Source organism: Hippoglossus stenolepis, chromosome 6 (genome assembly GCF_022539355.2).
Source record: "Hippoglossus stenolepis isolate QCI-W04-F060 chromosome 6, HSTE1.2, whole genome shotgun sequence".
Taxonomy (NCBI): Eukaryota; Metazoa; Chordata; class Actinopteri; order Pleuronectiformes; family Pleuronectidae; genus Hippoglossus; species Hippoglossus stenolepis.
The window spans coordinates 4,329,413-4,454,601 of record NC_061488.1 but is presented as its reverse complement, the minus strand read 5'-3'; the positions used below and the strand labels follow the sequence as shown (position 1 = coordinate 4,454,601).

The following is a 125,189-nucleotide window of genomic DNA, read 5'->3' as shown; positions in this document are numbered from 1 at the left end:
CACGGGCCAGCTCACGACTTCCACTCCTGACAAAACTGTCATCCAGTGAGAAATGTCTCAGAGCGGCTGGAGCGATCAACAGCACCTCACCGCCCTTCCTCCTCGAATGTGGGGAATGTTGCAGAAAACAGCAGGGAAAACAAAGTGTGCGCACGTATGTAGTTTGTGTTTGAGTGCAACAGAGACACAAAGAGTAGGGACCCGGCAAAACAGGAAGCACAGGCTGGCTTTTACATCGGAGAGGAATTTCCTGCCCGGTAAGATGTGTATCGCTCCGTTTGTACAGTTGGGCAAAGACGGAGAGGGGACGAAGTAGGCAGGAAGGAAAGTTTGTTCTGTTATGGGCAAAAAGAAAGGCAGGTTTCAGACGTGAGGGGAAGATCAAGAGAAGCCATTCTTCTCTCAGTTATGAGCTGACCCTCCGTTTTTCAGACACCACATTTCCCATCATTAACCCCAGTTGCTTTGTTCAACAAGAGTTTTTATCAGCAGCTAAATTGAACACAAATCCGACAGGAACTGGCAAACTGCCCTCAAGGAACAAACAGCAGCTGAGTTCGGCTGATTGTTGTGACTGGTGACTCGTGTGTGTACAAACTATCGAGTTGCCTGTTGTGTCCTTTATTTGCTGTCTGTTCCCGAGTGGTAAAGTTGTGTTTATCCTGCTACTTAAAAGGCCAACAGTTGCCTAATGGCAGCCATCAGTGTGTCTCCCCACCCCGCCCCCCCCCGGAGCCCACCAGTGTCGGCCCACTGTTTGTGCTACAAAGAGAAATGAGATGGGGAGGGGAGGAGGCCGGTGCCTCTGGGATTAAGGATCTTTTTAAGATGCTTCCAGACGAGCTCTGAAGATCCTCCGCAGTTTCTCCAGAGGAGCGTGAACGCAAATGTCCCAGTGAGAGCTTCTGGAGTTTCAAAGTAGAAAGTCAGCAGAAAGTTCGCAGAAGTTCATGTGAGAACACAAACGGAGATACTCGACAGAGGAGCGGAGCCCAGCCTGTGGTTTATGCTAAGCTACGCTAATGTTGCCCGGCTTTAATTAAATGAAATAAAAATAGAGGGTTTATTCTCTCGTCTAAGTCTCCGCAAGAAAATGAATTAGTATTTCCCCCCCAAAATGTCTCGATTATTTCTATCGAACGCATTTGCAAATGGCCGACATCTGCAGCCAAACCTGTTTGACTGACATGAAGAAAACGAAGAAGCTGCGAGACTCATTCACACCTTCAAATCGTAACACTACTGTGTGAAGATAATGTGGCCCTCAGCAAGTGCTATTAATAATTTGCTCCACTGTATCGGAAAACATGCTCAGTAACCAAAGAGCGAGCCAGTCCATGTACACGTGTGTGTGTGTGTGTGTGTGTGTGTGTGTGTGTGTCTTTGTGTGCTTGCATGAACCACATATATGACCGGTCTTGCAGAAGTGCCAATGTGTCAGGTCTATATTTAAAAAAGGACGGATCTAGAGTCCTGTGAAATGCTCTGTACGTGTTTTGCTGCACCTCAGATCTGTTGCCATAGCGGCTGAATGATGATGTCAAAGCAGAGGCATTGCAAGAAATCCACACCCCCCCCCTGTTTTCAGCGGAAATTACGGTTGCAGCGAGATGGAAAATACTATTCAGTTCGCCAGCAGAACAAGCTCTGGCCTCACACACACCAAATATGCTTAACGCGACACGTTTGCATGGGCGGACACCAGCTGGTAGTTTCACTTCCTACTGGACGACACACACAAGAGAGAGTGAGGGATTTAACAGTTGAGAGTAAAATATTTCTCCCGTCTCCTGGTCTGATCCTGTGAGAGGTCGGACAGATAACAGCGGGTGGTTGGATAACACAAGAGCTGTGCTGCACTATTAGACAGACACCGAGGAAGACAGTGACGAAGAGCTGATACCTCGCTCGCTCCCCCTGGATGACTTCATGCATGAGGTCACTGGTCTATGTGTAGATAAGCTCAGGGTTCCAGAAGATACAGAAACACAAGTGTCGGGGGAAATCGTTTTCAATTCATCTCTATTTAGGACTTTCAGAGTTTGCAAAAAAACAAAATCATAACTTCAGTGGGAAAGTTTGGCCTCCATACAAACCACCGACTCTGGCTGTCATTCATCTACAGTCTCATCCCGACAGCCTAAAAACAGCATGAGGCCCGTCCAGGATTAGGGCTTTGAACCATCAAGTGCCCCCAACAGCTGTGAACTCCCCCCCCCCTGCTGCCTCCACACACTCTGGATCCCTCCCATCAGTCTGGTAAAACCTCGCTCCCTTTGTCGGATATAAATACGAGCAGCACTTGACAGAGAGAGTTCATGTTGCTACTGCGACAGAGCCAAATTTGGCCCCCGTGTTCAATCCCAGAGGCCTCAAGTGAATCAGCTAAACCAACAGTCACTAATTCCAGCCGGTCTGGATAGGTTTATTAAAGGTCTCGTTTTCTGGCGAGCACTTGCTTTTCACGGCCTGACCACGTTCCCTGGTCTCGTGTGACTCAGAGGCAGGAGCACCAAATCCTCCCACATCATCACCGCCGCCCCCCCCAAGAACACATCGTGTGCCCGAATCAGATGTAACGCTGTAATTAGATAGAAATACATGTGGATCACACATTTAGTTCCAAGTGGAGCGTGATGAAGGTATAATTAGTGTGGAGTTGTGCAAATAAGTCGCGGCTTTGTTGTTCCACATTTGGGGCCGTTTATTTGAGGCGGATGATATTCCTGGTGTTGTTGAAGATGCTGAATATCAAAATACAAACACTGAACTCTGTTATTATCATTATTGTTTGTGTTATTATTACCTACGCTGAGGAAGTTATGTTTTCACCCCTGTCCATTTGTGTATTGGTTGGTTTGTTTGCTTCTAAGATTACACTTCACAGATTTCCTTGACACTTGGGTGGAGGGGGTGCGGTGTCAGGGAAGAACCCAGGAAATTTCGCTGCGGACCCAGTAAACTTTTTTCTAACTTTCTTCAACCTTGTGAGAAAGGGCGTTTTTCAACTTTTCCCGAGGGAATCGTTCGTGGAATCTTGATGAGAAGAAATCTCACACATTTAGGGAACTGATGTGTGTGAAATTTGGTGCAGCCGGTTTGAATTTAACTACTTGAATGTGCTCTGCTGCCATTCTAGTTATTTGGTTGGGGTTAGTGCTATCAGTGCCCACAAAGGACAGACAGCGCTTCACAACAGTTTGAATTCCTGACTTATCAGTGAATAAAACCTCAAGGGAGAGAGATGCACACGATTATCAAACCATGGACAGCAGAGGCCTTTAAACAGCTATTGGTTGGACATGTGGAGATTCATTGAATCTCCACATGAACTTTCCATCACCTATAAAGCTGCCCTCTCTGACACCACTCATTATCAGAGGGAGGGTGAAGATAACTGTGAGATAAAAGCAAAAGAAGGGTTATGGATCCAATGTTTTCCTTTGGTTAATAATCTCAGTGTTGCAGATAAGAAAGCCTTGGAAATCAAAACTGCAAATGTTTTTCACCTCGTTTGGTAAACACACACACAGTCTGAGATAATGGATGAGAAGAGCCCTCTTCAAAGTTTTTTTTTTTTTTTTTATCCTTTCAGGGAATCACAGGCTCCTCCTCTCCCCAAACTTTGTCACGGCTGTGGGAACTCCCTGCTCCGTGTATCATGATGAGGGGAGCAGAGGAGGCGTGCGCCCTGCGAGACGCACGGAGCCAGAGGCAGAGTGAGGACGCACAGAGGAGCTGACGGAGCGTTAATGAGACACTGGCCAGAGTCACAGGGATGCAGTTTATAGTCACACTCCACCACTGTTCTCAGGCCTGATCTGTGGACTCCAGAGCGCGGACACTGGGACCTTACCCCCCGCACAATTTTTTGTTTTACAAAGCAAACTTTTAGTGGATTTAATTTATTCGCAGAAATGGGATTGGAACGGTTTTGCGCAAAGACGCCGAGGATGGCGGCGCGTCTCTCCCGCTCGCTCCTTTGTATCGTCGGGCTCTCGCTCACTCTCTCTGCCTGCGACGCGTTCAACTTGGACGTGGAGAATCCAGCTGTTTACAGCGGTGCTCCAGGGAGCTACTTCGGATATGCTGTGGACTTTTATTTGGCCGATTCCTCCAGGTGAGTGTCTTTTACGCACAACTAATGTAAAGGTTCCTTGTAAGAAGAGTGTTTCAGCATCGAGCTCCAACAGAAGACATTTGTTTATGAATCCATCTGGGCTCCTCGGACCCGGTTGTACATAAATGTGAAACTTTCCATATCGGAGGGTTTATGCCAAACTGCAGAACATCTACAAATCCCCCCCTGTTAAAGTTACAGAGCAAGTTTCCAATAGGAAAAGGACGAGATGGTCTTTTCACTCGGACAGTAAATCAGGGTTTTGAGTGTTTACTCTGCCTTTTGGACGCATTCTTTACGCACAGCGCACAGGGAGTGTAACCCACTGTAATTGGATATATTGAGGAAATTGCATTTATGTTCTGAAGGACTCCTACATGAAAGCCGGGGTAATGCCAATAGAAAAGAGTGTCTGTTTCATCACAGTAAAGGAAGAACTTAAAGAAGCTTTTGGAATGGCCCCCTCAAATCCTAATCCAATTTTCGAAAACGACATAATTCTGACCTCTTAATCTTCCCCTCGCTCGCCCCTTGACTGTAACCCACAGCAGTCACATCTTACTGGAATGAGAAGTTGCTGCTGATTGTGATGCTTTCTGGCTCAGTGGAGATGGGATCCCTGTAACACTCAGTATGCTGCTACAATCCCAGCATTCTTCCTCAGGAGATTTTGGCACCAGTCAGTTTTTGGACTTTATATCATGCGTGACATGCCTGTGGTCAGGTCTAATACCCCGGCTGTCTGAGGAGAATATAATAGTGTGGGACATGTTGACTGTCCTGGGAGCATGTTGTCTTTGTACGAGCTGGGATACAGGGAAAAAAAAGCAAGGCATGGGTTAACCCAGTCCCTGACAGATTTGCATTTGTGTAGACTCTGGTGGGCTGTGGACCCAACCCTGTAATCGTAATAATCATTAAGAAAAGGTTATGCGGCCGCAGTCAAGGTTTCTCTCAGACACGATCAGACTTCCTGGCTGAGACCCCGTCTGCCGAGCTCTAACGGTGTCTCCGGCCCACCGTTTAACCAGCCAGCATGCTGGGCTTTGAGAAAGGGCTTTGTGCCGAGTGGGCCGCCAGCAGCAGCTCTGGTTTCCCCTGCTTCTCCTCCCTGCTTCCCTGGACGACAGCCTCTCAGACATGGGGAGATTTCCCCCCCTCTTCCCCCTGGCCCCCACTGTCTCTTTAAAAGCCTGCAGCCATTGCTCTTCATGTCTCTTGCCTGAGAAGCTGGGCCTTCAGGAGAGAGCGGTATGATTTAGTATGTGGGGCTCGTATGCGTGGACCCCACTTTTCTCTCCAACATCCCCCTCCTCACTTCCTCCCATGCTGATGTCATTCTGCAGAGCTTTTTAATTCATCGTTCCCCTCGACCACCGCCACCCCCACTACCCCATCATCTCTCTTTGTCCCATTAAGCATGAGGTGGAGTGGACGTCGTCTTGCTAATGACATAATGTGAACTTTTCTACACTTACACAGGAGGAGATGAGACAATGGTTTGTATGTGCAGACTAGGAACAGCGTCTAAATGTAGCGTCCTGCCCTGTAATTTCCCTGTGGATGATATGTATTCAGAAGTCAAGTGTCAAACAAAACAAAGAACGAGAGCCGATTTCAGAAGGTGAATCATGGCTTTATCTGCACACCGCTTGTACGTGACACTTTTCATCCACAGCTTCCTAGAAAACCTATCGGTGGAGTCCTGAGACGAGTTTCTGTTATCTGCGGGTTTTTGCCGTCACATCATCATGACCCACGCTTTGGAGACATGCACGGGGAGGTGGGGGAGTAGCTGGAATCCCAGGGTGAGGTCAGTTTGAGGGAGTTTATGAGCTGCTGTGAGCTTGGCTCCGACCCCATGAGTAAAAACACTGTTGTCTAGATCACAGGTTAGACCGCAGTGTTGTTTTACAGAAATGAGACTGATGGTAGATATAGATGCAGAGACAAGGGAGGAAAATATACTTTCCCCTCATCCATAAATGGCTCTGCCTGCAAACACAAAGGCCCCCTCTCTCCCGCTTTGACATTCATCTCTGACAACTGAGTTTGTATGTGTGGGTCTGTCGTGCCCTTCGGCCCGGCGTAATAAAATTAAGTTTGGACACTGGCAGACGGCCCACCGTGGAAGAACGCCCGAGGACAGTGTCTGTGAACCGCGTGACGGTCCCTGTCAGAAGCACACAGGAAGGGCAAGAGGATATATGGTCCCCTCTCGTGTGTGTGTGTTATTCCACATTGAGAGATGATGAGCTGCTTAAAGTCAACAGTCACTCACACCCTCCCCTGCGTTGAGGGGAGAGCTCCGTCTCCCTTCAAACGCTTCATAATCAAACACTGACTGACTCTGCCATGACTTTCTCCGGTGCCAGGCAGGGATGAGGGAGCGGATCATGCTGAGATAGAAAGGGTCAAAGGTCGGGGGCTGTAAATAATAACAGACCTCGCCTGGTGTGTATGAGAGGATGAGGCAGCTTCTGACAAGTGAAGGCGGTTATGTTGTTATGAAATATGCCTCAAAGCTCCCCCAGTATTTTGTTATAACTTACATTTAAACACCCTTTGACTTTTCTATCTACATCACTGTGAAATGATGGAGGATGGTCTGATGGAGAGATTTACATGTTCCAGTCCACGCACGTCTTGGACCGACATGTCTCTGATGTGCATTAAGTCACGGATGGTTGGGCCATGACGAGCACATGCTGAGGTCAGCCGGTCCATGTAGGTCACCCTCCTGAAGTTTACCCTCTCAAACAGGGTTAGAGTTGAACTAACATTGACATTGGGACTGGGGTCTCCTTTGGCCACTAAAGCAGCCGTGTGTTTTCTCTGTGTCAACACCGAGGTCCCTCTCCATATATGATCAGTCTCGTTTCTCTTATTGTTTTCATTGGTGTCCTTTTCCTGGGACCTTTGTCTAAGATCAGACCCCTGAAGTGTCCGAGCTGCAGGGGCGCAGCTTGTATATTTGGACGAGCTTTGCTTCATCCAGGTTCTATGTGTGCAGACAATAGGGCTCTTTGTCTGATGGCAGCAATTGTTGACTGTTTTTAATTGGAGGAACTTCAATAAAGATTCTTTCGTAATTTATTGGCCTTGTGAAAAGCTGCTTTAATTATCTGTTGTCATACTTTGTGTGCCGCCCTGACGGGTCTGAGAAGCCTGTAGGTTGGGAACATTAGTGTCTGTTGCTGTAAAGGTCAGTGAGGATAAACTTAGAATGGCTATACTGCGTCTGTCTCAAACATGGAGTGCCTGTCTAACTGTTACCGGTTTTAAATAAAGAGCCTGTGTGCCTGAAGAAGACGTCAGTGTGGATGGTGACAGTGTGTTTAAAGGGCTTGTGAACCCTGCTGTCACATCAGTGCAGTGCTGGGTTGGGAATGCCCGCAGGACGTCATGTCTACTTTGGAATGGAGTGGCCCATCGGTCAGGGTCGTCCTGACTCATACTTTGCTAGATTTAATCTATGACTGCCAGAAGGCCTGGTTTGCTTTAACCCCAGGTCAGAAAATGACTCACATCCACGGTAACTTGATAAAGGCTTTTCTTTATACACCAGTAAGCGTATGACGCCATGGTCCAGTGGCGCACTACTGGCTGAGATTCAAATTTGCATCACTTCTCATATTTGAGATGGAAATTGGATGTAACCTCCATGAATGTGTGTTTGTATGCATGCATGTGTGGGTGTGGCTGGGGATTCTGGGTGCACAGACAAAGCGTCTCAACAGCTGCGTCAACCCCCCACCAGCACATTTAATACAACGGCCTCTCTATACGGAGGTGAGAGGTACGGACCCCCTGACGTGGGCATTGTGGAGGGAGGTGTGAACCACCGGCAGTTAAACTCCCTGCAGGAGGATTTTAGGGAGGCTGGGGTGTGAAGGGGTGGGGGAGAAGTTCTGTATGAGAAAACACATAGAAACAAGTCATTCTACAGCAGCAGCAGGAGGATGCTTCATTTTTTTTACACTTGCTCTTTTCTTAGTGACATGTTGGTTTTGACAAAGCTGCTGCTGGGTTTCACACATTAGCTGTAAAACATGCGATGATATAATACACGTATAAAAAGGACTGTTACTTGCTGAAAGGTTGGAAAAACAACGAGTGCAGAATCCGCAGGGTCTCGACTTTCTAATTCATTTACCAAACTCCGAACCCCCGCTGCAGAGTCATGTAAAATCTTCACGTCAAAACTGTGTGACGATAAACAACGGTATTTGGCGAACCAGGCTAGCAGCACTTTTATTTTGCAAGCCACCTGTTGCCCTAACTCTAGATACTGAGGGAATGTAGATTTATATCAGATTCAACGTTTTATCTGTTGATTGATGCTGATTCAAATCTCCTTTTTAAAACCCGCCCCTGGCCTGTGGGAATTCAAATCTATAAATTGTTCTAAGACACGTGACTTGCTCCAGGCCCGAGGATGCAACATATACAGATCCTTCTCTGTGACATACAGTACCATCTGAAAATGTGGCTTCAGCTCAGCACAGTAGACCGTCTGTAGTCAGCACACGCCATCCCAGCAGGCACTGCTACTCTCATCATCTTCTGTCTCCTGGACAGCAGCACAGAGAACACGTGTGTGTGTGTGTGAGCAGACGAGCGTCCATATGGCAGCCGTACGGAATCAAACAGCTCCTGTCTGGCCTTGGCTCTGGGAGGACATGCGACTGTTGGTGTGGCTCCATGTGGTCTAGAATAAGTCATCACATACCACTTGCACTTCTCATTTCTGTCTTTCAGCTGATCTCACTCTAAGTGCCCACGCAGGCTTTGAAAAGTCAATATTGCCGCTGTTGGATGATGTCATCCTGCAGCATCAAGCCGTCCATTAATTTGCTGAACATGTCAAATCACCGTTCAGCTCCACATTTCCACTCTCAGCGATCCAGGTGTCCTATAATTTTGTTGCTTAAGTGATTCCTCAGAGTCAAACTGGGGGGGGGGTGTATTTGGCTTTATTCCGGCGTCCTCTCCTCTGCAGGAATGGGCGCGGTGAAGGTCAAGAGCTGCCCGTGGCTCCTATCAGGTCCCTGCATCCGAGTTCCTTTCACTGATATGGAACCACTTCAGTGTTTAAGCATGTGTTGATAGCTCCGTGTAAACTCCATGGGTCAGCATACATGTTTTTACTTAGGTGTTGCGGAGGATTGACGGCCACTACTCGGGTTTTTCCCCCCCAGCCGTTTCCCTCTGCGCCTGTGCCGTATCGTTCGCTGAGCTGTGTTTATGACTGCAGATGGTGACTGTAGCCAGCACTGGCAGGCTGAACAAATGTGCATGTGATTTCCCCCCCCCTCTCTTTCTAGCGTGAAACATTTATAATAGTGTTCAAGTGACATCAGCTTTTGCAGCTGGGTGGAAGACAATTAAATGTGGAATGGGGGCGTCGAGGGAGTGGTGTGTGTGTGTGGGTATGAACAGGAGGGGGTAACAGAAGAATTTGCCCCCTCCTGTAACCTCATCATAAACTGTATTAGCCTTGGCCACTCAACATAGCGTCACATCAGCAAGTTCCAGTGCTCTGCATCGGCCCTAATTTCTCAAGTCCACATAAAATATGGTTAGAGTCTGGCAATTATGGTGCGCTGAGGGATTTCGTCCTCTTGATTGCCTGAGCTTCAAATAAGAAGGAAAAAAACCCAGTCCTCCACTGTTGTTTACACATTCCTCACTCGCAGCCCAAGTCACTTACTGTATCTTAATTAATGTTTAATTGTGAGCCGGGTGGTGGAGGTCATTAGTGGCTGCTGAACGGCAGCTGGTGGGGTCGACCGTGCGAGACATGGTGAAGCCACTAATGCTTCTCATACTCCCCCTCTGGAAGGATATTGCTCAAGTGTATTGGGTAATGCATTTGCTATTTGTCCGTTGCAACATGACAACCGAGCCCAAGCAGCCAAATACATTTCAGTGAGCAGTGCTGAAGTATTGAGTAAAGTGTCAGACACTATCAGGCCACAGCCACTATGTTTGAATAGGAGGTTTTCAAACTAAAACAATGTCTGTTCGCAGGAGAATCTTGTCTCCATATAAGTTTGAATTCCCGTCCATGCTAACACGCCTGAAAAACGCACGTCACGTGACCCCTCACATACACTGCACATGCTGCTGTACACAGGAATTACTGCTGCATCCTTGTAAAATGCAGAATTTGAACAGTACAACAGCTGTTAGCAAAGACAACAGTGCTTGTAATTGAGTGTCCACATTATGTTCTACACTTGTGGCTGAGGCTAATGCCAGTTGTGGGTCATGTGGTCATGTGATAGGAGCCTGACGAATCAGCGAAGGCTACGTCGTGACCAAAGATATGTAATCGTTTTCAACAATCTGAAATGGGGCATGGCAGCGTTTCCAAACTATAAGTAGCAGAATCGATATGCGTTTTCAAATGTATGCAGTCGTACAGATGCAGAAGAGATTTGTATGATTCTCCCGTAGCCAAAACATTCCCATGAGCAGCGCTGGAGTATTGGTGTGTCTGAGAGAATCAGAAGAGGCTTTCCATTCCTTTCCATATACACACTGAGCTACATCTGTCAGCAAGGCTTTCCTTATCCCCGCCGTGATCCCTATCAAACCTGCGATGGTGCTGATTTCACTCCCACCATCAACAGCCTTTTGTCTAGAGACCCACTTGGTTCTCGACCCGACGAGCACGTCTGTCCTTCAGCTGAACAGCTGAGTATTTCTCACCCCCTTCTAATTACATATATTTGCATACCCAGCCCCGGAGGCCTTACTTTTACAAAGGAATTTGTTATGCAGCACTCAGTCGACTGCAGTTAGAGCTTCATTAAATGCTAATGATACTAAAGCTTCTACCTTTTCAGTCCAGCAGATAAGGAGAAGGGGTGGGTGGGGGGGGAATGCCAGCTAGAACTCGACTGATCCTCACCAGATAGAGACCCATTAAATGCTAATTCCTCCACATTCACAGCACTTTCAGATCGCTATCTACGCACGTTTGTGTGTGACCGTGTCTCCCCACATCTGCATTTGTCTGTGCAAGGTAGTGAAAATCTGTCTCGACCGCGGAGTCGCTGATTAAAGCGCAATCCGCTTGTTTGGTTATTTCCTGTCTTTCTTCTTTTTTTGAAAAGCCGCCATGGCCAACTCTGTCTGGCCTCCGTTCAGATCAGATTAAACAAAAGATGCTGCGGCCTCCAATTTCGTCGGCCTTGTTATTGTGAACATGCTGTTTATTGCGTAAATGTGCTTGCCCTCAGATGATTTTTGAATTTCACCATGGAAACATCAGCTGAATCAAATTTCGCAAATTCATCTTCAAATGTATTATATTGTGAGCTTCTGGGTGATGAGCGTTTTAAGAGTGTGGTCTGTTGATTTGTTGAATATTTATTGTCTGCCTGGATATTTGTGCATGAATGTTCAGGGATAGAAAGAGGAAGATCCGGAGCTGAAGGAAGCCTCTCTGTGATTTAGATTATCGCACAGGTGGAGCGCCGCTGCTCCGCTGGGATATTCCTGCATGCGTCTGCACATGTGGTCAGAAATAAAAAGGGGGGACACTGTCTGTTGCTTTCCAAGTGAGACCGGTTTGTTTCTCTTCCTCCCTTCCAACACAAACCAGGAGTTTCTGTTCCACATTTGGAATTGGCATCAGACTGTATCTCTCCTGAGGTATTGAGGCCACGGTGACGGGGTAATATTAAACTAATACCTTCGTCTCTGGGGCCTTTGTTCTCCCACAGATGTGTGGTTTACAAACCGTGGATGCTGCGATGATGTGAGAGCTTTGTCCGGACCACCAACGCACCCTGGGCCATTGTTGTAACATTTTATTTCCACAAGCCATCTCATGATGTCTTGTCATACGAGGTAATAGATTGGTTCAGTGGGATTAACTATTGTGGATTACGAGGCCTTGGATTTGCACGGTTTAATTGTTGGACTCATGTTGGCTCGTTCATCTTCCTCTGGACACTGCTGGGTAATCACCCTTGGGGGCGGGATGCTAACTAGCCGAAATGTAAACTTTTATGCCCTATTGGAAGATCTGGGACAGGAAAGGGTGTGCTCTTCCTGTCTTGGAGGCCCCTAGACGATCTCTGGTCTCAATGGTTCCATGCCTCCTTTACCCACATCAGTGCCAGCGACTGTATCTGTGATGCTTGTCAGGTCAAGTGGTTCCAGAATGAGGTAATGGCAAAAAAAATCCGCTCCAGTCAAATTATCCACTGGGGGATTTAACCATACCCAACATCAATGTATAATCGCTGTCTGCCTTCCTCTCTTTCATCTGTGAAGTACATCCATGTTTTTAGTCTTGAAACGCACCTGTAACCTCACTGGTTCGCCTGTCTGTTGAAATGGTTGGTTGCCCTTCCTGTAGCTGTAACAGAGCAGCTCCAAGGACATGGATGTTTAGTGTGACAGCTGTAGAAACAAGAGTGTGACTCCACTTAGCCCGTCTGCTTTCTTGTTTTCCTATTGAATCTGCCCCACAGGGGCTGCATGTGTGACTGTGCAAGAGTTTCTCCATGTGTGTCCGACTGCACTCCACTGCACTGAGTGTGTCTGTGAATAAACCGTGCACAACATGTCAGAGGCGCAGTTCATTGTTTGCTGCAGTAATGTTTGGCTCCTGAGTCCCTATGAAGCTCGCTGAGCAGGAAAATGTGCAAACTGCATCATGTTTGAAGCTGTTGAGTGGAAAGCATGTTTTAATTGAGGCCAGGCTAAGAACTAACAAAGCTGAGCAATGGTTTCTTAAAGAGACTCAGGTTTATAAGCGCTGGGTTTGTGTTGTAATGTTTGATTCACAGCACGTTGTCTCTTTGTGTCTCTTCCCTCACAGTGCAAGCGTGGTGATAGGAGCTCCCAAGGCCAACACGAGGCAGGTCAATGTGACAGAAGGAGGATCTGTATTCTACTGTCCATGGATCCTCAACCAAACAGATTGTCACACCATTGACTTTGACACGAAAGGTAAGCCTCTTGTTTGACACGCAGACAAAAAGTGCATCCATGTGGTGTCGGGGAGTTGTGACCTTTGGGGATTTTTAAGGCCACTGGGAAATAAAAACGTTATATTTAACTCTAATTGTGCTTCAGGACAAATACCACACAAATGCTTTCTTTGTGACTTCTGATCCAACTGATAAGACCCGGATACAGTCTCATTACATGGTCCCTTGAGAGGTTGAGAAACTGAAGATGGTGTTTGAACCCTCTTGAAATGGCTGAGCTTTGTTTTCCGCTGCTCTGTTCACTTCTGAAGCCATCGGAGCATTTCCCTTCTGCTCCTTTTGTCAGCAGCAGACCTGGATCAGGCGTCAGTGTTCCACTCCACTGATCTGTTGTTGGCTACATGGCTCCTGGACTCGGGATGATCCTGTCTTCCTGTTTGTGTCTGCTTTTTTGGGGATGAAAAGGATAATGGGCTGTTGAAGGTTTTTTTTTGATGGGTACTCCTTCCTTCCTCCAGGTCGTGTTTGTCTTGCCTCTGCCCAGGAACTATAGTGAGATAAGCGAGCAATAAACAAATATGTCAGACAAAGAGACAACCTGGTGAAGCAGCTGACAAAAAGGATCCAGTTGGGTCGGATGTAGGTAAAGTAGTTTTGGGGAACATGAGGAAGTGCGTGAGGGTCTAATGAGTAGATTCTTGTTTCAGGGTGTTGACAGGGCGTCTGTCAGCCTGGTCTGAACAATGGTGAAGTGAGGAAAGGGGCAATTGGAAGTACAAAGACTGTGTAGGAACTGTCTTTTAGATTGAACATGCCCTGAAAACACATACTCGCACACTCTCGCACGTAAGGGGACGTTTACCGCACCACTTTTGGCGTCTTTCCTGAGAAATCAAAAGTTAGCGCTGCGAGGAGCCAACTTAAATTTACAATCCGTAATGTACAGTGGGGAGAAATATTCCACTGAGTGTTTCACAAGCCTGGTTTAACGGCGTTCCTTCATTGGACGCCGCTGCCTGATACCTTTTTTTTTTTACACTGTTTTCCTTGCAACATAAAATGTGCTGCGCATCCCTCGGCGTTGGCTGGAGGCTACGAGGAGTGATGTCATGTGCGAGCAGCGCGGCCCCACGGGGAAGGTTAGTCCCCCGGGTTGTCAGACAGCGTCCTTCATATTTTCAGGGCTTTGAAGCAGCTGATTAGAGTGCCAGAGCTGGTTCCAACATCTGGATCGTGGCACAGCGGATGAACACTCAATACACGGACATCTGCATGCAAATGTGCCCAGTGCCAAACAGCTGTTAAATGGATGATATTTACTGCTGCAATTCATTTACTGTAGCTGTGACGGTTCTCTTTGCCAGTCCTGATAGTAAAAGCAAGAGCAATAAAAAAATAACATTAAATGATGATGCTGGCGGTTACATATTTTTAAAACTTTTTCCACGCTGGATGCTCGAAGAAACGAGTACTGCTACATTACTTTTATCTTCCACCGGAGTATCGGTATCTAATATATTGCTAAAACAAAGTGGTGTCGTAGGTCTCAGTATCTGTTGGTGTGTTTGAGCTCTGACCCGCAGGCCACAGACCCTCTTAATTAGCCGGTCTAATTGGGTCAAAGTGGCCAGAGGCCCCCTCCCATCCACTTCCTCTTCCATTGAGATAAGAGGCTGTCTATGGATCTGGGAGGAGGAGGAGAGGGTAGCGAGGGCGGTAGGGAGGGTGTGAGAGGGGCACATGCAGGATGGGAGGAAGGGAGGGAGGGTAAGAAGGCCAGAGGGAAGGGGGAACCAGAGCCCTGTTCCTCCGCTCTGTCCCACTCTGGTCTCCTGCTGTCAGTACTCCCACAGGGGCGGCTGATGTGATGAGTGAATTTGGCCATTTGTCTCTTTCCCCACTGACACACACAAAAATACACACACACACACACACACTCACTGTGAGAGGCTCTAACCCCGCTAATGGCTGTCCTCTCACACACAGTTCAAAGGCGGGGGTGAGTGTATGGATGCAGTCCAGACCCCCACGCTCCTCTGCTGTGTCCCACGGGAAACTGGGCCCTGGCACCGAGTCACATCGGCACGCAGCGCCGAGCGGCCTCCCAACGGGACGTCCGTCCGACGACATGTTGTCATGGGCCCGTCTCTGGCTTCCCCTCCTCTCTGTTTCCATCCCAGAGCCTTTCACGTGACTGCAGTCGGCCGCCTTCAGACAACAAACAGAGCTTTTCAGCTGCATTAGAGTGACACAGAGCTAATGCCCGAACTAATGCTGCCATGTGAGAACTTCGCTCAGCGTCTTTGGGCGATTACGTCAATGCACCCCCATGATTTTATATAGTGAGATGACTAATAACTCCGTATGAATCACAAGATGACGTTTCTGCTGCCGGTCTTGGTTGCATCGCTGCAAAGTCTTAAAATCGGCACAGTCACTGTTCAACTTCTACCTTTCACCGGCAGCTTTACATCGGCCTTATCCAAACAAAGACCCCTGAGTTAGGAAAATATTAAAAAGGTGTATGCTTTAAGAGAAAGTATAGCTCGCTGCTAAGGTAGATTAGTTAAGGTAACATGATTATAAGGAGTCGTTTGAAGCGCTGCTCATGTTATTGCCTGTATGGCTAAAGCACTTGTTTTCACACATGGACTTACCGCGTTGGGGGCAGGGCCGGCTGCTGTTGGACCACGATGAATAACTTCAGCAGGAAAGCCCAGACATGGAGATTAAGCAGAAATACAGGCGGGTTATTAAAAAACTATAATCTCTCTGCTTACCGTCTTGGGGCGAGGGGAGGCCGAGCTCCCTGAAAGCAGAAGGAGGGAAAGCGTTGTTTGGACATGGAGACTTGGGCGAGATAGTGTAAGAAAAATGAGTAGAACGACGGAGATAATGTTGAAAGTGAAAATAGGGAATGAGAGAGAGAAGTGTGTGTCTAAACAGAGATTACTGGGAGGTTGCTACGAGGAAGCTGAGGCCAGAGTGTGTATGTTTTCCTTGGACCCCAGCCTCTCCGCTGTTTCCATAAAGACAAGGAGCAGCCCCTTCACCCCCAGCTCCAGGCTGCCTAGTTGGCTGGGAATAAAGACCAGGGGCGGGCGGTCATGGAGAGGGGAGGCCTGACGCACAGCCCGCTTTCTTCACATCCACGCAGGTCACGATCTCTTGCAGCATATATCAGGCCCTGAGAGATGCTGCCCTGCTCTTTTGCAACACACCCGTGGTTTGCCGGAGTCTAGAGGGGGAAACGTGTGTGAGGACTGCACAAAGGTCAGGGAGGAGTGGTTCCTCAGCCCTCACATTTGCACTTCCTTCACAAATGCCAACTGAAATGTCAGCCCTCGGTGCAGCGTGGGACGTAACATCCTTGCCAAATCAATTTGTTTGGATTTCGTTCTCCGTTGCCGCACAGATGTAACATCTGTCTTCCAATAAAGTTGCGTTTAAACCCGACTCCTCGGACCATCTGTCACGTCACCTGCTGCTGTCATACGGTCGAGGAGGGAGATCAGTGTAAGTGGCCAGGTGGTCAAACAGAGTAAGGGGTCAGCGGGGTTAAGCTCGGCCAGTCCAAACTCCCTATCTGCTTCGCCGTGGCAGTGTAGCAAATACCGTTCTGTTCAAATTCTCACTCTGATCTTTGCATGGAAAATCGTCAAACTTCGGTTTTACAGCCTGCTCTCTGCCAACTGTCCAGATGTTTCCAAGGACTCGGGGAGGGAGGGGAAGGCAGCATTAGGATACTGAACGTCCAGCTGAAGGAATGCATGTTTTATCAGAGCTGCTATAAATCACTCATTGTCATTTTCCTTGTGTCTTTTTTCCTGCAGGGGATCGCACTATTTCACTCCAGGACACAGAGCAACAGGTTGATTTCAAGTCCCACCAATGGTTCGGCGCCACCGTGCGTTCCCACGGTGACACAATCCTGGTAAGGGGACCCTCGCGGGGATGATTCTGGGGGTTGGGAAGGGAAGGACTAGGGTTTCGGTTCCACTGCTGCTCCCCACTTGTTATGATAAGGACTCTCATTGAAGTCTGCTCTCTGACACTCGGCTGTGGGAAACCTCCTACCTGAACAGACGTCTCAGGAGGAATGTGTACGCTCCTCTGTAGAAAGTTGTATCTCACGTTACCGTCTACCTACTGTACAGTTTTCATCATTAAGAAATGTTTAGTGCCCCCCCCACGCCCCCCCCCACGCCCCGCCATGACATGAAAGTAGAGCTGCCGGTTGTTTAGCCCGATGGTCCTGGTTGTGACCTGGATCAGTTACCTTGCTCCAGATGTACCACTGACCCCAGCCCGGGTGTCCTCCTGAGTTCATCAGGGTATTGTTGCAAGTGGAAAAACATCACCCACCTAAAAGCTCACCCTATTTATCATGACTTCTCCTCCCTCCCTCCTTTCCTCCCCGTCGTTCTCCACCTCCTCTCTGTGTACCCCAGGCTTGTGCCCCTCTCTACTCTTGGCGGACTGAAAAAGACACCCCCCACTCTGACGCTACAGGAACCTGCTACCTCTCGGTCCATAATTTCACCAAATTCGTGGAGTACGCTCCCTGTCGCACAGGTAACGTGTCACCTCCTCAAATCTGAGCTTAAACATTGATCAGTGATTCCTCTCTGAATTATCAACAGCTGTCCTCTACATGGGAGATCGATAAGAACATTTTTAATAATTCATGGGGCATTGCTCCAATCGTTTTTCTTTCAGAGATCAGTGAAGCTGGGGGACAAGGGTACTGTCAGGGAGGATTCAGCGCCGACTTCACAAAGGTAAAAAAAATCTTCCTGTTTGCGAACCAATCAACCTCGGAGCCCATCGGCTATCGTCTGGCGACAAATAAGCCTCTGGGGGCAACGGACAATATTTTGTGGCTTCTGGTGTTGACAGCAGATATCTGGGCTAAGACTCCATCACTTTTTACAGTCCGACTAGGTTCTTTAATCACATGAGTCGAACATTTCTTCTCACAAAACACACAGTCATACTTTTCGTAGGTGTTTTAGGTCCAAATGACATTAAGGCTAATCTCCATTAACGGCTCTTTTGCTCGCACCTGCAGGCAACAAAACTCAAAACAAAAACCAGAAGGCTTTCGACCCCAAAAAACTTGTCCCTCGCCCACAGATTCTTCATATTTACATGTAGCTTCTGTTTATAGAGGTTAATCACAGATACCAGGACAATCTTGTATTTATTTCATTATAGTAATTTGCTGGATTTCTTTCTCTAATCTTTCAGGATGGCAAAGTGGTGTTGGGCGGGCCGGGCAGCTACTTCTGGCAAGGTAAAGTCAGACACACTAACCGACCTTTTGAAAATCAGGAAATGCAATCCACGAAATGTCGTTTCAAGTCTATTTTCACATTCATACGTTCTGTTTTTCTGTTTTTACTTTAGGTCAGGTGATTTCTGCAGCCAAGGAGGACATTATCAAAGCGTACTACCCAGGTTATTTCATGCAGTCTGTGAAGGGCCAGATCCAGACCAAACAGGTCCAGGTCCAGCATGACGACAGCTACCAGGGTAAGAGATAAATGCATATTGACGTACTCCTCAACTTGTTTGCCGTGCAAGCTGAAGATGACCTCGGTGCTCCTTCTGCTTTTACAGGCTACTCTGTTGCTGTTGGGGAATTCAGTGGCGATCAAGTGGAAGGTAAGTCCATAAAATATGGAGTTACACAGCAATGCAAATATTAAAGTTGGAGTAAACACAAACCAAAGTCATTTGCAGTATTTTACATGATTATTGAGCTGGAAATGTCATCACTACAGGAATTCTGTGCCGTGTATTTTCCCTCCTAAATCTTTGCTTCGTCTCTCTGTGCACCTTTCAGATTTTGTGGCCGGTGTTCCAAAAGGACTCATGCTTTATGGTTTGGTAAGAAAGCTTCATCATCACAGTTTTGGCTTTCATTTTGGTCCTTTTAGAATGGGAGACCTGGGCTTTAGACTTGGGACCGATGCAGGAAAATAAAAGTTTGAAAGCAGCCTTAGTGGGGTGATCACAGTGGGAATTATTTGTGCAGCAAATTCCATACCAGAGACTGTGCTTATATTAGAACCAATAAAAAAGATGTTCACCACATGTGGCTGCTGTCCCGCAGGTGTGTATTCTGAATGGTACGGATCTGAAGGCCATGATTAACTACACTGGCGAGCAGGTGAGTCTGAGAACTCCTCTATCTTCACCCCTTTAAGAAATCTCCTCCATGCTTCACTCCCTTTGTATTTTCTTTGCTCAACTCCTCCTGAGAGCTCTTAATTTGTTGAGTCGGTTTAAGCAAAATGAATTTCCTTTGCCTCGTTCTCTGTGCTTGACTTTGGTCTCTTTCGTGGTTCGCTGTGAAGCTCGGGTTTTTTTGGGGGGGGGAACGTGCAGATGTAATTTTGTACAAATGAGTCTGGGAATAGAGAAGTGCTGAGCTTGTTCGAACAATCATGATTTACTCAGCTGGATAAATAAAAATCAGGAGTGAATCTGTTGCAGTACACGCTGCTTCTACAAAGTTTTTTACAGTGACTTTCATGACAGAGCTGGAACAAGCACAGAACCAAACTGGGGCTAACCTGTAAAACCCATCAGGCCTTTATGTTTCCTTCCAGCTTTGCTTTATTCTAGTAATGCAGAAAGCACGTCTGAAGATCACAGCACCGTGACTATTCTTTATGATGTTAATAACTTTTCATTTGCTAAAGTCAAGGAAACACCTTTATTTTCAGATGGGGTCATATTTCGGCTACGCAGTGGCAACGACTGACATCAACAGCGATGGGTGAGTCGTCCCTGGGCCTGTTTTTCTCACCCTCTCTGTATCTCTCTGAAACAATGAGTCGACTGAATCCAGATTGGATGCCACCAACAACTCATTACAGCTGGAACCATGTGTCCGATCCTAAATGAGTTTGTGTGACCTTCCTCTCTGGTTTTTCAGGATGGCCGACCTGCTGGTGGGAGCTCCCATGTTCATGGTGCGGGGCTCTGACGGCCGCCTGGAGGAGATGGGCCGGGTCTATGTTTACCTGCAGCGTGGGCCCCTGAGCCTGGAGCTACAGCTGCCGCACCTCACCGGCACCGAGGCGTTTGGGAGATTCGGCAGCACCATTGCACCACTGGGAGACCTGAACCAGGATGGTTTCAATGGTGAGGATGACGAGGGACTGATTGAATTTATGAAATAAATTGAATTAGAATCATGATCCATTTGCTCTTTTATATAACTTCTTGCATGTGAATCCATTTTTACTGAAAGGAAATGGTCAGGCCATTATTATTTTTCCACAGGAGAAAGATCTTAACAAAGATCTTTACATCAGAGACATGTGGTAGATCCATGAAATCTCAATTTAAAAATCGAATACGTTTCCTGAACTTTTGCGCTTTTGCAGACGTGGCCATTAGCTGTCCGTTCGGAGGGGACGACCGGCGGGGACTGGTCTACATCTTTAACGGATACTCAGAAGGACTCAGGGAAAAGCCATCTCAGGTGATCACCGGCCAGTGGGCTGCTGGAATGATTCCCGCCAGCTTTGGGTTCGCTCTCAGAGGTGCTAAGGACCTGGACATGAATGGATACCCTGGTGAGGGACTCTAGAAGTTTTTTATGACGATCATAGACTTTTTTTTTTTACCTTTTTCTGTTTGTAAATTTTCTAATTCTTTTCTTTTGTCTCCTCAGATCTCATCGTTGGAGCTTTTGGTGTCGATAAAGCAGTTCTCTATAGGTATGTAGATTGAAATATATATTTGAACTATGCTTTACTGCCCCTCTACACTGAAAATGAACATTGTGCTTCCAAACGAGGATCTTAACTTAGCATAAAGACTAGAAACGGGAAAACAGCTAACATGGTTTTAACAGCACCTTTAAAGCTCATTTTCTAATTTATACATGGTATCTATTATTATTACTCTGTTTAAAAACAGATGTGATGGGGTTCAGGATGAGAGCGTGGCATCAATCTGCTCATCTCACCCTCAGGAAGCGAATTGACATGTTTCCCAAAATGTAGGAAATGCAGGAAATATGGAAATTAACACTTTGACCACCGAGTCTTCAATCCACATCCTTTCCGTTACCCACAGATCTCGCCCCATAGTGAACACCAGTGCCTCTCTGACCGTTTACCCCACCATGATCAACCCTGAGGAGAAGAACTGCATTGTCACCAGCGGAAACACCAGCGTCCCTGTTTCCTGGTGAGTGGTCGCTACCCACCACTCTGTATTTGTTTTATCCAACTGCAAAAAGATCGGCTTCCCCCCATACACAAACACTGCTATCCTGGCAGGAAGCCCCGATAAGGAATATCCTTTCCATCGGCAGTCACGTTATTCATTTGCTCTTATCTGACCTATTTCCAAAATGTCCTCATATCACAATGTTTCTGTTGAGGCACAGAGAAATAACCTGCTGAATAGCAGCATTGTCGGCCCCATGTCTTTTGGCGTCTCCCAAATGTGCACAGTGTTTGATTCCAGAAGAGGGGAGAGGAAACAGATGACTGTTGCTCGCTGCTCAACATGGTTGACACTGTGCTCATGTGTCTGCTCCCCCCCCCCCTTCTCCAGATCCTGATCCATAAAGGAAACTCTTGTATACACATGTGTCTTGATTATGCTACGTTGCCTGGTGATGAGGAGTTTTTTGGGTGGGGGTGCAGGGAGAGCAGCGGGGATAATGGGAGGGAGTGTGGGAGGGGAGGGGCTGCAAGGTTTTTCGGAGTTGCTTTGAATGAGATATTGTTTGGTGGTGGAACACAGCTGGGAAACATCAGGACACGTAGACTGTGTGAGCGTGCGCACACAGCTGTGCAGAGACAGGCTGACACAGGAGTACACAAAGTTTGTACTCAACTACTCAAATGGAGTCCTTGTATTCTTTGTGTCTTTCTGTCTCGTTTTTCACTTCTCTTCCCTTTCCTGGGTTTTTTTCCCGACACACTCCTGCTTTTGTTTTCCCAACTCTCCCAGTTTCTGCTACTTTACTAGTAAAAGGGACTATGAGATTGGGGGGGGTTGCAGGCTTTTGGACAGTGTTGTGCGGCTGATGTCATGGGAGCGAGCTACAGGCTTATATAGACAGCCATTGACTGGTCAGCACTGTAACCCGAGTCGTTGCCCAATTTCACCCTTCTTAACTCTGCTATTCCTTTGTGTGCGGCGTGGTCGCCGGGTGGAAAACGGAGACGCGACGATTTATCTGCCTGGCTCGGCGAAAGCACGCAGATGCCAGCATGTCTCCGAGCATTTGGCATTTTTTTCATATTAATCATTGTATTCCCATTACGCCCCGTGTCTTGTAACGTGAGCCATGTAAGGAGCTGACACGAGAAAAGTAGAGCAGGAGAGAAAGTGGAGAGAACAGGCGAGGGCAAGTGAGGTGTCTTCTGTGCGCGCTTTGTTTATACTGAATCTCTGCCATCAAACGAATATGCTTCCCTCATCATGTCCTTGTCCCCTCCGTCCAAAACAGTGTCAACCTGAGTTTCTGCATATCGGCAGATGGGAAGCACCTTCCAGACGTTCTAGGTGAGCCAAGAAGTTTCCTGCATTTGCTCTTTATTACAAGTGAAGAAACCTGTCAAATAATAGCAACACCGGTAAAAACACTGGTGATGTTTTAAATCCACAACGACCTGTAGGTTAATATCTACTGTGATCCACCTTAAACGATCCAGCCTCTCAGTTTCTTTCTCTATCAACAATCCCCCGTTATCATCTCTGACTCCTTCCTCTGTAACAAACTGTTCCCTGTGTGATTATGTTAAAGTTACACTGTGAGTGCTTTCGGGTATTTATGGAGGTCAGAGTATTTATGGGGGTCTTTTCTTTTCTTTTTTTTAAAGCTGTCATTAGGGTACTCCAGTACATTCATCACGCCATGAATGCTCATTTGTGTGTGTTATGTGTTCCAGATTTCCAGGTGGAGGTGCAGCTCGACAGTCATAAGCACAAGCAGAAAGGTGCCGTGAAGAGGGCTCTGTTCTTGGATTCCCAGCTGCCCACGCTCCAGAGAAGTGTGAGGGTTCGCCACGGCGAGCGTGTCTGCAACCACACAAAGATCTACCTAAGGGTATGCCCCCTCTCTGGCTAATAAAAAAGCCTCAATGAATGTGATTATACATTCTGTGAAATAAATCAATGGCTGTGGTTGTTTTCCTGGTAGTTTTGTTTTTCTTAAAACCCCTGATGTGTGTTTCTTTGGCTGCAGGATGATAAGGACTTCAGGGATAAGCTCTCCTCCATCTATGTGGCCGTGAACTTCAGCTTGGATCCCAGCGCAGCGGCCGACTCCCGCGGCCTGCGTCCCATCCTCAACTATCAGACCACCAACGTAATCGAGCAGAAGGTACATTCCCTCCCTCTTCTATCCAGCACGTTTTTAACTGAACCCAGGAGTGATGCACAAAACTTGGATCACCATATATAGTGGAGCAGTGTTCCTCTGATAATGAACATGTGGTTCTTTGATTGCTCAGACTCACGCTCTCTGAGCTGATGATAAGAATATCCGTCACGTTGAGTAATCCCTTCTCACATCACCTGCCAGCGACTCACCAACTCGCTCCTGTCCCTGATGAAAGAGTCAGCCTGTTCTTTTTAATCTGCATTCTGAACCACTCCACTGGGACCAGGTCCAGACTGTCTGGAAATCGGTTTCCAAAATGAAAATGTGAGGCATGTGTATGGTGGAGTGTTTCCCTGTACCAGCCCTCATTCCGCCTGGCTGCGTAACGGTACGTAGGTGAGTCATTCCAGAGCTGGGGTGGTGGATTTCAGGGTGGGGCACAGCCGGGCTATTTGCCCATCTGGTTGAAATCTTTTGGAAGTCCGCCGGGGCTCCTCAGGCAGCGAGTGGAGCTGGCTCAACATGTGGGCATCCTTTCAGCTGTGGCACAGCGTGCACCATATGTGAGCTCAGCAACAGCCACCGGCTCAGAGCATTTGGGAAACGCAACAGCAAAGTTTTTACCCCCGCCCGTTCTCTCTATCTCAAAACTTCTCTGAATCCTGGTCTCTTTCTATCTCATTCCTGCTGGATCAGAACTGAACCCGACCATCGATGCCCTTCCTAGATATTTACAGCTGTCGGGCCTCCAACAGATGTGGTTTGTTGCCGAACCGAGACCTTGAGATGAGCCTGAGCTAAAACATCAGCCTTAAATTGCCCAAAAAGAGTGCAAGCAGGATCTGGTATGTGTGTGTAAAACCGGAGTGGGAGAAATGTCCGGCTGCCAACATATTTCATTAATCTTCCTGTAGAATGTGTGAATGTATCAGAGCATAAACAGACCATTATATCACTGGCCTTGATCAGACACATGATGCCCTATTGATTTCCACATATGCTGTGAGAAAATCTGTGGCCGGCCATGTAACATTTCAGTGACTCTGCCAAGGTCTTACTCTCTTCAAGCTGCAGTGAGAATGAGATATGGTTTATGTGCTCGACACAGCCTCGTTCTCTCTTGATGCATTCCACATGTTTCTATGGAGAGTTATGGCATCACGACGGACTATTAATTGCCTTGATTCTCAGAGGAGATGCGTTTGTTGCAAAAGCAGAAACGGTCTCAGTCGTTGTCACATCTTTGGGAAATTTGAAATGGCTGAAACGGCCTCAAAGCCCCCATTGTTCTTAATATAACAACATCCGACCAAATAAGTGGGACTTTGATTAATGGGCACACGCTTATTGGCAAGTTAACATGTTGATTCCTGATGCCTGATGCTTGCCCTCATTTTGTCACATGTCGATATCAGTGGTGATGTTGTTTATCAACTGCGATGGGCGTGCGCATGTTGTTTTCTTGCCCTGTGCACACGCGCATGGACCCGGGTGCACATGTGGCCATGTTCGCGTGGTGGTTACCGTGGTGTCCATAATTAGAGCCCCTGGATGGTGTAATGACAAGGGGGGCGTTCGGCTCTCTTTAATCTCCTCCTCCATTTCTATTTATTATCCTCATCGTCATGAGCATCATCGCACTGTGACAGTCGCAGCGGGATGCAATTTAGCGATCCGCAGGGCCGTCCCCCGCCGCCGCCGCTCTGCCACACGTTCAGCGGTCGATCCACTTATCCGCCAGTGTTTCTTTTTCTTCCTTGTCTTTCCCTCCACTGTAATCTCTGAGCCTCCGCATCTGATATTCAGGTCAACAGAGAGATCCTGTGTCTCAGAAAGTTCCTCTAGGATGCAGGCTTCCCCTTTTCCATATGATCATACGCTGTGGTTCGCTGGGGGGCGTAGCGTGTGGTGGAAGCGTGGTCTGCCACACGTCGCTGTGATGTGGGGCGCTGAGGAGAGCTGGCAGCTTTAGGCTCAGCTCAGTGCGTCCTCCAGCGAGGACTCAGGCTCGGACGCCGTTCATCATCTCCTTCTCTTACGTCTCGAGTGCGAGCGAGTGTGTGTGTCTGTGCCGTGGACAGCTGGCTCAGGGTTCAGCGTGTCTGTGTCTGGCATGACCTCACCGATTCTGTCATTGTCCCCCTGAGCCATGACATTGTTTTGTTTGACGTGCAGGGATGATGTGTTGTAAATAAGAGGGAGTGCGGTGCAGGTGTGTGTTGTGGGTGGTTATCAGGAGGCCGGGGGTCGGAATGCATTAGTCATCGTACCACATGTCGCATCTTGCTACACACATCCTGTTGTCACCATTAAACACACATCTGATTTATCTTGTGTGCGTAATCTTTTTCACATGGAGGCTGTTCAGAGTCAGAACCCACAGTCGGGTCATCAGGGTCTGCAGCCCCTCTTAACTTTTATCTCCCCCAATTCATTCTCCTAGGCTCAGATTCTGTTGGACTGCGGAGAGGACAATATCTGTGTTCCTGACTTGAAGCTGTCAGTTCAAGGGTGAGTCTGTTCACTTCCTCATGTATTCCTAAAAATCCCAGCCCACGTGATCACGGTGAACTCTTCACCTCTTTCTATACAGATGGGACCGTGGAAATTGCAAAAGCATAAATACATCTGTTTTTGTTGTTCTGTTGCTTTGTTAAGTTTAGCAATGCAGAGGGGGCTGTTAATAGCCACAGTGCTGCAGCAGCGTCACTCTGAAAACAGGACGCAGCTCTGCTCCACAGGTGCCCGCGACAAACAGCTAGAGAGGAAAACACAGAGAGAGAAGAGAAGGGATCGGTTTGTAAACTCTCTGAGAGCCGAGTCCCAACCTCGCCTCGCTTCTGAAGCCGTCAGGGGCGCTCGGCCCGCCACACTTTGATTCAAGCAATCTGTTAGCATTTTCCTCAAACATAACAGCCTCCCTGATACTCCCTTTCTCTGCTCTGTCATTTCGATCTCACATTCCTATATTTATCTACCATCTGCCCCCATTTCTCTCAATGTATGTCTGATCCATCACGCGTAGAATAACCTGCTGCGAGCGTTGCGTCTTTCCCAGAGATTGGGATTAGTGCAGGTAAAATAAAAACTGGATGTTTCCGTCTGCTCTGTTGCAAATTATTGAAGCCTAATAGCTTTTAGGGGAGCTGATGGGATGGGCATGATTTAATGGAATTTCAGTAAAAAACGTATCCATCATTCCTGCACTGTTGATTCTTCTATTCCGCTGCCAAAGCACATAACCTTGCAGACCGAGCGTCCCTGTGGGAACCTTTAAGGTTTTGTGGTGTTTTCTAGTTTTCGGCCTCTGTTTGGTTTAAAGAGTGCACTGCCAGTGAGAATCAGACGAAGGTTGACTGTCGGGCCGGCAGAGGATCAGCTTCAGAAATCCTCCCTCGCTCCACTCTCCTGCTTTGCTTCATGAGCTGTAATTAAAAGCGTCTGTGTGGCGCTGCACATGGCGTTTCTCATTGTTCTGAGCAGAGAGAGGTGCAGGCAGCGAGAGCAGGAAAGAAAAGGGAGGTGTTGCACAGTCCTGTATGACTTCATTACCACATTGGAAAAAGTTTGAATTTAATTGGGGGAGCTTTGTGAAATAGATCCATTAGATAATTAGCACGGCTCTAAACAAAATTGTTTTAAAAGCCTGAACATTATTAGTTTCATTAACAGTTTATTGCCAACTGCGACTGCCAGCAAACACAAACAAAGAATATCATTGTTTCCTCATTATTCCCTTGTTTGTCCGAGCAGTCCTGACACTGTTTAACCTGATAATTGGCCACATTAGTGATCAGCTCTCTGTCTGGCTCCTCAGGGACAGGAAGGAAGTCTACCTGGGTGACGACAACTCGCTGACCTTGACCTTTAACGCCAAGAACGAGGGCGAGGGAGGCGCATACGAAGCCGAGCTGTACGTGGTGCTGCCTCCTGAAGCTGACTACAGCGGAATTGCTCGCAATAATGAGGTGAGTAGAACTGCAAACAGAGTGAAAAGCTACAACTTCCAGGTCGTATCTTGGGAATTTCTTTTTCCCTGATGTTTTTTCCACTGCTGTGGTTTGACCCACGTGTTCTCTTGGTTCCCCAGAGCCTGACGCAGCTCACCTGCAGCTACGAGACTGAGAACCAGACTCGATACCTCAGCTGCGATTTGGGAAACCCGATGAAGTCTGCTACCAGTGTAAGAACGAACACCACTTCCTTATTGTTATCGTAGTATGTGACGCTGAATTTAAAGTGTATTTTGAACTGATTTGTGGTTCGACGCCCCATCATGGTTTCCTGCCTTGTTGGAAAAAGTCGGTGTCATCCTCTCGCTCGGTATGAACAACACAGGAAAAGTCAGTGTGTGTCAGGAAGTGTTGTGACACGAACTACAGACGCCATCTGTGCCCTCAGCTCCCCGCAGCGTTTCCCTTTTTAATGATGGAGTCACGAGCTGGCATGTGTTTAATAGGTCTGTAAAGGAAGACTGTCAAAGACGTGTTAACTGACACATTTATCCCATTAAAAAGAAACTGGTTGTTGTCACATAATCTGCTCAGAATTTAGTATTATTCATCTTAATTGACCTGAAAGGTAAAAGCAGAGAGATTTAATTAATTAATTAAATGGAGACAACTAAATTATAATGCAGGATTTTGGAACACACCTATAGAGTATCCCATCTATGTCATAAAAATCTTTTACAACCTACATAACCCACTCGAGGAAAGTGAAAAAACGGAAAAGTACTCATGGAAAATATTACTAAGACCTTTTTTCTGATGATGACTAATAATGAAGGATTATTAATAATGAATGTCTGATCTTTGTCTTTGCAGCTGTGGGCGGGTCTGCGCTTCACGGTGCCACGGCTGAAGGACACGCACAAAAATGTGCAGTTCGAGCTGCAGATCCGCAGGTACAGCTTCACGCGAACAACCGAGACACTAAGAGTTAATGGGAAAACGTGTGGATTCCGATCCAGCTGTCCTGACCTCTCATGGCTCTCGAATGTTGTGAGCTAATCAGAATCTCTTCCTCTTTGTTTTCACAGTAAAAATGAGAATAATTCCCACAGTGAGGTTGTACCCTACAAGCTGGAGGTGGTCGTCCAAGCTGAGGTCATTCTGCAGGGGTGAGCTGAGGTTTCGGATTTCCTCATTTGAACCGAGGGAACTTTATCGAGTCTCTCGGGCCACTCGATACATGTTGTCACACCTCCGCTTCTCTTTCTTCAGCGTGTCTCGACCAGATAAGGTCTTCTTCCCGCCGGCCAACTGGAAGGTGACCAAAAACTACGGGGCGGAGCAGGACGTGGGGCCCGCGATGGAACATGTCTATGAGGTAATCAGCCAACGCTGTGCCGAGTCATTGGGTCTGAGCAGATTGTGTTGGGAAGCAGATCATATATACTGTTCATAAAGTGAGGCAATTTCTCGAGACAGCAGCGAAAGGAAAACTAGTCCAGTGTGATTTATTCTCAGGCTGTGTCAAATCCACTTTCACCCTGGTGACGATAAACAGTGCTCTGCTTTAGAACAGCCTATTGGTAGAGTAAACGGATATGTCAGATTTTAAAGTTTCAGCATGGGGGGGTGGGTGGAAACTGCAGCTCACATGCCTAACTTTATTTGACCTATTTCCAATTTTCCAGTTGGTGAACAACGGGCCCAGTCGGATCAGCCACACCCTTCTGGAGCTGCGCTGCCCCCTCAGTGTCCAGGGCCACAATCTCCTCTACCCTCTGGAGTTCTCCACTAAAGGAAACATCAACTGCACCGCCGACAAGAACATGAACCACCTACACCTCAAAGTGAGTAAAGCAGTTTTCAGACATTGAACTGCGCAGGATGTGTCGCACAACTGGGTCTGGACTTTCTCCAGAGGGAGTTTCTCTTTAAAAGCTCTCTTGACATCTGTCTTGAAACTCTGGAGAAACTCTGGAAAGAGCCCGGCTGCTCTCTGGAGTTTAACACATTTCTAAAAGCAGCTTAATATGCAGATGTGCACAGACGCTCACCTCTCAGGGTCGAAATGAGGCAAAATCAGTCAGCGAAGGCCTCCCACTGATTCCCAGTCGGACGTATGATTAACGGTTCGCTCGCTGCTGGGTCCACACCCACCTCCTCCTCCCGGCTTCACGGCCCCACCCAGGACACTTACCCTACCACCGCTTTGAAGCTGCAGATCTTCCCTTTTTTCTCTGCACAGCTTGATGAGCACACTTACTGATCTTTGACAACCCGTGATGCACCCCCCTTTTATACCAAGTGGTATCTTTAGGATTTTGTGGGCAGAACATCCAGTTGTTTGTGTTTACTTTTGAAGCCTGACAGATGTTGAGCGGGGGCCGTGAGTGGTCATCTGTCTTAGCTAATGTTTTTATTTTCCCCTGGTGAATCGCTAAGTACGGCGTATTTCCACGGGAATCCATGCGTAGCCGGGCTCACATGCTTCTGATTAATGACAAAAAAGCCTCAGGGTCACGCTAGCATTAGGCCTTATATTGACAGAAAGGGTGGTGTGCTCCTCTGCCTGGTGTGTGTTGTCCTAATGGCTAACGTGTTTTTGCACTCTCTCTTCCTGTAGCTCCAGCGCACGTCCACAGAAACTCCGATCCTGGCTCTGAAGGCCCCGGAGCACCGCGTGGAGAGGAGGGACGTCCACAGGAATCAGCTCGCTCATTTGACCAACCTGGTGAGATGCTCACAAAAGAATTCTCCCAGTCTATGAATAAAGCATGAATAAATGGTGTCGGGCCAAAAGGTGAAGTCTAATGCAATAGGTGACTGATTGGAGACTTGAAAGTGAGGGAATAAGGAGCTTGAGTTTACAGTTTAGGGTGAATGCTGTTATGCTGTTAAAACCTTTTTGTGCCACTTACACAGCAGATCGAGACTCGGAGTTAAACACAGAAGCAGAAGGTTGAAGCGATTTTAATGCAGTACCTTAAATCTGCAAATCTGGACCTGACATTAACCCCCGCACTTCCATGAGGCCCCTGGGATTGGCTAATTAGGTTATGATGTCATTAAAAGGGAGGGGTCAAAGGTGACACAGGCTTGTCCCTTTGTGGTGATTAACATTAAAGAGCCTTGAGTAGTGGTGGCGGAGGGGAGGAGAGGCTGAGGAGACGTCAGACATGCGAGGCCTTTTTTGTCCGTGACGCTCTGCTAGCTTCGCAGACTGCTCTCTAATTTTTTGGCCCTGGGTGTTGTGGGGGGCCCCCGGAGCCCTCGCACACTGGGGCCATTGATCAACCCACCTGCACGTCGCCGCTGCCTCTGCCTCCGCCTGTGGATACCTGCCTCCGCCAATGAAGTCTTTGTCCGCGCGCCCGTCGCTCCTAACCGCGCTCGTTTGTCAAGCATGTCCAACGGCACGTTAGCATGAAGGAGCCCATTCTCCTGCATCCACTGTGTCTGCACTTTTTCTGTTTTTTACGATCAGCGGGACAAGACATCCCCCCCCCCGGTCAAAGTGTCTCCTGATTAAAGTGTGTTTGTGTTTTGCAATGCTTGGGTGACGCTGTCGGCCCATAGGTCATAGTATGAGAACTCAAAATGACCTGCTCAGGCTTTGAAGAGCTTAGCTGTGCAGGGAGAACAAAGAAGTGGCTATGATGGACACTAAAAATGGACAAAATTATCACTAGGATACTTTTCAATTGCTGTTATTTTGCTGTCCTTGAGTTATTTTGAAATACTTATGTTTTGGCCATTGCTGTTTTAGAGCAAGTGATATACTTTTTAGTGCTACGTGATAAAAGCTTTGTAAACTGTAAGTACTGCAGAGTTTCCGGACTGTGAAAAATATCGTCTCGCAGGTGTTTGTCCTGCAGCGCGACACGTCTTTTTTATCTCCTTCATTCGTCCGGACCATGTGATGGACCACCTGTTGTAAAACCTGCAGAGAATCTGCACCAAAGTCTGTTCATTAGCAAATGATTAACACATGTAACTGAAGCCGTGACAATTTTTTAGAAAGTGTGAATCCCACAAGTATTTATGAAGGGAAAACAAACATGTATAACTGCATTATTACAAAATACAAAGGATTAACAGCAGTCAAACATATTTTTACACACCCTGTCAGAGATGAGATGCTTGTTAATTGCTTATGAAGATTTATAATGCATTAGTTAATGTGTATTAATCCTTTATAATTCCATTCGCTGCAACTATAACCTCTATATAAAGGATGTCCTATCAGACAGTGGTACCATATATTTTAGATAGCAAATATATTTCCTGTTACTTATAATTTGTGGGTTTTTTGGGTCCAAATTAAGTAAAGTAAATATACAAAGTTATAACTTTACTTTGCTTTGCTGGCTTGTTTTACAGAATGATAGTTGATCAGTTTCTTTACGTGTGAACCTACACAGACTGTGTGCGTGCAGCAGCTGTGTCGTCAGGCCAGACTGGGATTTTATGTAGTTGTGGGAACAGCTTCCACCCCCGCCCACCCCCCAGCTCCAGATCTTGACCACGTAATTCCACCAGGGAGGATATGTGGGTCTTTAGTCTGAAGCATCTTTGGCACTGGACCATGTTCATGTCATTTCCACAGAAACCTCTGTGGCCCCACTGCCCTGGGGCATGGAGGAGGTCTACCAGGAAGAAGTGGACTGATATGCTCCCTGACTGTCTGAATACCCTCATTAAGTCCGTCTAAGACTCAGCCTGGAGGAGCTGGGAGGGCACTCTCCCCTCTCCTCCCCTCTCCTCTCCTCTCCTCTCCTCCTGTGTTTGCCCAACTCGGTGTAATAAGTAAACTAATGCACTCCCGCAGGAAACCCGCTGAAACCTCTCAGTCTGGGGGTGGTCTGGCTACAGCCCCGGCTCTGCAACACAATGTGTGCACGTTTTAAAAACCTTTTAAACCCAACCAAGCGGCATTACGAGCACCTAATTAAGATTGTGTATTCTGCAGTCTTGAGAAAAATGGGCCGGTTTTAGTGGTTGGACAATAATGTGGAGAGTGGTGCATGTTGCATTTTTACAGTCTCATGACATTCCTTCAATCTAATTCGAAGCAGGCGTGGAAAAGGGATCATAACATTGGACTCTTTGTTATATTTATTCGACCTGCAGCATTAACAGGGCTGTTATTTGTCCCTCAAGTCTGTGCTCAGACAGTTTTCACTTGTATTTCACCTACATTTAATTCCTTTTTTGGATATTATCTTTGCAGAAGAATGCCTCAAAACATATTCATCATTTCATGAACACTGTCCTAATGTCTTTGTTTCCACAGTCGTGCTCTAATGTGGAGTGCTGGTCGCTCCAGTGCAAAGTGGGTCTCCTGGAGAAAGGGACCACTGCGATCGTCAATGTGCGATCCCGCGTCTGGGCCGAGACCTTCATGGAGGTTTGTGGGAGAAGACTCTTTTGTTACACACTCACAAGACATGTCCCTTTCATTAACACACAGTCACGGCAGAGGGAACCACCGCAGACTATAGATCAGTGAATTTTGTAATGTCGTGGTTCAGTTGGAAGTAAAAACATTGAGAGTTAAAACCTCAAATGTGCTGCTAGAAGAGACAAATGGCTGCAACATTCCGTCTCACACACTGGTTTGTGTTGACGAGGCATCTGCATCGCGCCTGAATCAGTTCGCAACGCTGCCAGTTCGCCTGCTCTCCCATATTTGCCTTAACAAATGGGATGACAGTTGCTAACTGAGCATGATGATCGCTCCAGACTGGCGGTGCAGACTGTAGTTTCTATCAGTTGACATCACCGCCTTCCTGCCATGTCTCAGCTACACACACATTATTTACCACCATGCATCCGCTAACACAAGGCATATGTGTGAAAGTATTGAAAATTCATTATCTGGTCGTCGCGGCTGCTCATGGGATCGGAATGCTGAGAGGATTTTTCTCTGCTGGATGCATCCGGTCTCTGGCGCCATCTAGTGCACATGCATGCGTTTTGAATATGATGGAGTAACACTTGACATTCCGTCCTTCAGAGGCCCTACAAGCAGTATGTGCTGGAGTGCCTGGCCAGGTACAGCGTGGAGAAGATGCCTTACGCCATCCTCCCCAAACATGCACCCAGCGGACACAAAAAGGTACGAAACATGTCTATTCATTCTATGGAGGTGTTGTCTTACTATAATTTTTTGGGTTAAAGTGAGTTAACGACAACCTGCGCCCTCCTCCTCAGGTGGTGACCCCCATCGTGTGGAACAAGCCAGACATCGAGAACTCAGTTCCTCTGTGGATCATCATCTTGGCCATTCTGGCTGGTTTGCTGCTTCTGGCGTTACTCATCTACGTTCTTTACAAGGTCAGTGCTGCCGAGAAACACAGGATGCTCTTTCAGTTTGTCTTTCCTCTAGAGCGTTATATAGAGCGTTTTGTGAAAGGTCTAGAAAGTTTAACAAGCCCAAAGTTCTTCTGCATCACTGTGATTCTATCTGACAACACTGTGGTTAGTAGGAGTAGTGGCCGACATTTCCTACGGTCATTGGGATTGGTTGATCAATCAGAGCAGACTGGGCTTTATTGGGAGAGGGGGGGCCTTAAAGAAACAGGAGCTAAATCTAAGTGTTTCAGACAGAGGCTGATAAGAGGAGCTGCAGCAATGGACAGTCTGAAGAAAGTGATGTGTTGTCTGAACATTAGAGCGTGTAAACCTTTACAAGTAATAACCCAGATTAAAATTATGAACCTGTATATGAACTTAATTTGCATAATTCTAGATATTGTCATCCTGTATACTCAGAGATGAATGTACAGTAATTGCATCAACCTGAGAGGGTCTGTTCATGTTTAAATTTTCTGCCTTTCTGAAAACATCGTCCTCTCTTTTGTTTTGCAGTTTGGCTTCTTTAAGCGATCTCTACCTTACGGCACCGCCATGGAGAAAGCACAGCTGAAACCGCAGGCTGCCTCCGAGGCCTAGAAGACTCCCCAGACTCAGCAGAACCACAGAACCTGGCCGTATGATTGCAACAGACGGACACAATGGAACGTGGATCAGGAAGCAGACCACTGGAACTCCACTGTGCTGCGCTAGAGAAAAGACAAAAAGAAATCCAAAGATCTTCAAACCAAATGAATGTTTTTTTTAATTTATGTTTGATGGCAGGTTGGGATTGTTACCAAATAGGACTTGTCCTCAGTTCCTCGAGGCGAACATGAGAACGTCAGCCTGCAGATGCAGCGAGATAGTTTCCTTTTGTGGACTCTTGCGACCGAGAGTTCAGTGATTCATGTTAAACTGCTTTATTTTGGTGCTAAGGATGTGACGTGTTCACTGCCTCTGACAGGATATGTCCTCGTGTAGCTTGTGGCAGCCGGGAGCTGTGAATTGCTCCGCCCGCTGAGGCCTGAAAGGGTTCTTCTGATACGTCCAGAACATATACACATATTTCCTTTATTGGCAGAAGACCACGAAATAGGTTTCAGGCAAATGCAATACTTCAAACCCAAATGTCAAATCTGTCCGATAGCTTTGTTGAAAGATTATTTTTAGATAATATAAATCCTGACCTGTCTGAGACGTTCCCCTGGTTCCGTTGCTGGGTCCGGCTCCAGCAGCTCGCAGCCCGGAACAGGGAAAGCGGGTATTGAAAATGGATGAAATGATCTCTCTCTGCCTCAGGCTGGTGGACAGCGCTGGGTTGAGTTGGTTTTTTTTTTTGCACTCAAAGGAAATCTACTGATATATTTCCAGAAAAACACACCAGAGACTCACTGATTGACCTTCCTTTGAGTTCTGACTCCTACTGATCACTTTGTATGAAGCCTGTTTGTCGTCGCTCAGAGTTACCAGTGCTGCCATCGTCCTCGTTGTTGTGTAGTCCACTGGGATGGGACTGGAACCACCACGGACCTGTGGCACCTCGCGTTAGGCTTGAAGCAGTGTGGTGCTTCTGGCAAAAACTATTTGCCAAAGAATACATTTTTCTTTGCTGTCTTCACTCCTGCTCGGTTTGGGTTAAGCTCATACAGCGCGGGGGGGAGTCAGGTGTAAACGATGACTTGATCCAAAGACGTGACAATCAGCAGCGTTGTAGCCTCGACAGATCACAGCAGGATCGTCGCTCTTTGCGTGTGTGTGCGTGTGTGTGTGCGACTGTGCGACTGTGAGTTACTGTATTTGTGATTTGTCTCTTTGAGTAAAAGCTGCCCCCTGTTTAGGAAGAGAAGCGGCTCGAGTCTCCCCACAAACCAAACGACTACAGGGACTGAACATTTCAATGCTTTGTATTGGTTTCTTGTATTTGTCCTGTATATAGATGTTACGTGCCTTAAATGTAAATACTAAATGTCTGTGGGTGAGAGTTAGCGTTGCGTGTGTGTTCACGTGTGACTTCACGCACACATGCATTTGTGTGAATGGTGTATTTATGAATGTTTGTTTCCTGTATGAGTCGGTTAAACCTTTCCCACTGCCTGGTCCTGTTTATCCCTGCCGCCGTTGTAGCTTGAGTTCATTCAGGTTAAGCATATTGAACAATGATAATTACACTACACATCCAGGAGAATAACTTTTGATCCACACACCTGAAGCTTCAGTTAAAAGATTTATTTGCGAAACATCTCGGACAAATGAATGAAAATTGAACGTTTTGGCAAATAAATCCTTTAATGGGAGCTTCAGGGGTTCAGATTTTCTCTTTTTCAAACGTTTCATGACTTGTTTAACGGCGCAACATGAATTTAATCATTTATAACCTCACAATAAATCACAATAAGGCTGCCGTCCAGATGTTAGCATCCTCTTCTGGATGTGTTGTACCTCTCACGAAGGGATAACAGCTCGGCACTGGGAATTCTCTGTTGTCTGGAAGTGCAATATTTATATTCACTCTGTTTTTTTTATTTTTAATATTACAGTGCTTTCTTTTGTTTTATGTATTTGTTGTGGACTGACTTGTGAAAAACCAGAACGTTGTGTGTTCAAACATGTGATAAGCACATCGAGTGTTCTGGATTTTCACTTTCACTTGCTTTTCTCACTACGATTTTCTTTTCTTTTGGGACTTGAGATGTATTCACCACTCGCTGGACCACTTTCCAGATTTTCTTTTTTTTAAAACCACCTCCAGGACATATCTGAGTTGAACTTGGACATGTTGACACACTTTGGTAATTTATGTGCTCTGCTGTTGCACCTGTCCAAACACCCCCATTATTCCAACCATGTGTTTTACATTTGTTTGCCTCATTACACTTTCAATATGCCCCCTCTTATTGGATAGCGATTTACTATTTTTTCAACTGGGCCATGAAATCCCCCATTTGATAATTGATTTAAATCCTTTAACACCGTCTACGTGAAATTTTCTTTTCTGAACAGGTCGACTCATTATTTATAATGACAGGGGATCGTTTCACCACGTCCTCCACGGTGACATCAGGAGAAGGCACTGTGTGTTTTTTTGTTGTTTTTTTTCTGTTTTTCAATTTTCTCTCTCCGGGACTTTCAAAAAAGAAGTTGTACATATTTAAAGATGAGGAGACTAATGAATTCAATTGATAACTGATTTGTTGTGAATTTTTCTCACCCCATATTGGGGGGAACACTTCTGTCGGGTGGGGAGGACGGGGACGATATGGGGGGTGTATTTGAAGATCAATTTTTACCTGTTACAGTTTGTACTTTAAATAAAAAAAACATTTCTCTTTTTAAGACATTCTTGTGCTTTCATTGAATACACACGTGGCTGAGAAAATAATTTATTTAGAAAACAACATTGTATGAAATTATGTGCAAAAAATCCTGATACAACACTTTAATGTGAAAATACAAGAGCTGACCTGACGTGATTAGTCGTGAAGAAGATGTGCAGCATTATGAGTCTGTTGTGGAGCCACCGGTGTGGTTGTGGACCAAAGACGAACATATTGTCAAACTGTAATTGTTGTAACATTGTGTGTGTGTGTGTGTGTGTGTGTGTGTGTGTGTGTGTGTGTGTGTGGGGGGGGGAGAGAGATTGATTTCCACAGTGGCACATACACTAGACATATTTACAGGCTGTGAGATGTATTGAATAAAAGTGTCGTGAAAGTCCAGTGGGTGGTTCAGGATTAGAGGTCATTACTGTGCCGTCTGCACGTGTTCGCTCTCTGTGCACAAAGCTTCTCCGTGAACCCCCCCCCCCCAACCTCCAGAGGTCCGGCTCATCGAAAGAGAAGCGTGGAAACATTTGTTCGTAGATAGAATCCCTTCTTCGGGTTCAGATGCGTGCTACAGTGTCTGCAGTCTGTGTGCGTTCGCAGGCTCGTGACCTATTCTAACGTTCTCGATAGCTGTGTTAGCGTGCGCTGGTTGTCGATCACCTTCAGGTTCTGGATGTGGTGTCGGATGTTGCTGGGACTGCGCAGAGGGAGGGCGTGGTCCGAGTCTGGATCAGAGGAAATAAATACATATAAATAGACTGTGTATAAAGATGGATGATATTAAAGCTCCCACAAGTCATCTCAATCGCCCCCTGGTGGCTGACGGCAGTATAAGTCATAAACCACACCTCCTCCGTGATTGCAGATGGGACATGGACCCAAAGTCCAAGTACAGGTTAAATAAGTAAACGGGTGGAAGTGAAAACACAATTTATTTTCATAAACAGTCAATGTTTTGTTGAAGTATGAAAAAAGGGAACGGGCTTACACGTGGATATGCGAGTAGCAGGTCCTTCCAGAAACATCCGATCTGCGAGGCCCCTCTGCGGAGACGAAGGCACTGAGGACGAGAAACTGAAATTAACCTGATATCCCCGACATGCTTCACTCATTTTTTGACTTTGGGTCTGCTAGTTGTCCGACAAGCTCTCACCATACGGCTGGCTTCTGCATCCGCGTACTACTTTCACCGTCTTGGCGATCATTCGCTGTGGCGGCGGGAGGAAAAGGAACCATGTCACATTAATCTCACACTGAGGAGAAGACGAGTGAGAATCATCGAGCTGATAAGAAACATTCCTCTGTCTTACCATCTTCTCAAAATTGACCAGTTTGTCTACGTAGTTGGAGTTTCCCTCATGGATGAAAGTCATGTCTGCGCAAAGACAGAAGCAGAAAACGACACAGTTATCTGATAGAAAACCTATTTTACATGATATCCACATGTACCAGCTGTACCAGGTACGGTTTCCCAGTTACCTTTGAGCAGCAGAGGCATGAAGGGGATGTACGGAGGCCCGAGTTTGGCCACAGTCAGTCTGTAGGCCCTGTGGTTACGTGAAGGATCCTAATTAACACACGTTAGAATATAAGATTAACTGGAGATATCGCAAACTGTGACTGTTAAGAGGCAGGAAACTGTAGGTGATAGAACATAATGCAACTTACCATCAACCTCTCGTAAGCACAGTAAATTCTTTTCATTTTACTGGATATTCTCTGTGTCAGACAAGAAAAAAATGATAAATGAGTAAAAGATCCAAAGACTGATTGATATTATTGACACAACTTTCATCATCCTCCAAAGACTTTATATAAAGATGGACGACACGATGGCTCAACTGAAAGTGAAGCCAAACCATCGGGATCACCCTCCCCCTGGTGGTTGGCTGCAATATAGGTCATGAAACCCAGCCTCCTCCATGGTAGTGGATGGGACATGGATCAAACTAAAGTCAAATTTTATTACAAGTGCAAGATGGCCGCCCCCGTATTTCGCCTGAATGTTTTAGCTTCACTTTTGTACATCCATCTTTATTTAGAGTCTATGTCGTCATCATGCCTGCAGCTTTCGGGGGCCTCTCACCTCCCAGGTCTTGTAGAGCCTCTGCACGGCACTGTTGCTCAAACCAAACATCACAGCAAAGAATGAATTGAGATTCTTCTGCTCCTTCAGGCTGCGAGAAAGACGACACGTGATTAGAAGTGATTCTTTTGAGGTTTTAAAGATGGCTACATGCAAACACCACCACAGTCTACATTCATCATACCAGCGGCTCTAAATGGCTGATGTCTGAAGACGTTTACCTGTGTTTCCTTGTGTTTGTGTTCAGTTGTTTCTTTCTGAGTTCTGTGTTTCCTGTTTTATTTTTGAAGTTTTGCTCCTTGTGTGTTTCTAACTTGACTTCCTGTCTTTGTCCTGTTTCCCGCCCATGTGATTGTCTGCACCGGTTCCTCATGTGTCTCACCTGTGTTCACTCATCCTCCCCTGTGTTTATAAGTCTCTGTGCTTAATAATACTCGCCATCTGAGTTTATTGTCTTAGATTGCTAACACTGGCTAATTTACACTGTACAGTTGAGGCTGATGGGAATGTCATTAGTTTTTCTTCATAGACTAAAAAATCATAAAGTTACCACAATTAATCCTGTGGGGACAATTCATGAATCAAAGTGTCAACCTCATGGTGGCGCTAGATTGAAGGTCAGGTAAAGGCTTCAACTACAAGATGTAATTGCATGTTGAGATATTTCAGTTCAGTCTACAATCGTGGACCTGATTTCTCCTCAGAACAATGGCGGAGGTTTTCTTACACTGCAGCAATCTTGATGAACTTCTTCAGCAGAACGGCTCGTTTCACTAGTTCCTCACAGAGGCAGAGCTCGGTCACCACCCAGTACTGCATCTCGTTGAAGCGACGCACGAACCTCTCCAGGTTCGCTGTGGTGGCACCGGGGAACTTATGGCGGCCGAATATGTAGTAAACAAGCTCCACCTGGAGAGAAAGAAAACAGTGACTCACAAACCACTGAAATAAAATGCAGACTCTGCGAAGGAGACATGTTGGAATCAAAGCGAGGCCAGTTTTTACAGGCGGCTTAACAGACGTGACTGAACTCAGAAAACATGTGAAACATTCAGGAAGTGTTCCATCAAAGTTCCAGATGATCTGACGGCAAAGCTGGTGCCGTCAGATAAAAAGTCGTGTGACTCAGGTACCGTTTCATCAAAGGGAAGAACCCTGCTGAGGCACTTTAATGTGTAGATAATTTCCACTTTGTTCTGCAGTGATTAGTTTTTATGCTGTGGTCAGGAAAAAGGGTAATATTTGCAGAGCTACCTCATGCATGGCAGTGAACAGCTCCCAGTCGTAGTTTGTGAGCTCATTGGCGATGTCTTTGGAGCCCATCTGTTCCAGGACGTCGGCTGTTCCTCGCTCCGGACCCTGCTGCTCCCTCAGGGGCATCTGAGAGACGGAGAGAGACAATGAGCAGAGAGAAGATGCTGCTGTCGTTCTGCTTTGAACTGAAGGCAGCGACTCCTCACCAGTTGTTCCACTTGGCTGCTTGTACAGATGAACAGTCTCTCATTGAGTCCCAGGGCGGTGTAGACTGCAGTGGCCTCCAGCTTTAACTGAGCTCTTTCTGTGTGCATTGATTATATCAAAAAATTATATTCGGCATCAGAACCAACAAAGTACAGGAGCAAATTGCAGGCTAGACATTGTATTTATCTTTTATACTGAAAACAACAATGATGTGTCATGAATAACTGAGTCCCACCTCCTGAGGAGTTCATCTTGACCAGGACGTGATCTCCGCCTGGTTTGACAACCGCCGACATCACATCCTGCACTGACGTGTTCACCGGGAGCATCAGAGTGACAGCTTTGTTGTCGGGGCTGCAGATCTCGTACAACACTGCACAGGCAGACGACAGCAGCAGAAAGGTACAAGGTTATTCTGATGTGATGCTTGATGACTCACTCGTGAACGACGCCCGCAGATACTGAGCATGTGATATCGATCAAAGTGCTTTGACTGATTTGATTTGCCTGTTTCTGTGTGGCCGTGCTCACCTTTATCCTGTGCTCTGATTGGCTGTAACCTCCCCACGGGATCCTCACAGTTGGAAAACCAGTCAAAGGGCTGGTTCTGTCGACAGCATCACAGTGAGTCAGTGAGTGAGAGACACGAAACTGAAGCAACTTCATTTTATCACTAAAACCTATTATCAGATATTAATAATGTTCATTTTCATGCAAACACAAACACTATGTGAAGATGCTCACCCTGCTCAGTGACTGATATCCATTCTCCAACCTGCAGAGGATACAAAACACTGTTATATAATATGCTGCAGTATTTATGACTTGACAACTGAGAATTCTGTAGAAATAGAAACACATTTATAATTAATAATAACTATATAATGTTAGAATTTACACTTTTGTTCTCCTCCTTTCCCTAAATTGTTCTTTCAGCAGGCTGGACAGACGGAAATCACCGGCCACCTCCTTCTTCAACCTCTGCATCAGCACAAACATGCAAATAAAAAAAAAACAGGAACATGATTATGGATAAATTAAATCGATGTATTTTCTTAAAAAAGCAATGGAAATATTCCAATATCCACAAATTACACAGTCACCTCCAGAAAGTCCAGAGCGAATGGGTCGTCTTTCAGGAGAAGGCCATACAGCACCACCCACTGGCCGACCAGCTTCACTACCTTCTGCTTGGTGTTGAGAACATACGCAGCTTTCTCCTGGTCTGAACCCTCAGAGAGCTCAGCCCGGTAGGTGCAGTGACGTCAAGGAGCGTATCGTAACAGAGAGTCTGAGATATGACCTCAGTTTATCAATCCATGAGATGAAATCTACGTATTTATTCATCGTATTCACAAATCTCAATTTGCCTCACAGGGCTTCAACGTGAGGAGAAACTCCAGAAACCTTTCCAGAGGTGAAAAAGACTCAGAGTATAACACAGAGATATAACAATGTTTGAAGCGTTTATGCAAAAACAAATAGTTTACTGGCTATTGGATGTTTTGTTTGTTTGCGCTGTGGATGTTATCATCAGAATCACCAGCAGCAGAGTCGGTTCACACCATAACATCATTACTGTTATCTAGACCATGTCAGGATATTGGTGCTGCAGCGAAGGACACAGCTGGCTGGAGGGCATGACAACTTTGTGGGTGAGCAGGAAGTCACTCACGCAGGGATCTGAAGCAACAACAACAACAACAACAGAGTTTAACTTTCAGTCTGGTTATCCTGAATCACTAATTTACACAAGTCATAATAGAAAAAGATCCTCGCAGGCTCCCACCTATGGCGTCATTCCCATTAGAATCCAACTTGACTGTTTCCAGTAGATGTTCCAGGACTTTCTCAGGTGTCCCTGACATGACTGTGTATCTGCACAGAGCAAAATAGAAGAACATAATATCACTGTGGTTCATAGTTAGTGTCTTAAATCAGGGTCCGATAATGATTGGTTAATGTTAAATAATGAAGCTAACTAGTTAACGAGGGCTGCGGCTCAACCACACTTCTCATCACCTGCCGACATTTATCCAGTTTGTCTCAGATTTCTCCACCAAGCCTTTCCCTTCATCCTTTCACCCCTTCTCATCCCTCCCTCTGCTCATCCCTACCCTCATCCCTTCATCCTCCTTCCCTCATTCCTACTCATCCTCCTTTCCTCAATCCCACATCCATTCATCCTCCTTCCTTCATCCCTACCCACATCCCATCATCCTTCTTTTATCCTCCTTTCCTCAACCCCACATCCATTCATCCTCCTTCCTTCATCCCTACCCACATTCCTTCATCCTCCTTCCTTCACCAATACATCCTCCCAGACCAGCCGAGACACATCTTCACCTCAACACCTTCCATCAACGTCCATTCATTTTTCCTCAACATCCAATATATTGATTTCCATTCAAACCTTTAAATCACATATTGCTGTGTCATGGACCTTGTGAGACTGTGAGACTGTATGTACTTAGACACACGGGAGCTTTGGGCTAAACGTTCACACAAACCTCTTTAACATGTTCACATTTTCTAATGATTATATAACTGATGGCTTTCACAGTCTTAGTTAAATAAACAAATGAACAAAATATCACATATCCTGTATTATTAGTTCTGTGTCTAGACGCTGAATGATTAGAAAAGCATCAAAAGGCCTTTGACGTCACCGCTGCATAGTTTGTCCAGCAGACGTGTTGTTGTTGCTGCACTCTGAGTGTTGGCAGCCGAGTGGACTGAGGAGTTCTGCCCCGTCACACACACACCGTGCAATTACTGTTCTCACTCGTCACACCTTGTTCTTTCAGAGCAAACTATGTGTTCGTCATCACTCCCTCAGAACCACACGCGAGGCCTCCCTGTCTAATGACATCAGACCAAAATGTGATGTTGGCTCGGATAGTAAATCTTCCGGTTGTTTGGTGGAGGGGAGAGAACGGGAGGAGATGGCTGAAGTGTGTGTGTGTGGGTGGGTGTGCAAGTGCAGAGAGAGAAACAAGGGAGAGCAGGATAAGTGTGACTCGAGGGAGAGGTCGGCATCAAGTTAATTCACTTCTGTGTTTGCTAAAACACTTCAGGAGTGATAACGAGTCATTCAGCCAGGCAGGGTTGAAGTCCATTTCTTTTCTGGCTGTCAGATAACAGTCCATTAAAAATGATTCAGCCACAATGGACAAAAAGAGAAATCCCTCAAAAACCAATGGCAGTGCTTGTGTTGTTGGTGTGATACAGAATCTGCTCACACCCATGTTAAGTGTCTTAATGATTGTAAACCTGCTTGTGAAGTGGCCGTGTTGCCTCAGAGGCGTGTTTGTGTGTGTGTGTGTGTGTGTGTGTGTGTGTGTGTGTGTGTGTGTGTGTGTGTGTGTGTGTGTGTGTGTGTGTGTGTGTGTGTGTGTGTGTGTGTGTGTGTGTGTGTGTGTGTCAGAGTTTCTCACTTGCTGTTGTTTCCGGTTGCTCCCTGCTCGGTGGAGGCGGCGCTCTTCTCCAGCACCAGCACGGATTTCCCATGCTCCTCCAGTCGCACTGTGTTAGCCTCCACATCCTGAAGGGCAACAAACACAGATCACGACCCCCTGTCAAATACAGAATCGATTTGCAAATCGCCAGGAGTGATAAAACCAGGCTCACCTTGAGGATGCGTATGAAGTCCTGTTTATCTACACGGAGGAAATGGCAGTTGTCTTCTCTCAGGATGATGGTGGCAGCGCGAGGGGCGTCGTTCAGCAACGCCAGCTGCCCGAAGTCCTCACCCTCATGAAGTGTAGTTACCAGTCCCTGTGAACACACAGTACTGTCAGCGTCACATTAAGCAGTTCACGAGGGACGATTCTCAGCCTCATTGTGCGGATTTGATTGGGTTGTTACCTTCCCGTGTGTGATCACGTTCACGGAGCCTTTCCAGATGATGTACCACGACGTGCCTTTGTCCCCCTGACTGAACACTGCAGCACCATAAACACAGTCAGCGGCAACAGTGGTAATAATAAGGTCATGGAGGTCACGTTTACAATGCTAATTTATTATGTTTCTATAACTTCATATTCAGGATTACTGTTGCTGCAACTCTGGAAATCTGAGAAGTCAGAGAAGTTCACTCACAGACTGTTCCGGCCTTGGCATGTGATTCAAAAACCAGCACCGCTGCCAGCTCCTTACGCACCTACAGGCACAACACAGCAAGAAAGGAGACTCAGCTGAATTCATTACTCTTGTTTCCATTACACTCCAGTTGTTCTTTGTGCATTATTTGTCTGATTCTCTGATATAAAGCTGCTGCTATTATCGCTAATGAAAGAAAACGTGAGAAACGTTACTGGGCAGCTATTATGTTTTAGAGCATGTTTCTACATTTAGCTTTGAATGTCAAAGGTTGAATCTGTATTTGGAGAAGGGAACAAACTTAAAAAACTTCTTCTGAACAAAGTTTTAAAATAGAAAAAAGTAATGTGAGGAAGTCTACTGATAAACCATGAGGTGACAGATTGTGCAGCAGTGAGAGAGACTCACTGAGGCGGAGAGATGAGCGGCAGCCTTGACGTGGAGCAGCTCCTCGTAGATCACCTCCAGATCCTCAGCACTCCGGTGACTGGGGCTAAACACACAGGGGGGGGGGTCAAGAACATGAAAATATGACATACTGTATACGATAGGTTTTCATGATTCTTATGTAGATGTTCAGCGCACTGACCATTTGCGTAGAATCATCGTGAGCAGGGCGTCCGGGCCGAGCTGAGACAGCAGCGACAGACCCTCCTGCAGCTCGTCCTCCGATTCCCTCTCGTTTGTTGTTTGGTTCAGGCCAAACTCGGAGTCTTGGAATCGGTAGAACTGAGTGTCCTTGTCATGGAAGTTCAACTCGTGTTTCACTTGATTGAGGCAAAACACACGAGAAGGAAAAACACAGAGTTAAATGTAGAACCTGACCTATTTATCGGTTGGCCGTCAACAATCGATTCATTATTTTCCTTTGGCTGTTGGAAATGTTGTCATTACGTGGTTTGTCCAAAGCAGATTGCGGTTAGTTATTAATCTTGTTATTATTTGTGCATGTACAAATAACAAGACATGTTTACAAAGCAGAAAAGAAGTTTACATTTGACCTTAAATATGTTTATTTTCTTAATGCTAGTTCAATATATTTGTATTGTCTTTTTATTTATAGTTATTAATAGTAAAGTTTATAGTTAAAATTTAAATATAATCCCTCAACTACAGACATTTTTCACAAGGGTTTAATAATGATATCTTAGAAATCATTGTTAAATTGACTTTGAATATGTATGTCAGCCAAAATATCAGTAACGGAAATGTTTTACTCCCTAATCCTAATATCAGCTGACTAACATTGACCTTAGCATCAACTTCACAAAACTTCAGAATGACAAGATAAATGGAAATAAGTTGCAAATCTATTCTGAGTGATGCTCTTCACTTAATGATGAGACATGTCCGTCCTGATTGCAGTCGTCTCCTCCAGGAAGACACTGACTCGTCCTGAGAGCCAAAGTGTTGAGTGAACACTCGACTGAGACGGAACAGAGCCGGATTTCAAACTGCTCGAGCACTTCGCTGTCTGAGACACTATAATCAGAATATATTGATAATAATTGTGGAATTGTTTCCATTACAGTTCCTTCCAGGGCATGAACTTAACTAACACTTGACAAATGTTATGTTGATATATTCTTAAATTCGGCTAAAGGACAGTGAGTAGAACTGTCTGGTGTGATAAGCACGTAAGACAAAAGGGATTTGTGCTCTTTCTTTCTGATATTTTTGGGCCTTAAAGCAAGTGTTGGTAATCCTGGAGAAGCTTAAAAAAAATGAAACTGCTACATCCGACCCCCTCACATCAGTCCTCTCGTCAAAGCTACGCACCCAAAACACATGAACATGCACTCTGACAACTGCTAGAAGTATTTTTTTCGTGTGGTGTATATCTTTCTGGTTGAAGACTGCGGTCATGTGCAGTGAGAGGACAGGCAGGGTGCGTGCAGACAGGCAGGTCGGTTAGTGACAGACAGGTATGCCACTCAGATAGCTAACGGATGTGGGCCACTTCAAGCAACGATCAGGAACTTCTGGTCTTCTTGTCGCACGCACAAAATGAATGTGAGCCGTAAGCTGCCCACTTGTAAAACAGCAAATGTGGTTAACATGCTGTGATCTTGTTAAGGTGTAATCTGGATGGCGGTAAATGGTGAACATGGCCCAAATAGCATATAACAAATTCAGGTCACCTTTGATTGACGCTAGGCGCTATTGCTATGGCTAACTTGAGGCCCATATCCAGCAAACAGAAGCGGACCGGGGATGTGGGATGTAGCTTTTCTTTTCTCTAGACAACTTAATTCATTGATGCTATAGGGACGTGAAGAGGTTTTCAACAGATAAGGTCAGAGATTAAGCTCGTGAGAAGGTGGAGATATGCAGTTAAGGGCCATAGGGTCAGAATTGAACCAACGGCTGCTGCAGGGGGGAATCAAACCTCCGTACATGAGGCACCGGCTCAACCAAGTGAACTGTTGTACTCTCAATCAAGAGACGATTCTGCCAAAACGTCAGTTCTTACCATGAACGAGAATTCCTTCCTCCACCAGGACCTGCCACATCCCAACGGCCTGACTTCTCCACTGGAGGCACTCATTTTGTTTCATCAGCCAATCGACGAGTTCTTTACCAGAGCAACATTGTCTGGGAGAGAAATTTATCAATTTGAATCAATTTGCATGTAATTTACAGACTCGTGACACTTTAATACGAGAGAAATCACAGCTCAGGTACCTGTAGGTTTTGAGGTGATACTTTCTATCTCGGATCAGACCGGCGTTCCTCTCCATCATGACGCTGAACAGTGACCTGCCTGCTTTCACGACGCGATCTGAAAGAAACTGGATGAACATGAAACAAATGTTACTGAGCAGTTCAACAATCTTCTATTTTTTATCACTTTCCTGTTTTAGTTATGAATGTTTCATGCTGAGTTCCCTCTGAAGTGATGATGAGAAAAGTGTGAGAGGCCTGTTTACATACAGATGGATATGCAACACAGACTGTCCTGTTCACTGAGACAGCCGCCGCATGGAAATCATGTACGTCAACAGCGTGAGTGGAGATTTCTGTGGGAGTGTAACGTGGCACACGTGTGTGTGTGTGTGTGTGGTGGTGTGTGTGTGGGGGTGTGTGTGTTGCAGGGAGGTGTAAAAATGTCGACGCTAAACTCTCCCAAACCTCGTGGAAGTTCTCAGCCTCTGCAAACTCCCTCTCTGCCACAAACTTTCACTTTCTGACCACCCTCAACGGATTTCCTTTGAACGCCCCCCCTTGGTTTCCCACTCACATTCACACACACTCTCTCTCTCTCTCACACACACACAGTCAGGTCTGCTCAGGTCAGGTGTAAAAACAAAAGAGTGCAGCAAGGGGTGCAAAACCTGTCAGCCACTGATGCAGAAGCCGGGCTTACGTAACAAGAATGTGCTTTGTTCCTATTTCGGGCCCATTTCATGCTTTTGTGCTTTCTGCTTCGGTTTCAAAAAAACAAAATCGGACCCAAAGTACCATCCGACATCATTTAGCGTCTTAATGATTGACAAAAAAATGTAACATTAATATTTCCTCCTCCCTGTCCCCCTTCCTTCTCCTGCACCCGGTCTTGTGATTCCACGAGTGACTCAGACTGTTGCCTGTTTGTTCTTCGGATTTCCCTCCAGGGCACTGCTGTTTGTCCAGGGTGGTGGTCTTGAAGTTGACACAGAACACAACGCACACCGTTTTTTCCTCCGTTCTGTCTTGATGAGCGGAGTTGTGACAACGTAATGGAGCTGGACGCAGAAACTAAACCTGCGCCGTCGGCCTCCTCTGGTCTCCTGCAGCTCAATCAGGTTATAAAACCCCTTTGACTGACCGTTGACTGACGCAGGGACCCCACACCTTCGTAACACCACAACACTGGAGGCCCTGACACACGCTCGTTAGATCCAAGTTCACGCAGGTCTGCTAATTATACTATACAACTGTGACAGATGACTGTGGGTAGCACTGTGCGCCACACACTCCAACCTATCAGCCCCACATCAGCCCGTTCCCAGACCTGACATCACCGAAGTAAATGTGCCCCTAAGTGACTGCTGTGCCGCTGTGCTGGAGTTATGTTGTCTAGGGGTCACAAGTATTCCCAGGGGCCTGGTTTCCCTCCCGAGACTCCCATAGCCCCGTTCTCAGGCACGTCAACTCCAAAACTTGTTTTCTTGATGAGGCAATTTTCCATGACCTAACCCGGTTCTTAGAAAAGCAATATCAAAAGCCATATTTCACTGAAGGGCTCGGCCTTCACAGGGAAAGCTGACAACGACGTAAACATGCAAAAAACCGGAGCATGTTTCTACAGAGCTTTTAGTGCCATAGAGGAGCATCAGTTAGCGCTGTCGGCTGACAGCAAGGTTCGAATCCCTGTTAACCTTTTTGGCATGTTCTCCATGTGTGTGTAGGTTTAATCCAGGCACTCCGGCTGTTTAAGATCATGCAGATTAGCATAATCGTAAACTCTACATTGATGGTAGGTGTCAACATGGGTGTGGCCGCCCCTCGCCCTATCTCAGCTAGGATTGGCTCCACCTCCCCCTGGACCCTCACAAGCATTTACCTGTACAGATAATGGATGGATGGATATTTCATTAAAAGGCTTAATTGCAGAGCTAATGGCAGAACGCTGGTAGAGTGGGTCAGGTCAATCTGAGACTCTAAAGGAATAACCGATATAGATAACAGATGGATTTCAGAGCTAACGGTGGTGAAATCTGTAGTTTATTGTCTGCGTGTAGGTTAGCTAATCATGTACAGGGACTATAACCCTCTGGTGATTGTTCCTTTTGAGTCAAATTACAGCTCAAACAGTCAACGACATTAAACACTCAGCGTCTAGGTGTGGAGCAATGTGTGTAATGTTTTACTGTTGATGTAACTTTACAGTGAAGTGCCTATATTATATAAGACTAGTCTTAAGACTACTGTTTAAAAGTTTATCATCAACTCGATATTGGTTTAGACTTACATTGTCCCTTTTATATTCTCTTTACACAGCCTGTACAGTTTGTTCAAACACATGTCAGCTCAGCAGATGCTGGATATCACACAGCTGTGACATAATCCTTCTGTTGGAGAGATTATCTATATGACAATAATTCTCCACATTAATGTGCAGAGTTTTCTATAGATTAACTCAGGTCCCTCGCTGATAAACCTCTTGAAGTGAGTGGTTCAGTTTCATGCGTTTGTCTTGTTGAGTGGAAAGATTATCGAGCGTGTGTCTCCGCTGTGGGCGACACATTTTCTCTGTGGTGACCTTGTGGGTTCATCTACAGTAACATGCAGCTGCAGATGAAAACAGTGTCAGTTGACGAGGACCTTAATGCAACTCAGATACCCGAGACTAACAACCAATCACGCCGATAGATATTTGAGAATTTCCAGTTACTGTAACTCAACCATGCTTGTCTAACCTGCATGTTGAGGCGTAGCCGGGGAAAACCCATGCTGACATGAGGAGAACATACAAACTCCACACAGAAAGACCAAGCAGGGGTTCGAACCAGGAACCTTCTTGCTATGAGGCAAGTGCTTCACTGTGTGCAGGTCTAAAGAAGAAAACTAGACTTTTGCTTTAGCTGTCCCCCTTTCTCCTTTTCCTCCTCTCAATCCGACCGGCTGAGGCAGACATCCATCCTCCTCAGTCTAGAGATTTTTTTTTTTACACTGTCGCCATGTGTGCTTGCTGATTGTGGGAACTGTCTGATTCCTCCATCTTCCTTTAAAGTGCCTTGAGAAGTATGTTGTGATTTGTCACTATACAAATAAAACAGCTTATTAAAAACAATCAGTCCTGCCCGGTGCTATGATCACGTGCGATGCTCATTATAGTGACTTCTAAGATCTGGAGCCGACTCTTGCTGAGCAACCAAACAAAGCAACACCTGCCTCCTGCAGACTCTATTACTTCATCCAATCTATTTCCTCCCTCCGGCACAAAAAGAAATTCTCAGGCATTGATTCTGTGGAGGCTGAAAGATGTTCTCTCTGCTTCCTCTGTCTGAGGGGGAGGGCACCAAATCCAAACAGGATTTACTTTCCATGTCAAACCCTATTATGAGTGCTTTAAAGGTTCTCTCCTTTGGGTGGTGAGGTTCTGAGATACAGAAGTGTGAGGGGCCAGGGCCAGGACCGGGGCCAGGACCGGGGCCAGGGCCAGGGCCAGGGCCAGGGTTAGGGCCAGTGGAGGTAGGGTTCAGGAGGGCAGGGGATGGTCAATTGACAGTGAACGCCTAAGAGCCCTTTAGACTCCTTGTGACTGCGTGTCCCGGGAGGAATGTGTTTTTTAAGACTCGCTTGAGTAGCATTGCAGGATATTATAGCAACGAAAGAACAAGATCAGCAGTTTGAGAGGATGCAAGCGCTGCAACCCTAAATGATAGCAAAGGTCAGTGCAGCTCTGAGCCACCGGAGGAAAAACAGAGGTTAATCAAGGACAAAGCCAACCAATGTTAAAAAGACTCACTAAAGGGACTGATAAACAAGTCAAGGAGCCGGCTTCTAAACCTGATTATGACAGTATCATGGGGGTCTTTACACAAGATGCTTAATAATATTTAACCCTGATAGTAACATACTGGCAGCTCTTTTACATAATAATTAGTGGGTATACGCTGGATGATGTTTTGTTTGAGACTTAACGAAACACTGTTCTTCCTCTGACACTGTGTCTCTTCTAGACACCAGCAGGAGTTTAAAAAAACACCAGTGAGAACATTGGATTACAGTTCGCTGTCAGGAGGTGATGCACCAACACACACAGACACACACACACACAGAAACACACGCACACACACGCACACACACCTGTTTCATCGAGTCCTTTGAGTCCAGGGCCTCTGGCAGTGGAGTCTGGGAGAAACAGAAAGAGAGACGTTATCACAGCGGAGTCGTTTCTTCATATCTAAAACGCTCTAAAATAAAGCAGATAACTTGCTCTGCTACGACATTCCACAGGAACAAGCCGGACTGGTCGCTGATGATAATCTCACTGCAGTTTGCACCGAATAAAAACACACATAACACAAGCTGGACTGTGCAGATACGAAGAATAATCATTTTCTTTTCACTGGGATGAGGGTCAACACAAATACATTATCTAAACCTGGGCTGTGTTGCCATTGTGTGTGATGTAGTGTGGGTGGGTGTAAAGTGTGTGTACAGAAGTGGGAGGACAGAGCACATAGACATCAGCACAGGCAACACACACAGAGCCTCTTAACACACGTTCCATTAAGTGAAAAGGTTGCTTTTAACCACAGACTGTGCTTTTCTTATGAAAAAGCCTTTTGAAAATCCTCGACTCGATGCACTGCCACAGATACATCACTTTAATCACATGTTATTTCTGGAGATTCCGTGGCGTGAGATCAGCACTAACTTAAAAACTTGCTGGCAAGTACAAATATTCAACATTCCCATGTCTGCACTTCGGCCCAAGTCGTACTTCCTCTTTTGTTGCGTGGTTTTTATGTTTTTATGATCCCCACTGTGTACTTTTACTCCCAAGTCAATAACTATGAGTGAATATAATGCACAGATGTATGCAGACCTTTTTCAATGCAATTTATTATCTGTATGAAACATCTCTCTCCTGATCTGGTGGCTTATATTGCAAGAGCAGGATATTTACCACCATGAGATATGTGTTTCTTCCTTTATGCTGCATCAATAGCTTGCAAAGAAAACATTCACATATACAAAGTAACTGTGTATCTTTGCTTCACACCAGCAGATACAGTAGCTGACTGTGTTGACCAGGAAGCTGTGATCAATTCTTCATATCCCTGACACACTTCTGTGAGTGCGGCCCCTCTGCAGAAAGACTTTGAAGCGTGTGCATCACATGATCAATGCCTGAATGGAACATCGCCAATACTTTGAAGTTGCTCATAAGAAAACTCAATAACTCCCACTGTACGTCTGTTACCGTGGGCGAGCAGCCTGAAGAAACATCAAACTAAAGCTGAGTTTTCACTGGTTATTTTGAAGGACTTTCCACTTCTCAAGCCTCAGTTATGAAGCACCGCAAAGATTTATCAGTTTCGATCGAACCACGAATGGCGTCCGCGCCCCCTGAGCAGACAAACAATGTGGAAAGACCGGTGTCCTACAGATACACAGTTAGGAACCTCTGTGCATGTGAGCTCCCGCTTTGTGTCCTCGTCTCCTCGCTGGTATGCAAAAGCACGAAGGACAGGAAGCACGATGCCCGGGCATCTACTAATGATGAGCTCAGCTCCGTCCCTGTTAGAAGTATCCGACTGTACGAGGCCAGAGAAGGAATTAGCTAATGCCTCAGAGCCTGTTTAATTGGGCTCATCATTGATATCACACAACAATGAACAGAGAGACTGGATCATACTTTTTCGGGGGGGGGGAATACTGAACTCTCCCAACTCCCAAACCTGAGCTGTAGTTTAAAGTTATCAAATGAATCTCGTTCATGAGGCAGATCTCACAGCTGTTTGTGTCAGTGCACAACAAACAACGTGGAAAAGATAATCACGTGTTTGTATCATGTCAAGTCGGTGCATTTATTAATTTTATTGTGTTGCCAACACGAACTTTACACTTTTGTAAAAACCTTGTTAAACTGGCGAGGACGTCACGGTGGAAGTGCTCTTGTGTAATTTATGACACATAAGATATCCTGAATAAACACAAGCTCAGCAACTCTCAGTCAAAGCTGCTCCTGTGACATTTAAGAATAAACAGCTTGTTACATTAAAGTGATCGTTAAGCTCCAGGTGCAATAATTCTCATGTCTGCTTAGATCTTATTTATCTATTGATTCAATGTCTATTTTCATTCAGTTGCATTTACTACTATTGTTTGTCAGTCCCCTAATTATCTATTTATACTTTTATTTATTATTATTATTATAATTATTTTACTTTGGATACTTTGTATATCTACTTATATAAACCATACCACTCCTTTGGTTCTACTGTGCACTTGTCTTGTGTAAGTTCTGAAAGACAATAAAGTGAATCTGGAAACTTGGATCTTGATCGTTGTGAGTATTTAGTATAACCGACATCAGTCTCTGTATTGGTGTGTTGTATTTGTAACAGCGTGAAGTTCCGGAAACAGTCAGTGGAGATTTACAGTCATGTTGTGACCCACTGATGCTGAGAAGTCAAGTAAATTTAGCAGCTCCGAGCCTCAGCGCTGCTCGGTCTTCCTGTGACCTGCGCTCACAACCTCCCCTCCGAGCATTCCTCTGAAAAACTGGTGCTGGAGGTGAACAATAAACAATACACTATTAATAACTGGACTTTAATAAAAACTTTGTAGCTTCGTTACCTTCCTGCGTCCCCACACCCGAGCGGCTGAGACAATAGAGAAATAAACTTTGCTCCTGAAATATCTGCAGACTTCTGTTTCGGAGGAGCCTGAAGTGTGTCACACACAGTGGAGGTGAGAGGAAGTGAGGTCAGCCGAAACCCGCTTTTAAACACACTGCACCTCCTCTGTGTCATCATCACTTTCTCCTCCTCATCTGCCACTCAGGCGGTTTTAAAGTTTAGATTAGATTACATTCGATCAAACTTTATTGTCAGAATCTCTGAAATGTATCTTGCATTCCAAGATGTCTATGGAACATAAGACATGAAGACAAACATATAATTACACAATCGAATAAAAAAAAATTTCTACAAACATTAAACACAAACAGACAACGTTGGATCGAACCAGTGGATGCAGTTAAATTCCTTTAACTTTCAGTGCCTCGACCACACTAAAGCCTGATCAGAGCTCAAACTCTGATTTGACAGAGGAACAAAAGAGTTCTTCAGTCCGTCCAGCTCGTGGGACTGTGGATCCTCTGTTCGATGGCAGGAGCTGATATTCCTCCAATACAACACGAGAGGGGTCAGATGTAATATTGTCGTCCAGAGACAACGTTCTCTTAGTCAAGCAGCTGACCCACAATCTTTGAGTCAGTTTATCACTTGCAGATGAAATGTCCTCCCATGGTGGTTGTCATTTTTTTTATTTGACCTTATTATGTGATATACATTTTTTTGTGAAGCACTTTTTTAACCTTGTTTAGATAAATGCTTTACAAATAAAGTTATTATTCTTATTTAAACACTCCCTAGACATATTAACAAATAGAGATTTGCACAATACTTTAAATAATAAAAGCCTAGTAATATTAAATTGTAGGTCAATGCACCTGTCTAGACACTAAAGTAAAACCACGCTATAAAATCAGATTAAGAGACACAAACTCATAAATACTATGCAACAATCAATATGCAACAAAAGAAAACAGTAAAACCAAGTGACAACTAAAGCTAAAGTTTTGTATTATTTTAGTCTTTCAGAGAAGTAAATAAAACACTTATATGTGGTCTAAGTCAAGTAATTACACTTTAATTGTCATTATTTTGTGTTAAAGTCATTAGATGAATATGAAAAACAGGCTGTGAAGTTCTGCTCTTTTTACACTTTACTCTCTATGATGATCAAATCAATAATGGTCTTCATCACTACCCTCATCTCTCCTCCTCCTCCTCATCTACACCAACTCTCTCTCTCTCTCTCTCTCTCTCTCTCTCTCTCTCTCTCTCTCTCTCTCTGTGTTAAATGCATCAGGTATTAGACCAAAACACAGAAGCAGCATTTACCCAGCTGATGCCTCGTATGGTCGGCGTCTCCCCGGAGGAGCGGTCCGGGAACACTTGGTAGTTGTGGCTCCGAAAGAGATGCATCTTGTCTCAGATCACAACAAACAACTTTCCCAGTCAGAAGACCCGGCGCCTCCGGACATAATTCACACCGCCACCGCCGCCACCACCACCACCGGCTCCTTAAAGTCAGACGACGAGGCTGCACCGCAACTGTCTCAGCTCAGCGCTCCGCATGTTGTCCACCGGACCCACACAGGGCTCCGCGTAGTTCCTGAAGTGTTGTTGCTCAGTGCGGACGGGCTGTGTGACAATGTGCAGCCACCACCGCCCCCCCCTTGCAGCACAGGCGCACAGTGCTGGTAAGTGTGCGGCTGTGCGCTCTGGGTGCGCACTGGACGCGCTCTGGTGCGCGCTCTGGTGCGCTCCTTGGCTCCACACTGACCGACGCCCCCCTCTGGCATTCACCACCGTGATGCCAATGGGCAGGTGCAGTTTTTACATTGTACAGCACATCAGCACTGGGCGATTTGGATTTCAACACCTGTGGTGGCAAACTGTAAATCTTCTCTTTTAAAACACTGCTCTTTGATGTTAGCCCACGTCGCCATAGCTGGGTTTAATATGGCAAACTTAATAAAACCAAACCAACACATACAGGAGGCTGGCATGATAATAAACTACCTGTTTTTCTTTTAACCTCACACTAAACCATCTCTTGCGAGTGTGTGTCAAGGGTATTTAAGGCGCCATAATGTTACATGCAGGTACTGTATGGTCACAACACACGAGCGGCAGAACACTGCACACACACACTTATCAGGTCGTCCAGCTGTCTGGCTCAACCGGGTCTGTAGAGGTGGAGATAAACTGCTTCAAGGGCACGAGGCAGTTTAGGTTGGAGAACAGCACCTGATCATCAGTTGTTTTTCTCCACTTTCAGTTTGAGCACACACCTCTACACGTGTTAGACTGTGACACATACCAATGACCCGCAGTATGGATCCATTAAACCCAAAACCCGATGGTGTATTTAGTTGGTAACAGGTCTATCACTGCTGTTGCTATGTTGCTATAACCTCGTCTTTAATATTATTCACTAACTTGATTCCTTTTTGTAGGAAAGAAGCAGATGACTTACTCCCCCCTTCTTTGATGTAGAGTTTCTCGGTGAAGAACAGATGGATTTGATCAATTTCTCCATAGAGAACATGGCTTGAACTGCATCTGTGTGAAAACAAACAGGGGAACAATTAGTTTCTCTAAGAGCCTGCAAAGAAACACCAGTTTGTCACTAATTGGTCAAAGCAAAGCAAATAGATGTGAATCTGCAGATGGTGAAACGTCGACGAGGGGGCGCCTGAATTTAAATAGATTTCCCATGAACCTTAAAACTGGATCGTGGTCAACTGTGTCTCGCAGGCTGGACATGTTATGGAAGACTTGTTTAAATACCAGCTATTGTTCCTGTGCAGGGCTGCCCTTCCTGTACGGACTTCAGTGTCGGAGTCAGTTTGCTTTCAGCTTTTCACAAGACATTTATTTTGCTTTCCAAGCTTTGGTTGGCTTCTTCCTCCAGCTGAAACAATGCAGGAGGGCGATGGAACGATAGAACCGCCGGGAGCTCCTCTATGTTCCCGCTGTTATAGACATGACTGATTCTATCTTGGTGAGTTCTCAGTGTGTGGAGGGAACTCAAGTTCAATTTCACTTTGAATCACAAGTCTCATTAATCTCAATTGCATAACAGAACCGAGCGTACATGGCCCTCGTTGTACTTTGAAGCTACTGTGAAGCAGAAGAAGGGTAAAAAAAACAGTGACTTCTTACCAAGTTTATTCCGGCGTGGAGTCATGAGGACGTTCCAATCCCAGCTGTCCCAAAAGCCAATGTTAAAAGTAAGCAAGCAATCAAAGCAAACAGGGGAAAAAATAAATCACTATTTTAAGTGCTGCAGATTAGCTTCCTGTGCTCTGGCTCAAGTTGTGTGACTCTCTGTTTCCTCCAAATGCCTCACAGGAACTGTACGATTTCAAATTAAGAATGTGCACGATGAAAGAATCCAGTTTAGCTTCTCGAAACCTCCTCGGGGGGAATGTGAAGACGATAGTTTTGCTGATAAGAAAGAGCACTCAGCTAACAGTCCTTTGATAGTATCTGACACAGCGAGCAGATTCAGATCATGAGAAGGGGGCTTGTTTCAAGGTGTTTAAGGAAGTCGTGTTTCAAATGTAAAAAGTCTTCAGCCACAACTAAGTAACAGATGAATCTACAGTGGGTGGAGACAATCCCGTGATTGATTTCTTAATGGAACCAGGAAATGTAAGAGCGTTAATTGCTTTTATGGCCCTGGGATTTAAATCAAAGCTTATTAATGCTGGTGCCTTGTTGGATGACCTTGTTACCAGCCAGTGTGTGTGTGTGTGTGTGTGTGTGTGTGTGTGTGTGTGTGTGTGTGTGTGTGTGTGTGTGTGTGTGTCATAAGCCACCTTTGGGGACAATCTCCAGTCTTTAATACCAGTTAATTGGGGTTTGCTCATCCAACTGGGGACAAAAGCGTTGTCCAAGTGGGAAAAGGTTGATTTTGGGGTCAGTGTTAATGTCAGGGCAAGGACCTTAAGGAAATTAATGTAACCTGTGTTAAATCGCTCATGTCTTGGGATGGACGGTCACTTTATGTCTCTGGTCCACACTCATTTAAGTCGAGCATCATTGTATCCCAGTCTCAGTGATATTATCAGTAATGTAGCAATGACTTCTGAGCTTGAACAGGTGGGAGCGTCCACCTGTGAACGAGCACTATGGCTGGAAAGTTTCCACAAAGCTCCATCACACAGGGGAAATGACTTTTGTCCTTCCCTCACTTTGCTTTGGATGTGAGGCCCTCACTTCCCATCATGCTTGTCTGCTATTCTGAAAATAAATGCTGCCCTCTGCTGAGAACTTCAATGCACTGCAACCCTCATCCAGGGAAGAGGATATTCATGTGAGCCTCATTCACATTTTCTCATAAATCCTGATAATGTTATCAGAGCAAAGCATCCCATATTAACTGGTCCACTTTTTATATAGAGGCCTTTAAACAAAGGAGATTTGTTCTATTATGTGAGTAAAATAATAATGTGGTTTGTGTCTAAATGTGTGTCCCCGTCTCGCTCCCTCTGTCTAAATGTGTTTATTTATGTGTGTGCCTCTTTTTAGATCCTCGGGGAATGGGAGTGGGATTTCCTGCGACACATCTACGCCCATGGAACGGGTACTTTGCCAACTGCCTTTGTTGTGCCTGCCTGCTGGGTACACACGCAAACACACACACACACACACACACACACACACACACACACACACACACACACACACACACACACACACACACACACACACACACACACACACACACACACACACACACACACACTGACAGACACACACACACACCTTTTCCTTCCTCTCTTCTGGCCTGTTAGCAGTGACATGGAGAGACATGTTTTATCTGTTTGACCCCCCTGGTCAAATGAGGACTCGAGCAGAAAGTGAAGCAGCATCGCTCTCACACATCCTGCAACATCGTTATAAATACCAACACAACAACAAAACAACTTGGACTTGTTTTATTTGCTCAAATCTGATGAAAATAAACTGCTAATAAACTCTCTCATAAAACATATAAGTGTAATTGGTCATACAAGACAACAACTGCACGGCATACCATATAAGAATAAACATGAAGATGTACAAAATGTACAAAGCATCATAATAAACTAGCCTGTTGAATTAGTTTGAGAGTAACTCACCTCTTCAGTCCGATGGCGTCCACACTTTTTGTTTTTCCAGTCTTTGCTCCCTTCATACGTGTGAGGATGATTTCTCTGTCAGCTTCTGTGAGTTGAGGGGGGGGGGGGTTGTTGCTGGTCACAGCTTCCTGTATCTTTCCCATTGGTCACAAGGAGAGCGCTCCAGGGCCCGGGCTGAGCACAGCGGTGAGACACAGTGTGTGTACTTGTGTGTGTGTGTGTGTGTGCGAAAATAGAATCAAAAGCAACAGCACAGTCTTTAGTGCTCTGAGATTTGCTTTTACTTCACAGCAGTAAATAAACACTGTGGTTTTCATCAGTCACATCGGTGACTGCAGCAGAGCCATGAGTGACCACGGACACTGCCTGGAAGCAGAGTTTTCCACACTCTGCATTTTGTGTGGCATTGCCGTTTCATAATGAATCTGTAAAACATTGCTTCCAGTTAATAATAACATTTTTCTTTAATATTTCCTGCAGGGAAACTATATTCTTGCCTGATTTCATCTACCCAGGGTCTTATTCAGATGTGATATACATACATATGTTTCAAATTGTGAATCCTTAATTTTTGTCTGTCTTTTGTTTTCTTTCTTTCTGACTGACTGTGTCATGTGTTTAAGGAAAATGCTTTGATGGCTATTTATGGCCTCATGAGTGATCAATTAACATCCACTCTATAACTTCATGGTCCTTAATTAACTCCTGCAGTGACCCCGAACATACAGTCAGTCATAAAAAAGTATCTCCTGCAGCAAAGGGTCTGACCCACATGGAGTCATGAAGAGACAGGAGACACTGTGGCATCCTGAGTACAGAGGAGCTGTTCTCCAACATGCTACGATCAACACGCCTGCAAAGGACCGTGGAAAATGCACAAATGAACCGAGGAGAACTATAGTTCTGTTTAGAAGGCAAATGATAATTTGATTTATAGGTTCTATGAAATGTTTCTAAATCCCAGAAGCAATTATTCTGGGAAAATATCATATCTATACGTGTATGGTGTTACCCCATCGCACCCCAGTGTGTTTTACACATATCTTTGTCAACTTCTTTATGTCACTGAAAGGTAAAAGGGAAAAGGTTTTAAATGATGTATTCATCCATATCCAAGTCTTGCTCTTTTAACTGTTAAGTACATTGCCTCCTTTTTGTTGTCTTTGTTTTTTGTTTTTTGTTTAAATCCCTTTGCTATTCAGTTTTTTTGATTTAACATTACACCTCATTGATATATTTTATTGTATTATACCACATTGTTATCTCTACCATTGTGGAATGAATTTTGTTCATTGCTGTCTCTTTGCTTTTAATGTTGGACAATAAAGTTTATCAAACATATTATTTGTTGTGTTTAATGCATATTGCATGACGTTTAATACTATATAATAAAAACTAATAGTGCACTTTGTCTGAAGTTAAATGTTGAATAATAAAAACTAACTTGAACACAACCCAGGCACGTGCTCAGAATGGAGCGATGACATCAGAGGTGTGACATTACATTTCCCCTTTTCCTCCACTAGGGGCGATGTTAAATTTAGAAGCGGGTTTCCTGTGAGCAAAGATATCAAAGATGAAACAGATCGATGCCTTTGAGGAAAAAAAGCCATAAAACACCACGTCAGACTAATTTATTTCATCATAACATCCTTTATATTTTTTATTCCATGTGTTTAATAAGAACCAAGCAGAATTAATCACAAATAACGTCAAGGAAACGTGATTGTTGCGATGTATCTTGTCGTCGGGCTGCGGACCGGAAACCAGCCCTGTTGGCGGCGACTCCTCTCGTGTCCTCTTGTCATCTCTGAGGCCCGTGAGATAAACAGCTAGCTTGATGTGTTTGTAGCTTCTTCGTTAGCCGGAGACTCGAATGGTTCCTCTTCCGTTCGATTCCCGTTAAAACCACACGAACCACGGGTCAGGTACATATTTAAAAAAAAAAGCACCGTGTTTTTACCGCCAGCTGATCCAGGACGTTCATCCGGTTGTTTCCCTGCCAGGAAATTGCATAACAATGTGGAGCTAACCCGAAGAATTAGCTTAAAACCTCGTCTGCTTTTTTAACAAACACGTATTTTTTAACTCCAAGCGAAGTTTTATGTGACGATGGGATTCAACAGGATCTACATCAGCATCGGGTACGCGACCTTCGGGGCCCTGGTGGGTCTCTCCGCTTTCCTGGTGTGGAACATCGCCTACAAGCAGCCGTGGACGGCGGCCATGGGAGGCCTGTCAGGTACCTCGCACACAATAACATGGAGAGAAGTGTCTCGTGTCTGTGTTTCTTCTTTGTTTAATGTCCATCATGTCACGAGACTCGTTATAACTTATGATTTATTGTGTCAGTTCTTTGTTAGTGTCAGCAGCTTTTAAAAAAAAAACAACCTGATGGGCTGCAAGGTCACTTTTATTCATATGATCAGGTGTGGGGTTTATCCTCCTCTTCCTCCTCTTCCTCAGCATCTGTCAGCATGATCTAATTCTATTATGATTATTAAAGATAATAATAATGTGTTCTATACTAATACAGCTAATGTGGGGCTGGAGGAAGATGAGTATCTGGTCTAAACTCTGGAGAAACTGAATTACACACCATGTCAACAATGTCTCTGCTGTTTTGACAAAACTTAAACTAGTTTAACTTTTCTGTCCTGTTAGTTATTGGCCCACTCAATAAACCTATAAGCACATTTGCAATAAGACAGCGTTAGTTGACATATCGCCATGGCTACATGTAGACATTTAATCAGTTTGTCTAATAATCTGCAAGTATGTGTTTTATTCATGGATCAATGTTTGTAGAAATTGTTCCAGAAACGTTTTCTACTCGAAGCTTCTCATCTGAGCACATTTAGCTGTTTTCACACACAAAACAATACAGGAAATGGATTTATTGTAATGTAATTTAGTTTCAGCTCCAGTATATAATAATAATAATAATAACTTTATTTGTATAGCACTTATCTAAACGAGGTTAAAAAGTGATTCTCACAAAAGTCCAGTGGCAAAATTAAGATTCGATTGTAATGAAAGATTCTGCTCAGTCCACTTGAACGAGCCAAATCATAACTTAATGAGGTCAAGACTTTAACTTTCTAGCCAAACCCAACAGTTCCCACAGTGGTTGATTTACAATTGGCTCTAAATTAGAATAGGATCTCATTGCCGTGTGTGTTTGTCTCCTGACAGGAGTTCTAGCGGTCTGGGCTCTCGTCACACACATCATGTACCTGCAGGACTACTGGCGCACCTGGCTCAAGGGGCTCAAGTTCTTCATTGCTGTCGGCGTGCTCTTCTCAATCCTGGCCCTGACCGCCCTCATCACCTTCCTCACCCTCGCCATCACACAGAAGCAATGTAAGCCCTCCCTTCCGTTCTTCCTCGTTCATAATAATAAGAGCAGAGTATTCATCACTTGACTTTTTCCCGTCCCACAGCTCCCACTGACCCGAGGAGCCTGTACCTCTCCTCCGTGTGGAGCTTCCTGACTCTCAAGTGGTCCTTCCTCTTGGCCTTGTACTCGTACCGATACCGCCAGGAGTTCGCAGACATCAGCATCCTCAGCGACTTCTAGTCAGGATGGATTTTATAGACTCCGATGGACTTTGAGGGGTTTTAGATTTTCCGGCAGGAGCTGGTCAAAGAGCTTTTTGTAACAAAGAGGAGGAAAAAAACCCAGACGTGGCTAGATTAAAAAAGTCATCTGACCTTTTTTTCCCCACATGGAGTTTCACCTGTTGCTCTCGCTTAACAAGTTCTGTATTTGCATTGTAACCCGTTGTCCTACTTTTAATGACCTACATATTATATTCCTGTCGTCGTCATAAATCAGAACCTCTGAAGAATGGAACTTATTTTTTGCGTGACTTGCTGAAGGCTATTTATGAAGAGATTTTCAGACACATTTTATCTTTTGGATGTTTCAATCTTAGAAAATACTAATATGTAAAAGGAAACCCCCTTCCACAACAGGTTTTTATTTCAATGGGCAGTCGTTAAAATGAAAGTACTCTCCGAACCAAAACTAAAACCACTTACCTGAAACCACGCTGATGATGCTAAGTTGACAGTGTGTGTTTGGAGTGCTTGATTATTTTTACCCATACAGGCATTTTCATAGCTCCGGCCCTGAACCACAGAATATTCACGTGTCCAGACTGTCTCTGTCGTTCACTGTCTGTCTGATATTCATCATCAATGAAGCAGTTTGAAGAATTGATATATTTTTTTAATTCAACCACTGATTTAGACGGTTTCTCTCTCATTCGTAGCTTTTTAAAGATACTAACCCTGTTACAACCCTAAGGAGGAAGCGATTCTTCATTTCCTTACTTCACCCTCAGCTTTTTTATTTCATTAGTTTTGAAACGGTGGAGAAAAGGCATTCCTGTGGAATTTCTGCTTTTTCATCTTTTGTTCCACCAGGGGGAGCCATGCTTTTTCCTGTCTGCAGTCCTGAGACATTCCTCTAGAGAGATAAAATTGATTTGATAAATAATTGCACTTTAGTCTTTGGCCCCATTGTTTTGCACACAAATCCTGTTACAATGGGCAAAAAATACAAATGTTTTACATGCTATCCTTCATGTCTCACCCTTTTTAATGATGAAATACACTATTTATACACTATCTATCATTTATGTTACACCTACTATGATTTGTGTAAGTTATACTAGGCTTTGTGAGTAGTTTACTTCCGGCTGTAACGTTCGTCTACCCTCTACCACAAAACATGTACATTTGTATTTTTGTCGATGGGAGATTGAATGTGAGAAATCCACGTGTATAGAAACCAAACCCATTAAAGATGCATTTATTGTTAATTATATCACGTTGTCTGCTGAGTTTTTTTCAAGCTTTTCATACGCTCCACCTACAAGGTGAAAAAGGTCTTTAGCGCAACTTGATAAGAAATCAAACCAAGTTGTGTTGATACACACGTCTGAGCCAAATGCCTTCAGACTTCCTGCTTCAACAATAAGGTGCAGTGCTGTTTTTACTGTTATTAATTTGACATTAACCAGTGTTTTCAAACTGATATTGTCGTAATAGTGTTGAGACGGATGTGTAGACATTTGACTTTAATTATTTTATTGATAAATGCAGGTGAAGACTGGTTTGTGGGAATCAATCTATAACCTATTGTCCGTTGTGTTTTAGTTCCTATAATCCCTGTGCCCTGACAATTAACCACTTCTAACAGTGTTGGTGAAATAATATGTTTTCAATTTCCAATTTTCCTTATTTCTTATTAATAATTAATTTTGTTCTGAAATATAAAACAAGGTAGACTTGATTTAATAAATAAAAATGTTATTCTCCATGTGAAGTGAAGTGTTAATGAAGACAAAGTGAACTCATGCGTGTGCTTTTATTTACCTGCTGTTGATCAAATATTTTAGCAGCGATCCGACCTGTTGCCTTGTCCTTCATCCGTCAAGGTCAGATTAGGCTCTTAAATGAAAATGACAGAGTATGAAAAAAAAAAGGTTTTCTGAGGTCACTCAGACTAGGAATTAAAAATGCACTTCTTAAAAAATGAGAGTCAGGGATAAATTGTAACTTACATATTTTAATTTTGTTGAAGAAATGTAATGATGATGCTGCCTTGACTTAGTTTGCAGGTGTTTCTAGCTTTGATATGATACTTTAACTGATGAATATGTTTTAATATCAATGTGTGAAGATGTATTGCATGTTATTTATGGTAATTCTTTGAATTTCATAATGGTTTAAATATGAATTTATACTCTATAGCCATGCACGTCGACCGCCCACGTTATGTGATTGACAGGCCGGCGTATAACCTCCCAGACTTCGACAGAGAGTTTGACAAGAAGAGTCGACAGTTTCCTGTTGGCGAGAAAGTAAAGAAACTCTTCAGGTACGGAATCACAAAGTCACCACACAGTCACCGTGAACCACACGAGCCGTGACATACACCCGGTGGGACTCACGTATCTTTACAGGTTTCAGACGCTGGGGTCATTTTCTGCAAATAACATAAACCTTGTGAGAAGTCGGTGACGCAGTATTTCTGGCAAATCTGGCCTATTTGAAATCCACCACAGCAAATAGCACTCTGATTGGTTTATTGCATGTTAAACCTAAAACCCACCAATGGTTAATGAAGAGATAAAGTCCAGCACTTTTCAACCATGCTCCTGCAACACACAATCGCTTTTCCGCTGCCTTTAGACAGCGATGCACCATCAATGCACCTGACGACTCATTTTAAGACCGACCAAGTGCTTTTGTCACTCAAACAACAGGAAAATGACAAATGTGTTGGTCTGAAAGTAAAGATTTGATTCAAGCTTTGCACCCGGTGAGGGATCGGACCCAACGTCTGACATGATAGTTGTGATCAAGCAGTGAAGCGCCCTGCAGCTGTGACTCCACACAAAGTTTATACAACAGTTTCCCAGTAGCAACAAGAAAACCAGAGCTTTTCCAAGAGTTTCTCCCATTTGTTTCTGTCAGATGCTCCAAGTCGAGACTGAGGAGCCTGTTATTCCGACACCTGCCCATCCTGAGCTGGCTGCCCAAGTACAAAGCAAAAGACAGCCTGCTGTGTGATGTTATCAGCGGGGTCAGCGCCGGCACCATCCAGGTTCCCCAAGGTCAGTCAATCCTCCTCTTTCTGCTGACGCGTCTGTGTAATACCTGTCCACCGCTGCTAGTTGCATCAGCGTTACCGTCCAGTGTATAACGCAGTCTTCGTGCCTCCTTGTGATTTATCCGACAGTTATAAAAAGGTTTCTGTTCTCTGCAGGCATGGCGTTCGCCCTCCTTGCAAATCTCCCTCCCGTCAACGGCCTCTATTCTTCTTTCTTCCCCCTCATCCCATATTTCTTCATGGGCACCGCTCACCAGATGGTCCCAGGTAAATCAGAGTGATTTATCTGCTGCGATTTGGTGGGATGACAGTGATAAGTTGCCAGAGCGGCACAATGCAGATCAGCTGCACTCGGCCCGACTCGGCCCTGTTTGCAGCATAAGGGGCGAAGGAAATTCGATGTGACATCACTGCTCTCTGTGTTCAGGCACTTTCGCCGTCCTCAGCATTATGGTGGGAATCGTGTGTCTCCAGCTGGCCCCAGAATCGGACTTCAGTCATTTCAACGCCACTCTTAACGCCACAGTGGTGGACACGGAGATGATGAATGAGGTTCGTCTGGGGATATCTGGAACTCTGGCCTGCCTCACCGCGATCATACAGGTACGTGTTCCCCTCGGAGTCTTTTCAACTGAAATGAAAGAGGAATCAGTTCCATCTAAAATCGACTCTTGTCCACACAGATTGGCTTTGGCTTCATGCAGTTTGGGTTCGTTGCCATCTATCTGTCAGAGTCCTTCGTCAGAGGCTTCATGACGGCTGCAGGGTTACAGATCCTCATCTCCGTGCTCAAGTACATCTTTGGCATCAAAGTGCCGCCGTACAGTGGCCCCCTGGCTGTGGTCTATGTGAGTATGTGTTATATAGTGAATAAAAGACAATCAAAATGGCTTTTCGGTAATATGTAATTGTAATTGTTTGCCACAGACTCTCACAGATATTGCAGCCGGCCTTGCTGATACCAACGTAGCGTCGTTGGTATTTGCTCTGGTCAGCAGCGTGGTTCTGATTGTCGTCAAGGAGCTGAGCGCACGTTACCGCCACAAACTGCCCTTCCCCGTCCCCATGGAGATCGTTATTGTAAGTAAAATATAGTGTGTTCATTTCTTCAAGGACACAAAAGTGCCTCTCTTCAGTTTTGTGTTCAGTTTCATCAACTGGGTCCATCAATATAAAGGTGATGGTTATTTCTCCCTCCTCCTGTTCAGGTGGTGGTGGCCACGGCCATCTCAGGCCCGCTGCACCTTCCTGAGATCTACCACATGGACATCGTGGGAGAAATCCCTTTGGGGTAAAGCACACGTCAGCAAGCTCCTGATCAACGGCTGCTTCTTTGATTTAAATTACTCCTGCGATCCATGACAATCCACCACATGGATTGCTTCTCTTCATTTTCCAGATTCCCGGCTCCGATCCTGCCGACAGTGAGTCAGTGGCAAGACATGCTGGGCACAGCGTTCTCCCTGGCGATAGTTGGGTATGTCATCAACTTGGCGATGGGCAGGACTCTGGCAGCCAAGCATGGTTATGATGTGGATCCCAACCAGGTAGAAAATAACACCATCTCTTTTGATAGTTCATTAAAAACAAAATGAATGAAAGGTTGCACGTTGCTCTACAGGAAATGTTGGCGCTTGGCTGCAGCAATTTCCTTGGGTCGTTCTTTAAGATCCACGTGATCTGCTGCGCTCTGTCTGTGACCCTGGCTGTGGACAACGCCGGGGGGACATCACAGGTGAGCGCGGTCAGATTCTACTGGTCACTTTTAAATCCCTACATGGTCTGGATCCGCTTTGTACTTCAGAGCTTTACTCCAACAACAACAGGATCAGAAAAATGAACTACAAGTCCCACGATCCAGGTTTAAAACAAAGTGGCCTCATGGTTTTAAGGTCGTAGCTTCGACGCTGCGAAACAAACTCCCCCTCAACATCAAACCTGCAGAATCAGATCCTCATTTTAAAAAGCAGTTATGAACTCACCTGTATATAGGAAGACGTTTGTATTGTTTTTTATTTTGTTTTATTCTTGTTCTTTTATCTGTTTTGTTTTTGCATTGCTGAGTTGTGTCTGACTTTTCTATGATTTTCGAACTTTGCACACTAACTCTGGTTTTGAAAAGCTTTATAGAAATGTCATTATTAAATTAACATGTAACAGTAATTCAATTAATAAGTATCATGTCAAATTACTAACTACTGCTCACATGTGTCCTCCCGTAGTTTGCTAGTCTGTGTGTGATGCTGGTTGTCATGGTTACCATGCTTGCATTGGGAGCCTTCCTGAAACCACTTCCCAAAGTAGGTGTGACATTATCACCTTGAAACATTAAACACACAACAGTTTTGAAAAATGTCGTCGTGATTAATAATTTGTGTTTGATTTCTCAGTCAGTGCTCGGAGCCCTGATCGCCGTCAACCTGAAGAACACGCTCCTGCAGCTCTCGGATCCCTATTACTTATGGAAGAAGAGCAAGTTAGACTGTGTAAGTTAAACATATGGGTTGTTTGCATTGTTGCAACACAAAACAATATGTTTTCTCCTCACTCGATTGTTCTCTCTCTCTCCCAGTGCGTGTGGGTTGTGTCGTTCTTGGCCACCTTCTTTCTCAGCTTGCCGTACGGAGTCGCCATCGGGGTGGGCTTCTCCATCCTGGTCGTGATATTCAAGACACAGTTGTAAGTAAACTCCATAAAATAAGTTATGTAATTGAACCAACAATTAATAATACAATGAAGCAGAGTAAATATTAAGGGAAGATTTATTTTATTACTTTGTTCCTTGTAGTCGTAACGGTTCGGCAATGGTCCAGATTATGGACACAGATATCTACATAAATCCTAAGGTGTACACGAAGGTATTAAAACTATTCTTTTGATATTTTACTCAATATATATTTAATGTTGGTGATCTGCATTTAACAGTTTTGTAATAAATCCGCAGGTCATGCCAATAACGGGGGTGAAAATAGTCAACTACTGTTCACCGCTCTATTTTGCAAATGCTGAGATGTTTCGGCAGAGGGTCGTCAAAAAGGTGCCGTGAGTTAACGACCTTTTTCTGCTGCCGTTCACGGTTCAGCAGGTTTGAATTGAATGTGTTGAGCAGGAGTGTTTACACAGGCATGTTTGTGTCTAGACCGGACTGGACCCCGGCAAACTGATTCTGGCCAAGCGGAAGTTCTTAGAGAAGGAGATGAAGGAAAAATTAAAAATGGAGAAGAAGGACAAGAAGGAAAAGAAGGACAAGAAGGACAAGGAGACGAGGAGGAGGAAGCCCAGCTCGCTGGTGAACATGAAGGTTCAGGTGGGACCAAGAGCAGAAACGACACCTTTTCCACATTTCATATTCAAACTGTGAAACGTTTCCACCTGTGACCTTCCTGGTTGTATTTCCTCCACAGACCATATCTCAGCTCGAACTGCAGAACGACTTTGATATGAGCGACGGCAGCGCCAGCTCCCCCGAAACTCCCACCAGCTACGTCAACTTCCACTGCGGTGACATTGAGCTGGGCGAGCAGACGTCCGAGCCGGAGCCGTCCAGTCCCTGTGCCGTCACCCTGGAGTCCCAGCCCATGCCCTTCCACACCCTCGTCCTGGACCTGGCAGGCGTCTGCTTCATTGATCTCATGGGAATCAAAGTGCTGATAAAGGTCATAATCTGTTTTTTGGCAGCACTGACACATTCACTCTGAGAATGAGAGGTTTGATATTATACATGTTTAGGCTCTGTATTTTAGGACAGTTCAGTTGAAGGGACAGAAACTGAGCTGAGATGAAATTAAGAACTGAAACGTTTATATTACGTAGCTGTGTATCTGCTCGTTACATTTACAGGATCTAATTTCATAGCACGATGACAAAGAATTATTGAATTAGTAAAAGTCATTTTACAACTTTTATTCAGGTGTGTAATGTTAATAAAATGGAGAGCTTGAAATTGACTTAAAAATAATTTATGTAGCAAATGTTTATATTGAATTAACATGAACTAACCTTACAGTTCATAATTTCTCATTTCTGACATTGAAATATTCATGTTAAAGAGACAAGAGAACACAGGAAGAGAAGAGAAACATCTACATTACATAGACAAAATAAAATAATGTATATTCCCTTGATCGTGAAAGGCTGTAAAAAGTTTTAATATTATAAAACTTTGTGGGGGCAAACGATTGTTTGATTTTGGAGAATAAGTGTCCTGATTTAACCTTTTATGATTCTGTGGATACAGTTGTAGTTTGTTCCGAATGTTGATGAACAACCTTCTGTCTTTTTATTTCCCTCTCAGATGAACTCAAGCTATTCGATGCTGGGGATCAAACTGTACCTGGCTAATGTTCAAGGTAAAATCTCAACTCAGAGTATTTCTCTTTGCAAACATGTAAATATACCTATCCTTGTATTTGTCTTTATACCAAATGAACATAAGGCAGAGTCAGTTTGGTCGTGTGCAGCTCTTTGTTTGATGTCTGCTGTCTGTCCGCCTGCAGCCCAGGTGCACGAGGAGCTGGAGGCCGGAGGAGCGTTTGAGGACGGAAACATCGCCCGCGGTAATCTCTTCCTCTCCGTCCACGACGCCGTTCTGTTTGCTCAACACACCTCTGGAGAGAGGCGCGTCTCCCTAAAGGTCGGCCCCAGCTGTATAAAGCAACTTTATCATACAAATCCTTTTTCCACAACATCACAAACAAACACCTGCTGTTCAGAGGTTTCAGCTCAGGGCTACGGGGAGAGATTAACACGACTGTAACACCCTGATTTATTCTCCGAGAGGGAAATTCCTCTATTTAGTGCGGCTTCTGTCGCCTTATCTGCTTCGACGAGGGTCAACAGAATATCAGGAGCTGTAAGGTTATACCAAGGTCAGGCCACGTATTAAGTGCTGCCGAGTGCAGCTGACAAAGCAGGTTACACACACGTGTCACAGCTTTGAACTGGAAAATAAAGCAGCTAATAAAACAGATGATGTGATAGTTAGTGCCAAAGTTTAAAATATACGAATATTCTACCAAGTCACGTCTATTTTTTATAACATCACACTGTGTATGTGTCCGTTGTTGGCTGCAGGCACAGAACGCAGGAGAGGAATTCCCCATTGATATTTATGAGGAGCTGGATTTGGAACAGGTATGTACTTGTTTGCCTATTCAGGCCGATACACTGTAAAATGACAGTTACTTCCTTTTTATATTCATCATGAAGCCATTACTCTGTTCTGTAACTAACGGTACTTTCACCTCTTTTAGGAAATGTTCTGAGCTGCGCTGGAGATGAGCAGAAGAAATACGACACAAATACCAACAATAATCTTCAGTGTCAGTCTAATTTATGGAAATGTATTGTCGCCCAAAATATGTCCCATGCATGGATTGTTTTTTTTGCTGACTGTCAATTATCCAAATACATTTTTTTTTTTTTTACAATGTGGTTGTGCAGAGTAATCAGTACTTGACTCGGCTGACAGGGGGTGGTACACACCAGCACAACACACGACCAGTAAGTGCTGAGCAGATAATGAGGGGGAGCTCTGAGTCTCAGCTCAGCCACCCCCTCACAATAACTGGAGGGGAACCTGCTGACTGCGCAGTCATACAGAAGCGGGCCTGTAATTAACTGAGAGCGCGCCTGGCTGCAGCTGAGGGCTGCAGCCAGCTGAGCAGTTTGGCCGAGTCCCTGTGGAGGGGAAGGCGTCGAGAAAAAGGCTAAACACAAATGAAAGGAGGAATCTCACGGGCGTCAGCAGTTTCGTGGCTTTGTTGTCTTCCCAAAACTCTATTAACCAACACAGTCTGCATCACTGTCCACACGGCGGAGTGAAGTCCCCACAACCAGAATAACACTTGTAGTCGTCTGCCGGTCGTAACGGTGGAGCGAGAAAGAGAAATACCTCGGGCCCTACAAAGTTGTGTTTGTGTAGCAGGTGCGTCGAGGCCTGTGGTGTGGAGCCGAGCCGCCTGCTGACAGTGGCGTTGGTGTGTGTGTGATGCATGAATGGATTTATGAAGCTATTAAGAAATCATCCTAAGGTATCCTGGCACACATCTGCTCCTCTGCTCCCCTTCGTCTCCGCAGCAATTTGGCACCACCAGTGATTACAAGGTTTCTGTGGCCATCAGCTTTAATTTGGAGCTCTGGGAAAGTCTCTCATCGCTTTTGTGTGTCTGTTCGTGTGAGTGTGTGTGTGAGAGAGAGGGAGGGAGTATGTTTGTGTTTAATTTCATCACCTGCAGCTCATCCCTCTCTTTCATTTCTCCCTCTTTGTTTGTCAGACCGTCTGTAAACACCTTTTGCTTGAGTCTGATTTAATTAATATGAATCAGGGAAATTGAAATTTAAAACAATTTGTTTAAACATCTTCTTTTTACATCACATGAGCTTCTATGGCACTTTGCCCTTATTTTCTTTAAATGTTTAAAAGTACAAAGAAGAGCTTTACTGTCCTGTTGAAGCTACACAAGTATCTACACACTGAAAACTACCTTAAAGCAGGTTTTGACTGTGAAATGTGTCAAAATCAAGTCCATCAAGTTTTCATAATATCACATACTCATAAATATCACTTCCCTTAATAAGATCCATAAACACCAATAACACTCGCCTGCTCACATCTGGAAAACACCCCCACCACTGTCGGACCCCCTTTGTTACGTCCCTGCCTCTCATTACATGGTGCGCTGCTTTTTATTGTTTTCATTTATCTAAATTCACTTTCAGCTTTTGCCTATTTAGCTTTTTATTTTAATTTGACTCTCTTGATATTGTGTTATGTTATTATCCCTTATCAGCAGAGCTGTAGGTTGAGAACCAGCCGAACCTTTGCGGAGGTCAGCCGGTGATTACATTGAATTATGAAATGCTTCGAGCTAAATCCCCTTTTTCAACTGAGACACAGTTACACTGGGCCATAGCTTCTCAATCCCCGTAATTGCAAGTTCATATAAAAATTAATTTTACACCCTTTGCACATTCATTGACCATGATGGTTTAATTAACAAGGTCCCTTTTAGAAATTTGAGACGGAGAGATTTATGTATTAAATTTGTTTACACGCCCAGTGGTTTCTTACTATTGAGACTAATTGCGTGGTGTTGGAGGGAACCCCCCCATTGAGTCACAATGCCCTGTCATTTAGTGCTTGCCCGCTTTTATGAAGCGCCGCCCGGAGATAATATTCAGCTCTGACCTTTCAGAATAAAGATTTCAATTGTGAACGCCTTAATAAAGAGCCAGGAAGCCAAATTTTATTAAAAGACTCTTCCTCAAATATGCGGAGGGATTGTAAGTGTCAGCCGAGGAAATGAGGATGATATAGAGCGACCGAAACCACTCCTGGAAATTTAAATAATGGCTGTTTGACATTGATCAAGTGACGGCAGTTAGTGCTTTGCATATGCATTTTATAGACCCGTGTTTGGGGCTCTACTCTGCTTCATTAACACACCGCTCTGCAGCTGGAGAATCATAAATCTTGATCGTTCGATGTCAGCAAATTGTCTTCGGACAGGGTTTATTTACAGAGTCCACGAGGGCAAACCTGACCACTGATAACTGTTATTAATTCATGTTGTGTATTGTCTCATTCCAGCAGTTCAACAGCAATTAAATGCGCCAACAATGGAGCGTTCTCTGGTGATTAATTAAGGCATGAAATTATTGAGTCTGCATCTCTGACTAGACGATGGTAAATTATTTACGGTTAAATTAAGCCACAGCTCCACGTCTGAGAGAGAAAACCCTGCTGCCATTTCTGTTTTTCTCTTCAGCTCTTTCCTTTCACGAAACAATTTTTGCATTAAAAGTCCATCACTATTATAAACTTTACTATATTTAAGGGACGATGTGAACTACAAACAGCCAGAGGCAGAAACTGAGAAATCCGAAAAACCTTCAAGGTTGGTGTTTTCTTAATGTCAGGGAGGAGGGAATTAATTTAAACTTCATAAACAGTATCACAAACCGAAGCTGAAAGAAGAAGATAAAGCAGTGGAGAGATAAACAAATTTCACTTTCCCTCTGAACATGGCATCAAGACAAAGGTGGATTTGCAGCGATGGTGTCGGACAGATACGCCCGTCATCAGTGCAGCGTTTTATCTTCCCATCCTCTCATTAAACAGAGCGGCAGGTACTGTTTGCTCTCCTGTCTTCTTATTAGATGGAAGCGGCAGCGTGATGGCTGCAGATAGCGACTCCTCACTGAGCCATTCGATATCAGCGGGGAAATTAGACAAGACAATGCAAAACAGCGCAGTGTGGTGCAACACTGAGGGAACTCATTAGAAGAGTGCAGCGAGGGGGGAAACCACAGGATGCTCTGCAACATGTCATCGGGGGTGTTGTGAGTGTTATTACACAATCATAATTTGATAGCTCGCGCACAATTGCTTTATTAATTTTGAGAGATAAACTCACAGGAACGAGGTCGTAAACGAGGAAAAGCTTTGCTGCAGCGTGAAGAATCAGACTTCAATTGATATGTTCTCAAGATTTCATATTTCCAAGGAAGGATTGTCTTTTGGTGGTTCGTGTTGTGGCCTCACAGGTTGCTGGTTTGAATCTCCTTGTGTCTCTGTGGGTTTTCTCCAGCTTCCTCTTAGTCCAGAGGCATGCAGACTGTGGAGCTCCAGCCCCCCATCCCCACCCCGACCCTCAACAGGATAGATGATGGATGAATTGCCATCTCATGTTTGGGCTTTTCTCTCATGCACCAGTCTTGAATCTATCTTTCAAGGAATTCATCCACATGCATGGAAGCATTTTTTTGCTTGTGAAGTGATGATTGATCCAGTCAAGCACATGAACAGATAAACCCAGATAAAGTGCTGCTTATCATTTCTTTCACTAAATTTCCAGTTCTAATTCTTTAAGACCACAGTTTTACTAAAAGGTGTTTGAACGCTTAAACAGTCTTTTGTCACTGTTGTGAAATGAAAAGCATCAAAGGGGCGATGCACATCCTCATCGTGCCCTGAACACACGTGTTCCTATATATCTGTTATTGAGCACTAAACATCATTTGTGTGTATGGGTACTTAAATAAATACTTAAGTACTTAGAATATGTACTCACACTGACACACGCCATTAAAGTCCCACTTGAAGAAGAGAGACTTAGGGAATGGAGACCAGCTGAGTCTGACTGTCTTCAAATGTCTTTAAGATTGAGCCGGCTGAGACCATTAGTTAAATTAACCTCTGCTTCAGAGTCATTAGCACAAACATTAGCAAACTAACTTTTCTGAGCGCTCTACATGAAAGAGGCCCACGGAGGTTTACACTCATTAACCTCCAAACACACGACGCTAAGAGAGAGAGAGAGAATGAGGGAGAGATGGAGAAAAGACAAATTCCTGGACTTGATTCTCAGTGAGAACGTTCTTCAGACATGTTTGTTTGCTCTGTTGTTGTGATGTCCCCTGAGGATCCCTGCTGGTCCCCGGTGCAGACGAAACACACCTGTTTGAAGCTCACAGGAGAAATCTGCAGGCTTTTATCTCCACAGACAGAAAATCAAACAGCCAGATTTTTAAAACAGATTTTTCTTTAACTCTCACCGTCACCAGGGGAATTTAAACTGTGGTTGTGTGTCTGGTTTATTAATTATTTGTAATTAAGAGCTCAGAGTCGTTGGATGCATGAGGATTGTGAAACAAAATGATAAAACAGGATGAGTCCTCTCTCTCCTTCTGGTTTGAAGTCATTAGGTTTATTTGCATCCTCACCTGAATTTTTACTTTTTCCTTGAAGAGTCCTGCACCAAAAGATTTCAAACTGAAAAATATATTTCTAAGTGAGGGTGCATCGGAGAAACCAAACTTTACTGAAAACAAACCTGAACGTGTTTTCAATAAAAACTTATTTTAACACACGTGTTGCACATTTACGCTCATGCAGGTGCCCAAGACATTACACTCGTGTCTTTAGGGCATTTAGGAGTATGAAGCGTTTTCCTGTTATTGTGACGACGCCACTGATCCTCAACAGCTGTCAATCGACAAGGTGTAAATGTTCGTTATCACATTAACAATCTACAACAGCACTTAATTCTTCCACCAAGGCCAAACAGTCCCTTTAAATTCATAGAAGCTGCACCAAATTTCACACATTCATCGACATCAGTTCCTTTTAATGATATTTTAATGAATTCCATGAATTATTTCCTGGAAAATGAAGAAAATGTTGACAAAGGTCGTACCTCTGACCCACGTCCCATCCTCCTATCCAAGTTTCATGCTAATCTGCCCTGGAGTTTATTGTAATATTGCTTAAACACATAACCTCATAATATCTAATAGCAATAGTACCTGCTGCAGTTTCCTCCAGGAGGAAACTGCAGCAGGTATAAACACGTCTCCTCTCTTTTTTTTGAATAATACATTTTATTGCTCTCTCTCTCTCTTTCAGCTTTTTACAATATATTATCCACACTATGAAGCACTCACATAATCCTCTGCTATTACAGCTCACAGGTTCATCATAGCCATTTAAACTCGCTCTTTAATAGAACCATTAAAGCAAAAGTATAATTCCACTCTTGTTGATTGTCTGCTGTAACGACCTGTGCCGAACAGAGGAGGGCACTGTGGCTTTGTCCCTGAACCCCCCCGCAGAACCGCTCTTGTCTGATCAAGCACTGAAAACTTTGAAGAAGTCTCAGATCCCCCCCCCCCGAAGGATACCATGAAAGACAAAGTTGTGAGAGCTGGAGCTGAGGCGATTAAAATAAAAGGAAAAAAAGAAGTCTGACTTTAAAAGAGCTGGTGTTGTGATCTTGTTTCCTGTGATCCATATATATTGAGCAAACGGAGAGTGATGGCTGAGCGGGGACCGCGGCGCCTCAGTGGCCCTGCAGTTGAATGAAGATGCAAATGGAGGGAGGGGGAAGTTAAAGCCTTCAGTGGCACTAAGCACACCCGAGAGGCCGCGGTGCAGAACGCTCAGCCTCAGCACATGGAGGACGTGGCCCCTCTGTCTGAGTGTCCCCTTGGCACGCATCACATCCCGTCCATCTACATTCTCATCCAGACGAACACTTGACTCCTCATGCCGAGCGCAGCCAATGACAACAGACAGATGTGCCCTCCTCGGAGAATAGGGTTTGATAAGCTGCTGCTCTGCAAACTGTTAAATAACCCAAAGAAACCACCGTAAAAAGAAGAGAAGGAAAAAAGGCCTATTTTACATGAGAATGGAAATGCCTGGAAACCATATCCTCACACGTCTGGCTGTAAATGTCAATTTCATGTCTTTCTCTATTCATCCATGACGTCTGTGATTGCTTCAGCCTTTTGCATGAGAATGGCCTGAGATGAACATTTGCCTATTCTGGCGCTCAGTGAATGAAATGCATCTTAAAGGACCAGGTTGCAGACGATCACGTGGTCAGACCTACGCTTCGTGGAATATGAGATTGTGCACTGTGCTGTGCGGTCCGGAAGTTACACGGTGCGCCCAAACAGGCCGGAGGTGCTTTCTGCAGTTTCCCTCATCCGCTACCAGAGAAGCTTCCTGGTGGGACCTGGGCGATGCTGAGGAGTGTCACAACCATGATGCAGGCCCCATGTGGCGTGTTGTTTCTGTGAGTTATTCATGCAAACGGTACGCTGGCTTTCCTCTCCACTGGTTCCAGGAACACAGGTGAGCCCGCAGCAGGTGAAGCTGTCACAGTCGGCACCTGCAGGATCCTCACAGCCAGCAGGGAAACCGAAAGGACGCGGGAAGTTTTATGGTGAAGAGTTCTGCCGCCCGGGAGGTTCGCTGATGAAGGTGAAACACAATGTTGTCTGAAGACACACGGAGCGAAAAGACTAACTGTTACAACACGAAGTTACTATAAATAGAAATGACGCTCTAGAAAAATAACAAAGTCTGGTAGGAAGAGTTGCTTCCCATCAAATTACAGGAAAACAATAACATAGATTTAAAAAGAAAATGCAGATACAAATACATACCTTTAGCAAAATTATGTTTATTTTTTGTGTTTTTATATATAATTAAATTAAAATGAATATTCAAGACCATTCAGCGATTGAATGACCGTAGAGAAATCTATAATTTCCCATAAAATGTATTTACAAATTAAAGCTTTTATTTAAATTTTAATGATTTCAATATAAGTTATTTACTGTAGTGAAATGGTATTTACATTTAATTTAGAAAGAAATAATATTTGCAAAAAATATTTTATAGTGTAGGTTTCTGTTTTTATCTTAAATGTGTGAAAAAAAAAATATTTTCCTTTTAAAAATGAAACGCGAGCAAATTGGTTGATGCACCAGAGTATTAATAAAAGTCCAAATCAAAAAGAACAAATATCGCAGCCTGATAGAACATCGTCATGTGTCACGTGTCAGATTATTAAAGTCATCGTTAGTGAATAAATCAAAAATCCAATCCACGGCCTTTTGTCCTTTCAGATCGTTGCTCACACGGCTTTGCTTTGCATTATAATTTGTTTAAATGTTGATTTATGAACTAATTGTCTGTAATTGCTGCTTAGTGCCACAGTTAATCCAGGCTGTCTGCCTCCTGGAGCACATGAGGCCACGTTTGTATAATGAAGTAATTAGTTCAATTATGAAGAAGAAAGTGGGGATAGTGTAAGAAACTGGGAACAAGAAGCTAGAAGATACACCGGCGCCACGAGTGTCTCGCTATTGTTCTTATTAAACTGTGTCTCAGCAGAGTTAACGTGAAAAACACCCTCATGTAAGCAAATGCGTCTCTTAATCGACGCCTGTGAACGTCACCGGAGTCAATTTGAATCATCTGAAACAGACAATTTGATTCTGTTTGGTTTCCAGTGACATTTTCTGAACCTACATCGAGTTTTCTCAGCTCGCTAACAATCCTCGCTTATACCTCACACCTTTAAAAAACAGATACATAGCTCCGTGTCGTCTATTTGGCTTCCGTCGGCCGCCAGAAGCTCACATCACAACCAGCAGCGCTCCATTGTCTGCCGGCGTTGTCATTGTTATTAGTCTTTTCGGGCTGCCTGTGGAGGCATCGGCCAGGCCCCCGGGAAGCAGGCGCCAGGCTGGATAATTAGTTGTTCTCCGATGCCAGACGGGCACGTTGCCGTCACTTGGAGGGGAAATGGAAAGTGGCATCGCTATCACAGTAACACCGGAACAACCTTTGGTGTGAGGGCTGGGTTCCAAAGCATCTGTCACACCACTAGTCGTCCACCCACTGGCAGGACTGGAGCGCTCACCGGTCCAGCTCCACACAGCATGGATAATTACTTCATCTGAAACGGCATTATCACTGTCCTAGTTGACCTGGTGTGGTGGAATCAATATGATTGAGTTTCTGTATTGGTTCTTCTGCGGCTCACTGTGGACATCGGAAGTTTAGGCATTTAAAAATAATGCATGTGTTACTTTAGTGTGATTTAAAGCCCTAAACCTCCCAGGAGCTGCATCCTACAAGTTAGAATCTCCAACCTGGGTTTGGAAAGAGAGATGCCAGTGACCCTGGTGGTGATGGTTCTGTAGGAGATGAGGAGGATGAAGAGGAGGATGAAGAGGAGGATGAAGACGCCGGAGAGCAAGGTGCCACTGAGTCCCAGCAGGACGTCGTACAAGACGGGCAGAGCCATGTCCAAAGGTCCCTTCAGGTGCTGAGGGATTTAATCATCTAAAATCCACTATTACAACTATAACTTAATGGATAATGCCGTAATAAAAATGTATTTACTGTTTTATTATCGCATTTAAACTTAATTTAGAAAGAAAACTAAAACAATACAATACATTTCTGGGAAATAACTTTTTTTTTACAGTGTGTGTTACTGGTTTTACGTTAAATTTAAGATCTTCCTTCTGAAAATTAAACGCGAGCTCATTGGTTGATGCACTAGATTATTAAGAAAAGTTATATTAAAAAAGACAATATACAGCAGCCTCATAGAACATCTGTTTGGTGTCAGTCGACAGGCAGAGATTTGTGATACTTGAGTTCTCATATCGGTTCCCCTGCTGATCACTGTGGACGTGGGAAGTTTAGGTTAATTAAAACCTTAATAAATAAAAGGGAATGCATGAGTAATAAATGCAATGCCAACTTTATTTAAATGTCATTTTAAAGCCCTGAACTGTTTGTCTGACTTCACAGGAGCTGCATCCTACATCTGACATCTTAGCATCAGACCTTGAGCTTGGAGCGAGAACTGCCAGTGACCCGGGGGGTGGGGGGGGTGGTGGTGGCTCTGCGGGAGACGTGGGTGGCGATGAGGACGATGGAGACCCCGGCGAGCAGGCTGACTCCGAAGCCAAGCAGGACGCCGTACAGGACGGGCAGAACCACGTCCAACGGGCCCTTCGGGTACGAAGGGACAGGAGCCACCTCCACAACCAGGTCCAGGTCACTCCATGACAGATCCTTCACTAACACACACACACACACACACACACACACACACACAGCACAAAGACGACAGACACACTTACAATCACACAAGGACCGTGGGAGCATTTTCTTTGTCAAGTCTTAACTTGAATTAAACGCCCGGGAGGATTCAGAAAAAAAAATGGACAGGTGATAATTACATTTTTGAATTTCAAGGTGTCCTGGGAAATACTCCTCATACAGCGAGAGTGTTGATGTGGAGGAGTAATGAGTTGGAAGCTTGCCCACGGCCACCAAATCTAATCCGGCATCTCATCTAAACACTTAATAGATTCATGGTTCAGTGAAACATTACATAATTTGTCATTCAGGCGGCCTCCAGAGGGGTAACCCCGAAAAAATCTCCTCTCCACTTCAGTAGCCCAAGATTAAGATTCACTCAGTCTATTCTTCTGCGTGAGACTTTTTCTTTACCTTTTCTCTTTCTTTTGTGACCCGCGTCCCGGTGGCGTTTTGCATCCGACTGGACTGAAGGGACGTGTAACGAGCTCACGTACTTGTGATAGTCGTCGACGTAGCGCTTCAGGTTCGAGGTTTTGTCCTCGTTGATGTTCATCCCCACTTCTGTGAGAGCACAAACACAAGCAGGGCCAAGGTAAAAGAGTATTTCTCTGTCACTTCAAGTGCTCTGAGCGCTTGTGTTCCATCCCCATAAAAAAGGTTGTGAATTTGAATTTAATTGTTGTTTTCTTGCCATGAACATAATTAGTTCTGGCAGGAGAACAACTGCCGTCCTTTAGTTCGGAATAAAACAAAACCAGCCACTCAAGCTCCGACGTATGAGTGGATCTCTTCAGAACTGCAATCAAGTGCAGGGTAATTGCCGCATTCTGCATCCAAACAGCTTTTATTTTCATGCACTCCCCCTCCTCACGTCTTATAACTCATCTCTTCCCATCCTCTCCTTGTCCCCTTCTTTTCCCTCCAAAGCTGCCGATGAAAGGAGCAGATGGTTTGTTCTGTGGCTGGTGTCGGCTCCACTGAGTCCTCTGTCAGATCATTTACACCTCCCTCTATCTGACACCGCTCGGCTGCCGAGTTGCGCGCACACACCGGACTGCAAACACATGCCAACGACTGGCAGTGTGCAAAATATATGCCACTTTTTGAAGTTCCAATTAAAACAAATTTCAAAGTAATGAGGCGATTACACACCGTCGTTAGTGGCACGGAGGCCTTCTTGACCGAAATAAACCGATTCCGAGAAACACATCCACGTGAACCCAAATCGGGCTTTGTTCCAATTTGCATTTCGAGGAGGGACATGCTGAGATGTTTTGCTCCAACAACATTTCACCTCCTTGTGGCCCCCCCACGCAAAACTGTTGTGTTTAAAAATAGATCACTGGGCTCTGCAGGAGCCACGTGTCCCCCCCTCCCCCGCTCCCCCCCTCCGCCTGTTTCTCACCAATGGCGATGTCGGTTCTGCCGATGTGCATCAAGGCGCGGGAGAGCTTGTCGTAGTAGATCCGCTCGCCGTATCTCAGCAGCCAGTCTGTCAGGGCCGTCCGGCACTCAGCCTCGCTATCTGGTAAACACACAACATATGGATCTGACACAGACAGGCCTCTGACAGTCAGACAGACACTCACCAGCAGGCGGAGACGCAGACAGGTCCCAGGGTGGACTTCTCCTCACGTCTGACTTATTACAGCTCCAAGTGAGCGTCTCCTCTCTGTTATCTGTCTTCTTGCCCTTGATATCTGCCCTCTAACTTCCAATGCATGCGATAGACCATCTATGAACCCTGTGGACTAATGTGCCAAAAGTTTCAGGTGAGACATGTTTCGGTACGAACCCTCAGAGGAGGACGTGTCTCTCTTGGCTCGCGGTTTGAGATCCAGCTGGTTGTTCTCTGGTGAGAGGCGCTCGAGATGCTGGAAGATGTTCTCCTCCCGGTGAGAGAGGGCGACCAGCAGGTCCTCGCACTCTCTGTGCGTCAGCAACTCCACCAACCGCTGCAGTTGATGGACACCGACATCTTCTGCCACTAAACACAGAGAAAACACAAAAAAAACCCCAGAAAGAGATGCAGTTGGGCCTGAGTCTGTTTTCACCGGCCACATTAACAACAGTGTAAATCTGATTTAACGAAGCATCCGGCCGACACCGTAAACAACATTTCTGCAGCATGGTTGCACTCTCAATTAGCAGCGGCTGCTCCAGTCAAACTGTCACCGTGAATAGAGACCGAACAAACAACATTTCACCACAGAGAACAGAGCAAATCAGCACATTCAGACTCCAGTTGAGTCTTCGCAACGCGCCGGCTGCTGTGGGAACATCTGCTCTCACCTGTGTCCTCTCCGAGCGTCCCACTCAGAAGTGGACAGATGGAGAGGAGACACAATGTCCACATTTTCGATTTCAGCTGAAGTTGTGTGAATCAAACCAGGCTGCAAACAACTGATGAGGTTTTATAACTGACAAAATGATGTAGAGTGAGTTGAACCAGTAACAAGCCAACTGACAGTGTAACATTCTGTTTTAATTTTTTTGAAACAGCCAATCAGGATGCAAAAGATTTTCTATTTGTTTTTCAAATATCATTGTTGTTGTTATTAAGCTGTCAAGCCAATAAAGTTTGCTGAATTGAACTAGTGCCACAGAGAATCTGTTTATGAATGGATTATTTTTCTAATTTGTGAGAAATTGAAGAATCCATCAACTGATAATGAAAATGTTTGACACACTTATATTCCTGTTCAACATTTTAAAAAGTAAAGTTAGTTAGTTTGTTAGATAGGTTTTTATTTCAAATTTTTTAAAATAGAAATATCTATGTGAGCAAATAAGAAACCTGGCACAACAAACATGTGAAGTTTAACAACAAATGTTGAAAATAAATAAATCAGTTCCAATAAGGAGTTGTTATTAGTTTTTAATAGTTTTTATTTCATATTTCATCAAAACATTTTGTGAAGAGCCTAAATATTCTAGTTTTCACCATAAACAGCTTAATTAAAATCAGTAAACATAAATGTCTATGAAATGTTCAAATCAAATCAAAAGTTCAATGTTTCAAACTGTTATGTTGTTGTCTGTGTTTGTTTTTTTTGTTTTTTTTTAATGAATTTTATATTTTCTCTACGTAGGATCGTGTTCTTTGTGAAAACAATATGACTTTTACATGTAAACATGAATTAATGACATTTCTATTAATAATAAACATTTTCTTATTCAGCTTTCTGTCCTTTTTTCATAATGCTTATAAAATGGGTAATAGTGAACTATTAAAGGTGGATCACATTTGACTCAGGGAACCAACAGGTGACATCATCATCATCATCATCATCATCATCATCATCATCGATCACCTTCGTCTTCTCTGCTTTTTGGATCATCTCTGTCCTTGAGAGTTGATTGATAATGTCCTCGTTAGTGAACCAGACAATCAGTTTAGTTTTTCAGGGACAGACTGTATTTCACCATTAACTCTGTCTGACCACTGCAGATCACATGCTACATCTGCTAGTTTATCTTTATGTAACTTCAGGAAGTGCATATTTCCCCCGGTTTCCATGTAAGTTGATAAGGATGAGATATGGGTGAGTTTAGGAACTTCTTTGATTTCACAGTCTTGATTCGAAAAAAATCTGACACGTTTAGACGACTGATATTTATGAACGTGTGGTGCGGATCCAAATATCAATCTGGATCTGATTGAAATGGGGTTAGATGACATTCTGTGGTGTTTGCACATCCACCGCAGGTTGTTAACCCGACCACACAGAACATTCGGGGGCATGTTCCTCGTATCCCAGCACATTGTTTCCTCCGCCTGCCTGTTTTCCTGTTGTCTCAGAGACTCACGTTGCTCGTAGCGATGCACTTCAAAGCCTGACATCGCTGAGTTACTAAAATACATTTAGAAGCCATTGGGGGGGAAAATCCATTCCGTGCCATTGAGACAAGGAGGGGTGTGCGTTTATATTTATACGTGCTCACATACATAACCATGGGCCAACTGCATGTTCCTTTGCTCTTTAGTGTTGTTATTATTTCATGTTTCTAAAAGGCCTCCGGAGGGAATTGGTTGTCAGTAACAACACAGACCTCGGCCAGTGAAGGGCTCACACACACCTAAATGCAATATGCTCTGTTTATTTGTAATTCCACTGAGCTAAAAGCTTTACCCACACGGTCTGGATGAAACAACCTGCACTTCGACACGCTGAGCTTTACAAAAACCACAAAACCAATAATCCCTCATATGGAATCTCCATTGCTTGTATTGTAAAGAGTGTGATGCATTTACAAAGTGAAACTGAAGAAGACTATTATGTTAGTCCTTCGCATCGACGTGCACGACCGCAGAGAGAAGAAGTGCTGGGAGGAGTTGAGGTGCATCTCTCCAGCCGCTGAGAAAACCTGTTTAATGATATTGTTGTGTGTGCTACAGTGGGGGCACGTTCTAAATTGTTAATAAGCTTCATTTGCCAAACAGTAAAGGTTGTTTGTGTGGGCTGAGTCTCAAACTCTCCTTGTTGGCTATACTGGAAAAAAACCAGAATCACGCTCTGGGGCTGAGAACCACAGAAAGACTTTGGAGTGGGTGGTATAATGGCTCAGTAATGATTTGAAATGTTGCACTTGCAGAAAATATTGAACACATGAGCAGGAGGTCAGGAAATTTATTCACATTACAGAGTTGCTCAGTACATTATCTTATTGATGAGAATACACACACGGCACATTTTATTCTATGCATCACAGGAAAAGTACACAGCACCGTAAAGAGCAGGATTTCATAGGAGAGAAAAACTAGTTTCCGTCATTGAAAATACAACCAAAGGAAAAACTGCAGACACAAACTGAGTTATTTCCTCGGCTTGTGACTCGGCTGCCGTCTGGTGTTGTGACTATTTGCTGGTGAAGTCATATCCCCATGTCTCTTACACTTCACACCACTGAAATCTGGTTAACTGCAGATACAGACTCCGGTGGAATGAAGGATAGAACACATGGAATATTCCTGCCGATGGCGTCTGGGGGGGGGGAGAGACACAACATATTATCATGACAAATAACAACAATTAAAACACAACCTTATCTCCTCTGATACCCTACAATGGGTTTTTACTGGGGAAAGTAACATTGAGGAAAAGCCCTAAGCTTTCACTTTCAGTGTTAATCTGCAGGATGGAGGCGCCGTGGCACCTGGCGCCGAGCGGGCCGATTGGGACTGTATGATTTATGAGGACGCCTCGGAGGGTGAGGGGGTGGCAGATGAGTGCGGCAGCAGTTGGATGCCGGCCTCTCCCTTCTTCCTGGAGTTGGAGCCCGAGTCTGAGCGAGACCAGGCCTGCCCTGCTCCGCTCGTGGCTCCAGGGTTTCAGGCTGCTGTTGAAATCCTGGGCTCTGGCACGTTATCACAGGCCTGAGCTGAGTGACTGTCTGCTCGTGAGTGATGCAACCCCGCCACAGCCCCCCTCCCCCCCTCCCTCCACCCCCGAGCCTCCAGTCCCACTCCTGAGGAAACACAACACCAACTGAACACTTTGCTCGACCCCCTGAAGCACCTGAAGCTTTGTGATAGTCACACTTTCCCCTGTTTTATGCATTTAGACCCATTCAGACTTTTTCCCCTCAGTCCTTCTCCCGTACTTAGAAAATCTCGGTTGTTTCTGCAGAATCTTAAAACAAAAACACCTGAATCCCTCCGGGTGATCTTATCATTTTAACACATTGACTACAACTGCTTCTGCCGTTGGTTGTGATAAAGCTGTAGCTCTTGACAACTCTGCTGTCTGGATCAGACTTGTTTCTGTGCACAGGCGTTTCCTTACCTTGTTCGCAAAAGCATCACTCACCTGATTTGCTCCTTTAGTTCCCCTGTGATTCCTTTTGTTTTTTCGGTGCAAATCAAACAGCGGAAAAACGTTGAAAGCCGCCTGCAGGAGCGACTGAAGGTGCGACTGGCTGGGAGCTATCTGTGTCCTCTCTGGCTTTTTTCTCTACCTGATTCAGGTATTGGGGTTTTAGAGGACTGCGCCGACCAATAAGACGCTCTCACCTGAGGAGGTCCGCCCATTTTCTTCCCGGTCATAAAAAGCCGCCACACCCTGATATGTGGCGTGGTTCTACTCCCAAGAATCGAGAAAGGGGCAGATAAACAAAGTGAAGGTGTATTCCCAAAGCCTCGGTGTCCAAACAACAATATATTAAAAATCATACTATTAACACAACATATCATCCACGTCAAAGGCTTTGAAAGAAGAGCCTTGAACTTACAAATGGAATAAAGGAGTTTCATGTAATATTCATCAAATAAGGGCCTCGCGTTCGTTATCTGATGAGTCGCTGCTGTAATTTGCTCATTTTGGTCCTGATCTCCAGAGTAAACTATACATTCTTCATTAGGCCTGAGCATCTCTGAAGTACTTCACCAGCCCCCCCCTCCCCGAACCCATTTTCAGAAAGATAGTTCAGGGATAACTCACAACTGAGGCGAGAAAAGAATCGCCTTTGTAGTCAGTTAAAGACGTAGCTCTACATTTCACCTCCTGAACATGATCCAGCCCTAAAATCAGTGTACATAGTATTTACATGTGTGTAGTTTGCATGAAGACACGTCTCGAGCCGTGTCCCCCCTTCTCGGCCCTTAAATGAAAAACAAGGCGACACCCGACATCCCTCAGTGTGAAAGGACTAACTTTTTGAAAAGCATTCCTTCCCCATCACAATGGCAGGGTGTTTTGAGGGTGGTTGGGGGTGAGTGGGTGGGTGGGTGCAGGAGGAACAGCGCCGGCACATTCCTGAGGTGCAGCGCCTCACCTCAGCTGACAAGATATTTCTCTGGAGAGCACATTCATTTGAGGCCAATCTTCTTTATATGTGATTTTATTGACAAGGACACCAATATCTCTGAGTTATGAGCTGTAGTTCTCCGGAGACAGACTGTGCTCTTACCTCTGTGTTCTGTGTGGGCCTGATAGCCGTGGACAGTGTGGCTCGTTCGGGTTGAGGGTGGGGTGGGGGTGGGGGGGTAATCTTTTGGACCACTGGAAGGTGACAGCTGAAAAACGAGCCTCTGAAAACTCTGCACTCCGGCTTCCCAACCACACTGAGAGAGACTTTGCAGGAGAGTTTTCCTTTCGGCTCCACTGGCTGCAGCGTGAACTGTTTGAACTCCCGGGCGTTGCTTTGTTTTGAAAACGTCTCACGCAAACACACACATAATATACAACCTATTTGGCTCCACGGCACTGACAGCCTGTATCACTGTGCATCAACTGCATGAACTGAGGTCCCCTTGAAGTCTCTGACAAAGGTGTGAGCATGCTGTTGTTCGGGGAGCTGGCTCAGATGAGATCAAAATGCTCGGTGTTAAACAGGAAGTCTCCACAAACGGCATCGACGCTGCAGCATTTCTTTATTGACGTATTAAATAATATGCAGAAACATAAACATGAAGCGCTGAGTGAAAATAAACAGGCTCCAAAGTGCCTGTTTAACAAGCTCCGCTGAGTTCATCTGATTGCTGCTGCTCCCTGACTCTGATTCAGAGCAGGTCTGTCTGACATCATTTCACTTTTACACGTTTTTACGCTTAATATCCTTCAGGTGTTTTGTCTGCAAAACAATCTCATCACCGTCTTTGTGTTTGTTCAATATTTCATGGTGTTGTGACTCAAACGTGTTGTTGTCTCCAGCCTCTGACAGCCTGGTCGACGGCGCACCCAGTCCTCAGGTTCAGGGGGAGAAAAGCTGCACCTCCATGTTTTTTGCTGCAGTGAACAAGCGAGGTTGCCGGTGGAAACACGGCCATGCAGAGAGGCTTTTTTGGAGATGAGCGCTGACCCTTAGACGGAGAGACCGAGCTGAGGGAGGAGGTGTTTCCAGCTGCACGCTCCCTGAAGGCAGCGGTTCACCGGAGTGGAGGCTCCGTTGGAACACGTCACTGTGAGGAATGTGAGCTCCAACACGTTCAGATCCAACGGGCAGATTAGCCTCGGTGATGACACCTGTGTGTGTGTGTGTGTGTGTGTGTGTGTGTGTGTGTGTGTGTGTGTGTGTGTGTGTGTGTGTGTGTGTGTGTGTGTGTGTGTGTGTGTGTGTGTGTGTGTGTGTGTTACTGGGATCCTCCACACATGGCTGAACCCCTGTGTTGGTTTAAGATTAGATTGAAAAGGTTCACTGTGATCAGGAGACAACTGCAGCATCATCAACACGATTCACTTTTTGACATTTGACACAAGTCGCCTCTTCACCCCCGACGGGACGCCAACTGGTTCCAACTGGTTCCAACTGGTTCTAGTCTGGTTCTGTTGAAGGTTTCTTCCAGTTAATGAGGGAGTTGTTGGGTTTCTCTATAATATTGTGAGGCTTCGACCTTATTTGGTGCCTTGAGATAATGTTTCTTATGATTTAATTGAATATATCCCTATAAGCATATGGGCGTGTTGGCCAATTTGAATGAAAAAAGTTGGAATAGATTAGAAATTCAAGTTTATAAGCTTAATTTCTCTCTTATTACCTTTCTTAAATAGTAAATGCTCTTTTCATCCGACACAGTATTCCTTAAAATCTTTGCCAGAACTTCGCTGAATGACCTGAAGTGCTTTACACCACCAAAATAGTGTTGGCAATAATTTTGCTCGTTTTTGCATCTCATGTACGTGATGTGTTATGAGTCCATCTGCAGGAGCCGGAATAAATCTCAGTAAGCATTGACTTTTACTTTAATCCACAGGAAACAGATCATTTTAATCCAAATCTAATCTCAAAGATCAACATCCAAACTGCAGTATCTTGATGTAGGAGTGAACCATCACTGCACATCTGCATCTACGTTAAAACACACACTTGGTCCACACTAACATCAATTCAGAATTGTCTTCACTAATAACATACGTGAATGTTGCACGATCATATCGCAGATGCTTATTGTTTATTCATGTATGTAGAACATGCAGAACATGCAGCATTAAGAGTCTTTGTCTGCCATCATCGCTTCATATTCATGCTCTGCACCTTCTCTCATATGCACGTCTGTAAAAATGCACATAGTAATCTTACCTATTAATAATCACACCCAAGCTCTTCTCATGTCTAATTGATGATGTTTGATTCAGAGCCTGTCGACATTTATTGCAGCTTGGATGTTTTTGTGAGAGATTCCTGGGTGTCGGCCGTGTCTGCAGGCTCTGCAGCCCGAGGCCGCCCAGAGGTTTTCCCTCCACCTTGATTCTCCCCTCGTCTCTTTTCTCGTGTCTATCTGACGCCTCATTGGCTGATTGCTGTCCTGACTTGCCTGGGCAGGAATGCACCTACCTTCTAATGCACTTTTATGTTCAAGCAAATTGACAATGAAGAGCGCCATCATCTCGCAGCATAAATATTTCTCCCCCCATTTGGATGCAGATTTGAGGCGTCACACCCAGAATACAAATGGGCTTTCTCTCCCGTGGAAAAAAAAAAAAATAGGAGCCTGTGTGAATTTGATTTGTGTGAGTTCTATACAAATATTGTGCAATGTGATAAGGTCTTCTGGAGAATCACTTAGACTCTGCAAAAACAAAACAATAAATAATAATAAAGTCTGAATCCTAATCAAATTCCAGTTTCTGAGATATTGGCAGGAGCCGCGCGATGCAATTAACCGAATGTCCAACGTTTCTACGGTTTTTCAAAATGGCTTTTTTAAAGCTGGTCCTGTCGCTTCTGTCTGAAATGTAATTGATAAAACAACATTGACAAGAGCTTCACAGAAAAGTAGTTTCAGGCAGATTTACTGAGTTCTCAGAATCTGAATCGATACGTGCAAATTCCTCGGTGAGTCTTTTGTTTATAACTGGATTGAAGTGTTTGGTGCTGAGTGATCCTGGGTCAAAACTCTATTATTGTAAATGAATGGGTTATTTCAATGTGTCAATCAAAACACGTTATTATCTGTGTTTCGATTTAAATTAGGTTTATTCGGTCATGTGCCGACCTCGTGTTCGAACTTTACAGGAGAACCTTAGTTTTATATTGTTATTTGTGCTTTATGAGCGTTACAGCTGTAGTTTCATGTCAATCAATTGTTTTTAAAAAGGAGATTTGGATGTTTCAAGGATAATCATCACTTTTTACAGTGTCTTTTGCTACTTCTACTGTCATAACAGAATGTTTTGGCCACTTGGGGGCATCTGAAACACTCATTTCTACCTTATCAGTTCAAATACTGAATTTGTCAACATGCAGTTGCTCGAATATGGAGCTCTTTTGCCAACACCCACACATTTATACATTTAAGCTTTAAAATGCGCTGCTCTAGCTACGTTCAAGCCTGCCGTCCACACTAGCCCACTCGAAAAGTGGGCGAGGTTTCACGCTCCAAAATGGAGACTCTAAGTTTGAAAACTGCAGGATTCCATTTTAGTGTGGACAGACAGAGATTTTAAGAGATAATGAAGCAGACACCCATGTTTGCTTCTTGATTTGGTCGTATCCGTTCCTGATTTGTTAGCTTGTATCATGTTGATTCGTCATTGCTACTGCCACCTACTGGTCACCTCACAATCCCCTTCCAGACATGAAAGAGAACCTGTGGCAGCTTCAGTTGTCATAAAAACTCAAAAGTTTTAGTTTGTCCAGTTTGGGCTACTGTAAAAAAACATGGCGGCCTCCGTAGAGACGACCGGCTCCTGATGTAAATATAAAGTATTTAAATATAAAGGAACCATTCTAGGGTGATTAAACACTAGTGAAAACATCAGTAGGATTATTTCATATTCAATTTCTGCCAATAGATCATTTTCACATAAATCTTTAAAAATAGTTGAATTGCAGCAGCGTTAATAAAAGGAGAAAAGTTGCCTTGCATGATGAATGTGTCGGGGCAGGAGGGAGCTGGGTAAATCTCCCATTCATGTGTGAGACAGGGGGGTCTGTCAGTACCCTGTGTTTATGTACTTCTCTCACTGACGCGGTGTAATGGAACATGCGGTAATAACAGTGGAGGAACGGCATCGCAGCGTGAATCACTGAAAAAAGCTCCATTCTGCCGCAACATTGTGCCTTATCTGAATATTACTGGAGCGTGAACGGCTCGTCATCGTCATCACCGCGGCGCAGAACGCCGCCGGCATGGTTAACGTTGTCTGAAAAACATCAAGAAAAAGAAGATAAAAACCCTCCCTGTTGCCATGGCGATTTAACACATCAAGATGCAATAAGAGGCTTTTGTTTCATTACGTTTGGCTGCGTTAATAGTTACACTTTTGCAGAATCGGCAACATTTTCTCTGCCAAGTGTGTATTTTCTTTCCTGTGAGAACACAAACACACAAGCTGCCATAACACTCCCATTTCTTTTTTCTTTTTTTTTTTTATAATGGCGCTCTGCAGCCCTGACTGCTGAATGAGTCTGGGCTTGTCGTCGGCTCAGTAATACCTGTCTGGTTCCTCTTCTTTAGAAACTGGGAACATTCCAGGTGGCCGGAGGTGCTGATTAGTGCTGGTCTGTTTTGTGTGCGGGGGCATCGTGTCTGTGTTGTGGGAGGGGGGCCAGGGGGGCCGTGGGGGACGGGCGTAATTGAGAGGTCAACACTCGTCTATTGACAAAGGTGAGACGGACGCGACCAACAACCTTTGATTAGCTAGTCCATTAGTTAACCGGGTCACACAACAGCACACGGATCACCGGGGGTCAAATATCAACCCCGCCGCAATTTTGTTGTCCAAAAGGTCTGAATGATAATTAGTATGAGGACTCAGGCTCATATGAGTGTGTGTGTGTTGTGTATATGATTGTGTTCTATACAAAGAAGTGAGCTGTGTCTGTCTCACATGAAAACGATGCAGTTTCACTCGTCGAGACCTGAATCCCTAACTCCTACATTAAAGCGCAGGTTATTCAAGGTATATTTTTCTGCATCCCTTCTTTTTCAAATTCACAGATTCACTGATGGATTGATTTTCTTCTTCTTCTTCTTCTTCCTTTTCCCCGCTAACCTCAGAGCGCAGGGTTTAGGCACCTGGACGCAGAAAGTCAATACGTTGTCTGAGGGGACTGGAAGGGGGGGGGTCACTGACAACCAATTTAGATTCTTCAGCTTCCACAGTCAAAAGTCAATCCCCAGACACAACAAGCTGCAGGAAAACTGTGCGAGGTGTGACAGGCTGCAGGCTGCACTGGTTTGTCTCCTTGTTGAGGTTATTCGGTCAAAGAAACTACAAACTACACTTTTAATATGTCAGTGTCGTTGGTGAATGCTGCACTGGAGCATATCTCAATGTTTCTCAGCCCACTGTTGCTTTGCGTCACAGCACTTTGGGCTGCAGCGTTTCAGAAAGGTCTCTCGGATGAGGATGTAAAATAACTATAAGCAAATAAGTGAAAAACTATGAGGTACTGTTGTTTTGGTTTTTAAGTTTCTATCGTCAAATTTGAATAAGCTCACTGAGTATTTGATGGATCACTGTTGTAGACTGTATCGCCACCTGCTGGTCCGGAATCCTTGTTTGTATGTTCAAAGTTTTTGGATTATCTTGCTAACTACTGAACAAACCTAAATGAAAACACAATCTCCTTAGTGAATTAACATTGTATTGTTTGTCTAATCTGAGGTTTAATGTTGCTCCAATCATTTTTGATCGAGTGCTGGACCCCGGCTGTTTCCTGTCTTTATGCTAAGCTAAGTTTATAGCTACTGGTTTCTGCTTTACATTTATCCAACATATGAGAATGGTTTTGATTCTTATTGAACTGGGAAAAGGCCCAAATTAACAGATTGTATCTGTCATTGATGATCAGCCAGTTGGGAAGCTGGTCTCCATGTAACACTAAAGGACAACCACTATTTATACAATGCTTGTGAAATTCTAACTTCTTCAACAATGTTGCCAGATCTTTATTTGAACAACTTTATAGTGACACAGATGTCACCACTTATTCGTGTTGAAGGAAACCATTGTTATTGATAGAAACCTTGCAGTGGTAGCTCTTCATTTCTTAATTGAATCAACACGCACGGTTTCACTGTGAAATGTGTAGGAGGTGAGATTGTGAAATAACAATTTAGTGGCAGAATGTTCTCAGGCACATACAGCACAGTCTCACCTGCAGGTATTTAAAGCTTCTTCATAAAAATACCACACAAGTGTTGTTATGGACGGATATAGGCACAAAAACACAAAAACAACAACTCTTGTGGATCCTGACCAACAACCAGCACTTGTATGTTCTTAATATTCAACACTGCTTGGGAAATTTCTGTCCATTTCCCAATGTTGAGCAACCACAGAGAAACATAAGGGTCAGAAAAACTGTATTTATAGATCAACAGCACGAGAAGTGATCATGCGATAATAACACGTTTGCTCCCGTGACGAACATGTGAGATGTGCGGCTCCCTGTGGGATGAGGCGAGAAGTGTTCAGTCCATCCGTCCATTATCTACACTGTCTATCCTTTAAGGGTCGTGGGGGGAGCTTGAGCCAATCCCAGTCGACATTGGGTGAGAGGCGGGTACAGGCTACATCCATACCACTACCTTTTAGTTTGAAAAAGGCGTTTTTCAAACTAAAACAATCTCGGTTGACACAAGGCTTTTGGCTCTGTATCAGATTTAATCCCCGTCCAAACGAAAACGCCTGGAAACCCATATTTCATGATCACTCAAGTAAACCGGGCGTGTGGTTGCAGGTGTTCGCAGGAAGACAAGCTCATCCCTGTAAACTGTGTGACTGTCAAATGCAGTGCAATAGGTTCATCTACTGCAACCACAACGCTTTGTAATTGATTCTCCTTGTTGCGTTCTCCATTAGAAGCCGAGGCTGATGCCGGTTGTTTTTATTTTGAAGGGGGATCATGTGACAGGAGCCTGACGAATCACTGAAGGCTACGTCGTGACCAAAAGACCCAACGAGCAAGTGTTTGTGAGCGTTTACATCATCGTTTCCTAACTTCTCAGTTTCTGTCCATCTCTACTAAAATGCTGCCCCAGAGTTTTCTTACACAAACGGCGCCAGCAGCGTTTTGAAAAAGCGACTCTGAAGCTCCAGAGTAGTGTGGACGCCAGGCGTGAGTATGGATGTAGAACCATAAAGAGAAAACCCACAGTGACACGGAGAAAACATGCAGACCCCACACAGAGAGCCCCCTGGGAATCGAACCAAGAACTTATTGTGAGTCGACAGTGCTTTTACCACTGAATACTGAATCAACCCCCAAAATAAACAGCGTCCTGACTGGTTGATTTTAAACCCAGAGATGATTTTGCTACATCACTTTATTTCTCGAAGCCATTGGCTCTAAATTGAGACTTTAAAATCTGCCGTTTTTCTATCCGCTGCTTATCTGAATAGAACCTGAGGAGCAGAATGAGTTTTCTCAGTTGAAAATAAGAGCCACAGCCGCCGGCTTTACATATTCATTCTGCAGCAAAGGTTGGATTTCACAGGTGGGAAACTAAATTATGTATCAACATCTAATGGTGATTTCTCTCCACAGGCCAAGCGCTCTACGAGGAGAAGGACGTATAGCTCTGCAAGTGTTTATTTATTAGCAGAATAAACAGGGCCTGCTTCATATGTGGATAAGAACAGCGCTGTGGGTTTGGGTTTTGATTGAAAGCTCTGCTATCTAATCAGTGATAAATATTCATCCCGTGGCCTTTTTTATTCAAGTGTTGTGCAGCCCAGAATTAATGGGAGTGTGTTCGGTCAGCTCGGAGATGTGGGGCAGCGTCCTGACATTTGGACATCTCCTGTGTGCGGATGCTTTGCAGTCAGGGAGCGGGTTTCGCATCGTGACCTGCGGCGAGTCACAACTATGCAGATTAAAAGCTGATATCTGCTTTGTGGAATCATCCAAGGAGGAGAGCGTTTTGTCTTTTCTTTTTTCCCGTCCTTTCAAATGCGCCACCCCCTCCTTTCTCTGCCAAGGAATTTTCCAGAAGTGTTTCTGCAGAACGGTGGAATGCTGACAGGATGGAGCATGTCTGGTTCTCGCATTGTCTGCAGAATATGTCCTGGAGTGTCTGTGCGAATGAGCTCAGACATAAAAAAAAGAAAACCGGAGAAAAAGTTCCACAAAGTGACAGCAGAAAGTTAACAAAATGTTTTTTCCTAAACTTTATAATTTGAATATAGGCCCCTTGTTATTGAAATTCATAGAAAATTACAATTGATGTAGATATTTAGATGTAGATATTAGATATATGATATTTAATGTAACAACAATTTAGGTGAGGCAGTTGTGAATGACTACAGAGAAGGGGAAGACGTGTAGGAACCTTTTCCACTTGTTCAACATCAACATCATTATCTGCTGATGGACTGATTGGTCTCCTCAAGTCCTTTGTGTCCGATGACTGAGGACAAACGACAAACGTGAATCGTAATCCACCGTCATTGATCCGTGATTCGTGATTGATGCAACGCTGCTGTGAGAAGAGGAAAAAAAAACAAGTTGCAGACTGAGGATTTACCTCAGAACCCAGACACAGCTCCCCGTGTGCTTTAGGCTGACTCACAAATGAATGTTTTGCCTTCACCTCCTCCTCCACCTTCATTCCTCACACACCGAAGCATCCTACTGAGGTTACTGCAGGAATTTGACAGAGGGTAGGATGCCTTTATTTTCCTCCAGAGCGCTGCTGACACAGGGCAACATGAGCCGCAGCTTTGTAACGCTCCTCGCCCTCTGTGATCAGCTCTGGTTAAGTCACTGGACCTGGCTGCCTATGAAACCTGATCCAGTAGTGAGATTTTCTTTGAAATGGAAAAGTAATACAGTTTGGCTGCCTCGAGCGAAGATAACAGTTTGGTGCTTCTCCGCTCTGTCTCTATTATGTGGGAGTACCATCAAAATGCATCAGTGCAACACATCTCCATGCACGTAATGGGATCCGAGTCCCTGATAATGATGTACAATTTGAAAGCTCATTGAGTTAAGCTTTAACACCCGCAACGCTTGACCGTTTTCTGCCTTGATTCTGATGGAGATCTGGAGACAGAGCAATGAATTAGGGAATCAAGACGGAAATGTCCTTCAATAAGAAAAACACTTAGCGGAGATTCCTCCCCGGAGCTACCCAATTTATTCCACAGGAAAATGAAACTTAGTGATTTGCAAAAAGGGCAATAACAATCTCCGCGGCAGAGCTTCACTGATGACCTGCAGGAGGATCATCACGTGTTTGTTTGGTCGAGACACTGGAGACACACTTGTGCGCCATCTACTGAGGCAGGGAAGGAAGCGTGCGTGGGCCAGAGCTTCAATTCACAACAATCCATAACTGGGTTTTCAGACAATAGACCAACTCTACAACAAGTAAAATGCAAGAACATGGTGAACTTTTGACTTGTGTAAATCTTAATTAGACAATAAAAGACACTGTGAGAATGTAGGAGTGGAAATATATGAAAATTACTCAAACAAATATTTGGAATACTTGGAAAATGCACGTTTCATGTTCGTGACCCAGACTGATGAACTTTTGGACTGAAGCCACCACAAAAGTGTTTTCCTAAATAATTCTAGAAGTTTGTCGATTAACAGACGAAAAGATTGAATAGAATAGAATTAGAATAACTAAATGTAGACAGGAAAAGAAATCAATCTCTCATCCAAAATCTGTATTCTACCATACAGATTTTGAATAAGTAATGTGCTCTTTAGCTAAATAGATTCCTAATCTTGATTAAACTAGATTTACAAATATTGTTTTCTTAGCCTGAATTTGTGCAACAATCAGGTTGAATAAACCCTGAACTTTCTTCTCTCTTCATCAGACTCGACTGTCGGCTGATACAAATCTTTGAGTTTATTTGAAACCTGACATCCTGTGGAATTTGACTTTTATACCCTTTCTGAGTTAATATGAGAAACTCTCCTGGACTTTTCTCACCCACGCTGCCCGGGGGCCTCACTTCAATTTTTTATTTGATAACCACAGAATTTCCCGGTGTGTCCGTCCGCGGTGCAGAAATGTGAAATGATTCCTGGTTTAAAAGCTTTCGACTGCTTCCTCCTTCCTCTAATTTTATTTGCTCTTTAACTCACCCTGCACTTGACCCAGACTGTGAACACATTTTCGACAAAGGCTCCTTATTATTGTCATCAAACAGAGGGAGATGGCAGCCTGTGGTTTTTCTCCATTTAGAGACATGAAAACACAATAACGTCTCAATCCACACACAGAGGACGTGACAGTTTGACATATTATCAGCTGTATTTTTATTGTAAACTCTCATTCACATGCAGCACAGTATACGAACCAGATGATTTATGGATGTGTGTGGTAATTGTTAGGGTCAGGGAGCTGTTGAATACAATATTTAAGCCGTGGCTCAGAATATTTTACTATCTGTCTCTCTCAGTGTGCAGCCTATTTCCACTCCTGATATTTCCTTTCGCTTCTGTAACTCAGAAATATGGATTTTCTGGAGACACGTGCCGAAACTAGATTTTCGTAACTTTTGAAAGTTACAAATGGTTTGTGCAATCTCTTTTCTCCATATGAGAGTGGGCGAGGTATTTTCTCCAGCTGGGGGAGACACATAAAAAAAGAGCGCCGGCAATATTATTTCTGAAACCGAGTTGACGTTATTGCAGTTTTATGTGTCATGGGAAATCATTGTGTCCTGGGCTGCAGCAAATGATTATTGAGAGCTAATAGTGTGCGATGTTTAATATAAGGGAGAGAACAGACAAAATCGCTCATAGCACCTCAGGGAATAAATTAAGGGTGAGGAAGAGTGAGGGCGGGAGGCATTTTGTGCAGAAGGAGAATCTTTATTACCACCCGCTTGGCTTTGTGTTGTGTCATTACTGGGACACAACACATTTCATACTGTACATCTGCTTGAGAAACTCTATTTCCAGACTCAGCTGGAATGCGCTCTGTGTGAGGACTGCAGTATTTACTGAAGCCAATACATCCAGCAAATATTGACCTGTGAAATGTGGTGGGGAGCCGCGGTGCCGGCGGACTCCCGAGGCAATCCGCAGCATTACTTCAATTTCTTTTGCCATATGTTTGACTTAACAAGTCCACTGTCCTTTCATTACACACCTCGTGTTCTCAAGTGTACGGAGACAAACAAGGATGAATCTGCCGTCTGCAAACTAGATCATACATAATTTACTCCTTTAAGTTGTCAGAGCGGCGCAGCCCCGGTGGTCTGCAGTGCCAGGTCATCGAGTCTCCTCCACATCCCGCTCCCAAGGCAGAGTTCTCTCTCATTGACCTTCTGCAGGGCGGAGAGCGGCTCATGTGTTGTGGAGGGAAGCAGCCCGGTCTCAGGAGGCCTGCCTGCGTCTGTGTGCTTATCAGCAAGCCGAAGAAAGAAGCTATTTTCCCCTCTATCCTTCAATGAAGGGCACCTGAAGAAGCTTCTGCAGAGGTAGAACTAACTACACAAGGCTGCCAGACTCAGAGAGACAGAGAATACATTAAACCAGATGATTAATAAGAAACAAAACATGATCGTTAATCTTGTGTTTGTAAAATAAGGAAACAAAATGTTCTGTAATGAGCAGATTCAACACTGGAACAAAGTCAAGGTATGTTGAGTATGTATTCTCTAATTATCAGCTGGAGAACGTCCCTCTGTTCAGGTTCAAACAGGCGTCTTGTTGTGTACAGTGGACTGAGAGGGGTCCATGCATAGCTCAGCTTTTTAATAAAAACCTGTGGGTTGCAAGCAGCTGAATTATCTACTCTCCGTCTTTCTCTTCTCATGCACTGGAGGTTGCAGGTCCTGCCTGTCGATAATCTGAAAAGTTAAGTACATCCATCACACATCTCTATGCACCTAAATTCAATTTATAATTAGCCTGTCTCTGTCCTAGCTAATCAGTGTTGTCATCAATTTGCAGTTGTGGTTGTGTCAGTGCAATCTGTAGCTTCTGTCTATTTTATAAAGAAGCCTCCACTTAATCATAGAAAAGTTAAAAACAGAAATGGAAATAACAGGGTGATAGGTTAATATACACAACTGAACAACCGATCGGCTCAGTCACACATACGCCAACGCGAACTGAGTATCACAAGTCAAAGTCGTATTCCACACAAAGCTATGTTGCGATTTGGCTCTTCACAGCAAACTGTTATATTCGCCACTTACACATTTGTGTACGTGTGACCGGGCCCTAGTAGTGTAGGAGAATCTACGGAGGCCACCAGGGGACATAAGATATGTTTAAACTATAAATAGCTAAGAGTCAGTACAGAACATGCATTAAGTACATTATCACAAACCTTTTGCAAACATTATATATTAACAATTCACTATCAAACATTTAGTTAAAGGTCCAATTGTAAGATTTAGGTGAAAAGGATCTATTGGATATAAAATAATCCTTTATGTTTTCACTGGTGTTTCATCTAAATTGTCTGTGCAACTTCACCACTAGATGTCACTACATCTTACACACTGAGCCTTTAAGCTACTAAAAACTTAGTTTTAAAAACTTACAATAGTGTTTTAAACAATGCACAGAATAAGTAGAAATGTGTCTGAGGGACTTGTTAGCTTGGCTCCTACATGGCCCACGAAGGCCTCTGCATCATCTCAGCGCTGGAGGTCTCAACACAGCGGCAGTGGAGCGAGTGGTGATTAAGTTGGAAGGTCAGATGGAATTGATTTTTTTCCCGTTGGTACATCCTTGCAGCACTTGAACTAGAACCGAGTGCCAATTTGTTTTGGGAGCATAGGATCAGTGTGGAGATGCTCTCCCTCCTCTTCCTCTTCCTCGTTCTCTCTCTCTTGGGGTTTTCATCGGCTCTTGCGGACCCTCTGGCGTCCGCCCTCACTGGACGACTCGGCTGCTCACTGGAGGTCAGACGGATGGTGGTCGGACTCTGGGAGAACAAGGCGAGCCCTTCAGAGATTGGCTTAATTGCGCTCGATTACTCCATGAGATGGCAAACTCCAACCCGGAGTGATCTCTTCTAATGATTCATTAGTGCATTAATCACTCATTTCACTAATGGGAATAACCCTCTGGATTTTAATAGCTGCTACAAACAAAAAGCCTTTGCCCTCAGTGTGCGAGGCTTTTCCTGTGTGATAAGAACATCTCACAACTTTAGTGCAGCTGCAGCTTCTCTTGATCAAGAAGCAATATATAATTTGTCACTCTTTTTTATTATGTTTGCGTATGAAGACGTGTGGTCTGTGCGGAGGGGAAACAAAGGCAGGCCTCGTTTATTTCATGTCATGTTTACAATATCTGAGCAGCGTGAGCTTCAATCTGACAACGTTTTCCCTCGTCTTCATGCCTCATCAGGAAGTGACAGCTCGCTGTAATTGTGGACCGAGCCGCTGGTTTTGATGGAGCTGACTGACAGGAAGCCGGCTGCACACGCTGCTGCCGTCAGTTATGAAGCCACCGGCTTTGTCTCCGTGTTCATCAGGTTGAGCTGATTTCACAAGACACGTGTTTCACACAAAAGCACCGAAAAATAGACATCTGTGGACATGGTCGCTCCAAGAAAACTTCTATCAATCTATCAATCAAACCATCCATCAATCTATCATCCACCCCCCCTCTCTCTAGCTCTCACTCCCTCTATCAATCAATACATCTATCTATCTATCTATCTATCTATCTATCTATCTATCTATCTATCTATCTATCTATCTATCTATCTATCTATCTATCTATCTATCTATCTAGATAATAAATAATTGCATTGATTGTCTCAGATTGTTTGTGTGTGTGTGTGTGTTAGCTAAGAGAGAGAGAGAGAGAGAGAGAGAGAGAGAGAGAGAGAGAGAGAGAGAGGTCCACCGGGACTGTGTGTTTTTCTTTCTTTTAAACAATTCATCCTTTCCCTGAGCCGTAGCTGCGAGTCGGCTCGGCTATCCCCCCCCCATCACAGGTGGTGATGGAGGAACTGTGACTGTGAAGAACGTGTGTAAACCGCGTGGCCGCTAACCGCCTCTCCACACGTCCCCGGGGAGACGCAGGCACTGCACTCTCCCTCACCTTCCCCGGCTCCATCTGTGGGACATAGGAAATGGGGGAAATGTGGGGAAGTGGTGAGGTATGGTGGGCGCGTGCCGGGTGGGAGAGTGGGTGGGCCGAGGTTTTTGAAGAGCAACAAATGCAATCATGACACAGGTAGTGGCTGCTCGGAATAGTAATGCTATTATAATGATTTTAGGAATGTCTTCATAAATGCCTGCTCTCTGGGGAGGCCGGGGGGGGGGACGCGGGGCCCTCGTGCAGACGGCCCTCTTTTCACCATGAATAAATTCATGTCCAGTCCGGCGTGCTGCTGCAGCCTCTGTTTGCTCATCTCGTATGCAGCTGCGTCTGCGGCCCGTCCCAGGAGATGAAAGTTTGTAAACATGAATAATAATTAGCAGCAGGTCGGCGGGCAGGTAATCTGCATGTGGGTCCCAGAGATGTGCTTGCCCAGTGTGCGGCCGCTTGTGTGGCCTTCCATTAGCATTTAGTTTGCACAGAGGCCGATAACGTTTGATCTCTGATCAAGGCAAACAGGAGAGATGTCATTTCTAATTGCTTTTAAAGGGAGTTAGACCTTGTAAGAAGAAGTGAATGACTGGCGAGTTGGGTTTTCTAACTTTTCACCACACTGTGTTTGTGCAGGAGACAAACTGGGCCTGTCTTACCATCAGGACTCATATGCACTGCAGGTTTATGCATCACAGTTTGTGCAGCAGCATATCTGTCCCATTTAGTCATGATATTCAGATGTCGTCAGGCTTCTGTGTTGGAAAGTTCAGGATTGCATAAGAGCCGGCTGGCGAGCATCTGGGGGACAGCTGAATTAAGACTCATGGGTTTTATGGATTTGCTGCAGAGCCTCTGGTGGCACCAGGTTCCTGCTTGTTAATATAATGACAGGATGCTAATGATTAATTAAGAACCTGATTTTCATTTTTTACTGTGGCAAGAGAGAGGTTTGATCTTGAAGTGACTTTGGAGCAGGGAGAGAAATGGAGGCTTTAGCTGTTCTGCAGTCATATACCTTCTCCTGGCACTAACAAGCCCCTGACAGCAAACAAATCTTTGACAAGTCCCCCTCATCGCCCGTCCCCCTTCTATAGATAGTCTTAAGACTTTAATCCGGATCCAGTGACAGACTCATCCCCAGTCAATAGGGTAAAGAGAAGCTCATGCGAGGGATGTGTGCACTTGTCCAGAGGCCGGTTCCAGTGCACATGCTCCGAATCTTAAACCGGAGCTCACCTCAAACGAAGGGTATTGAAGGAGGAATTGACATTTGTTTCATGATTGATTTTTCTCAATTCTGTAGAATTTCATCTTCTTGAATGTCAGACTTTGAAAGTGACCAGTACCATAAGCCTTACTAAATGTAACCCATCTGCAGAAACTTGAAAAAGGATGCTTTTATTTACTAATCTGCTAAAGTGTATCGTAACCTATATACTCTATTCCAGAGGACTTGAGGATATGTGTCAGCTGCGGGTAGAAGAGACGCCGTAAACATACACCTTAAAAACTATAATAACAATAAGACAAACAATATCACACAAATAAAAGAAAAGTCAATGAAATGGGACAAAAACAATTAACAAACAGTTAGAACTGAATAAAATGTACAGATTCAATAAAATCAGTTAACTAGGCCCATACCTTCAGCTATGTCCTATTTTGCTATGATAAACATAAATACTAGATATGTCCATTTATTCAGATCAACACAAAAATGTCAAAGGTTCTTTCCTGACCCATCATGACCCTTTATAATCCTGTTAACCAACAGACAAACAAAATCAAAACAACCTCCTAGACGAGCATAAATAAATGAACGTCCAAGTTGACAGTATTTAACAAAAAGCCAGACTGAAGAGCATGAAAACTAATTCTGATAGAGCTCAAGATTTATAAAAATGAACCTGTAAATGACACTTTAAATTAACTCCCTGTCCACCTTGTACCTCCTAGTGGTCCATCAGAACTTTCAGAAATACATACGGCCCCGTGCACGAGTCCCCCCGTGTTCCCTGTGTGGTACCTCCGTCCTGTCGGCAGCGATCCATGCACAGTCACATTTCAGAGCGTTAAGCTGGAGTGTATGAGAGGATCTGCCCTGCAGGTCCCACTCTGTCTTTGTTAGGCCCGCCGCGTTGGCCTATCACGCCTGCCGCGCCGAAGACGGATCACCGCCCTCTGCACCAGCCATGTGCCGCAGCAGCTAATATACACGATTCACATGCACTTTGTAATTGTCACAAGTGGCAGCTTTGCTCTGTCCCGTGTGTGCGGCGGCGAGACGCACCTTCACAAAATACCAAGCAGGTTTGAGATGTTCTTGGATAATTGAAGTTAAATAGGTGAATAACTAACAAAGTCGATGTACTCCGGAACTGTACTGGTGGTACTACAGTATTTCACTCCACTGATTATCTTACAGTAGATATTTTTGCCTTGTCACAGTAATAGAAGTAATAATACTCAATCTTTAGGATCGTTGGTTTCGTTTACGAGTCTCTTTGTCGTGACCAGCACCAAATAGCTGAGGGGCAAAGTTCATGAGCATCTAGTAGCTAAAGACACAGATCTTTCCCAGACGTTGGTGGAGACCAAAAACAAAGCTAAAATTTGTTTTACTATGACATGATGCCAAATAAATGCTCATGTTGTTAAGAAGCAACTGCCTCTACCGCCCCCAGGTGGCCAGAAAAGTGTCATTGCAGGTTTGTGTTGACCTATTGTAGTATTTTCTGAGTAATTTTTCCCTCTTATCAAATACCGAGACATCTCAATCTTTGCAATATCTCTGTGTTTTCACCTGACTTTAAAGATGTTTCTTTTTATTTTTTACTATTTACTTTTGGCCATTTCATGTGAAAACACACCAAAAGTTAGATTACAAAGTTTTCCCACAGCAACACATCTAAACCTTCTGTTATTTATAGTTCTGACTGAGAGGCTGCATGTTGAAAGTAATACTTACGTCTGGATGAATCATTTTCCAGCCGTCGCTCATTGTTTGAACATAAAGCTCCTCTGCATTGACTAGTTGCTAACTTGATCAGAATGTCAATAGTCATTATTGTTTATCCTGTCTTGATTATCCTCTGAGCTATAGAATCAATTAGGCATAATCCAATTCCAATCCAATCCGAGTCTGCAGGTCAGAAGTTCATACTGTATGATTCACTGTACAGCCTCAACCTCCGTGTGTGTATGCAGCTCTCGTAGGGAACATTTCCTCCCTTCTCAGGAGCTGCTCGTGTTCCTGTTTGTGAGGATAAATCTAATCTGCTCAATAATGGCTCCGTTTTACCTGTTCCTCAGCGGGAGAGAACAGGTCACGCGATGCTAATCACAAGGCTAATAATGTTTGATACAGAGCCGCACAGGATGGCCATGATCAATACAGATGAGCCAGTGTGAGCGGAGCAGCACAAAGTATTCAGCGCAGGGCGTGCGGGGTGAAAGGTGGACGACGTGACCTCGCGTTGTTCCGCAGCTCACACGGGATAATTGTGAATTTCCATATCCAAGGACAGATTCGCACACTTCACATCCACCGCGGCGATAGAAACATCTTCACGTTATTACTCCGTGAGCTCCGTGAATGACTCCGTCCTCCCTGCGCCTGATTACATGATTAAATACCAAACTGACAAAAAGCAGTGTACAGTAGAATAGAAGTACACCCCCCCCCGCAAATCCAATTCCAACTGCATATTGTGCCTGGATGTTCATCCCTGACTGAGTTTGATGGGAACCTGTAATAATGTGGGGCCATGCCTGAGATAATGCAAAGTGACACTGCATTGTTTTGCACATTTCTCTCCACGATGGAAATCAATTTGATTAAAACAAAACACGTCGTCTAACGGGTTGTGATAATTATGCGGATACGTCCATAAATCAATGTGTTTGTCCGGCGTAAAGAATAAAACGCAAAGTCAAAACAAATGCGTCCGTCTGAGTAATCAACAGACTGTAGCTTTCACGGGGCGGCGAGAAGCTGTAACTTATGGGGGAGTCGTCCCTGCCGCAGCCCCGGCCTAAGCCCTCCACGTCTCTGGATCAGAGTACACTAATTCGATTTCACGACATGCCGCTGAAGATGCATTAATCTTTCCCAGACCATCGCATGCCCCCGAGCAGCCGGAGGAAGAGGGAGAGTGAGAAACAGAGAGCGAAGTGGGGTCGCTGCGACGTGACTGCCATGCTAACGATGTTCTCCTGCCAACGGAGGCGCATCCCTCCAGGCAGCCTGTGTAAACAGCACACGCCATCTCTAAATCACACTCACACCCTCAGAGACGTCCTGGGCTCGGTGTCCCTCTTCATACCTCGGCTCCTTTTGTCTGAGGCAGCACGGTCACTCGGCTCCTTCGGCTCGGTCCAGTAACAAGTCTGCTTTCTGTTTGTCACTGTGTATAAAGACGGTAGAAAAGTGAAGAGTCAAAGTGACACCACAGCATCTTGATTGGCCCCCTAGTGGTTGGCAGTATAGGTCATTTACCCCGCCTCCTCCATGTCAGTGTATGGGACATGGACCAAACTAAAAAGTGATGTTAAATATTTCAAATGCTTTACAAGATGAAATTATAAAAAGCAATTAAAAACCAGATGAGAAAAAAAATCAAGTGGGGCTAATGAATTATCAAAAGCAAAGTAAAGGAAACTTATTTTAGATGAATAAGATAATAGGGGTTATATGAAAGCCATCATATATAAAAAAGGATCAAACTAAATTCAGCCCATGGAAAAGCACATTTAAAGTTTTTAAGAAAGATTTAAAGGAGGTTAAGGAGTCAGCCCGAACAGAAAAGGCCCCGTCACTCTAAGTCATCAACCAAGAAAGTGGAACGGCGAGCAAATTCTTGAAGAAGAACTTCAGGTTGCGACCTTAAATATTATTAACAGTGTCTTAGATTAATCCTGAGGTTCACCAGGAGCCAGAGAAGTGATACTTAAATCTCTCTTTTTGTCGTGTTGGGGGGTCTGTGTCATTTTAAGTAGTTGTTATCACACTGATAAGTTCTGTTGTAACAACTGGGTCAAGATCATGATTGACAGCTGAGACTGACTCACGATTGGTCAAATATATCTTAGGACCTCAACACTGCAGCTCCATCGCCCTGATTTCTACTCACGAGATTGGCACAAGATGGCAATGTTCGTGTTCAGGATATTTTGGCTTCGTTTCTGGATAGTGGGAGAAAGTTGAGACCTGTCGTCCATCTTCATATAATCTCTGTAAACAGATTCAGCATTTCAATATGCAGAGTCTGATAGGTTCTGGGGGCTGGAGGCCTTCTGGTTTACGTTCCTATAGCTTTGCCAAATCACATTTGAGGAGGCTGTGGTTGTCATTAGCCAAAAAAATCGTCTGGACCTAAAACACCTGCAAAAAGTATCACTGTTTGTGTTTTAACTTGTGTTATAAAAGAAAATAGTCGGACTGCAAACACGGAAATGGAAGATGGAGTCTTGGCCCGGAGAGTCTGCACCAGAAGCCCCAAAATATTGTCCGTTGCCTCAAAGGCTAATTCATTATCAGACGATATCGAGACAGTCGTTTTTTTATGTTTAAAATTTTGAAAAGAACTTCACAACCTCGACCAATTCTCACATATCGCTCCATCTGTCCAACATGATTTGTGTTCCGTTAAACATTCCGACATTAGTATTCCGTGCACCACACCTCCACCTCCCACCTGCAGTCCGGACCCTGTAGGTCGGCTCCGGATCACAGCTGATCCACGTCCCGTATCTCACTTTAGAGCAAAATGGAAACAAAAAGATCCATCGACGCGCAAAAATGTCCCCAAGTCGAATTTTTGGTCAACACGAATCAAAGAGAACGAGGAAGAAGAAGAAGAAGAAGAAGAAGAGAGCGACGAGATCAAGGGGACCACCGCAGACTCTCTCTCACTTTCACCCCCCCCCCACCCACCTCCCGTCCCATTGGCCTACCCAACTGTCATCTCACTCTGGGGCACAGCGCAGCTCTGCCGGGCGCTTTCTTGTCGCGTTCCATTGATCCATTCTAACACGCGGCGGTGAGCGCATCAAACACTGCGTGCCATGGATCCATAACCCCCCTGCCCCTCCGCAGCGTTCAAAGGAAATGATGAAGGCGTGAAAATATGAAAATGCTCTTCACAGGGGTCTGTGAAGGAGGCAATTTCCATCATGCCCATGTCTATTTCCTATGTAGAGGAAAATAACATGTTTCTGTGATGTTGCTGCACACAGAGCAGCAGTGACTCTACTTCTGCTGGAGCTAACAGAGAGGATATAACAGATTGGGGGGAGTATTAAATCAGGAGGCTGACATTTATTTTAAACTCTCTATTTGGTTTACACCCCTGGGGTATGTAATCATAGCCACTGCGAATCCTTGGATTGGCTTATTAGCATATTCATATATATCCTGAGTTATTTGTTCGCGTAAAAAACTTTGTGGCTGTACTTGATAAGCATTTTTTAACTGGTTGTTTGATTACAACACAGTGGTTTGTACTGTACACAGAGGATATACGCAACAATGTGCAGGCTGCATGAAGTAGTCCAGACATTTTATTTCCCTATTTCCTGCAGGGAGGTTTAAGAGATGAGAAAAGCACGTATATATATATATTTACAAAAACCTCACAGTGGAGATAATGTTTATATATTAAGATTTGTGTCGTTTTACCGAGTTAAAGCACGAGATTCATCCTGAGCATCCACTTCAACAGAGAATATAATGAGACCTGTTTACTCCACCAACTTTTTTCACCAGGTAGTTTTAGGACATGAGGCTTAAAACAATGTTAAATCCCCTCCATGCTCATCCAGCGCGATTAGTCACTTTAAATAAACACAGGGCCAAAGAGGGGTCCTGGTATCGAGGGGGTGGGGGGGTGGGGGGGGTTGGTGGAGTGTGTTCCAGCAAAGAGCCATTTGCATGAAGGAGATGTGCCCGTATCATAATTTGATGAGCTGCACTTGCTCGGTAAATAAATGAATTAATCCTGTCTATTGTCCTTGAGATTTATTCAGCCGTGTCCTCACAGGAGAGTAGAAGTTAATTAAGATCATGGTTCTGTCGACTCATAAAGATATTGTGCTCGAGCGGAGGAGCAGTCCTTGGGCTGTCTGCGACGCACACACACACACACACACACGCACAACACACACACACACGCACATACACAGACACACAACACACTTTCCTCTCTATCAGATTCTCTCCTTTATTTTGGAGGATAATTGTAACCTGATTGAAATGATTGAATTCAGCGTCTCCAAATGGAAATTGGAGCAAAATAGTCTGAGCTTGAATCAACAGCAGCGCCGCTGTTATAGAAGCTTCCAATCAGAGTTCATTTACTGGTTTCATATCTATCACCGATATCTGGTGTGTTGGTGGACAAACATTCATTTATCATTCATCACCTGAAATTAGTTTTTATTAAAAAGTTAACTATTGGAAATGTGCAGGTGAACAGGATCTGATAAAAGGATAATATCCTAAAAACTTTTAACTTGGGAAAAATACCTCCTGGGATTTCAGTGTTTCTATTTGCTAATTATGTAATAATAAGAAGTTGTGTTGTGCTTGATGTGATTTTCAGAGTTTGAGACACTAAAAAAGACTAAATTTCCAACATCTCCTCCACAAAGGAAGTTGTGTTTTCATCTGCGTCTGTTTGTTCGTCTGTTTGTTTGTGAGCAGGTTTTCCATTACATTTGTCTCTAACATTGTGAGTTGAGGGTGTTTGTCAACATTTTCGTTGATTTCTCAGAGAACAGTTCATGAATCTTAATGATAAAAATCAATGTTTAGGGGACTGATATTTACGAGTGTGTGAAATTGGACGCAGACCCAAATAAAGTGACTTTAAAGGTGGTTTCATAAGGCGACTGTTGAGCCAATATGCTCTTTACTGACTGCCATCATTTTTTTTATTGTTATTGAATTGAGCGACTGACCGGAGAATCTGTGTCGAGACTGTAAACCACTGATTTACCACAACATTTACTACAGAATCAACACACATCACATGGCTGCCGACAGTTTCCTCAAGACAACACTGTAGGAATTCATATGCATCTACCTTCACACACTCACTGGTCCAACAGGGATTTATTTTATCCTTAAAATAAATGTGCATGTTTCAGTTTGAATTTTTTGGATGACAAGCTCTGAATGCTTTTCTTTAAAATTAGTTTAAAAATGAGTTCACACAGCAACATTATTAATCTTCCAACGCCGTCCTGCTGTCAATTCTTATCAACACAAAGATATCTACAGTAAATATGACAACTCGTAAAAGAAAACATGACGTTCCTGCCTCTGAAGCAGGTTTAATATACTAACGTGAATTAATTGGTGCATGAAGAGGAGAAAACAACTTCTTTGGTTATTTAAAAAAACTGGAGCTTCTTAGAAACAGAGTAGGCAGTAAATTATGAATAATTAAATGGACAGAACATGCAAAACCATCAGTATGATTTATCTGAAATATCTTTTCCCACCTCATCGCTGCCTTTCAGCTTGAGTGAAGGTAACAGACTCACATCTGCCCCAGAGCAACTCCACTGAACTCCAGGGAGCTGACTCCTGAATATATCAGCAGCATTATCACACCCTAGAGCACCTTCACTCAGCTTATCCCAATCCCATCAGCAAATACTCTATTCTCTGCTTCAATCACTAATTAAAGGTTCACAGTTCCTCCTGTTCAACATTTGCCCCGCGCTGCTTTTTAAAGTGCACCCCCCTCACCTGAACGCTCCCAGGTTCCTGTGCTGTTGTGAACGCGTCTGAACCTGAGAACCTCCCGCTTCGTTCTCCACGTGTGAAAAGACAAACTCCAGAGAAAGTCTGGATCCGGTTCTCAGGTGTAATTCTCGTCTGTGTAAAGTGCGAAATACATAAATATTCCTCATTTACTTACATGTGGTTTAGGGACAATGTCAGGGACCAAACAGTCAACGGACAAAAGTTATCCCACCACAAAAGAGCAGATTAAGTAGATCATTGAAATAAATTAACCAATCGGAATCATACCGCTAAACAAAACAGGAAGTCAACTCCAACAACTGACCAAACGAATGAGACAAAAGGGATGACATGTAAACTGCCTGATCGGACAATGTAGAAACGAAAAGGGAAAACTAAAACTAAATAGACAACAAATAATAATATTATATTTATTTCAAATTTACTCACCCAATGAGATATGAGATTGGTCGCATGTTCTTTAAGGTATTCATGTTTTTATGAACTTCTATCTTCAAATAGATGCCACTTAAGTGACACAAAATTCATGATACTAAAACCTAAAACCTCACGGCCCCATATAGATCTTTATTACTGCTGGATTGTATAGACGTCTTGTTTTTGGCGTTGCCTACGTAACCGAGCCCAATGCAAGATGTGCGAGCACATTGCAGTATTTTTAAATCCTTTTTACTTTTTCCAAATATCCGTCGGCTGTGGTCCCCGCAGCACCTTTTTACGAGGCTTAATGGCGGCGACTGTAGCTGTGTGTCTTCTCTGTGTACTTGTACACGCGGTAGAGGCACAGCAGTGATTGAAGTGACGCCCTTAGCGGTGACAGTTGGTAGCCTTGATATTAATGGAAGCCCACGTAATTGCGCATGCCATTAAGGAAGTGCAGATGCTATCAGGGAGCGCACACATCGTTATTTCTCGGTGTAACACCTCATTAATATTAGTTTTTTTTAATTTTCTTTCACACTCCACCTCCCTCCCACTTTGTGAGGAGGATGCTGTGTGGGTCAGATAGTGACAGAGTGATGCATCTTCCTGACTCCAGGCAGATGTTTCCTGTTCAGCATTCAAATTGGAAGACACGCCCTCACATGAGCCTACACACACACACACACACACACACACACACACACACACACACACACACACACACACACACCCTGGGAAACATTTCTGATCATCCCAGATTTGGGCATCTCTGTCATGTGTCTGGAACTTCCCCAAGTATTTAAAGGTCAGATGGCTGAGAGCGAGGTGTGATCTATTCAAAGATGAGGGCAGGAGCCGCGGCGTCCTTCTCTAACCTTTTGCTTCTCGGGCGCCGGTTGGGTTTGTTGTGACCTGCGGTCATCGTGGCCTGTGGAAAATTGTCCAGCACCAGAGTTGAAGTGGTAAATATGTCCAGGCTATAATTTTAATCATGTTAAATAGGATTTAAAAACAGTTGAAAAACATTTATTGCTAAAATTTACATTTAATAAAATATAATTTTATACAAAGCATGAGTTGATTTCCCCGTCGGTCGCCTCCTTAATTTATCGTAAAGCTGTTTCCTATTCCTGAATAACGTCTTTAAGAAAATCTATATACTGGTACAAATAAAATGATGGAGCCCTCAACCATCCCCCTGACCTGGGACGGTTTTGGATGTAAAACATATTTCCCCCTGTACTTTATTTACACCCTGGTCCCTGTGGTGGAAACACAAGTTCCTGTGAAGGTTTTTAGTTCTGGGGGAAAGTTCCTGCTGTCGAATTGTGGCTTGTGTGAACTTTTTATAAAGGCAACATGTTGCGTATAGTTTGGCTGATAGAAGAAGTCATCCCTCATAAACGCCACCTTCAGTTATTAATGGATGCGTAAGGGATCATCTGCATTCCTGCAACACGTGAATAAACCTTTTATCAATTCAAATGCTGATAAGTTTCCTCTTTTCCTTTTTGATTATTAACAAAAAATTATATTTTTCTATGTGAAGACACTGAAGTTCATTTTCCTTCTGCAGCTGATTGAAACCTCACAGCATCATTACACTGTATCCTGACCTCAGCTTTGAAATGCACTTTCTAAACCAACGCTGTTTCCTGGAGAATCCTCTGCTGCGCTGCCTTTCACTCCTGACGTTCTCTTTTCAGCTTATTGTTATTCTTTAATATCTACTCAGAGTTAAAGGAATCATACCAGTAAATGTCATTGTTACACAGCAAATCTCATCATGTCTAATCTGTATATATGACATTTTCAGTCCTGAGTATAAATCTTCATCAGCAGCTCCTACAGAGGAGGAGCAGCAGGATCTTGTAATGTGGAGGATTTTTCTTCACTGCACCTCCCACTGGTATTGGAGACGAATGCGTCGGTGGAAGTAAAAGTCATTGTAATAGTCAGTGACTCTCTGTCATGAAGATTCATGTGAATGAGGACAAAGGCCGCCCACTGCCTGTTCTTTTACTGATGGGGTCTTGGTCTCTTTCTCATCTTTACAGGACATTGTCTAGACAAAGGTTCAGAATCAAAGGAAAAGGCAGACTCCTCCGTACGCCAACGTACAATATGGAACTTTGGCCAATAGAAGTCTCTCCATCAAACTAAAAACCTGGTTTGGCAAGATCGTGAAGCAGTGTGGGATCATGGGAGTTGTTGTCCTCTGCACCGTTGTAGATGAAAATCTATTTGACGTGACTCGGGTGCAAACTGCGAAAATGAAAAAGAAAATGTCAAACAACCTCCTTATCTTGAAATATAAAAGAGAAAATCTTGCATCGGCGCCTTTTGTCTGGATCCATTCGTTCTTTCTTGGCCCATTTTCTATCCTTCCATCAAGTTTTGTGGATATTTTGCTTTTGCGTAATCTCAGCTGAAAAACACACAAACGGACGGGGGTGAAACCATAACCTCCTTGGTGCAGTTAACTAAGTCAGTTTGATTTATGTGAACATCCTCACGTTTGTGTCCTCTCAGCATCTTAAAACAAACTAATGGTTAAACCGCATTAATACACTTAAATGGACACGTCACCAGTGACAAAACCGTTATACGTGTGAAACACAACACGGGGACTACAAATAATCGTTTCCCCACTAATGACCAAGTTGCAGAGGCACAGACACAACTTTCACCGGTAATAACCCCAGTTTGGTGCCTGTGTGGTAACACAGCAACATTACTGTAATATATGGCTTTGTTTACAGTTAGAAGCCTTAGTGCCACTGCAGTTATTCATCTCCACCACCTTATTACTGTTATTTGCAATGAGGTAACAATTTCAAGGCAATTTCCCAGCGTCTAACTAGACCTACTGGGAATATGTTTGTCGAGAATGATATGACTGGGACACATCACCATCACTCCTCCCCGTATTACTGTCGTGTTATGGTGCTCCAATATAATTACTGCATATGAATTATGCGGCGCAATATCTCTCTCTAAACGAAGGAGGCCATAAATTGGCCCCGGAAGGAAATCTAAGTCGTTCAAATTGAGAAAGTATTTCATGAACTGGTCGAAGTTTTATATTATTTCTACTTGCAAATCTGGTTTCTCTGTGAATATGCACCTTGATGACAATTCAACTCAGTCCAGGACATTTCGTTGTAGATGCTGTTGACTGTAAACACTGTGAGCAAATATAATCAGTTTGTTTTCATTCATTCATCAGTAACTGGATTCCAAAACCTTAAATACAAGGTTCAACATGCATTACATGAATTATTTTTTTTTACTTATTACTGGATTTAAGTCATTTGTACCTAATGGTGATAGCAGATGTATTTCATTTCATTCAGTTAAAAAATGGATTAATTCAATTCCATGCACGATTAGAGATGAAAGTGTTATAAGAAGTCTATTTGGCGCTTAGACCCTTTGTGATGTCATTAAGGTTGAAAGGGGGTGTGTCCAATCTATGCTTCTGCGTGGAAGCTACGCTGTCGACATGTAGCCTACGCCGTACCCTGACGTGCACCTCCCCAAAAATGTATATACGCGTCTAGGTGCTCCGGACCGCAAGAGCTGTGATTGGTCCGTTTGGTAGCTCCACAGTTCTGGCAGATTCGCCGCCATTTTTGAATTGAGTTGAAGGAACGAACACGGACAACGTCTTTCTTTTCTTCGTTGCAGTTCTTTACGAAAAAATCACTGCTCTTCAGCATCTGTTATCTGCTCAGTAAGACTCACCATTGTTCTAAAGTAAACAGAGACACCAGAGAATGTGTAAATAAGCGCACCAGAACAAGAAGACACTCAACACCCCCATAGAAACTCTGCTGCCACTAGTGTTTTGGCGGTGTAATTGCAGCGCGACTCACACACACCTACACACAACTATGAATGCTTGGCCCTGTATTTAGGCTACATGTGTACCTATGGCGTAGCTTCGACACATGCAGAAGTGTGAATTGTGCCTTAGTCCTCCCACACTACAACCACATGCAGGTTTCGGTAAATTAGTGTCTCAAATTGACCGTGAATGTGCATGTGAAGGGTTGTTTGTCTATATGTCAACGCCTGTGATGGACTGATGACCTGTTCATGGTGTCAAGTGTCAACAATTAGCTCCAGCGCCTCCGTGACCGTCAGAGGATAAGTGGTGTGGCTAAAGACTGAGCAGCTCATCTAAGACCAAGCAAGTGTTGGCAAATATTTATCCAACCATCCCTGCATCACATGACCCCCTGTTCGGTATCTCCTGCTTTTATTAGCTTATTATATGGAGGCAGCTCATCATCATATTATTCTCCTTCAAAATGAGAGAGTAGCTTCTTCTATTGTGAGCACAGGCACCGTGTCCCAGAGGAACCACCAGCCTGGCCTAATGGTGACTTTGAGATAATTGCTGGCTTTACTGTGCCAGCCAAACTATTTAAATTGTGTTATTTTAAAACGCACGACTCCCTAAGGAGAACCACACCACCTGTGACTGCTCCTCATTGCCTCAAACCCCTGCGGGCTGAAGCCTTCTCCAAACACGGGCCAGTGAAATGCAAACACACAAATGAGGGATTTATCTACTTCCCTCCTTTTGACTCATAAATCCCAGCCCCCTGCATTAGCATAGTTTTTGTGCACAGTGAGATCTTAATCCATTTGTGTGTCCTTGAATGTAGCACAAGGAAACTTAAAAGTAATTTTCTTTTTTTTCAACCAACAGCCAGCGCCGAAATCATCCCACTGTTCAGTAATCCAATTAAAATTATCCGTCAGTCTGATTCAAATGAGGACCCTTCCCTCAGCACTAGCAGCAGATCAGCGGCGCGGGAGGCTGTTAAGCATGTATTACTCACTGTGGGTGGTTTGCCACAAAGAGACAGCGAGACCCCATCAGAAGAAATATTATACTGTGCCTTCATTTCCCCTCTGGACCAGCCAACGTTTCCCACAGCTAATAAGGGGAAATACTTTTTGGTTTGACACAAATAATGTTTTGCTGGGATACGAACAACAACAAAAAAAATCGCTGGTGGTGACATGTGCTTCCTGCAGCTTCTATGGACCAATCTGCAAAAAAAAAATAACAGCTTCATTTTAAAAAAAAGAAAGAAACTTCAATTATCATCTTAGAATAACCCACATGTGAGCATCCTGAGAGGGGAGGATGAATTCTCACAACAATCATCCTAAATATCTTCGCGCTCTCCATCCATTTCCTCTTTCTCTCCCCCCTGCCCAGTAACTTCCCCCCCCTTTTTTCCAGAGATCCAGTCGTTCTAATTGGAGCTGATGAGGACGGGGAGTTCATTACCTGCTGGCGATGAATTATTATGTGGTGTAATTGGCCCTCCAGTCCCATAGGAGGTGCCCTGCCCCAGCTTTCACTGGAGGAGGCTCTGCAGGTCCAGGTGGACGCTTTCGTACAGCTGAGCTCTGACTTTAACGCTCGGCAGCCGCTCCGCTCATCCCTTGCAAAAGGCTCCTGTTGGAATCACTGAATTCAATGCATTGTAAATTTAAATGGGTTTCCAACAGATGCTTTATTCATAGTCTTGCCCATAAAGCTGATGCTGATTGAAATATTTCTGTTCCATAATCACGGGTTAATTAACGTGTTAATGAGTTCTGAGATGCTAATTGAGAGCCAGTGTTTACACCACAATAAGCGGTGCATTCAGGCGGCGGAGGCGAGTTTGCGACTGATGTATAGCCGGCGAGAGCTGCGTGGTTTCTTCTCGCTCCACGACAAACACTCAATAAATCATGTCGTCCTGTCACAGACACTGATAATTACCCCAAAAGATCACACACTGAAACATTTCTAAAGAGAGTCTCAAATCTTCTCTTTCACTCATCACAGCCGCCGCCGTCTCTCCTCTCTCACTCTCAGCAAGTCGGAATGCTGTGTGGTCTTAGGAGGAAGGGGAAAAAAAAAAAATGTTGATTGCTAATTGAAAAATTAGAAAGTCAGTTAGAGGCTAGAGATCTAATTAAACTGGAATTGAAGGGAAATCTTGCTTCAGACTCAATTGCTTTCTCCAATTTGTAATCTCCTCAAGGCTCCGATTTGCCCGGTGAGGGACCGCAGCTGTCCTACGTGCGGGGCTGAGACACAATTGGCTTTTTCCAGCGTCGTCATCCCACAGATTGATTTGGATTCCACCGCGGTCCCTTCCCGAGTGCGAGAAAGATGAAAATAATAATGTTCAGTCATTACGTGGATGGGAAGTCTCTAAACAAAGCCGGGGCCGGTGTATCTGCCGCTCCCCTGAGAAAACCCTTCTGCTGAGACCTTTTTCTAATTCAGGCCCGGAGCTTACAGGAGAGCGTGAGCAGCGGAATTGGCTTTGAGCTGCCGCTTCAAATGTCTCACTTAAGGGCATCACGGCTATTCTTCGAGGAATTGGAGGCAAAATGAAGATGTCACTCATGACAAACACGTCTGTGTGCACAGGCCCGCTGCTCATCACTTACGTCGTCACACCCCGAGCTTCGGCCGTGTCTCTAAGATCTATTGCACCGGAGTAACACCGTCTACCTCATGGAAATGTGTGGGCAAAAAATTAGTTCATTTTAAATAACACGGCTCCACGAGATAATGTATTGACGCGCCCCGGGTTCTGATGCATGAGAACCAAACTACAGTGAACGGTGGGAGCTCTTGTGAAAAATGAAAATTGTGTTGGCAAACTAATCTATAGTTTTCTTCCGCTTCATTGTGTATTTTAATGTAATGTGTTATGGGATCTGATGGGTTTTGCTGAGTGAAGCAATTTTTTTCCTCTGCCGTAAACATTTCTCCCGCCTCTTAATGAAAACACTGGAGATCCATGAAAATGATTGATCGTTGGGTTTGAAATCTGAATAGACGGGAAAACAAGGCAATTAAAGCCAGATGTGACCGTTGTGTGAATAAACACATTGAGGTTGTTGGTTCTTTCTACTTCACAGGAGAGGAGCCCTAGTGTGAGATTTATAAATGTTGCATTTAAAGATACAATATGATTTGCACCTGAGTCACGTCAGAGAGATTTTGATCTGCAACGGTGGTGAAGAACAACAACTCCCATGATCCCACGCTTCTTCACAACGTCATCAAACTAGATCCTTTGTCATTGTTTTGATTGAGAGACCCCTACTGGCTGAAGGTGCATGTTGTACGTATAAAGCAACACTACACAAACTTCTGACCTCGAACCAGCAGCTTCAAAATGAGTTTAATGGCTCAGTTTCTGTGAATATGGAGAATGTTTCCTCCTTCATTCCCTCTCTTCACCCTGAACATCTGTTCTCTGTAACTCTGGTGAGTGGGTTCGATCTCCTGTGAGAAGAACTGACTGAGGGTCACAGCTTCAACTGTCACAATCAGGTCCAGCAAGATGAAGAGTGAAGCTGAACTGTGGATCAGTTAAAAAGACTCAGAAGTTTAATAAAAAAAACAGAGTTTATCTCCAATATTCAGCAGGAAACTGGTAAAATATGAAGAATTCTAAACAGAGTTTGGTGGATTTGTTACAGCAGCAGCTCTTCTGGTTCAGGAAGCCGGGGATTATGGGTAATATCCACCATTTCTGTTTCAGTGGGTGGGACCACGCAGTGAGAGTGCTTAGACTTTGTTTTGTTTTTGTTATTTTATTTGAATGTTTGGACGCGGAGTCCAACAGACTCAAACACCATGTGTGGCTGCAGGGGGCGCTGTTGCTCAGTAACAGCCACATAGTGTTGCTTTTAGTTTGGAGGCATTTTTAAACCAGGTTGAAATATTCAAACAGGTTTTAGATGGAGTGATGTGAAAAAGACTTTCTGAGTCCTTAGAGGATAAATTCTATTGACTTTGGTGATTCTGGTCCTTGTTGGGTTCGTTATAAGTTGTATTTAATGTTGATAATTCACTAGACTAAGATGGTGAACATCATAAACATCGTACCTGCCGAACATCAGCATGTTTGCATGTTGGCAATCTGACGTTTTGTGCACGCAGCCACAAAACGCTGCTCTGTCTGTAACTGCATGTGTCACAGAGACACAAGTGAAGCATGACATCCTCCAATTTATCTGAAAACCATGAAAACAGCTTTTCAGTCGACTGCAGAGATGTGTATAAATACAAGGTTGTGCTACCCTGTAAAGATATCACAGGGATGAGTAATATAATTCAGATACCATCTAATCCCCAAATGGAGCGCACGTCTCCCCTCTGTGCTTCATTATGTAAAAAGCTCCGTACAAACAAACTGAACAGTCATTTGTTCAGTTTGGGGTTGGCGCCACTAAGCCATGTCTCCTCTTCTCATTATCTGAGGCATCCTGTCTCACTGACGGGAGAAGACAAGGACGAACGTTCACCTTCTCTGCTTGATCTCGTTTTTCCTCTGAGGCTGACAGAGATTGCTGCGGGAGGACAGACTTGATTCTCTCTGCAACCTTTCTTTGTAATAGCCCAACACTTTGTCTTGATGATGATGAATTGGTCTCCTAGTTGAAAAGAGGACTACAGGTTCTGGCTTTTATATATCATTTAAAAAATGTAGATTCAGATTTGAACAACTTCTCAGCTGCAGAAATTTAGTTTCTGATCATGAGCTTGCTGCACCTTATGAAATCTGGATTGCAGAAATGCTGAATTTAGGATAAATGTTGTTAGAATTCACAGAATGCTTATACATCTGCGTGCATGAGCACATTATTAGGAACAGCTGTATACCAGCAATTTAATGCAAGCAGTGCAATTCACAAAATTAGATCAGCTAGAGAGCGAGAGTCAGATAGACAAAGAGAGAGAGTTTCAGTTAATTTTCACGTCAAACACCAGAATGAGGGAAAGGATGTGATGTGACTGCCGATGCCAGATGGGCTGCTTTCACTGTTTCTGAAACTGCTGATCTCCTGGGATTTTTTCATGCACCACAGTCTCTGGAGTTTACTCAGAATAGTGCAAAGCTGACAGAACGGCCGCAGTAACTAAAGATAACCACTCTTTACAACTGCCGTGAGCGGTGAAGCATCTCGCAAACATGTCGAACCTTTAGACGCACGAGGGGGGAAAAAAAACGGCAGCTGCGGCGAGAGTGGAAGAGTTTGAGACTGGAATAATGTAGCCTGGTCTGATGAATCTTGATTTCGGCTGAGGCGCACAGATGGTCGGGTCAGAATTTGGCGTCGGGAGCATGAATCCGTGGACCCAGTCTGCCTTGTGTCAACAGTCCAGGCTGCTGGTGGTGGTTTAATGGTGTGGGGAATGTTTGCTTGGTACATTGGCCCCTTAATACCAATAAATCATCGACTACCGCAGCCTAATTGGGTGTTGTTGCCGACCGTGTGAATCCTTTTATGGTCACAATTTGGCGACTTGCAGCACGATAACATGAAATGTTCTGAAAGTCTCCGATTTCCAGAAACAACAGTGACTTCAGTGCAACATGGCCTCTTAAGTCAGATCTGAATAAAAAAAAAACACCTTTGGCAGAACAGCAGATTTGTAGCATCAGTTTGCAGCTGATGACGAAATCATGGAGCAGAATCTCAAGAGGAAAGTTACTATCATTGAAGAACACGGGGCCTTACGCAGCATTAGAGTGGTGTTCCTAATAAAACGAGTGTATATCTCCCACTCAACGCATTAATAGATGTTTTTTCTCTACGTGAAAATGACACAAAGCCCAAAGAATCAATCCCCACGAGAAGCTGCAGAGGGCGCTGTTGTTACAGTGTTGCTTTACGCTGAAGGAATCTTTAAGGAATTTTTAAGCGACGCTAAAATATAAAAAAAAAGACAATGAGAAGCAATTTTGTTTATGATTTATTCTTTTCTTATAGTTTATGATAAAATACTTATTTTTAATCATAGCTATTAAGCCGAGGAACAAGCTTAAAAAGTCAAATTGCACATTAAATAATTATTTCTTGTGAAAGATGGATTCAGTTTTTTTTCGTATTCCTTATCACATTAATGCATGTTCAAGTGTTCATCATTGTGATAAGTTTGAAACGTGGTGAGACGTCGCGTTTGACGGCTGAGACTGGCTCACGATTGGTCGAGCTGACTCACGATTGGTCGAGCTGACTCTCCGTTGGTCGAGCTGACTCATGATTGGTCGAGCTGACTCACGATCCCGACTGTGCAGACTCCAAAATTGCATCGTAAATCCAAGATGGCAGCAATTGCAGATATTTTAGCTTCATTATTATTCAACGTGACGAAGAGGAGATGCGTCGGCCCTTTGTATTCACAGTCTGTGTTGGGAATACGTGCATATATGGCTCCTCCAGCTCCTGTAACATAACAGTGTTTTATCTTCCTCCTTACAGGAACTTGGTGTTGAATGAACTTCGAAGAATATTTTATATTCCGAGCACTTCAGCCTCTTAGTTTGACTTGTGGCTATTATAGAAAGAAGTAGCGAGGGGCTTTCTGTAATAGTCCTTTAAGAAGCTATTAGGCAGTCAACAGTAATAAATTATGAAAAGTACTTTAATGATATTGCACAAGAGGAACCCCGTAGAACTTATTAATAATGACTGGTCACAGACACTTAATTTAAAGCATTAGGTCTTGATTCATTTGTTAATATTTATCAGAACGGGGGAAGCGGGGGAGTGTGAAAAATGACTTGGAGGAGCTGAAATGTTATTAAGCCTGAAGCGGAAATTACTTCCGCTGCCTTTTCAGGTCTGAACTCTCCTGCTGCCGTGCCAGTAGGAGTTCGACCTTATCCGCCACCTCGCACTGTACATGTGCGTCTGCGAGGGCGACAGAGAAAATGAGAGAGGAAGTGAAAAAGAACGTAAATGTCTCCGAGGGTGTGAGCATGACTTCCATAACCTTGGCGGGGCGGCGGGGGGATATATGGCCGCACGGATGACCTGTGGACAGCTTGCGGGAGGCCGGTGGAGTTCCTGAACATTCAAATCATTTATAGAGCGTGAAGTAAGGAACCGGGAAGAGTCAGGGGGGGTTAGAGAGAGAGAGACACCGGGGGTTTGAGTCTCACTCTGCTCCCTGGTGGCACATCTCCCCCCTGTCTGTGTTTCCTGTGGGGTTGAGCAGCCTGCCCCCCCCACACACACACACTCTCCCCCTGCTGCTCCGTCCCTCCAGCTGTGGGTGACAGGGCCTGGAGAGAGGGATCGAGGGGGGGGGAAGTCACTCCCATCTGGTACAGTCAGATCAGCGTGATCTGAGGTGGGGGCATGGGGGGGGGTCATGTGTCCCTCTGCATCAGTGACAAGGCCGCTCTGCCAGTGATGACACTCTGTCCACTGGGGGATAGACTGTTTTCTTCTCTTGACAGAAATGGGACAAAGGCTTTGTTTTGAGGAGCGTTTACTTCTTTTTTGCCAACATAATAATAATAAAGCAGATTTTGAGCTGGTTTGATGGGACAGTGAACCACTGATATCATCCACTGGGCACTTGCACATTTCCCCAACGTTTTTATGATAAAGAAAAAGAAAGTTTTTTAGATTAAAAGTCAAAACATTTACATCAATTCTCTCTTTTTGAAAAAACTGAATTACTCTCCATCAGAATATCCATGAGACTGTTTGTCTTTTTCAAATGGTCCCACAGTGACTCAGTGGGTTTCAGGTCTAATGACTGTGGAGGTTAAAAGTTTGCAGGTCACCAGTGATGCACCTTTAGGATCTTTGTCCTGCTGGAAAATACATGAAACACACATTAAAGACGACTGAACGAGCCGCACATCAAATCCAGAATTGGTGGAAAATCTTCCAGCAGTCGTCTAATCTTTAAACTAATTGGATTAGTGTGGCCTTCGCAATTATCGCTGGGATTTGTAATTATTAAGTAACAGCTCTCTGGGGATTAATTTAGGGGATGAAAAGTCAGACTACAATGAGAGTGACACATCTTCTCAAAGGCAAAGAGAAATCTTCGACACTGATATCGAGCGAGACGCTTCCTATTTGCCCTTGTCTGCTGGGTTGCTCTACCTCCGTGTCCAATCCCTTTACCTTTGGTGATGAGCCAGTCGGTAATTGCTTGATGAGATGTCAGAGGAGACGAGTCACAATTCCACCTTGTTTCCAGACGGATCCCGGTGTGAAGGGCACAGACGGAGCCTAGAAGGTGACTCAAATGGCTAATTGTGCTGTGTGCATGTTAGCTGGGGGTCAGTGGAGCGTGCCAGCTCTTCCTGCCCTCTGCCCCACAGCCACCTCGGCTGCTAATCACAGCGTCACACACAACAATTACTTGGCAGGACTCTGCGTTCAGTTTTTATTTTGAAGGGGAAATGGATTTGCAGGATGACGACCAGTTTAATGACATATTAGCAACACATTCTGTCCAATGTGTTACACTCCATTAAAATCTCTAAATCTTATATCCAAGAGTTTAGGAAAGTCACTGTTTTTAGGGACGATGACGACGGTGGTTTCTTCGGTGCCATTTCGAATAGATGTCTGACTTTTCTGCGCGGCCATTCCAGTAAATCAAAGTGGATAACAGTGATGAAAGTGAACAAATGAAATCAAATAAAACAGGGTCACACATCACTGGAAGGGCAACAAATGGGCACCGAGCTGGAAGTAATATTTTATCCCTTGTGTCTCGACAAAAAAATGGAGGAAAAACGCCATCAGCTCTGGTCAAAAAGCAAGTTGTCATTTTGCCTAAAGCACGGCTAACCGCATGAAAAAAAGAAATATAGGTCTGTGTGGAACTTTGTATGACAGTGGGTGGGGGGGTTCGCTCATTTTAATATAAAAGGACAGGTCTTTTGTGATAGAACGCTGAGCGATCCAAAACCCAGGCGAGGTAAAAGCACTTCGAATAACCTGAATCTTATTCGCTTTGATTTCTTTTTCTGCAGCGGCCGAGGTATTTGAGGATTTAGCCAACCAGGTATTTCTGCGGACGATCACATGGAAGCACATTTTGGAGGATGTTTACATATTTAAACTTTATTTCTCCTGTTATGGATTTCATTAAAATGAATGGTGTAATATTAATGTAGAGCAAAAAAATATGGTTTCCAATAAACTTCTTCTCACATTTAAATGCTTAATGGCTCCATTAAAATTAATATTTAAATGCCAACTTTTTATATAATGACTCTTATTACCACTGCTGCTAAGAAACAATGATAAACAAACTGAGCTATAGCATTAAAGAAGCTTCAGATAATTGTCTTTGCAGAGAAGTTTTAAACTGTAGAATAAAACCAGCCTGAGCGTCCACTTCTGTAGTTAACTGCTTCTGACAGTTGTGAAAGAGCCGCGTTTTGAAAATGGAACAAAAATCATGAAGATTGAATCCAGGGAGACGACTGATGTGCAGACTGCTCCGTCCCTAAACGTCCTGATGACATTGCAATCCTCCGCCTGCCCTCGTCTCTCAAAGGAATCAAAGCATCTACAGCGCACGAGCTACTTAACCTTAGACATCCTTCATGCAGGCAACGTTTCAGGTATTTTCAATGGCCTGAACCTCAAACTGCCCTAAAAGTAATTTCTTACATTTTACTTGGAGATTTAAGCTTTAATATCTAATGTTTTCTAGGATTATTGTAACTGTTTTCTTATTTTTATTGTATAATTCTTCTGTTTTTGTGTCGCTGATTGTTTGTCGTTCTCAAGGTTCTCTTGAAAAAATGGATCTTAATCTCAACCTGATCTAATAAATGAAATACTCATCTTTGTTTTATTGATTCTATATTCTGAAGCCTTTACACTAACAGGGTTGATGTAAATCTAAGGGTACAAACATCTCGCCTGTGTTTATTTGAGCTTATTCCCATCAGAGTTTATTTCACACTTCTGACAGTTTTTTAACAGCTGCCCCAGAACCACAGCTGCTGTGAGCGGACAATAACTCTCCTGTCAGCGTAAAACACAAAATAATTCTCCTCCCAGCTCATGAAATGACATGAAAAAGGTCCAACCCTTTTAGTAGGAAGCAGTTTTCACGTAATAAACAGGGACACATGTTCCTACCTCCTACACTTTAAAAAAAAAATCATGTTTGACTCAAAGAAGGAAACCCTCCCCAGCCGGTGCCCTGGAGAGCATGGTGATGTACAGTTTGTCTGCTCTGGCAAGCAGCTTTCTCCAGGGGGGTATGAAACATGCTGGAGTCCATTAAAAGTCAATGGCCTCCATGTTAACCACAGCGAATGTGGCCTCACCTCTTCCCTAATGATGTAAATGCTCGCTGACAGCATCCCCAAACACAAGTTCCACCATGAATCACACGGTTCAGGGTAAACACTAAGTATTACCTGTCTCACGGTTCACGTGCAATTACATGTATGTTTGTAACCTGCGGACATGACGCACCAATGTGGCAGCAGCCCATGTTTTCTCCAGCTGCAGCTATAGAACATATCGTAATTTTGAAGCCACATTTGGAGCCGATTCAGTGAATCTTTAAATCTGTTCATGCTGTCATGTGCTTTCCATAACTTCCACCGTCTGACATGCAGCTCTGACAGGTTGTGCACGGTATGAGTCATGTGTGAGAGAAACAGGAAGACTGGCAGGTAGCTGAGGGCGATGCCCGAACCCTCTGCCGATTCCACCTTCCTCCACATCTCCCCTCTGCCCCTGCAGGCCTGGCACATGTGTGACATATAATTGATTCATTAATAATGTGAACAGATGTTTCTGGTCTGGCCTGGCGTCCTGCCAGCTCGCCAGCGTACGGTTTTACTGCCACAGCCTGCCTGACTGCATCGCATTAAATGTGCATTGACACAGAATGGAAGGAGGCGATTTACTTTTGATTCTTAAGAGAATAGTGGGAGAGAAGTGATTGCGTAGGTTAGATTTATGGCTCATTTTATGTACGAGCCTGTCATTGGAGATGCGTGACCCACCGACAAAATAATACTTTGTCTTTGCACTCACGGAAATTGCCACTTTTGCTGAG

General features: G+C 44.4%; 5 protein-coding genes across 8 annotated transcripts; 3 read left to right on the top strand and 2 right to left on the bottom strand.

Moving 5' to 3' along the window:
* The first annotated feature begins 3,684 nt into the window (after positions 1 to 3,684).
* Positions 3,685 to 36,997, top strand: itga5 (integrin, alpha 5 (fibronectin receptor, alpha polypeptide)). The gene is made up of 30 exons (XM_035158957.2): positions 3,685 to 4,120; positions 12,963 to 13,093; positions 16,908 to 17,008; positions 17,526 to 17,649; positions 17,794 to 17,855; positions 18,325 to 18,370; positions 18,484 to 18,609; positions 18,697 to 18,741; positions 18,923 to 18,966; positions 19,193 to 19,249; positions 19,809 to 19,861; positions 20,021 to 20,229; positions 20,475 to 20,666; positions 20,765 to 20,810; positions 21,172 to 21,285; positions 22,562 to 22,617; positions 23,004 to 23,161; positions 23,300 to 23,437; positions 25,881 to 25,948; positions 27,255 to 27,405; positions 27,528 to 27,620; positions 28,264 to 28,343; positions 28,479 to 28,559; positions 28,663 to 28,768; positions 29,079 to 29,237; positions 30,014 to 30,121; positions 32,684 to 32,797; positions 33,407 to 33,508; positions 33,604 to 33,726; positions 34,261 to 36,997. Exons 1-30 carry the CDS (start codon positions 3,918 to 3,920, stop codon positions 34,342 to 34,344), a joined length of 3,174 nt encoding a protein of 1,057 aa, XP_035014848.2. The 5' UTR covers positions 3,685 to 3,917; the 3' UTR covers positions 34,345 to 36,997.
* Positions 36,998 to 37,113: 116 nt separating this feature from the next.
* Positions 37,114 to 59,210, bottom strand: rapgef3 (Rap guanine nucleotide exchange factor (GEF) 3). Of its 4 annotated transcripts, XM_035160195.2 has the most exons (29): positions 59,141 to 59,210; positions 57,177 to 57,220; positions 56,488 to 56,573; positions 51,514 to 51,558; positions 47,404 to 47,510; positions 47,192 to 47,313; positions 45,308 to 45,485; positions 45,127 to 45,211; positions 44,719 to 44,779; positions 44,485 to 44,561; positions 44,248 to 44,394; positions 44,055 to 44,161; positions 42,407 to 42,495; positions 42,222 to 42,300; positions 41,721 to 41,871; positions 41,516 to 41,598; positions 41,362 to 41,392; positions 41,149 to 41,224; positions 40,853 to 40,990; positions 40,617 to 40,714; positions 40,411 to 40,536; positions 39,884 to 40,065; positions 39,157 to 39,247; positions 38,739 to 38,789; positions 38,550 to 38,637; positions 38,381 to 38,445; positions 38,224 to 38,278; positions 38,059 to 38,130; positions 37,114 to 37,795 (listed from the first exon to the last, which is right to left on the bottom strand). In XM_035160195.2, exons 1-29 carry the CDS (start codon positions 59,194 to 59,196, stop codon positions 37,680 to 37,682), a joined length of 2,706 nt encoding a protein of 901 aa, XP_035016086.1. In that variant the 5' UTR covers positions 59,197 to 59,210; the 3' UTR covers positions 37,114 to 37,679. The 4 variants fall into 4 exon arrangements, with proteins under 4 accessions (XP_035016086.1, XP_035016090.1, XP_035016089.1 ...); XM_035160199.2 differs by lacking the exon at positions 57,177 to 57,220 and having other exon boundaries at positions 59,141 to 59,204; XM_035160198.2 differs by lacking the exon at positions 57,177 to 57,220 and having other exon boundaries at positions 55,347 to 56,573; positions 59,141 to 59,160.
* Positions 59,211 to 60,896: 1,686 nt separating this feature from the next.
* On the top strand, positions 60,897 to 63,974 carry slc48a1a (solute carrier family 48 member 1a). Its single transcript, XM_035160027.2, has 3 exons — positions 60,897 to 61,382; positions 62,336 to 62,503; positions 62,584 to 63,974. The coding sequence occupies exons 1-3, from the start codon at positions 61,253 to 61,255 to the stop codon at positions 62,718 to 62,720; spliced, it is 435 nt and encodes a 144-aa protein (XP_035015918.1). The 5' UTR covers positions 60,897 to 61,252; the 3' UTR covers positions 62,721 to 63,974.
* Positions 63,975 to 64,905: 931 nt separating this feature from the next.
* Positions 64,906 to 70,552, top strand: LOC118111254 (solute carrier family 26 member 9). Its single transcript, XM_047340390.1, has 18 exons — positions 64,906 to 65,030; positions 65,630 to 65,769; positions 65,922 to 66,032; positions 66,193 to 66,368; positions 66,449 to 66,613; positions 66,693 to 66,845; positions 66,974 to 67,056; positions 67,165 to 67,312; positions 67,387 to 67,500; positions 67,988 to 68,065; positions 68,156 to 68,251; positions 68,338 to 68,444; positions 68,554 to 68,623; positions 68,710 to 68,802; positions 68,905 to 69,054; positions 69,182 to 69,421; positions 70,060 to 70,114; positions 70,262 to 70,552. Exons 1-18 carry the CDS (start codon positions 64,906 to 64,908, stop codon positions 70,519 to 70,521), a joined length of 2,364 nt encoding a protein of 787 aa, XP_047196346.1. The 3' UTR covers positions 70,522 to 70,552.
* A 9,269-nt stretch (positions 70,553 to 79,821) lies between these two features.
* Positions 79,822 to 82,540, bottom strand: LOC118111191 (transmembrane and death domain protein 1-like). The gene is made up of 5 exons (XM_035159591.1): positions 82,477 to 82,540; positions 81,980 to 82,171; positions 81,590 to 81,709; positions 80,596 to 80,745; positions 79,822 to 80,159 (listed from the first exon to the last, which is right to left on the bottom strand). The coding sequence occupies exons 1-5, from the start codon at positions 82,538 to 82,540 to the stop codon at positions 79,918 to 79,920; spliced, it is 768 nt and encodes a 255-aa protein (XP_035015482.1). The 3' UTR covers positions 79,822 to 79,917.
* Between the last annotated feature and the right edge of the window lie 42,649 nt (positions 82,541 to 125,189).

What these genes read in the sequence shown, in the direction of transcription:
- slc48a1a (XM_035160027.2), top strand. Translation starts at nt 61,253, where the DNA reads ATGGGATTCAACAGGATCTACATCAGCATCGGGTACGCGACCTTCGGG. An exon ending in GGCCATGGGAGGCCTGTCAG is followed by an intron (nt 61,383 to 62,335) that starts GTACCTCGCACA and finishes GTCTCCTGACAG; the next exon opens with GAGTTCTAGCGGTCTGGGCT. An exon ending in CGCCATCACACAGAAGCAAT is followed by an intron (nt 62,504 to 62,583) that starts GTAAGCCCTCCC and finishes CCCGTCCCACAG; the next exon opens with CTCCCACTGACCCGAGGAGC.
- LOC118111254 (XM_047340390.1), top strand. Translation starts at nt 64,906, where the DNA reads ATGCACGTCGACCGCCCACGTTATGTGATTGACAGGCCGGCGTATAAC. An exon ending in TCCTGAAACCACTTCCCAAA is followed by an intron (nt 68,066 to 68,155) that starts GTAGGTGTGACA and finishes TTGATTTCTCAG; the next exon opens with TCAGTGCTCGGAGCCCTGAT. An exon ending in GAATCAAAGTGCTGATAAAG is followed by an intron (nt 69,422 to 70,059) that starts GTCATAATCTGT and finishes TTTCCCTCTCAG; the next exon opens with ATGAACTCAAGCTATTCGAT.
- itga5 (XM_035158957.2), top strand. Translation starts at nt 3,918, where the DNA reads ATGGGATTGGAACGGTTTTGCGCAAAGACGCCGAGGATGGCGGCGCGT. An exon ending in GATAAAGCAGTTCTCTATAG is followed by an intron (nt 20,811 to 21,171) that starts GTATGTAGATTG and finishes CGTTACCCACAG; the next exon opens with ATCTCGCCCCATAGTGAACA. An exon ending in ACACAAAGATCTACCTAAGG is followed by an intron (nt 23,162 to 23,299) that starts GTATGCCCCCTC and finishes CTTTGGCTGCAG; the next exon opens with GATGATAAGGACTTCAGGGA.
- LOC118111191 (XM_035159591.1), bottom strand. Translation starts at nt 82,540, where the DNA reads ATGTGGACATTGTGTCTCCTCTCCATCTGTCCACTTCTGAGTGGGACG. An exon ending in GACGCTCGGAGAGGACACAG is followed by an intron (nt 82,172 to 82,476) that starts GTGAGAGCAGAT and finishes CTCTGTGTTTAG; the next exon opens with TGGCAGAAGATGTCGGTGTC. An exon ending in CAGAACCGACATCGCCATTG is followed by an intron (nt 80,746 to 81,589) that starts GTGAGAAACAGG and finishes GTGCTCTCACAG; the next exon opens with AAGTGGGGATGAACATCAAC.
- rapgef3 (XM_035160195.2), bottom strand. Translation starts at nt 59,196, where the DNA reads ATGAAGGGAGCAAAGACTGGAAAAACAAAAAGTGTGGACGCCATCGGA. An exon ending in TTCATCAAGATTGCTGCAGT is followed by an intron (nt 39,248 to 39,883) that starts GTAAGAAAACCT and finishes TCTTTCTCGCAG; the next exon opens with CCTGAAGGAGCAGAAGAATC. An exon ending in GGCTCTACAAGACCTGGGAG is followed by an intron (nt 38,790 to 39,156) that starts GTGAGAGGCCCC and finishes TGTCTGACACAG; the next exon opens with AGAATATCCAGTAAAATGAA.